Source organism: Artemia sp. Qi Xiang Cuo, chromosome 4, assembly GCF_049724085.1.
Source record: "Artemia sp. Qi Xiang Cuo chromosome 4, ASM4972408v1, whole genome shotgun sequence".
NCBI classification, from domain to species: Eukaryota; Metazoa; Arthropoda; class Branchiopoda; order Anostraca; family Artemiidae; genus Artemia; species Artemia sp. Qi Xiang Cuo.
This window is the reverse complement of record NC_142797.1, coordinates 32,680,779-32,792,240: the sequence shown is the minus strand read 5'-3', so window position 1 is coordinate 32,792,240 and position 111,462 is coordinate 32,680,779. Positions and strand designations below refer to the sequence as shown.

At 35.6% G+C, this 111,462-nt stretch overlaps 3 protein-coding genes across 3 annotated transcripts; 1 reads left to right on the top strand and 2 right to left on the bottom strand.

Annotated features, from left to right (window-relative positions):
- The first annotated feature begins 8,712 nt into the window (after nucleotides 1–8,712).
- On the top strand, nucleotides 8,713–67,799 carry LOC148953025 (NF-X1-type zinc finger protein NFXL1-like). Its single transcript, XM_089088232.1, has 13 exons — nucleotides 8,713–8,813; nucleotides 34,476–34,606; nucleotides 37,543–37,691; nucleotides 38,352–38,530; nucleotides 39,540–39,802; nucleotides 40,638–40,868; nucleotides 44,753–45,001; nucleotides 47,392–47,486; nucleotides 54,381–54,624; nucleotides 56,594–56,761; nucleotides 59,679–59,915; nucleotides 61,260–61,457; nucleotides 67,125–67,799. The coding sequence occupies exons 1-13, from the start codon at nucleotides 8,765–8,767 to the stop codon at nucleotides 67,365–67,367; spliced, it is 2,436 nt and encodes an 811-aa protein (XP_088944358.1). The 5' UTR covers nucleotides 8,713–8,764; the 3' UTR covers nucleotides 67,368–67,799.
- Nucleotides 67,800–69,540: 1,741 nt separating this feature from the next.
- On the bottom strand, nucleotides 69,541–81,018 carry LOC148953024 (uncharacterized). Its single transcript, XM_089088233.1, has 5 exons — nucleotides 80,942–81,018; nucleotides 77,554–77,702; nucleotides 75,896–76,077; nucleotides 72,893–72,989; nucleotides 69,541–69,930 (listed from the first exon to the last, which is right to left on the bottom strand). Exons 2-5 carry the CDS (start codon nucleotides 77,681–77,683, stop codon nucleotides 69,680–69,682), a joined length of 660 nt encoding a protein of 219 aa, XP_088944359.1. The 5' UTR covers nucleotides 77,684–77,702; nucleotides 80,942–81,018; the 3' UTR covers nucleotides 69,541–69,679.
- Nucleotides 81,019–92,131: 11,113 nt separating this feature from the next.
- Nucleotides 92,132–100,842, bottom strand: LOC148953023 (uncharacterized). Its single transcript, XM_089087503.1, has 3 exons — nucleotides 100,545–100,842; nucleotides 97,386–97,621; nucleotides 92,132–93,513 (listed from the first exon to the last, which is right to left on the bottom strand). The coding sequence occupies exons 1-3, from the start codon at nucleotides 100,840–100,842 to the stop codon at nucleotides 93,376–93,378; spliced, it is 672 nt and encodes a 223-aa protein (XP_088943629.1). The 3' UTR covers nucleotides 92,132–93,375.
- Nucleotides 100,843–111,462: the final 10,620 nt, after the last annotated feature.

Below are 111,462 nucleotides of genomic sequence, written 5' to 3'. Positions count from 1 at the left end.
CTACCGCTGTGACTACTATTACAACTGTACCTAAGGGTATGAAGGTGAAATTTTTAGAGAATGTTTCTGAAAATTTCTATTTTACGGATGACAACCTTCCATCCGTATGCAGGTTGTCCTAAAGGGGCATATCAGCAATATCTTAGGAACAGTTTTTTGCGTGAAATTAAAACTTACAAGGCTTGTTGTGGGGGAATTAACCAAAAGACAATATTTGTATCATAATACTACTGCTTCTACTCCTACAACTATTGCTACTGCTACTATTATTACTACTACTACTACTGCTACTATAGTTAAGACTACTACTATTAACTCTACTCCTACTGCTACTATTACAACTACTGGTGCTACAACTAATAAACCTAAGGGTATTAAGGCGAAAATTTTGGGCAATATTTTAACTGTATTGAAATAAATCAACATAGGTTGTCAAGTGGACGCATCGGCAATGCTTCTGGGATGGTGGATGGTACTAAGTTAAAAATTCCATCGTGTGTTGAAGGGGATGTTGAAAAAAAGGTCCTATGTGCATTCTGCTACTACAACTGTTGCTACTACACAAGCTAAGGGTATTAAGGTGAAGCTTTCAAGGAATAATTAGGCGGACGCTGAACTAATTGAAAACGAATTATGACCATATAGATTTTCAATAGGGTGACAAAGCAATATCACAATAACCAGCTTACATTATTAAATTAGACCTTCCAGGGTAAGTTGTGACAGGTTTTGAACTAGCCAGAAGACACTATGTGTATTTTGTTCATACTACTTCTATGGTTACTGTAACTATTGACACTAACGGCATTAAGTTGAAACGTTTAGGGGGAGTTTCAGTTAAACGAAAAAGTATACGCATGCAAGTATTAAAATTGCATATAAGCAATATCATTGGCAGCACTGCTCTATCATATCAAGTACTATCATTGATATTTTAAATGAGCTAATTTGATTGCAAATTCTAAGCTATAGTACCTATTTTAAGAGTCAAAAGTGATTGGAGGGCAATCAGCCCTCCTCTTTAGCTCATAATTTTCTAAACACTTAAAATCAAATTTAAGATAGCCATTTTGTTCAGCATAGCTGAACGGTCTTGTAACTGTATCTCTAAGGCTATTGCGTAGGTCAACCCCCCACAGCTTATGCAATTTGCCCAAGATGTTTAAAAACTCAATGTTGCCTTAAAATTAAATCAAAAAGCACTGTGTGTAAGCTGATTGCCAATAAGGCATCTCAGCAGTATCCCAAGACTGAGGGTATTATGTTCAAACTTTCGCGGCTACTTCTATTAATACTTCTGCTCTTAAAATTTAACTAAATCATAAGAGTGTAAGTGCATCCAAGCTGTCAAAGACCATAGATAAATTTGTTTGCGAATGGTATCAATTTTTTTTTTCATGTCAACTAGAGGAGGTATAACACTAAATTAAACACTACTGTTTGTGTCTTGATTTTTAAAAGGGTGTATGTTGTTAAAAAATTTTGAAAAATTTTCTCCAGCATACAAATAGCAGGGCAAACTATAAATTCTTAAAGAAAAACAGAAGATATTTAAACTATTATTTTCGTTTTCCTTGAAAAGACTATGTCAATAAAAAATGAACAGAAATTAATTAAAAGAACTTTCCACAAAATAAGTTTTTCAAAGAAAAGTAAAGAACTCCATTATACCAAAAATGAGCAAATATAAAATCAAGTAATCTACCAAGCGTAAAACTACCTCAAATCAGCATTGATAAATAAATGAAATCCATAAAGAACAGAAATTACAATAAATAACCGAGTGAAACTCAAGACGAGCATAAATTAACATGAGTAGGGCTCAAAACTCCTATGCTTTCCCAAGACCAGAACATATTTTACTCTTTACTAAAAAAAATTTTTTAATATTTCCAGTTTTATAGCTTTAATAGATCAAATATTATTAGCATTTTAAGGAATAAATATCAGCATATGTATATTAAACTGACAATGCACAATCATTTGTATTTTTTCAGTAAAGTGCAAATTATGTTCTGGCTGGGTGTTGTTGTCATAATGCTATTGTCCTGATCCGACGAAAAATTAAGGGGAAACCTCTTTTTCTCTACCAATATTATAGAGTGGAAGTTCTGCTTTAGGATTATCTTAAAAATCCTTAATTAATTTTTGAAAAAGAAAAAAAAAGTCTAAGAAAGCACTCTGTTTATCAGGCCGTTTTTCCCAGAAAATCAAAGCTTATTCTGCTGTGTAGGCCCCAGCGCCGCGCCGATTTATTGGTGGCGCGCCGGCGAGGAGAAAAACTTCAGCGGTGTGTTGGCACGACGCCGATACCATGGTTGCCATACCATTTATTTTGACGGCATCAGCTAAGATCAGTCAACATTGAGGAAAAAAAAATAAGAACGAAAAAAATTTTCTTCCTTGAGGAAGTAAATAAATAAACGTTCAAATGGGTATAAGTCCATATATTAGGTAGTGAAAACAGACACAAAAGTCTTTATATTTTTACCACATATGCAGCGATCGTCATCGGCAGATATACTAAAGCATTAAAATTAAAACTAACATTCTTATACAGAACAAATAATTACTTCCAGTTCCTTCACTAGATTTGTCTGAGAGAGTTCAATAACTGGGTTCATCCAAAGTCTTGAGTTGTAACTTTTCCTCCTTAATATTGCCTAAATGTAAGTTGAATTTCTAAAGGAGGTGGCAAAATCTGCTTTGTCTTCTAATTGTGAAAGAAATGATGTTGAATTTATAGTTATATACTCGATTAGTCACATCTCCCCATATAACTATATGCCATTTTCTGGCCAATCGGAAAAATTCGGTGTTTTTTTTTTTTGTTTTTTTTTTTTAGCTCCCTTTGTTGAAGAAAGGACTAGTTTCATTTGAACTAATCTTTTGAATGATTTTTTAGATTAATCCCCTCTGCCCACCAGGTCTTACGTTGTTATGTTTCGTATTGATCAGGAAAAGCTTTTCTAACACATTTCTGGGCCCATAACCCCTCTCCCTTCCCAGAGCAAAATGATGATGATCTTTCTGACCAAGCAAAAAAAAAACACTGAAAGTTTCACGCCATTAGCCTCCAAGATAAAACATGCCCCACCCCCTTTTCCCCTTTTAACTATATCTGTAAATAATTGCCTGTTCTTATAATTTATGGCTCATATCACAGGGGATATGTCATTCTTAGATGCAAATTTTTTGATATTTTTAACCATTCAGAAAAATGCTCAAAATGTTGACCAGATGTCCAAAGGGGCTATTAAATAACCAGATGTCAAAAAAGATTCTAGGACAGGGGCTGGTTGATCTCCAATCACCAATCTGTGAAGAAGGGGCTATCCCCTTCTACATGGAATGAATTCTGCCCGTTTCAGGGTTTAATGCTACTCTTTACTTACATAATAAAGGCGTAGACCATAAATATTCCTGGAAATCAAGAGGGATTAGACACCAGTTTCTACCACCCCCCTTCCCTCCCTATAACTAATTATATATATATCTGAAGGCTTAGTATGAATTAGGATGTGTTGGCATTAAGACGCACTCTTTGAGGCATCTGCCTTCCCCCCTTCTTACATAATGACCCGCCACCCTTCCTTCATAATATATTATGCACAATTACGTACTTTTCTTCATCTTTTTATAAACTGTCTTAATTTCTCCTTTAGCTGCTCAATTTTACCATTGGGAAGAATTTCACCGGAGGATTTTCAGTGGGGCAGAAGTTTTTTGAGGGGGTAAAGCAGAATCCCCTCTCATTTAGTCAGTTACGTTTGCTCGGACATAGATGATCGTTATACACATTAATAGGCTTCGCTCTAGCTCGGCCTAAAATTAAGAAAAGTCAATTGAAGTTGGTGGACTCGGGAGGGAAGGTATTTGTGATGAAAAACCTGTAATTGCTCATAATCGTAGATAAATCGTAGATATCTGCCTCAATAGGAGGGCTTGGATGCTCCTCTCTTTCCAATTTTTGAAGAAAAACTCAGTGGAGGGTGAGGGAGTTTCTTCTTTCTTTTTGATTAAAAATCTAGCGCCTGCTAATTTTTTTACTCACCTTTTAGGTCAGCCTGGAAAATACTTAAATTCTACATGAATTTGAAAATTAAAAGTAACATCGCAAATAAAGTCTGAGAAGAGAATTTTGGTGGAATTCTACTCTTTATTTGGAGAACTTGTGGATCTTATTGAAACAAATGCAGCTAATAGAAAACAAGTTGACTTGTACCTAACCTTAGTAAATAAAGCATAAAGAGCTAATAGGTCAAAGCCATTCTCAAACGAAAACCTATTAATTGCATTCTGGAAGGATATAAGAGAGCGCATCCAAGTGGCGACAGCCCTTACACGAATAGTTTTTGGGCGCCAGCCACGAACACAACACGGCTGTCAAAAAAAATAACCATGAATGTGACTTTTTCACTTTTCAATAACGGTTTTTAAATTTCATAAACTGAGAATCGTTCCATCTTTTTTTCTGAGTTGATTTATAAGAAAAAAAAATATACCATGAGATTGATAATCTTAAGCCTGATTTTTCTATTTATTCTTATTTTGAAAACTTACTCAGACACTGAGTTATTAAGAAAAAACAGAATCACATTCACGGTCTTGTCGAGGGATTACAGAGAAAGACGATTCAAAACCATGAATGTAGCGGAGGAAGCGCAGCATTCCTGGTTTTGCCTTGGGAAGCCATGGCCACACCGTGAATTTTTATTATTTTAGCATGGAAGTTAAGAACTAGCTGATTTGAAAAATGAATATTATAATGTAAAACTTACTTCAAGTAAAATGGTTGAAAAATTACCAACATTAAATGGGACGCCAAGCTTTCACTGGTACATCGTTGAGTCCAGTTCATCGTCATAACTTTCTTCGTCTGCCAAATCCCGGACGCCAACACTAACCGATATGGAATCCCAGAAATGTATCTTTTCAAGTGAGGCATACGGCAAAAGAATGTCCACGATTTTCTTCTTTTTCGTCTCTTTAATGCTTCTTTTCGTGCTTCTATTCAGATAAAGGCCCTTTTTTCTTCGCGCTTTCTTTTAAAAAATCACACTATGTGTAGGACTCTTCGCAGAAATCTAGTTTGTAAAAAAGGTGAAAAATGCCCCCTGACAAATTTATCTTCCACTGCTTCAGTTTTTTTAACGTGAGATCTCCAGACTTTTTTTTACTTTTCCACATTAGGAAATCTTCAACTGGTATTGGCAATACTTCTACCGGCTTGATTCGTGACTCTTTGATAACCGTTCAAGGACTTTCAAAATCATATATCTGCCTAACCGCAGAGATTTTCTTTTCAATATTGGCGTGAAGACCGTCGGCAGCCATGTGAGAATGGCTTTTGGTAAGAATCTTGAGACGAATTTCCTTCAGATCGAGGTGGCTGTGATAATTCATAAGTAAAGTAAGAGCTGTGAAAATAGTCCAGTTCTCATTCTGAGCTGTGCAGTTGTCAGCCCAGAAATCAAACAATTCAACGCCAGGCTGTTAGCGTCACGTTTCTGAACAGCTTCGTGCCAAACGATGCAAACAGAGTTTTCGTCAAGTTTTGGATTCACAGGGTAAAATGTATCGTTGAAGACAAAGAGTCGACTTGTGAAAAAGCACTCCTTTATCTGTGGCATCATGGGCAGGAGTAAAACTTTTTGTATGTCGACACAAAAAATCTTTTCCTTCTCACTTTGTTCATACATTTTCCATTCACTGTAGAGAACTTTGGCCGCTCTTGATTTTGATTTATGTCTTTCCCACATCACGGTTTCAATATCTGTAATGTCACCATTCAACGCTTTGTTGTCATGGTCCAAGCAGATGTCACACATATCAAATGTTGGCTTTTTCAAAGATATGTTCAATGACAAAAGTTCCTTACGATATACTTCAACTGAGGTTTGTACAAGTGGAAATTTCTTGTGGGTCTTTGTGCATAGTATTGACTGTAAGAAAGCGATCGAGATAAAGCGTATTCGGTGCATTGTATCTTCTGTAATGACACGGGGTTGGGTGAACACTGCTTAGATGATATTTAATTTCTTCTTTTATGTTGATGTAGCAGTCCCCACCACGTCGCTTAGTCAGAAAACTGTCTTCTTTTTCAGTTTTCTCTATAGCCTTATGCAGTTCGTGCCCCACTGAGTCATTTTTGTACCCAAGCGTACCCAGGAACATTTTTCGGCATACAATTTCTCGTGGAGAGTCAACTGTCAGAGACTTTGAAAAGTAAAACTATATTCCTTTTTCCCTTTGATCTGTTTCTTCCACGTGTATGTCGCCAGTTTTCCTTCTATTCGGTATTTTAGAGGTGAATTCCAGAAGAAGAGACAGCTCTTTTCTCCTCTGTTCGTAAGGAAAGTTCCAATAATTTGCATTAATCTGCTTCACTTCTTCCCCCGTAAACTTGTCCCTGTATTTTATGTAACAGATTTCCTTGCACAAGTCAAGTACGGGATGCTTATCTCGAACTTTCTGAATTCTTTCCTCGATGGTGCGGGCCTGCTTTACAGTTCGTAAATTAGCTGAAACTACAGCGCTAGTTTCAGCTTCTGCAATTAACATTGATTGAGTATCAACTTCAGAGGTGTGGAGTCCAACATTGACGGATTAAGATAAACTGGTTCAGCATTTGAGTCAGAGCTTCTGTCGGGAAAGTGGCCTCCAACTGAGTTGTGGTGATGGTTCTACAGTTGTTACGAAAGTACTTTGGAGTAGAGTAGATGATTCCAAGTTAAGGCTGGAACTGTTTTAATTTTATCTGAAGCGTGTGACATCTGCTCGCTGATTGAATGATCATTATCCAGCTACTTCCTAACCATCATCGGGTTAAGAATGTCGCCGTCTTCAGAACAGTTCATTTCTCTATCTCTCCTCATTCGTTCTACCTTGGATTCTCTCTCTTTCTGTAAAGAGACAATGAATTAGCAACAAAAACGGATTGAAGTAATTTACCGCTAATCTAGAGAGTGTTTTTACTTTTCTTCACAACTAAATCAGTATTACAGTGCAGAAGATCAGAAAGCACAAAATATTTTTAAAAAGAAGAATCTCTTAAGACTTTTAAAGGGGTGCCTATCGGTGCCAGGGGCTTGATTGCCTCCCTAGAATTTAAAAATGCTTTTTTAAAATTTTCCTTTGAAAAATTCAAAAATACAGAAATCCCCACCCCCCAATTGGAATTCAAAAATAATTTTCATTGTACCTTCATAAAAAAAAAAATCCTTGTCCACCCTTCAAATCCTGACTCGGCTGTGCTGTTTATAATTATTCAATGTAAGTTAAAGATTAGAATATTATCAGCTGTTGGACATAGCATGACAACAGCAGCTTTTCTCCAGTACAGTGAACAAACATAAACAAAATTGATACGTTTGATGTTTTGGTGATAAATAAACAAATCTAAACTAAACATGGGATTTTCGTAAAGTAAATTAAGGAGACAAATGTCTTCAGTTCTGTGCAAGTGTACACATAATCAAACTTGTATTATTGAAGACATAATCAACATAGAAGTTAAAAGTTTGCGATTAAAAATGTTTCACTCCTACCTTTTCACTCATTTTTTTCTTAGCTAAGTCAAACAATGCCTCTCCCTTAGACAACAGGGCTATCACTTGATAAAAGTTGCGATTATTACAAGACAAAACCGGGAATGCACAAATACCTCATTTTTAGAGGCTTTCTGATTGGTAAAGATACATTCACGGTTTTGCCATGGATTCTATGGCCACATTCAAGGATTTGTTGCAAGTCTTAGACAATATATTCATGGTTTTGCCAAGATTTACAAAACTGACTTATAGAAGGAGTCAAGATAGACTAATTTGAACTACACCTATGGGAAGAGCGTGGTCGAAATGGTATGGTGTGATATATAACTCAAAATGTCAAAAAATGATATTCACGGTTTTGTCTTTGGACAGCCGAACAGGCGAGCGGGGTTTTTAATGACTGATCTTGTTATCACTGCTAAGAGATGCATCCATATCTGTTGCAGTAAAAAAAAAAAAAACGTTTTAGTGGTGCACCAGTCGGGCAAATCTTGTCAGAAAAAAAATACGTAATAGTCGGTTTAAAAGACTCAAAAGAGCTTCCCAAAAAACAAAGCAGATGTCCTGAAGAACTTTTTTTTTATTTGTAGCAAGTCCTTTGATTTTCAAAAAGTTATAAAACTTTCAAGTTTTCCCTCAAAAGTACATTCCGAAAACAAAAGAGGCATAAAGTCCATTGCGCGTCATGTACACTATTGAAAATGGGTTTCATTGAATACAAGAAGAGGTATCATAAAAATACAGACACTGATGGAAGTAAACGGTACCTTTTATTGAAAAGCCAGAAATTATTTAAAGTTGGTTTATTGAAAACCGGAGAAAAATCGCCAGCGCACACTGGAGCGTTGCCGTTTTCCATTAAGTGCAGCTATTTGCCTCCGAAAAGGAAAGCGGCGTGGCATCTAATGCTCTGATCATTGGTCTAAGCACATTGACGAGAATGAGATCAAAGTCCTCTTTTTATTGTCCCATGAGACGTAAATTTTAAATTTGAACACCTTTGACTATGATTGACGAGGATTAAGATCTAAGCACTATGATTAACCAAAAAATAGAAATCTTGGCAGAATGATTCGATCAAAGGGAAACTATAGTTTCTCACTCTTTGGATGCGATTTTATCAAATGGACTAGCCAAAACAAAGTTGATATTAGAGCTTCTTGCCGCAACCGTGTCTATTGCAAAATTGGAAAAATTTGAAAGAATAAAAAATGGCAGACTTTGAAAATTCTACTGCCGATGATACTGACAGGGTGATTGGTGAGATTTTATTATTAGTGTCTTGATAAAGATATAGTTACCAGTTTCCTACTGAAATAGACTGTGGAATTACAAAATTGTTACTTTTTTTATAGCCTAGGCTATTCAGGATGCTTCTGTCTAGGCTGTAGGCCTACATATTAGATTTTCAGAGTTGCTTCTGCTTTAACTGAATACATAGATGTATTTCCTGGATACTACCCTGGTATGTAAGTAGGAAACCCCTCAATTTTTGGTTACAGTCTTTTCTATGACCTCCCCCAAAGGAAAACTGTACCATATCCTACTTTCAAAAGAGTAGATGGTAAATATTTACCAAATCATATTATTGAGTAACAAGTAAAGTGAATATACCATTCAATGAATGACAGCATAAGCCAATGTAACAAGCACTTAGACAAGCACAAATAAAACAAGGATAAAACTTATAGAACAAGCCCACAAGCATAATAATAAACCAAACAATCATACAGTATATATAACAAAAAAAAAACAGTAAAGGTGAAAGACCTAGCCTATTGTTTTAAAATGGGACACTATGGGTGTCCATTTATTCCCTATTGTAAGCTGCAATGCATCTGCTGATGGCGGCATTGGGGTCAAATGTTTTATTTCTGATGTGAATGGTAGGTAAGTTTAGACTTTACCCCCACCCCTTTAATGTCCAAATAGGCTATATACCCTGAATTGGTATATATAGGGGGGGGGGGGGGTAAAATTCATTTCTGACCAAAATGATTATTATATTTGTAAAGAGCATAAGGTATATATTTCTCAAAACATATTATTGACTTAAAAATAAAGTGAATATACCACTTGATGCCTTTTTTTATGTTCTTTACCAATATAATAATCACTTCTATCAGAAATTCAAATTTAAGCCATTTTTGAGCTTTTGAAAATGACAAAAAATATAAAATATATAGGGTGTAAAACCTAACCAAACTTGATAAATTCAATTCAAAATCAACTTGATGCCTTTTTTCTACACCTTCTTCCATTGGCTTATATTTTTTTGACATTTTGTTGAAAATGCATTCTTGAACATTCAGCATTAAGGAAGAAGACATAATATTGCAAAATTATTTTTTCCAACTTTGATTTATCCAAGTTGATCATGGAAAGTCAGTGCTTGTGAATTGAAAAAAGGATTTATTATGAAACAGTAAGTTCAAAACAGATGTTTTAAGCCTTTTTACACCCTATATATTTTATATTTTTTGTCATTTTCAAGAGCTCAAAAATGGCTTAAATTTGAGTTTCCAATAGAAGTGATTATAATATTTGTAAAGAGCATAAAAAAGGCATCAAGTGGTATATTCACTTTATTCATAACTCAATAATATGATTTGGTAAAGATTTACTGGTAGTTCTATTGCACTAGTTTCACCTATTTGTAAATTCAGTGATTTGAGGTGTTCATTTGGTTCCCTTTTGCTACTATAGATGCTATCTTTTACTACCTTACAGATGCCCCAGGAAATAAACAATTAGTAATGAAACATGACAGTAAGTACCCTGAAAGAATCACTCAACAAAATCTGCAATTTCTATAATGTTTCCTGGTAATGCAGCAGGGGAAGTGCTGCCTCCTTATGTGGTGTACAAAAGCAAGATATTATGGAATACTTGGGTCCAAGGAGGGCCCAAAGGTTGTAGATTCAACAGATCCAAGCCTGGCTGGTTTGAGGCTGCTTCCTTTCATGATTGGTTCTCACTCAGTCTGTTGCCCCAGTTGAAGAAGCTCCCTGGGAAAAAGGTGGTAATAGGTGACAATTTGTCCTTGCATTTTGATGTGGACATTGTCTGACAGTGTGAACAAGAAAACATTAGCTTTGTAGTATTGATCCTGAACTCCACTCATCTTACTTAGCCACTTGATGTGGCCTTCATTTGGCCTATGAAAGTGAAGTGGAGGCAAATCCTGACAAGATTCAAGACACAAGGTGAAGGTCAAAAAGAAGTTTTGTTGCCTAAAGAGCATTTTCCTAGGCCTTTAAAGGAGCCAACAGAGTCACTGATGGATGCAAATGGGGCACAAGACCTGATCTCTGGCTTTGCTAAAAGTGGAATTGTACCTTTGGACATAATGAAGGTTCTCAGTCATTTGCCTTTGGCATCATCAACAGATGTCCTTAATAAGACAGTTATTGACATGCTGACAGACATGCATGGAACCAACAAACCCAAAAGAACAGCAAAAAAGAAACAACTTGATGTTCCTGCTGACAAAAGCTACTCTGCTAAAGACTTCTGTTGCAAAGCAATGATCCTGATCTGGAAACAGAAGAAGTGGAGACAAGGATGTTTGAGGATGGAATTCACTCTGATCAAGTAAGACTGAAAAGAAAGAGAAACAGTGCATTTGTTCCTATGAGAAAGAAAGCTATTGCCCAAAAAGGAAAGAAGATTACTCCCAAAAGAAGCAAGAAACCAGAAAACTCAAATTCATCTGAAGATGAAGGAGAGTGAGAGACTCAGCTTCCATGAGAAAAGTCACTGGAATTGACATGTACAACCATCTCACACCAGGCAATTTTGTTCAATTTGAATATGAATAAGAGAGGTTCCCAAGAGAAGTTACTCAGCTTGATCCCAAGAAAAAAGACTACAGATAAAAGTGTTGGCTGTGACTGGAGTGAAGAAGTGGAAGTGGATGAGATCTGTTATGGACACCTTGATCTTCTTGAGTCACTAAACCCACCTGCCATTTCTAACACTTGTTCATCATCTAGATCACTAGTATTTGAATTCCCAGATTTCTGAGGGATTTATGTGGTTTAGTTCTTGAAGTTGAGTTCTTTTCAGTCTTGAAATTGATTTTAAAGAGTTTCTTTAATATTTAACCAATCTATGCCCAGCCTAGCACATCAGATCTGTGATTTTTTGAAAATGCCAAATCAGCAGCTTAGTTTCTATATATTTGAAGAATAAAATGTCCAATGAAGACAGTTTTTTTAAAAGACCATTTCGTGGGCCAAAGCCACCACTCAGAAATACTTACATTACCCATATAGTTGGAAAACACCTTCAAAAAGGGGTTAAAAAGGTTTGGGCTGAAGTCAGCCCAGGCCCAGGGGTGTCTTTGCCCCCCCCCCCCAAAAAAATGTTCCCTATGACTGGTATTTTTAAGCAAGGTAATCAACAGCAGGATGGGGTTATACACTAACACAATTTAAATCAAGACAAAAGCTCAGCCTGTTCAAAAGTTACAGACTAAAAACCAGGAAAAGTGTGCAAAGCCACCCCATTCTATGGTATATTTAAATATCAATCTTCTTTTTTTTTTAATTTGGTGAAAATCAAGTAGTGATTGGTAAAATATATGAATTTTGCCCCCCCCCCTCCCAAATGAAAAGAGCCTTGGGTTGCCCCTGCCCCTCCCCCCTGTATGGCATGATATAGCCTTAAATGTTAAAATTCCAAGAAAGTGTTTTTTTTTACCATGGTAAGTAGCTGAGCTAGGTGATCAGGCTTTTCTGAAATAGGTCCAGAGCATCAATGATCCCCCAGGTATGTATTTTGAAGCAGGCATAGGCTACCTACCTCCACCCCTTTCCCCATTTAAAGGGCACTGACCTATGAGGACTTTGGATAATCTTTGTCTTATAAAAGCGAAATTGCAGAATAGATCTACTGCTGAAATGACACACAAGTAAGTTGTTCTAAGCCTCATATATTTGCTCAATTCTGATTCATAAAGCTTTAAAGATTTGTAAATCTATTTCTTAAATTTGACAAAAAAAAAGTCCTGATACAGCCTAAAACTCTGCTGAAATAATAAGAATCATGTTTTCAGAACTAGTCAATGAAAAAGAGACTGAAAACATAAAATTAAGGTAAAATTTAGGTACTTATAGGCTTGTCATCAGTAGTATATTTTTTTTGGAGAGGGAGCCTGGCAATTTTTTCTAAAAGAGTGCATGTAGTTGATGAAGATGGTGCTTTGACTCCTATTTTTCCAGTTGTTGGGGCAAGGGTAGAAGGTATTTGTCTAATCTCATTACTGGCAAAACTATTCCACTGAAAGGGATTATTAGTCAATGACCTTTTTTTGCAGCTTTATTCAAAATTCTCCTTTTTTTCCTGTTTTTAAATGGTTGAGAGAGAGTGGACATTAAGAATGAAACAAACAAGTCTTATAACATCATTGCATTGGCATTAATAATTCAGATCATTTTTCTACAGGTGTAGTTCAACAATTTTCGTCAACATGTTGGCCAACATAAAAACCTCAGCAACAGTTTAAATACCTTATTTCACTTCAAATCCTAATTGAATAGTTTACTTGCAAATCCTAACCATAGTAATATGATAACTTTCTTTAATACTATAGAGAAGTTCAGAAATTCTTAAAACTCTGCAGTTATGAAGCAGCTGCTGTAAGTCCATAACTCTATTGGAGAAGCTATGCTGCAAAGCAGATGGAAAGAGATTTTTATAAATCAAATTGTCATGTTTGCTTACATTTTCATACATATTTTTGAATAATATATTAATTCAATCATTCTGATTATTTCACAATGAGATGATGCCATCATGAAGCTAAGAATACATGTTCATCAGCAAACAGAGATGTTGAAAGCAAGCAATTAAAAACAGTATCACTTTAGCAGTTGACCACTTCTAAAGAAAATATATTGAAGAAATAAAACAAGTACCATTTGTTTCCTTATTTTATTCTCTTTCCAAATATCAAGATTGCTTTTTGGACAATGCATCCTACCTTCATGACAGTCCTAGGTATAGCCCTTGAGTATTTGAAAAACTAAAAGGAAATGCTACAACAATGAAATTCTCACTTTATTATGTACAACATTTTCTATTAATCAGATTATCATGTTTCCATCCATTGGTATCCACATTTCTAAATAATTTTGAATAACAATTTTATCTAATACTAGAATATTATAGTTGGATTTCATCCATTTTAGCAATGATAATGACATATTATGAGATTCAAAACAATGGAGAAATATATTATTAGGACTATATTTGGGATCATAAGGTGGTGGGGGGTTTTGTTTGTCAGGAAAGTGATCATGATATTCAGAAACAGCATAAAATAAGGAATCTAACAGTACTATTTTTTTTATGTGTTTCTTTTAGAAGTGGGCAAATATTAAAGTTATACTTGAAAATAATGAACACATTTATTATTTAGGGCATTACAGTTCTAGCTAAATGGCTTGTTTTTGTCTTGAAAGGTAGTTGAACTAGGTGAACAATACTTTTAGGACTAAATCTAGGGCCTAAATGTACCTTGGAAATTTTTGTTGAGCTTTCACCTCTACTCTTTCCTTATTTTTAGAGATTAGAACTCCATGGAAGAAAGGCACTGGCATGCCTTTCTCTCTGAGAGAAAGGTACAAAAGGGAGATAAAACTCTCTCTTTTCAAATACTAATTCACTTATTCTCACTGATTCTGGTTAACAATTTTGGAATTGTACTATTATAAGGGGTTATTTGCAACAAACAGTTTTTAATGGCAAGAAAAGTCCTAGTTGTGTATATCCAATAAAATGCAAAGTTGACTGAGGGCTATAACACTGGCTGGTGAAAAGCATTACAAATAACAACTGAAAAAGTTAGCCCATTTAAGATTGACAATACTTCAATCAGCATTACAAATTTTTCTTAGTAAACTAGGCTGTAAAATTAGGGCTCATTTTAATTTTGCAAGGCTGTTAAAGGCAATGTTCATTTCTCGAGTTTATTGATTACAAAATAAACAAAAAATCCAAAATTAGAAGTTTTTTTTAGTTGTGAGTGTAAAGATTTAAATTTAGCTCTAATAACAACCAGACAGAAAAACGCTTTTTACTAGGCTAGTGTCCTTGATTTGGTTTCCAGCCTAACCAATTCATGTCTTCTTAGCAAAAAACAACCTGGTAACTTTTGGCTAGTTGCAAATATCAGGTGAAAAGCTAAGCCAGCTTGTGATTAATGCTCTTAAGTTGTTAGGGCCATTAATTTAATATCAGTCAAGTATAATAAAGAAAAGTAAGAAAATACATAGAAAAGAAAAAGAAGCAAGGGAAATACAACTAGAACAAAAAAAGAAGAAAAAGAAAGATGCTGTTCATTTCCAAGTTTAAGTAAGCCTAGGTTATGGTACCAAAAAAAAAAAAAAGAAAAAAAAAATCAGAAGTCCAAAGCTTAAAACAAGCACAGTTACCAAAAAAATTCCAACAAAGAATTAAGATAGCAAAAAGCCACTACACTGCAATTTCACTTAGCCTACATATTCCATACCATTGGGGCGTTTATTGAAGTAAGAGAAAATTAACTTCTCTCCTAGATTCCCCCCTTAGATTTTGTAAATATGTTGTTGTTTTTTTTTTTGGGGGGGGGGGTAGGGTGGTGGTATTTTGTTGAAAAGAAATTGCCCCTCCTAGATTTTGAAAAATACTTTTTTGTAATGGGAAAAACCTTGCACCCTCTCTACACTTTCTTGCAAATTCTGCGCCCCTGCTCTATGCCTTCTCTATTTGTAAACTTGGAATTTTATGTGAAAATGGAAACTTGCTGTTAAAAAAAAAAACAAAAAAAAAAACTATGAAATCTGCCTCTTCTCTTCAAACCTTCTTCCAAGACATAACAAAAATCCAAGAAAAGTAGATTTTAAGCCAAACTGAAAACAATCATTGTTTTTTCAAAGCTAATGAATACAATTGAAATTTATTTTAAATCATGTAAAATTATGTGCTATAACAGGTTATTTTGAATGCTGTCTGGATGCATTAAAAAAAGGTTGGGACAATTTTCTTGTATAGAAAAATTCCAAATGAAGATTTTCTCTTGTTCAAAGATTGCACTCTTTAAATTGTAAGTGTCACTTAACTTTTGGGTGTCTTGATGTGCTTGTTTAGGGCCAAAGACCTCTTAGGAAACAGTTTCAGGACTCTGTGGTTATCCAACCATTAGTAGTATCATAGTTGTAGTGGTAGCTGCAACCTAGTAAAGAGCAAACCACATCCCATAGTAAGCAAAAGTTAAAAACCGCATTTAGAAAAAACTACCTAGTGAAAAAAAATTGCCATCTGACACTGATTCAGCAATGGATAACTATTATTTCGGTTCGTCCTAAAAGTAAAAGTTTATTGCGAAATGAAATTTATGGTGATTTCGAAAAAAAGGCTAAAACCCCTCGAAAATTGCATCATATTAAAATGAAAAGTCTACCATTGGAATCAGCACAGTCAAAAACCTAGTTAAGGGAATTACAACCCCCTCCTTGAACAACAAGGAAAATGACTTTTTTGCATGGGTAGCACTGATCTGTCTCCCGTTTTTTTTTTTTTTTTTTTTTTTTTTTTTTTTTTTTTTTTTTTAGCAGGGCTAGGGGGTGACCAGAACATCATAGAGAGATGTATAATAGCTCATTTAAACGGAAATTCGTTAGTGTCCTTTTTAAGTTACGAAAAAGATTCGAGGGCAACTAGCCCCCCCCTCCCTTATTTAGACCCCTCCCCCCAAAATCATCCAATCACAATTTTGACATAGCCATTTTGTTAAACATAGTTCAAAAGTCAAATATCTTTGGTTTTGGTGATGATATGACCGTCCATAGTCCCTGGGGTAAGGGCTGCACACTGTATCAGTATTGGACATATTCATATCACCTGTATCAGTATGAGCATATTGTTTTTCCGCGTATTGGTATTGCAGGTATCTAGACAGATTTTTAATAGCTCATATAAAAGATATCTCTCATATCTACATCCAGTGGCGTAATTCCGTCAAAATCCTGGAGGGGGGGGTGGCAAAGTAGGAGTCAATTTTCCCAAATCAAGTGAAAATGATTGTGAAAACTGAAACATGAGCCATATATTACCATAGAGGCAAAGATATGCTAAAGAAAACTGACCTGTTTCTCTGGATACTTGAATCTTGCAGGCTTATCTTAGTTTTGACAAGATGTTTTGCAGAAACTAAATTTCAGCTGGAGGGGGGGGGGGGCAAACTTGGGTCTAGAGGGGGCAGTTGCTCCCCACGATATCATCATTGTAATAATTATGGTCCAAAACCCTTCGCCGGAGGTTTGCAAGAACACCCCCGTATGCAGGGGTGTCCTGAATCTCTTATCATTTGGGGGAGGGCGAACTTTTTAAATTTTACCGAATTTCTGCCGAAATTTCCGCCTTCAGCAAAAATTTTACCGAATGACAAACAGTTAGGGGGGTGGTGCGACCCCTTCCACCCCCTTCGGGACACCCCTGCCCTTATGCTCCTCCTCCAAGCCCCCTTAATAAGCTACGTAATTAAGGTACAACCACTAATATATCAAGTTACACTATTAGAGGCTTGGTTCTGTTGGTACAGCGCTCGACTTCGAAGTAGAGTGGCTTGCGTTTGACTCCTGTTTGTTTTTTTGTTTTTTCAATCATGGTTTTCTCCCTTCTATGCGATCATTTTCAGATAATTTAACTGTTTTTGTAAATGTGATGTACTCATTTTTTAATGCATGTCCCAGGAAGGTGTTTGGTCAAGCATTTTGATTCAAAAGGGAATAAAAGTCACCCAGTCCATGGTTTGCAACGACATTCTGAGTAGACCACTAAATCCCTACCCCAACGGGTGGCGTAATTTTCTCAAAATCCTGTGGGGGGGGGGATCAACGTTGGAGCCAATTTTCCCAAATCAAGTGAAAATGACAAAGAAAACTGAAAAGCGAGCCGTACAGTAATATAAAGGTAAGGATGTACTAAAGAAAACTGACCTTTTTCAGTGGATGCTTGAATTATACAAACTTATCTTAGTTTTGACAACATTTTTGGAGAAACTAAAGTTCAGTTGGGAGGGGGGGGCAAATGGGGATCTGGAGGAAAACTGAGGTCTGGGAGGGGAAGTTGCCCCCTCTGCCTCATAGCAAATTACGCACCTGACCCAACCCCCGCCACTTAATGGTTGGGGAAGTGTAGGCTTGTGGTTCTGGAACCACTCAAAGTTGTATATTAAAAGAAGGATTACTTATTGTTATACTTACTTATTCAAATTATTTACTTCACAATTCCACCGTAATATTCTTTCCATACGTAAGATTGTGCATCCAAAGAAGAAGAAAGAAATGAAAATAGTTCTCTAGGAGAATTCAGGTAATTCGTCCCAAAATTTTTGAAATGAAAACGAACTTAGTTTATAATACCATATATCGCACCTACACAAGAAATGATCTTTTTTTGAAATTTCCATTCATTTCTGAGTAATGAGTGGATTTTTATTTAGGGACAGGTCAAATAAATCCCTAAGCCTAAAGGCACATTTCTGTTGAACTAGCAAACTTTTCTGCAAGTTTGTCGATACACAAACCTGTCTGCTCAGTTAAACTTTGGTGTCGTAGCTACTCGCCTGGAGCTACTTTCTTAAGTGCTAATAAATTTAGTTTTTAAAAACAAATAATTAAAGATCTTTTTATTCATTTTTTTTTTTTTTTTAACAAAAAAACGACACTATGTATTGATTTTTTTTTCCCCACTCTAAACTTATTTTTTCCTTCAATTCTTGTACTGTTTCTTATTTCAGCTCCTTAATAAGGGTTGAGGTGTCTTATCTCCCCTAGATTGGAGGTGATCATAAATTATATAAAAGTAAGTTTTCAACTGAATCTAAGGACCAACATTAAAACTTAAAACGAACAGAAATTATTCCGTATAAATAAAAGAGGTCATTGCTATGATTTTCAAATTAATTTTTTTGTTCTAAATTAAATTTTAATCAAAAACGAGCATAGATTAATTTTAAAAAAAAGTTTTTTTTTGAGGGAAGAAAAGAGTGAAATTGAGAATTAAAATGAACAAAAATTATTACTTCACAGCCTATCTAACATATATCAATAAAACTAATGCAAATAAATCAACTGTTGATATTTCCTTGTGTTTGTAGGATTACAGAAAACTAGCATTTTACTGAAAACATAAAACAATATAGGAGTTTGGATATGGTAAAAGTAAACCTTTTAAGGACACTTTTAACAGTATATAGATAATTTTGGAGACCACACTGCCTTTCCATGACGATGAATAAAAGTTCAAATAGGGATAAAATCCTTTTCAAACAGTTCGTGGTAACGAACTGTAAGTAAGAAGCGACCCGGCTCAATGGTAACCGAAACTCTAAAAAACGGAATTTTGACACCAATAGATACATCAAAAGAATCATATTTTAATTCTGATTTCAAATATATAAGTTTCATCAAGTTTAATCTTACTTATCAAAAGTTACGCGCCTGAGAAAATTTGGCTGATTTTGGAAAAAAGGGGGAAAGACCCCCTAAAAGCTATAGAACCTTAATGAAAATCACATCATCATATTCAGCCTATCAGAGAATCCTACTGTAGAGGTTTCAAGCTCCTATCTACAAAAATGTGGAATTTTCCATTTTTGCCAGAAGAAAGATCACGGATGCCTGTTTATTTTTCATTTTTTTATTTTTTTTTTCCCAGGGGTGATCGTATCGACCCAGTGGTCCTAGAATGTCGTGGGAGGGCTCATGGGAACGGAAATTAAAAGTTCTAGTGCCCTTTTTAAGTGACAAAAAAAATGGAGGGCAACTAGGCCTCCCACGCTCATTTTTTTCCCAGAGTCACCCGATCAAAATTTTGCGATAGCCATTTTGTTCAGCATGGTCGAAATATTATAACTATGTCTTTTAGGATGACTTAATCCCTCGAAGCCCCCAGGGGGAGGGCTGAAAGTTATGAACTTTACCCAATGTTAACATACAGTACTAGTTATTGGGAAGTATACAGACGTTTTCTGGGGGAATTTTTTCTGGTCGTGGGGGTTGAGGATTGGTTGGGGGTTATATGGGAGGATCTTTTCATGAAGGAAGTTTTCATGGGGGAAGGGACATTGCTATGAAGGGGGCGCTGGGTTTCCCATCATTATTTTTAAAAAAAATCAGAAATTAAATATAAAAAAACAAGTTTTTCTACTGAAAGTAAGGGGAGGTGAAAGTAAGGGTGGTGTTGACTAAGGGGAGAACCCCCTCATATACGTAATAACATATACGTAAAAAAAAACACAAGCAATACGGCTCTATAGTAATCAAAACTTTTAAAAACGGAATTTTGATGTCAATAAATGTATCAAAAGAATGGGCTTATAATGCTGATTCTAAATATATAAATTTTATTCAGTTTAGTATTACTCATCAAAGGCTACGAGCCTGAGAAAATTTACCTTATTTTTTAAAGAGGGAAGAAACATCCCCTACAAGTGAAAGAATTTTAATGAAAATCCCACCGTCAGATTCAGCGTATCAGAAAACCCTATTACATAGGTGTCAAGCTCATATCTGCAAAAATCTGCAACGTATTTTTTGCCAGAAGAAAAATATACGAATATAGAAGTTCGATACGTAAGTTAATTTGTAAATTACGTCAGAACCAAATTTAGAGACAGCCATTTAGCAAAAGAAGAGTAAAATTTTTATGCAAATTTGTTTACTTATTCAATGACGGTGAGCCAAAATAAAAGCTGCATTAACTAAAAAACGATCCGAAATTAAATAAAAAAAACAAGTTTTTTAAACTGAAAGTAAGGAGCGACATTAAAACTTAAAACGAACAGAAATTATTCCGTATATGAAGGGGCTGTCCCCTCCTCAACGCCTCGCTCTTTACGCTAAACTTTGACTCTGTCTCACAACTTTATTTTTTAAAACAATAAAAAACTTTAGCGTAAAGAGCGAGGCGTTGAGGAGGGGATAGCCCCTTTCATATACGGAATAATTTCTGTTCGTTTTAAGTTTTAAAGTCGCTCCTTACTTTCAGTTAAAAAAAATTTTTTTTTTTATTTAATAATAGACAGTGATGATGATAACAGTGATAGAATTCACAAAAATACGAGATATTTCGGTCACATATGCAGTGACCGTCATCAGTTGTAAAACTTTTACTAAAAATTTTACAGTTTTAAAGTTTTAAAAGTTTTAAAGTTTAAAAGTTTTACTACTGATGATGGTTACTACATATGTGACCAAAATATCTAGTATTTTTGTGAATTTCTATCACTATTATCATCATCACTGTCTATCTAAAGGATTTTATCCCTATTTGAACTTTTTTTAAGAGTATAAAAGTAAAGCACTTTTTGATTGTTGCTTGATTAATTTTTTTTCGTTTCATTTGGCATCACTTCTGCACAATGAGCTCAGTTCAATGATTGACCGTCGTTTTGGATTTGAAAAGGACAATCCATGATTTATTTGTAGACAAGTTCGAAGTCACTACAGACTCGCTTTAGAATTTGTATCACACCTTAAAATTCTCCGTTTTATCAGAGGCCGCGCTGTAGCGTTGCCTATAGTAAAGGCCATACGGCTCCAATGTTTTATTATTATTATTTTTTCCAGAAGCACTTCATATGGAAGGGGTCGTCGTAGAAACTTCAAAGGGGGCTCATTCGATTGTAAATCGAGATGTTCTAGTGCCCTTTTTAATAGTCGAAAATGATTGGAGGGCAACTAGCCCCTCCCCCCCCCCCCCCGCCCATCATTTCCCCAAACACATCTAATCAAAAGTTTGAGATAGTCATTTTGTTCAGCGTAGTTGATTTCCAGATAGAAAATATATTTTTGAGGAGAACACTCCCCCACAACCCTCAGGGCAAGGGTTTTAAGTTATGCCCTGGGGGCATATAAGGTTTTTATAGAAGGCGTTGTCGTAGAAACTTCAAAACAGGCTCATTCGATTGGAAATTAAAGGGCTAGTGTCCTTTTTAATAGTCGAAAATGATTGGAGTGAAACTAGCCCTGGGGGCATATAAGGTTTTTATAGAAGGTGTTGTCGTAGAAACTTCGAAAAAGGCTCATTCGATTGGAAATTCAAAGGGCTAGTGCCCTTTTTAATAGTCGAAAGTGATTGGAGGGCAACTAGCCCCCCCCCCACGCCCATCACTCCCTTAAACACATCCAATCAAAATTTTGAGATAATCATTTTGTTCAGCGTAGTTGATTTTCACATAGAAAATATGTTTCTGAGGAGGACAATCCCCCAAAACCCTCAGGACAAGGGTTTTAAGTTATGCCCTGGGGGCATATAAGGTTTTTATAGAAGGCGTTGTCGTAGAAACTTCAAAAAAAGCTCATTCGATTAGAAATTCGATTAGAGGCTCATTCGATTGGAACTATTAAAAAGGGTACTAGCCCTTTTTAATAGTCGAAAGTGATTGGAGGGCAAATAGCCCCCCCCCCCCTACGCCCATCATTTCACAAAAAAAATCTAATCCAAATTTTGAGATACCCATTTTGTTCACCGTAGTTGATTTCCGGATAGAAAAATATTTTTGAGGCGGAAGATCCCCTACATCCCTTAGGGCAAGATTTTTAAGATATGCCCTGGGGGGGTGTAAGGTTTTTAAATAAAGAGTTGTTGTAGAAACTTCAAAAAATGCTCAATCGAGTGAAAATTAAAAGGGATAGTGTGCTTTTTAATAGTCGAAAGTAATTGGAGGGCAACTAGCCCCCCACACCCATCATTCCCCCCAAACACAGCCAATCAAAATTTTGAGATAGCCATTTTGTTCAGCGTAGCTGATTTCCGGATAGTAAATATGCTTTTGAGGACGACACTCCCCCACAATCCTCAGGGCAAGGGTTTTAAGCTATGCCCTGGGGGCTTGTAAGGTTTTTGTAGAAGGCGTTGTCCTAGAAACTTCATAAAAGGATCATTCGATTGGAAATTCAAATGGATAGTGCCCTTTTTAATATTAGAAAGTGATTAGAGGGCAACTAGCCCCCCCCCCCCCCACGCTCATCACTCTCCCAAACACATCCAATCAAAATTGTGAGATAGCCATTTTGTTCAGCGTAGTTGATTTTTACATAGAAAATATGTTTTTGAGGAGGACACTACCCCACAACCCTTAGGGCAAGGGTTTTAAGTTATGCCCTGGGGGCATATAAGGTTTTTGTAGAAGGCGTTGTCGTAGAAACTTCAAAAAAGGCTCATTCGATTTCAAGTTCAATGGGTTACTTCCCTTTTTCATAGCCGAAAGTGATTGGAGGGCAACTAGCCCCCCCCCCCACGCCCATCATTCCCCCAAACACATCCAATCAAAATTTTGAGACAGCCATTTTATTAAACGTAGTTTTAAGGTCTGGAAATTAGGTCTTTGAGGATGAGTACTCCCCCACAGCCCTCAGGGCAAGGTTGTAATTTAAGGATTCTCCGAATCCTTCGTATTATTTTTTATGGAAGGGATGCTCGTATAAACTTTAGAGATGACTCATTTGATTGTAAATTTAAAGTTATCGTTCACTGTTTAATAGTAAAAATATTTTGGAGGGCAACTAGCCCCCCCCCCTCCTCCACGCCTTAAATGCACCAGATAAAAATTTTTCTAAAAATAGTTGTAAGGTTAAGTAACAAAACTCTGGTGTCGACAAAACCCCCCAGGGCCCGGGGGCACGAATGGATTCTCGTATAAACTTCAGAGAGGGCTCATTTGATTGGAAATTGGAAGTTCTAGTCCAGCTCTTACGAGTCAAAATCGATCGAAGGGCAAATACCCCCCCCCACGCCCTTTTTCCCCACCCCTCCCTTTGAACTAATTCTGTTTATACCCAAAGGCCCAATGAGAGTTAGAATGTTTTGGTATTAACACACACCTATTAGGCATCTGCTCTCCTCCCTAACAAGGAAAGAATAATTTTAAGTAGTAGGTTAAATATGTCACTCAGTTGTATATTTCTTTCTATAACTTAGACAGTCCTAGTCAGTGAGTTGTAAATAATTATATGAATTTGGCATAATTTTTCACTCATTTATATATTTCTTCAAACAACTTGGGTGACAAGTATGTGAGTTACTCATATTTTTAGTAGTATTCTAAATATTGACCCGATTTATATATTTATGTATATAAGTTATATGCCTAGTCATTCAGTTACACATATTTGTAAGTAGTAGGCTAAATATGGCACTCATTTATATATTTCTTTAAAGAACATTGGGAAAAAGAGTCATTGATTAGCACATATCTTCCGTAGTATGTCAAATTGGTCACTGAGCGATTTATTTCTGTATATAACTTATATATGCTTAATCAGTGAGTTATGTATCTTAATAAGTAGTAAGTTAAATATGTGACTCAGTTTTTGCGTTTGCAAAACAAGTGATCTGTTTATCTGGCCTCCCCCAGGCCATTCAGCGTGTCCCCAGGTGGCGATAGGGGAACGCTGTACAGATATGTAGGGTACCTCCACAGGAGGAACGGACCAAGGCGAGCCTTGTCCCTGGGGGTCCATAATAGAAACTGAGGCACCCTCGCCCGGGGTCATAAATTCAGGCGGAGGAGGAAGAAGGCCCCTCAAATGTAAACTCAAAAGGGCCCACTGGTCTGTCCACAAGTTCCATGAGTTGCAAACCTTCTCCCAGCAATGGGTTAAATTGCATGGTGATGCAGAACACCATCGCGGGAGGATCCCCTATAGGAGGACAACTGTGGCAGGGCGTAAGATCCAGATCTAGGGACAACGGCCTCTGCAAAGGGCTGCCTCGACCCTTTCGGGGTACCTGCAAGACTGGGGACCTTGCGGTCAACTCTATTCCCACTTGAGGAGTGGCGCCCCTCGAGGAAATTATAGCCTAGTAAAAGACACAGCATTCGCACGTGATTCTGACTAATGGACAATTCTTCTGGGATTGGTATGTTTTGATGGGCGTCTTTGGGCTGAAAAACCTCTTCCTATCTAATTTATCTATTACGGGTTGCCTCCCCCTAGTAGCATAATATTTGTAGGCATGAATATATAATGAGTCAGAGGAAATAGGCTTGAGACTGTCTGTGCAGGATTTCGACTCTTGTTGATAGAAGAGCATCGCCAAGTGCTGAAAACCATGTTGTGACCAAGATGGGCCCAGGATTGCACAAAGCCTCGATTCATGGAGGTCCCAGGGACTTCTTGCTGTCCGGTCCTAAGCCGGCTTAAGCACTTCGGTGTAGACTTGAGAAGATATGTGATCCCCGTCCTGCACTGGTATCCGGGATCATTGCTTTTCCTGAGGCGAAACAAATTACAATGATTTAAAGAAAATTGGAACTTGGAATGTCACAACATTAAAAAATTAATATTATATTGAAATTTTGACTTACGAATTCAGACAATTTGAGGTGGATTTGTTAGAAGTATCAGAAACTCATATCCCTGAGGCAGGAAGTATGAAATTAGGTGATATAGAATTTGTTTACTCAGGCAGGAAGGATGGGTTACATAGACAGGGAGTAGGGCTCATGATGAATAAGGAAGCTGCTAAGTCTTGTTTAGGCTGGGAAGGTATTAATAATAGAATACTAAGTGCTCATTTTATGACTAGAAAGTTCATGGTATCAGTTATAGTAGTATACGCCCCTGTAGAACCGACTGATGGAGATACTAGTGACTCAGATGAATTTTACTTACAGTTGCAGGAGCAAATAGACAAGGTCCCAGGTAGAAATATGATGTTATTGCTGGGAGATTTTAATGCCCAGGTTGGTAGAAATAATGATAGATGGTATCCCAGCTTAGGTAAATTTGGTGTAGGAAAAGAAAACAGTAATGGATACAGACTTTTGCAATCTTGTAGGTATAACAATCTAGTTATAACCAATACGGTGTTTGGTCATAAAATGGCTCATAAGCTAACATGGTATTCACGTGATGGTAAGACAGGAAACGTTATTGATTATGTCATAGTAAACCGAAGACTCGCAGGATCAATACAAGATACTAGGTTATATAGGAATGCTGTTATTGATGTTAAAAGTAAAGATCACCGTATAGTAATGTATAGGTTTAAGTTAAAACTAAATTATTGGAAGGGTAGTTACCTCCCTGGAAGTTATTATGTTAGTAGACTCCAGGATGAGACTCTGGGAGAAAATTTCCAGGACCAGTTGAATACTAAAGTTAAGAGTTTAAAATTTTATAATGTGGAAGATGGTTGAAATAATTTTAGAAAAATAATTTCTGAAGTTGCTGAAGGTGTATTAGGGAAGAAAGCTAGAACTGCAGCTAAGAATATTAGTTAAAAAGCTTTATATTTAATAGAAAGGAGAAAGGACTTGTACAAGAATTATCTGAGTGATAGATCGCATGAAAACAAAAGAAATGTAAAGAAAGTGGAGAAAGCATTGAAATTTGAACTAAGGAGGTGTGAAGTGGAGGCCATGGATAAAATTGCGGAAGATTTAGAAGATGCAGCTAGACGGCATAATAGTAAAATATTGTACTGGCACGTTAACAAATTGAGAGGTAGTAGTCAATCCGGACTTGTCCCAGTTAAAGATAGGAAAGGGGTGGCAATTAGCGATAAGGAAAAAGCTAAAGCGAGATGGGCCGAACATTTTTAGAATTTGCTTAACCGAGATAGAGTTGCAGGAAAAAATATAGAGGAAAATGAAAAGTTTGTGATACCTTGGGTGTGAAGGAAGATTTGTTTTGTGAGGAGGAATTAGCAACAGTACTAAAAGGATTAAAGAATAATAAGGCTTCAGGTGCTGATAGGGTAGTAAATGAGTTTCTTAAATATGTTGGCTCTGAGGTTAGAAATAAGTTACTGAAGATTATGAATATGATTTTTGAAAAAGGGGAAGTACCTAACAATTTTAGGAAAACCTCAATTAAGCCACTTTATAAGAAAGGTGATAAAAGTGAGTGTGGTGATTATCGAGGCATTAGTCTGGTCTCTTTAGGCAGCAAATTACTTAGTAGTATGATACTTTTTAGACTGAGAGATGCAGTAGACAAAGTTTTAAAGGAAGAGCATTGCGGTTTTAGAAAAGGCAGAGGATGTGTTCACCAAATTTTAACTCTTAGTCTAATAATTGAGAAGTGCCTAAGTTTTCAAACATCTTTGGTCCTCAGTTGGTCCTTTTGGTCCTTTGGTCATTATGAGCAAGCGTTCGATTCTGTTGATAGAGGAGCTTTAGTAAAGGTTTTATCCTTGTATGGTATACCAGACAAATACATTAAAGTTATTAGTGCTATGTACGAGAATAACACTGCTGCGGTTAAGGTAGGAAATGCGGTTAGCAGCTGGTTTTGTATTAAATCAGGAGTTAAGCAGGGTTGTGTTTTATCCCCCTTTATATGGATTATTTTGATGGACTTTGTTTTAAGGAGCACAGGAAAGGCAATGGGAGACCACGGAGTCAAATGGGGAGGAAAAAGTCTCCTGGACTTGGATTATGCTGATGATTTAAGTATCCTAGATGAAAGTTTTAGCAAAATGAATGAAGTTTTACAGGTTTTGCGAGTTCAGTGTGCTAGTATTGGCTTGAAAATTAATGTTAGGAAGACTAAGTCACTAAGGCTAGGAATAAGTGAAGATGAAAAGGTGACGTTGGGTAATGAAAAGATTGATCAGGTGGGCAGTTTCACTTACCTTTGTAGTATTATTAGTAAAGATGGTGGGAGCAGTGAAGATGTTAAAAATAGAATAGCCAAGGCTCAGGGTGTTTTTTCACAGTTAAAAAAAGTCTGGAAGAATAGGAAGATAAGTCTGCAAACCAAAATTAGAATATTAGAAGCTGCAGTGATGAGAGTGATCAAATATGGCTCTGAAGCATGGACACTCTGAAAGGAGGATAAAGATTTGCTAGATGTTTTCCTGAGAAATTGCTTAAGGATTGTCCTTGGCACCTGGCTGACTGACCGTATTTCAAACAATAGGCTATACGAAAAATGTGGTTCAAGACCGCTTTCTAGGTCTATAATGAAAGAAAGGTTGAGGTGGTTAGGGCATGGTGTGCGGAGGAAGGATGACAGATTGCCGAAGATTGTTCTTTTTGGCAAACCGTCTAGGGCTAAACCGAAAGCAGGCCGCCCTCGTCTGGGGTGGGAGGACGTCATAAGGACAGATTTAAAGGACATGGGACCTTCGTGGGTGGGTGTAAAAAAGGGAGGCTTTGAATAGATTGGGGTGGAGGAGGAGCGTGCGTAGCTGTGTTGGCCTCAGGCGGCTTGGTGCTGCGATGAGTTGTTAGTAGTTAGTAGTAGTTATGGCTCTTTACTTAGGTAACGCTATAGCATTGCTTCTGACCTAAAAAGTTCAGTAGAAATTTCAGCTTCCATTTTTATTAATATCCGAAATTATCTGAGGGGAATATGTTTGGGGAGCATATTCCACGGCTGGGAAATTTCTGCTAGGTGGAATTTAACGCGGGGGAATTATCAGTAGGAAAAAAATGTTCTTTGAGGGGGGAGGAATTTCCCAGGGTTGGGTTTTCCAAATGTGAATTATTCAGGGAGGGGACGACTAAACCCATTCGATAATATTCTAAATTTTACATCTGAAAGTAACGGGAATAAAGAATCAACGGAAATGTCAGAGATAGCACTTCAGGTTCCTTTAGACGATTTTGTTCGTGTCTTGAAAAAAACATTTTCAAAAGACAGATTAATTTCTTTTGTTTTACTTTCTCTGTGGCTGCTCAATTATGCATGTGAGGGGGGAGACTTCGCCCCACCACTGTCTCCGCTAAGGTTTCAGTTTTTATCTCAAGCCTTAAAAATGAGCGCAATGCGATAAAAGCATAACTCAAAATAACATATATAGAATAATATATGCACATAACACGGAACAATTAATCAAAATTGCATATTATGAGTTGAGGCTCACCCAAATGATGGGCCAGGGGGCTCACCATTCCACAATCTATGAAATCAATCCTGCAATAACTGAAAATATAAAGTATTTTTGGGTATTTTAACGTCTTCCACAACTCAAACGGTCCAACATTCTACAGCCCAATGAGTCTGTCTAATCTCCTAAATCGGGAACGGAGGAGATAAGTGAAGTTCCGCCCCGTATTGGATGAGTCTCCATCCTCCCCCTCCCCCTCTCCAACTGGCTACGCGAAAGTTGTCTTCCTTCTGCCAACTACGCCCCCCCCACCCAGGTAAAGTTTTGTATGGGAAGAACACATAGTAAATATATTATAATTGTCCAATTATAAGGTTAAAATACATACTATGTGATAGATGCAAAATTGCTTTGGCATACAAAATCCTATTAAGGTCAATTCCAAACAGTCGTGATCCCTTTGTGTCAGCAAGTGAAACGGTCAAAACCAGTGCTTCTACTTTTCGATTTCAATTTTCCCTATTTTTACATCAATTTTCCCCTAAATTCCCTATGTTTAGGTCTGATTTCTCCCTATTTTTCTCCCTAGAAAGAAGGGATATTTTGCTTTACATTTCCACACAATCTACATAATTGCATGATTTGCTGCTGCACAGCGCAACATCCAATTGTTATTATTTTTTTTTTACCTCAGATAATGATATATATATAACATCTTTTTCACTACCTAGAACACATAAGAAAGTTTAATTAATCGTCATCTCCCGCACTCCATCGCACTTGGCGTTTGCCTTTTTCTTGAAGCCAGTGACAGCTTTCGGTATGCTGACAGTTGATAAAGTTTTATCTTCGTTTTCAAACAGTAATTGACTTGAACAGGTGAGACTAGTGTGACATTCTCGAGACCATTTTGGATGTCTGTTTTGATTAATTTCAGGGGACTAAACAAACGCTCAGTGGGTACATTGCTAAAGGTTAAAGAGAAGATCAGTGATATGCGCGTCCGCAATTCCGGATACTTGATTTTGCCACTGCGAGTCTCCAGACTAAATATCTTTATTCAGTACCGCTAAACTGACGAGTTTTCAACTTGGGCATCTGCCAAATGAAGCTCAGTGACATCAGTCATTGCCTGTGACCTCCATTCTATGTCCATTTTCTGGAGGCAATACTTTTAGAACAGGAAATCTCACAAACAGTGGCCTTAGAGATTTTGGTTTCCAATTTCTTGCATTCCTTGGTTCAACCATAGCGTCTTCAAAGGGTCTTGGGTGTGCTTGATTATGACTAAATAGTTGTTTCAACAAGACTGGTAAAAGAGATCAATATTATCAGTTGGCCCTTGAGCATCCAAGAGTCCTTGCATTGAAATGCTTGCAGCTATTTCCACATATGTCTGGTTTAAAGGCAGGTGCTCCCTTGAAAGGTAAGGATCCAGTATGGTAAACAAAGCAACACTGTGAATATAGTCCAGTTTCATGAATTTAGATGCAACATCATTTAGAAGTTTGCTCACACTTGCCTTTAGGGAGTGAAGAACTGGAAGCTCAGATTGAAAAATTTTGTTGAATTTGTTGGAGAGGCCAAGAGAGTAGTCCATGAATTCAAGGTATAGCTTTGTCAACTTGATTTGTAATGTTGACCAGATAAAGTCATTGGTTGCAGTTGGGCCGTCAAACGTGGTTTCTATGAAATACTAAGTAATAGCAACCTGATGCTCAATAAGCCTCTTTATGCAAGTCAATGCGGGGAACAACCAATGCGTTTATCCTGGTTCAAGAAATGAGTGATTTTGATTGAAAGAACTCCGGAAATTCAGCATACTTATCTTCTATGAAAGTGCTTCTAGAAAAGTGGGTATATATATTTCACGCCAGGTCTTTTAATGTCTTTGGAAGTGACAAGGATGCATAGGATGAACATAAGTGAATAATATGGCATGAGCATTTCACATTCAATATATGGTACACCATGGCTCTCTTTAGTGTTGAAGCAGATCTATTGGCTCCAAACCTGACCTTAGTAGTATTTAAACAAAATCCAACAATATTTTGCTAGGGAATCGAGTTTTCTTTCAATGAGTTGTTTGGTGAAGTTAGTAAGACCCTCAGCCAATCCATCCCTAAATTCATTTTAGTGATGTTAAAGTTGAGGGTGTAAAGTTCATTTCCTACGCAAATATACTTTAGACTATGATTCAGGATGCAATTCTGACTATAGAGGTTTTCTTAGCTACCTAAATAATCCGTTAATATAAATCTTGCCCACAATTGCTTCATAGCCTAACCAATACTCCCTTATGTCGGTAGTTTACACCAATCAAAGTCATTGCATAAAAAATAAAATACATGCTAGGCTGCTTAAATAATGTTCCAGGGTTCAGTTTTTTGAGATTTCGGCAGTTACAGGACCGCCAGCCAGTTTCGCTACATAAGCTTTTTTAAAAACCGAGTAAATGCAATCTTTGACAGTTTTTCAGCCTTTTGTTTGAAAAAACAAAATTTTCCCTTAAAATCCTTACTTTACCGCAAATTTCCTTAAAAATCCTTACTTTACCCCAGATTTCCCTTTGTCCCTAGATTTAAAATAAGTGTCCCTAAAAGAAGTGGTTTCTCCCTAAAATAGGGTAATCTCCCTAGAAGTGGAAGCCCTGGTCAAAACACCCTTATTGGAGCTATTTTTTCAATCTATTCATTGTTGTCAATCGCTGTCCACAAGTTATGCAAGCTGACTATTCTTCATATATAAGGTTTTTATTAAAGAAGTAATTGTATAGACTTTGATAAAAGCCTCATTCGAAATAAATTGAAAGTTCTAGATCCGTTTTTATAGTCAAGAATAATTGGACAGTAAGCAACCCCCTCCCCCATGCAATAAAAACTCGAAACTTTTTGCAATCAAAAACTAAAAAAATTCAATTAAAAAAAACTTTCCGAAACATAGTTTTTTCAAAGAAAAGTAAAGGCCATTTTAAACTTAAGCTCAGGAGATATGGATACCTGTTAAAATTCAAACTCAAAACTACCAGAAATTACTATTAAAGAATAAATGAAACCGAAAACGAGCAGAAATTAAATAAACAATCATAGCAAAAAACATACAACAAGTAATAATATAAATGAATAAATAGATTTTAAAGCGAGTAATGCTTAGATTGAATATGAAAATCAAGCTTAAAACGCAAAAAAATACTTTGCTATTAAAGTATAAATAAAACTTAAAACGAACAGAAATTAAATAAACAATCAATGCAAGCAAACATACAATGTATATTAATGTAAGTGAGTAAATAAATCTTAAAACGAGTGAAACCTAAATTGAATATGCAAATGAAGTTTGAATCGAATAAAAATAACTACAAACAAGAGTGTGGGTATCGCCTCACTGCAGAAGCCTAAAACCTACTGCGTCATTGCGCTTTACTGAAAACGAATTATATTACAAATGTTTTCTTTTGTACTTAATATTGAAAACAAATATTAGAATTACAGTAAAATTTTGAACTGATGAGCTTTCAGCAATTAATATCATTATACATCAAATGTTCAGTTTAATTTATTAGTCCTTTCCAAGATTGGTCAAGACAAATATAGTTTCACTACAAACAAAATTTGGATACTGCCCCCTTCTTTAACTGCAAAAACCTAATGCCATCTGCGTCATTGGCGCTTCACCGAAAACGAATTACTCTTATATTACAAATTTATTCCATTCCAGTTCTTACAGCTTTGAAAATGAAAATAAAAATTACAGTGAAAAAAAAATCTTGAACTGATGGATCTTTCAACAATTAATATCATTATATATCTAATATTCAGTTTGATTTTGTTTATATTTTCCAAGACTATTCAAGACTCATATAGTTTTCAGTAAGGCGCCAATGACGCAGTAGGTTTTAGGCTTCTGCAGTGAGGCGATACCCAAACTCTTGTTTGTAGTTATTTTTATTCGATTCAAACTTGATTCGCATATTCAATTTAATTTTCACTCGTTTTAAGATTTATTTATTCATTTACATTAATATATATTGTATATTTGTTCGCTTTGATTGTTTATTTAATTTCTGTTCGTTTTAAGTTTCATTTATACTTTAATAGCAAACTATTCTTTTCGTTTTAAGCTTGATTTTCATATTCAATCTAAGCATTACTCGCTTTGAATATATTTATTCATTTATATTATTACTTGTTGTATATTTTTTGCTATGATTGTTTATTTAATTTCTGTTCGTTTGGGTTTCATTTATTCTTTAGTAGTAATTTCTGGTCGTTTTGAGTTTGAATTTTAACAGGTATTTGTATCTCCTGAGCTTAAGTTTAAAATGGCCTTTACTTTTCTTTGAAAAACTTATTTTTCGGAAAGTTTTTTTAATTAACAGAGAGAAATAACTAAATAACTAATTAACAGGTGAGACCAAGATGTTACCTGATAAATCAATCCATTATTGTTTATGCTGTGTAATGACTTTAAACTAATTATTTTTATGCTTATTATTATTATTATTTTAAATTAAGTTCTTAATATAATTTTAATTGTATACTGAAAGTTACTGATATCACAGCTCCTATAGGACTATGAAAAGCGTTATAGATTAGTTTGCTGTTATGAGGCTACGTATTTACTTTTGACTCCTAAATCAGTATTCTTTTTTTTGTACTTGGCTTTTGTGTTTTCAGTAAAGCGCTTTCAGTAATGTTTGATAGACTGTGAAGCAATAATTTTTGTTCGTTTTAAGTTTCAACTTCGCTGTTTACTTCCCTCAGAAAAACTTTTTTAAATAAATTATTAGTAAAGATGAGGGATGTAGTGAAGATGTGAAAAATGGAAAATTTAATATGCAGGGTGCGTTTTAGCAGTTAAAAAATTTGAAGAATAGGAAAAGAAGTCTGGAACTCATCCTCGAATATTGCAAACCACAGTAATGATAATGGTTAAACATAAGGGATAAAAACGTAAATAATACGTTATTGGAATTTACAGTCCCTACTCGGGGTAGGCTACTGATATCCGCTTCATAGCCCTTCAGCCAGGGAGTGCAATGGGGGGCTGGGGGCCAGCCATTCTGTGCTTTCGCATACCCTTTTTGTTTACCTTACCTAGATTTCTCCAGGTACCCATTTAGAGCTGGGTCGACTCTGGCTGAGCTTGCAGAGTCACGCCACTGATCCCTGTTCTAAACCAAATAACCAGCAACACCTGGACTCGAATCCCTGTCCTCGCGGAAAAAGGTTTTCAAGAGTAGCATGCTAACCACCCGGCTAGGGTGGCTTAAATATGGGGACTGGAAAGACTTAGGAACATTTTTTAGATATTTTCTAGGGGAATGTTCTAAGAATAGGTTTAGGTACTTGTTTTACTGACCATATATCAGACAATAAGCTGTACAAAAAATTAGTTTGATCTCACTTTCTTGAGCTACAATGAAAAAAAAGAGGTTAAGATGCTGGGCCACTTTTTATGTATGAAGGATGACTGATCGGCAAATATTGTCCTTTTTGGCTATCCATCTGGGTCAAATTAAAAATTAGATCGTCCCTGAATGGGGGGGTGAGAGGTCATAAGAAAGGATTTCTAGGAAATTGGAACTTTGAAAGAGGGAGTAAAGGGTTAAGCTCTGATTAAATTGGGATGGACAAGGAGCATGCGTAGATGTTGGTCTTGGGTGGCTTGGCGCTGTAGTGTGCTATTAGTAGTAGTAGTAGTAGTATATTTTGTCCTATAACAAATATATATATTTTTTTTTAGCCAAAGTGCAAGAACTGACACTTAACCAATTTTTTAGAATGAGGTATCAAAGCATTGTTCCAGAGTAGGGGGCTAAAACTCACAAATTGCTTGTTAAGGCTCGGATTTGTTTTAAGTTTTCTTGAAAGCTTTCTTCTATCGTCTCAGAGGGGAGGGGCATCAGACCATACTCCACCCTCCTGTGTAGTGGTCTGGATTCAAAAATAGTTGTCTTCTATCAATATATTATCTTAAGTTCTAAGAATATTGTCTGTATTGACTGCAGGATTATAGGATCTAATATGCTTATTTTTTTTGCTGAATGGTTGGGCTTAGTATTTTTTAAATCCAAATTGCTTTCAGATAATATTATAAATGCGTATGGTGGAGAAGTTGCTTCTCTTTCCCGCACAAAGGAGTTTCTGGAAGCAGCTCTTAGGAGTGAAGAAATCTGCTGCTTAATTTGTCTTGAAGGGATACAGAAAACTGATGCGGTAAGTTTTCCGATTTTGAATATTATGAATTACTGAGTAATTTTTCTTCATCTGTTTGCTAGCTATGATTAGCTTAGGTGGGCAGCCCTTGCCAAAAATCTTGATGTATAGAACAAAGAAATATTAAACAAAGTACTTTTGGTTCGACTATTGGAACTATTAATAAATATTTTTAGACTATCAAAATAAAATAAATTTTGTACATTTTCGATTGTTGTTTAAAATTCAATATTCAGCCATAAAAATGTAGAAATGAAACTTAATTTTTCAAAACCTTCGAGTTAGGAAGAAGTGGGGTGATGAAATCTACTATATTCACATACAATAAAAATTGTTATATGTACTATCGTTTATACTTGCACAAAAGGGGAGACTCACCCACCCTCCACATGAAGATAGATTTTTTTTTGCGTTTTGAAGTTCAGTTGAAAACGATGAAAACCCTCTGACCTAAAAAATATGAACACATATGCCAGTAAGTAAAATCAGGTTTTGGTGACCCAGTTGTTCATTTGGTTTGACAATTGACTGTGAAGTAAAGATGCTTTAATTTTGTGCTTACTGGCGTTTTTGTTTCTGATTTATAATTTCTGTCAAATTTTCTTGTGCTTATTGCTATGAAGGTCAATTGATTGTGTAGTTGCCGCTGGAATAACAAATTGTCTTGATGTAAAATAAGTATTTAATATTTTTTTTATTTATTTTTGGCTTATAGGTGCTTTTTAAAATTTCAACCTAGCCCATATCTACTCTTGAGCTGAGAAGGCCTCGACGTTAATATTATATGGCACCCAATTCTTAGCAATAACAGTTGAAAACCAAGGTCTTTGACCATCAACACTTTACAAAAATTGGGAAGCTGGAGGAAAGGTCAAATGGTAGAATTTATTAGCTTGACAGACAGCTTAGATGTCCAGTAACATATTTGGGTGCTGCAAATACACAGAGACAAAAGTCGATTTAAATTAGCTCATCTAGAAAAAAAAGAAAAAACTGAAGCATAAGAAAAGAAAAAAATCGCTTAAAGAAGGCGAATCATTATAAATACCATTCTGTTGAAATTGCATGGGTGACTGGAAAACGGACTACCAAGTTAAACTTCGACAAGTTCTGACAATACTTGAACAAAAAGTTCTATTCAGCCTAAACTAGCTTGAACATAAACATCTTAGAATATGGGTTTAAGACGTTGGGGTGCCAGCAGTATTTTGTGGAACACACTAAGATTCGCATGATAATACCTATATAGATTTCAACCGCTTTATAGCTTAAAACTGTCTGGTGGAAACTCAACTCAGACTGGGGTCAAACCGAGTCGCTAACACCTCAACCAGGTATAGCTTAATAATTGCCTCGAGCGTCACGGTTGGAGTCGGTTTGGAGAAAGCATACACCGTGGGTATAATCAAACCGAAATTATACCGCCGGGCAAGACCACCTTAATCTACAATATCGTACTTCTGGGTACCCTCTTCGTCAAGGTGTACCCAACTGAACTTCGGAGCTTAATAGTTTTCCCATGTTTCTCTAAGAGAAATTTACCAGGCATAAATTCCATTACTTCATAACTCTAGTAGCCTGTAAATAGGGAAAAATGAAAACTCAGTTGAACAATTAAAGAACTTACTTGTTGATTTCAAGACACAAAACTACTGCTGGTACTACTAACAACACACCGCAGCACCAAGCCGACTAAAGCCAACACAGATACGCATGCTCAAGACGCAAAAGATGCTGATTAAAAATGGTAAAAATCTTCTTTTTCAAATTTTCAGTGTTAGTTGTACAGTGTTGGCGTTCTGATCAATCGGGAACGACCGTTGGACACGATGTAAACATCTCGCCAAAACGAATGTATGACTTTTCCACCCTCAACTTGTTCCTAGCTAATTCCTTCCGGACGTTGCGAAAAATCTAGTTGGGTAAAGAGGATGACTCTCAGAGTGTATCCCTGGTGTGATTTTAGGACCAAAATGAATTAGCTGACTGCTTCAAAAGACGTAAAAGAATTTCCAACAAAAAGGGAGACAGAGATTAAAGAAAAGGGGTAAATTATGAAAAAACAAAATGATATTCATATGTTAACAAATTGGGGGTCCCTCGCCCAACACTATGGAAAATTAGGAGAACGACAAGTTTTAGAGGGAAACCTGAAAATGTCATTTTTCAATGTAGCTGGCCGTGATAACGCGTATCAGGTTTTTTTTTTTTTTTAGCAGTGACCTTCTAGATCTAAAAGCGAAAAAAGTATCTTGTTATGCAACTGATCTTTGAAATGGGAATTTGTGGGATCTTCTTAATGCAAGTTCTTTGCTTCTTTATTTCTAAAATTAACTCTGGAAACAGGATTTGGAAATTTTGTTGAAGCTTGAAAAGGGAAACAACGACGAATGACGCTTTTTTAAGAGGGATGGAATATTTCTACTCGTAGAATAGCTACTTTGGGGATATCTAGAATATAATCGCAGTTTGTTTTGGACTAAAATATAGCTCTAGAAACTCAAATGCGTGTTAAAATTTCTTTCCAAGCGGGAGTGGAGGGGGTAGAACATTGTATTTTTTAAAGTAGCCTATACTGTTTTGGGTAATTTTTCGTCCAATCATCCTCCACCTTCCTCCCTCTGTGCAGAAATGTTCTCCTTTTATAAGTTATAAGATTATTATTCTGCAGCTCCATATTTGCACAGGCTGTTTAATTTGTTTTTATAGCCTGTGTCCATTCTCTGGGCTTCAAAATTACTTTGCATGAATTTTCACGTTTCTAGCTTAAATAATGTACCTTATTTGTCAATGTAAAGAAAAAACATACATACTCGCACGCAAAAACGGAAATATAAAAATACATACACTTGGTACATTATTCTCATTTATGATGGTGACAGATTTTTAGTTGGCCTTGGACCAGAGCAAACGGTTAATTATTACTTATATTGTAGATATGGTCATGTGATTGCTGCTTTGAGTCTCTTCATATGAGCTGTGTGCAGAAATGGGGAAGAGATTCAATCAATTACCAGAAAGATGCAGCCATTGATCGCTTTGGTCCAAGTGCCGATATTGATGCCAAGTCTTTTAAATGGTCTTGGTGAGTTTTTTTTTTCGTTCTAGTAGGGTTCTTTATTTTTTTTTTCTTGCTAATCCTATGAAAACTGGTCTAAGGTTCTCATCCCCCTATCCCTGTCTCTCCTTCTTTCTATCTCTCTATTGCTTTCGTTTTTCCTTTTTTTTATCTATCCTCCCCCCTCTCTCTCTCCCTCTTTCTCTGTATGTTACTACCTTCTGAAATAAGAATGAGCAAGAGAAGGAAAGGAAAGGTCTAGATAACTAGCTACATAAATCGAAACGATAATTAATGCTTGGTTTAGTTTTAGGTTTTGTTGGTGTTGAAGATTGATAATAATTAACTTTACTATATATCACAGGGAAAAAAATTTTTAATGTCCATCTGCATTCAAAGACGAAAAAAAAACACAGATAGCTCCTTTTTGATGTGGCCCTGAAATCATACAGAATGATTTTTGAACTTTTCGCATGTGAAAAATTTTTAACTAAAAAATCCTTCCCGATTTCAAGGTGCCGGAATTCCCAGCGAAGAAGAACAAAGTCGACAAGGCCCAACCCGTTAAAAAACCTGTCAAACGACTTCCAAGTTGCTATAGATTTTTTGTTTTTATTCCTCTTTTTCCGTTTTTGTCACAAATTTTAGCTACTTGAAATATTCTATTTAATTTCTATCTCTTTGCAGCCCAAAATGTCGTACTGAGTATTCCTACAGTCTAATTCCTGAACGGTACTATTGCTTCTGCAAGAAAGCTGTCAACCCTTGCTATGATCCATGGCTTGTTCCTCATTCCTGTTCTGAAATCTGCCGAAAAGAGCTTAAACCAAAGTGTGGTCATAGATGTCTGCTGCCGTGTCATCCAGGTTCTTTTTAACTCGTTTTTTCTGTTATGTTGGTGCTTCGTTTTATTTTAGTCTCATATTGTGTAATGTGAGACAGCCTGCAGTGTTCAATCTTAGAGAAGGCAGCGGTATTACTCCTGTTATTCTCATGTTTTTTCCGTTAAAACCTGTTGAATATTTACTTATACATTTGACAATAATGCACGTACTAAAATACACTTTAGGATGGAATTTGTCAAATTGGCTGTAAAAAATTATTTGGTCTTGGGTAGCCAAAACTTTTTGTTACCATTTTCGTATGTTAGTCCTGATTTTTAAGGAACTACACCTCATGAGCGCACAAATTAAAAGTTAGTCAAGAGATTTAATCTTTAAAACTCATAAAATGTAAGTAGTCGACTTCGGCAGTTTGACTTCTGAGAGACTCAAATATCAATCTACATAAAAAATGGTAGGTAATTAAAATATAAACCTTTGTTTAACCCCTCTCTTTCTCTCTCTCTCTCTTTCTCCATCCCTCCTATTTTCATAAAGAATCTTGTTCTGGAGGCATACCTAGCCGCACCGGCAACTTAAATGGACTAAATTTGGTATAAGTCTGGTACTTCTGTTTTCTCATATTTATCTCAACGAAGGAAAGTCAACTAAAAATTTGGGATTCACTATAAACTTTATGTGTAATTAGAAGAAAGAAAGCGGTTCAGTTTGATATGTACCTCTAATTTTTTTTTCATAATTGGAATGAGTCTAAAGTTGTGTCCAAAATGAAAATTTCAAGTTGTTGATTTAAAACTTTCCAATTTGAGAAATCCTTCTGTTGTATTTTGAAAAAAAAAGCGGTATAATTGATTTTTTCTTGCGCTTCTTTTACAGGTTGGTTTTCATCTAAAAAATTATTTTTCGAATACCGGCATGTTTGTTTGTTATCCCATTTTCTCACAGCTAAAATTGCTCGTTGACTAATCCTTCCCTGTATTCTTTCCTTTCTTTGTTGTATTTTTGAAAGTTCGTCGTTGACTCTTAATTTTAGGACCTTGCCCTCCTTGTCCAAAAACAGTCAATGCGAAATGTCATTGTGAAAAATCATCTCCTAAAACCCTGCGATGTAGTTCCAAAACATGGTCCTGTGGAAAACCTTGTGGAAAGACTCTTAATTGTGGACAACACCCTTGTCAACAGCCATGTCACGAAGGTCCTTGTTCTCCTTGTGACAAGAGAAGTGTTCAGCGTTGTCAGTGTAGGAAAAAAACAATGGAAAGGCCTTGCTATACCCCAAATTGGCAATGCGAAATGGTACCAATTTTGATTTAACAATTCATTTATTTAATTCAGAGTGAGAGTTAGGGAAATTTTTGGACATAGCTGAGCCTTAAATGAAAGCTCAGTGACAAACTGCTTAAATGGATAACATATTTCAGTAAAATGTATTTTAAGGTTGGCTGGGAATGGGGAGTAGCGGAATAATATTATTACTCCTAGTCATATTCTAGATTAATCTTTTCATTGCAATAGTCCTACTATTACAGTCTTGCACAGATTTTACTCTTCTAAAAAAAAAAAACACAAAAAAAAACGTAATAACGACACCATTCTTTAGCCAATATTTTTCTTCTGATTAAACTAATTTAGTACGTTGATCGGTATTCTCTTTCGATCTCTGTATTCAACTACAAATTAGAAAGTGACATATGTCAACTAGAAACCCCGTTTCCGTGTACAACTAGAAAAACAGGAACAATTAGAAGAAAATGTTTTTTTTTTTTATTTCTTCTTCGTTCTCTTACCTCTATAAAAGGTATTATTGATTGCTGCCTATTTCTTTATTCTGTCTCTCTAGCTCTGATTTCATTACAAAAAAGTTCTATAACCCTTCGAATGAACGAAATTCTGTCTCAAAAGTAGTGTTTTGTATGTTTTACTTCAAAGATCAACTTACTAATTACACTAGTGAAGTTTCCTATTTTATGAATTAACATAATTGTTTGTTTTATCTGAAATCTACGCAAATTTCCCGAGACAGTGATTCATAAAAATAAATAGGAACATAAATTTATCAGCCAAAATTTAGCCAGCAGCAATATATAGTGCTGCTTAGAAATTCTCATGAATTATCCTCTATTTCTCTTAGCCATGTGGTAAGGCGTATAGTTGTGGATCTCATGATTGTGAAATGGTTTGTCATGAAGGGCCTTGTGGACCGTGCCCTCTATCATTAACTAGAAGTTGTCCATGTGGAAAATCATCTTATTTGCTTCCTTGTACTAAGTCCATACCAACTTGCGGCAGTACCTGTGGGAAAAAACTTACTTGTGGTAGCCACTACTGTGCTGAAAGATGCCACCGTGGTCCATGTGGGACTGTGAGTATTTCTATTATTTTACAGGCTAATTATTTTTGTCATGTGAAGTGGTGAGATTTAATTTTTTGGAAGTTGGGGATGCATGAGCAATGAAACTTCATTTCCCCTAATTAGAGATTCATAGAATATATGCATAAAAGGTAAATAGCTTCAAAATATCTTCCTTTTGGCTTCTCCTTCATTTTTGGCTTCTCCAATGAGATGCTCTCGACCCCTCCCGTCTAGAAGTTTGATTTAAATCATGCCTCTGTTAATAATGCTTAGAGAAAACAAATTTCTCTTTGACTCCAAGCATGACTTGAACATCAAATTTTTTTTATCTTTATTGCATTTCTTTCATAATTCATTCAATGTTTAAAGAAATGGAATTCAATTCTAAGGAGCTTAGGAAGCTATTTTTTCTACAGAAATGTTATTAGTTCTTGTAGTTCTTACTATTATTTAAGCCGTTAATTAACTGTGCGGTCTACTTTGATTTTCGATATACTCTGAACTTTGCTCATATTCTTTCTTTTTTTTTTCCTTTTCTCGTGGTTCACAGCTTAAAGCATGGGCATAAGAAGATATGCTGTTTTGTGACAAGAAAAACTGGAACCTGTACAATAACAGTTACTCTTAAGTTTTCAACATTTTCTATAGTTTAAAAAAAACTGCTTGTGACATAGAAAATACTATAAAAGAGGAACAACCAGAAACTGTTCTAGCTCCGTAAACTTTTGAGGGGTTATATAATGTTGCATTAGATAAGAAAAGATACTTTATCTTTGACAATTGAGATTGAAATTATGTTTTTTCTTTATATTTCTAAGAAATAAACTCAGAAATCACAAATTCTTATTTGTTTATCCTTTTTTTATGGAAATTTGTGATATAGGTCGAACTTTCTGAAGTTTTGTCCGTATATAAAGCTTGGGACCGGAACTACGCTGAAACAAGTCTTTCTGCGATCCAACTCGTAGACGGAGGAGGGTGTAAATTCTCTGGAAGCTTGTCACTAACCTTTTTACTATCGCATCCTTCAGAAAGGGGTAGTTTGACTTCAACCAACCTTGATGATGCATCATAACAAGGATCCTAATTGTGTCTTATCCAATCTCTATGGAGAAGGAATGCCTTGCTCGTCTTGGTGTCCCAACCCCCCACTTATTGCGTATTTTCCTCACATTTATCAGACCACTGATAGAATATGCTACTAAAATCTTGTCTTTTGAACATATACCAGAGGACTGACTAATTTCGGCCAACTTTGGTAAGAGTTAATACTTAATGACCTAGTTGTGTATTTTCAAGGCCGAGGAACTGTGCCATCTCTCTGGGTTAAAGGGTTCGTCCATATTCTAGTCATCAAGATATCTGCCAAAATAGTTTGCAGGACTCAGCAAAAACTTAATCACAAGTTTTAAAAACTTAAACAGTTAATGACCTGGCTATGTCTTTTTGAGCCCGAGACCGATTTCACCTCTGTAGTAAAGGTGGGAAGCGTCCCTAAATGTTTTGCGTCAGGGAATCTATCAGAATTTTTTCGCATCTCAATCAAACTCGATGTCAAACTCACTTGGGGACTTCAAAGGGTTCTAGGCGTTTACCCCCCCCAGAAAATACCACCGGGAGGGGGGAGTTAACGCCGGCCACCACTTTGAAGCGATGGACACTTTTGAAAAACCATCCGCTGTGTATAATAGGTCCAAAATACTTGTGCCATGAGTTTCAAGCAGATCTGAGCACTTCTTGTCAAGATTATAGAAAGGGAACATGTCTCTGAAAATTATCATCCTTATAAAAAATACCTACCTACGTTTTTGCTGTAAAGCTGGCAGTGTCAGATGGTGTTTAAGGGATCGGAGGTGTACTTTGTGCCTCTAATCATTTAGATCGAAGATTCTTCTATTATTCCGCTTTGAACTAGGTGCAACGCAAATTGTAAACTTAAAATTGAGTGATCAAATTTTTGGGGCTGAAAAGTTGGCGAAGAGAAGGGTGAGAGTTCTGGAGGGGCTACAATTCCACTGTGTGTCTCAAACGATACGAATTAAAAAGTCACTTTTAATGAATTTAGTGGTTTACTTTAATGGGGCCATAGGTCCACTTTGGTCATCCACTTATACGAATTGAGAATAATTGCGTGATGCTGGCTGGGAAGTAGGAGGACGGGGTTTTGAAGGGATTGCTGGCCCTCTTTGATTGAAAATTGATGGGGAGAGGGATGGGTGACGAGTTTACGATATTTGGGCTACGGAACCGGAGCACATTTTAATTACTTTATGACGTTAGCCAAACTTAAAATTGAAATTGGTGTCCGTTTGCTTGCCTGCTATGATGGAGCTTTCCGCTCAAAAGCCGAGTCATGGCCGAAGAAGCAAGAGTTTGGCAGTACAACTTTAGTTAGTCCCATATGACATAGACTGTGCAACTCAAATTTAGGCCAAACACTGTTGGCTCTAGCACAAGGGCAAGTGAAAACGATCCTTTTCCCCTCCAGGCAAGCAGTATACATAGCAAATGTAAGGTCACAGAGGCTAGACCCTTAGCACTCTCATAAACTGAAAAAGGTAGTAAAAAAAAGAACAAACGACAAAACCAAAGTGTTACTGCAACACAATTAGTGAAATTCTTTCATGGTCAAGATTATCAGAATAGTACTGAAAATTGCTAAAAGTCTGCTAGTGTGCTGCTTTAACACTGGAGCCTTTTTCAGGCGAAAAAAAAAACAAGTTTTTTCGACTGAAAGTAGGGATCAAAATTAAAATTTACAACCAACAGAAATTATTCCGTTTATGAGGGGGTACGGACGCTCCTCAATCTCTTGCTTTTTACGCTGAAGTTTGACTTTTCACAATTCTTTAAGAATCGCTCCTTGAACACCTGGGTCGTTGAATTCGGTTGAGAAGTATTTTGAAAGAAATTTTTGACTTTAGCGTAAAGACCGACAGATTTAGGAGAGGGCAGCCCCCTTCATGTATAAAATAATTTCAGTTCGCTTTAAGTTTTAATTTTGCTCCTTACTTTCAGTTGAAAAAAACTTGTCTTTTTATTTAATTTTTGGCCGTTTTTCAAATACTACCGGGAAGTCCACCCCTCCCCCCGTTTAAAAATCTCTCCGGAAACTTTCCCCTCGTGGAAAGTTCTCCCCGTTTGAATCCTCCCCGTAGAAAATTTCGTATATTTCCCAGCAAAAAATACTACATCTAAACAATGGGCAAATTGCATATGTTACAGACCTTTCTCCAGGGGCTGTGTGTGTGTGTGTGGGGGGGGTCATATCATTCTCAGAGGCATAGTTATTGGACCTTTTAACTATGCCGAGCCGAATGGTCATCTCAAAATGTGATTGAATGTCTTTGGGGAAAAAAGGCGTAGGGGGGGGGGAAGGTAGTTGCCCTCCAAACCTTTTGGTCGCTTAAATAGGGAACTAGAACTTTCAATTTCCGTTCGAATGAACTCTCTACCGATCTTCAAGGACCATTGGTTCGATACGATCATCCCTGGGATGAAAAAAAAATAAGCACGCATTTGTGATCTTTCTTCTGAAATAAAATGCAAAATTCCACAGTTTTGTAGATATGATCTTTAAACCTCTACAGTAGGGTTCTCTTATATGCTAATTTAGATATGAGTTTCGTTAAGATCGCTTGACGTTTGGGGGTGTTTCCACTCTTTTTCGAAAATTACACAACTTTTCTTAGGCTCGTAGCTTTTGATAAGTAACAATAAACTTAATGAATTATATATATATTAGAAACCAACATAAAAGCCAATTCTCTTGAAGTATTAATTGTTATCAAAATTCATTTTTTTAGAGTTTCGGTTACTGTTGGGCCAAGTCGCTCCTTAATTACAGTTTGTTACCACTAACTGTTTAATAAGTTCCTTTTGTCTGTTTTCAGTGTCTTCAGATGTCGATTAAAGAATGCCGTTGTGGAAACAAGAGGAAAGAACTGCCATGTTACAAAGAATTAACGTGCGAAATAAAATGCAAACGTCTTCGGGATTGTCGTCGCCACCCTTGCAACAGGAAGTGTTGTAGTAAAGATTGTCCACCATGCGAACAAGTTTGTGGGCGTGTCCTTGGCTGTGGGAATCATAAGTGCGCTGGTAGGTGTCACGAAGGACGATGTTATCCATGCCATGAAAAAGTTAGTCAAACTCTTTTTGTTGATACTTGCCTTCTAAATAAAAATAAATACTTGCCAAAAATAAATGCATGATCAGATTCTTAAAATCTACCTTGAAGACACAGATCGAAATGAAATTTCTTAGATTTATGTTTGATAAAGCCAATATCATATTGACAAACGTACACCTGGTTATTCGAAAGGATTTATGCGACTATTTTTTGGTATTGGTTTCATTCGGTTCTCAACATGCTTATATTTTGTTTGTTAATTTTTTTAAAGGAGGTATTTCGTCTTTTTCTGCTTTCTGGAAGTATTAAAAAAGCTTTTAATGCTAATATTGTATTTGTATATCTTAAAGCCTTTAACTGAACGTTCTCTATCAAGAAAACCCTTTGTAAGCATATAGTCCCGAAATCACTATGTTATTTTTTCCTCTCCTCTGTTGAATGATCTGATAATTGTCGCCTCTAAAACGTTTGAAGGCCGGAAAGGGATTTTCTCCTCTGGTCTCCATATTTTTCGTTGAATTACTGTTAGTTTAGTTATTGGGAAAACAGCGCTAATGCTACTAGTGTTTTCAATAAAATACTATGAAGACATTCCTTGGGTAGGGTTCAGTCAAATAATTAGCAGGCTTTAAAGCGCTTCTGTGAGAGAATGAACGTTGCAAGGACAAAGCTAAGTGAAATTTAAAAATTGAACCTTGGACCTATACAAATAGTGCAGTTCATATATGCCAGTGTTTTGATTTTATCCAATCCTTTATTTTTCTTTTTTCTCCTTTTTTCAATTTTCTCCTTCCTTTCTTCTCCTTTTTTGGTGCTATCATTTACTTAATACCATACCGCTAGGTCGATAGTTAGATAGTTACTAGCTTTACTGACGTCCCTGTGAGTCTGGAGAGCTTACGGTTTAACAAATCTCCATGAAACATTTGAATTTCAGGTGCCAGGTGAATCTTAGTACGCCTGGTCCTACTGCAAGCACTAGTAAGTAGTAAGTTTACGGAACTCAAACACCAAGCAAGCCTTCTCTAGCGGTAAAATTACTTCATATGAATGAAAATAAACTTAAATATTCTCAGCAGAGGTGCTATTCATCCTAAAAGGGACCTGAAGCTCACCTTCTTTTTCCAGCTCTACAGGTAGGCTTGCTAACACTTTGGAGGGTCTAGCAATGGTTTTTAGCACAGACACCGCGCAAATAATTACATATGTTTGAGGAGGTTTAATATATACTTATATATACTTACCCACACCATCTTTCCGCTATATAGGCACAAAAAGTATTGTTATTCAAGTCAGTTGTAGATTACAAAACACCACCCTTGTTATTCATAGAGGCTTCACTAAAACTTCTATTCTAAAAGTTTTTTGGACATAATTACCTTCATGACAACGATCTTTCTTCTTTTTCATTTGTTAATTTGTCTCTGGTCCAATTACTCTGTTAAAAAGAATGGCAAGTAGCTCGAATAAATCCTTAGTTAAAATAAGAGATTAAAAAAAAGTCTATGGAATGCAAAATAACCATTTGAGCCTACCTGAACATGCGGAAGGACGGTTTAGGCCCAAAAATGCAGTTTTTGAGAAGAATGTTTCGATAATTCTGAAAATATATACCTCCCTCTCCACTCAAGTTCTAGCTCTGCGAACTCATGCATTTGACTCTTTTCAATCGCTAAGAAATAGTTACCTTAAGGATTAGTAAAATGGCTGGTGTTACATTTTAGAAGGAAATAATTCTAAAAATGGGAATGCTTTATGATCTATTTAGTGTCAGATTTGACCGCCATTCTTAAGGCAAAGATCAGAGAACCTGGTGACTCGGATCCCTGTTAGAACATAATAAAATGCAGGTGGACAGTGGAACATGACACTGGATGGGCTAACGTTCTAGCATTATGAAAGACGGAGGATCATCGTCAAATGTTTTCCAGAGGAATTGTCTATGGATTATTTTGGGTACCCGTTTGACTGTTCTGTCCCACTTTCTAGGGCTGTAATGATGAGAAAAAGTTTGAGATGGCTAGGACACGTTTTTTGGATGGAGGATGACTCATTGCCAAAGATCGTTCTTTTCGAACATTCATCTAGGACCAAACGAAAAGCTGATCGTCCTTTTTGGAATAGGAAGAGCATGTAACGAAGGACTTTAAGGAAATCGAAACTTCTTGGTAGGGGTAAAGAGGGAAGCTTGGAATATATTGGGATGGCGGAAGAGTGTGCACAGCTGTGTACGCCTCAGGTGGCTTGGTGCTGCTGCATTGAGTTGTTAATAGTTGTAGTATATATAAATAAACGTGTTTATTTTCCTGCAACTGTACTAATGTCCTTATAAATATTTTCCCATAAAATAAAAGGATGGTAGAGAATTTGTCTTTATTATTACAACAAATTTATTTTAAGGTGGTATTGACTTGTGCCTGTGGTGCTTCTAAAATAACCGTGCCTTGCGGAAGAGAGAAGAATTTAAAACCACCAAAGTGCGGAAAGCAGTGCCAGTAAGTTTTATTATAATTGCGTTCTTCTAGATACTCACCATAATTATTTTATTAATTTCACTCGAGCATTTGCTACTAACAGTTTCTGCTTAGCATTTGGAACGTAGAATAATCATTTGAGCTTATCTGAAAATATGGAAGGATAGTGGGCATTCCAAATGTGAGCATTTGCTACTAAACGAGCATTTGATCTGCTATTGAATAAAGCCGTAAGTGCCGAACTTCTAATTTTGAATTCGTTTTGAGATCGTCGATGATTCTTTGTTATGAGAGGCTCTCAGTAGAATAATAAAAACAACTGTACCCTACAGCAAAGTTGCCATTGATTGATTGATTGATTGATTGATAATGACTTTTCCCTAGCTTTTGTTTGTTTTTTCTTAGTGATAATTCATTGGGTTTTTTTTACCCTTTTTTCGCTGTCTAACTAAATGTTTTATGGTTTTTTTATTATATAGGTCGCCTTCCTAGGTTCTGCTTCCAAAAAAATTCTTTTTGAAAGCTTTCTAAGAGAAAATAAAAGGTTTTTCGGTCGAACCTTCTAGAATTTGGTTGATTATAACGAAGAAAGCAAGGTAAAAGTAGAGTTTTTCTAGTGTTTTATTTCTAAAGATTTTTCTCTAGACCATCGCTTCTGAAACACGGAGGTCGCGGATTTTGTGGAAAAGAGGTCGTAGTTGCTCAAAAAAACTAAACTTTTATGTACGAAGGGCTTTTTACCTAGTTAATACATTTTAATACATTAAGAGTTAATACATTTTAATCAAATATACATGCAAATACAAAGAAAAAAATTGGAAAAAATAAATAAGGAAGTATCAACCCGTACCTAATGAAGATACCAGGCTCTTCTGATAAACCAGATAATCAAATCAAGTTGCTATTCAATATGAGAAGGTTGTGAGGTACCTGATATTATTATTAGGGGTTTCTGAGGTATATGATATTATTTTTAAATTTTTTCTTAGGGGGAAGCGTGTGACACTAACAATGTAGAGAAATGAAGCTCTAGTGTCTAGAGACAAGTGAAAAATAAAAAATTGTATCTTAGTGGAATGCTGGTCTAAGCTAAATTTACTTACTAATAGAGCATAAAACGTCGTATTTATTCATTGGCTTCAGATGAGTTGCAGAAGAGAAAAACTCCGTATATTTATTGCAAACGATACAACTTCATCGATCTTATACGAATGACGACATCGTCTTTTCTATCCAATTAAAATCATCTCAGTGGAGAATAGTGAATAATGGATGGATTCGTCAACACTGGGCTCGACAATTCTAAATCATAATATGATAGGTAGAATTTTCACGGTTACGAATAAACAACGGTTTGTAATTGGGTAGAAATTCTAGTATTCTAATACAAATACCACAGTGCCCTTTAGTGATTGATATCCTCGATACTAAAATCAATAAGTCTAACTCACGTCTTCTCTGAGGCTTAATTGTGGGTCCTCAGACTCTGAGTGAGTCTGAGGACCCCCTCTCTACTAAATGCTTGGAATGAAAAGAAAGGATGTCCCAAAAAGTATACCTTGATAAGAGAGGAAACTTCAACGCTTTAATATGGTGTAAGAGGAATTAGAAACTAATAGCTTGTTATTTATTGGAATTGTGATTTCAGTCAAACATCAAAATTTATTTGATATACTAATCTATATTTTTACTAAAATTTGGTGATTCTTTTGTTTTAAAAATATGTTCTCTTGCTAGGTCTGTATCCCGAACATAAGCTTGTTTCAATGTTCTTTTTACTATCGCTGTTGTGTCCATTTGGCAAAATTAGTGACTTTTTCTTTAGCCCAATTTAAATCCAAGGAAAAAATAAAGTTAAAAAGTACTACTAGTCATTTTATTTTGACTTTAATAATTAACACTATGATTTCTTTGTGTTGCTAGATGGCGTTGTTTTTCTTAGAGCGGGACTTGAGCGTCTTGTCATTTTGGTTTCCCATACTCTTACGAAACCCAGCAAAAATGTTACAAAATTCCAAAATAAAAAGCCAGGAAATATAGGCAGATCTATCAGAAAAAGCCACGAAATATAGTCAGATCTATCAAAACCATGTCTAGTGACCAAATCAGACTGCAAGTTTTGCTACAATAGATATTAAGTCTCTATATTAAATTTTAACATTTTCCAAGTACTAACAAGGGTTTTGTGATGTTTTTTTATATTGTCATAATTTTTGAAAGATGTGTTAGTCGAAGCAACTTTTCTGATTATTCTGATTTAAGCAACTTTATTCTGATTTAAGCAAAATAAAAAAAACAACTTTTGAGTCAATTTTCTCATTCCTGTATTTCTTTCGTAAAAGTTTCTTCTTTTGGACATCGAAATTGCTACGTTGCTATTTTTTGTTTTAAATTATTATTTTACTCTTTTATAAGTATATGTTTTTGTTTTCGTTACCAATATTTGTTTGATTAAATTAAAAGAAACTTCTTTAAAATTGTGAATGGGCTGCCCTTATATTTGAAGGCTTAATCTTGTATGTTTTTCCGTGCAAAAAGTTACTTGATAAGGTTTAACTTGTAGAAAATTGTCTAAATAGATATTGTATGTTTTTATACTTAGATTTATCCGTTTTTGTTACCCTTCCTTAAAACAATTTTTATGTACCTAAGTGAAGCATATTCATTTGAAGCCATGCAAATTTGAGCTTTTTTTATCCGAAATCTAAAATCTTACTTCAAACGTTTATGTTCGTGCGAAAAGAACCTCAAGGATTTCTTATCAGAGGCAACGCTATAGCGTTGCCTATAGTAAAAACCATACGGCTCCAATGTTTATTTTTTTTTTTTTTCCAGAGGCACTTCATATGGAAGGGGTCGTCGTATAAACTTCAAAGGGGGTTCATTCGATTGGAAATCGAGAGTTCTAGTGCCCTTTTTAAGAGTCAAAAGTGATCGGAGGGCAACTAGCCCCCCCCCACGCCCTTTTCTCCCCAGATACATCCGATGAAAATTTTGAGATAGCCCTTTTGTTCAAAATAGTTCAAATATCATATAAAAAAACTCCGGTGTCGACACAAGCCCCCAGGGCCCGGGGGAAGGCGTTATAAGTTATGCCCTGGGGGCAAATATGGTCCTTATAGAAGGGATGCTCGTAAAAATTTCAGAGAGGGTTCATTTGATTGGAAATTGAAAATTCTAGTTCATTTTTTAAGAGTCAAACGAGATTGGAAGGCAACTAGCCCCCCCTCCAAGCCCTTATTTCCCCAAACCCATCCGCTGCAAATTTTGAGGTAGCCATTTAAAAAAAAAATAGTTCAAAAATTAGATAACAAAAACTCTGGTGTCGACACAACCCCCCAGGGTCTGGTAGCAGGCGTCTGAAGATATGGCATGGGGGCATATATGGTTTTTATGGAAAGAATGCTCTTATAAACTTCAGAGAGGGCTCATTTGATTGGAAATTGAAAGTTTCCGTTCACCTTTTAAGAGTCAGAAGATATCGGAAGGCAACTACCCCCCCCCCCCCCACGGCCTTTTTTTCCCAAATGCATCCGATAAAATTTTTGAGATTGTCATTTTGTTAAAAAATAGTCCAAAGATCATATAATAAAAAACTCCGGGGTCGACACAACCCCCAGGGCCCGGGGGCAGGCGTTTTACGTTATACCCTGGGGGTTTATATGGTTTTTATGGAAGGAATGCTCGTATAAACTTCAGAGAGGGCTCATTTGATTGGAAATTGGAAGTTCTAGTTCAGTTTTTAAGCGTCAAAAGAGATCGGAGGGTAACCAACCCCGTATAAACTTCAGAGAGGGCTCATTTGATTAAAAATTGCGAGTTCACTTTTTATGGGTCAAGAGATTGGAGGGTAACAAGCCCCCCTCCCTCCACGCCCTTATTTGCCCAAACCCATCCGCTCCAAATTTTGAGATAGCCAATTTTTAAAAAATAGTTTTAAAACTAGATAACAAAACCTTTGGTGTCGACACAACCCCCCAGGGCCTATTGGCAGGCGTTTTAAGTTATACCCTGAGGGCATATATGGCTCGTATGGAAGGAATGCTCGTATAAACTTCAGAGAGGGCTCATTTGCTTGGAAATTGAAAGTTTTAGTTCAGTTTTTAAGCGTCAAAAGAGTTCGGAGGGTAACCAACCCCCCTCCCCACGCCCTTTTTTTCCCAAATGTATCTGATTAAAGTTATGAGATAGTCGCTTTGTTAAAAATAGTTCAAAGATCATATAACAAAAAGTCCAGTGTCGACACAACCCCCAGGGCCCGGGGGCAGAAGTTGCAAGTTATGACCTGGGGCATATATGGTTCTTATGGAAGGGATGCTTGTGTAAACTTCAAAAAGGGCTCATTTGATTGTAAATTGAAAGTTCAATTCACTTTTTAAGAGTCAAAAGAGATTGGAGGGTAACTAGCCCCCCTCCACGACCTTTTTTCCTAAAAACCATCCGATACAAATTTTGAGGTAGCCATTTTTTGTAATAGTTCAAAGTTGAGATATCAAAAACTCCGGTGTCGACACAACACCTTAGGGCCCGGAGGGCAGGCGTTTTAAGTTGTGTCCTGGGACCGTATATGATTCTTATGAAAGGGATTCTCATATAAACTTCAGAGACGGCTCATTTGATCGGAAATTTAAGTTCTAGTTCGCTTTCTCAGAGTCAAAAGAGATCGGAGGGTAACAAGACCCTCCATGCCTTTTTCTTCCCAAAACTCATCCGATAAAAGTTTTGAAGGGACCATTTTGTTGAAAATAGTTCAAACATCAGATATTAAAACTCTGGGTCGACACAAGCCCCCAGGGCCCAGGGACAGGAGTTGTAAGTTATGCCCTGGAGGCATATATGGTTCTTATAAAAGGGATGCTCGTATAAACTTCAGAGAGGACTCATTTGATTGAAAATAGAAAGTTCTAAATCACTTTTAAAGAGTCAAAAGAGATCGAAGGGCAATTAGCCCACCCATGCCCTATTTTTACACAAACCCATACGATAAAAAATTTGAGATAGCCATTTTGTTAAAAACAGTTCAAACATCAGATAATACAAACTCCGAGGTTGACACAAACCCATTTTTTTTACTTTGATATGGTTACTTTGATACTAGTTTTGATACCTTGATGAACATTTGATTTCGAACAAAAAAATTGATTTTGAAATAAAGAATTTTTAAAGACTTGAAACTTTTTGCAATCAAAAACGAACAAAAATTAATTAAAAAAAGCTTTCCGTAAAAGAAGTTTTTCAAAGAAAAGTAAATTCATTTTAAACTTAAGATCAGCAGATACAAATTACCTGTTAAAATTGAAACTTAAAACGACCAGAAACTACTATTTAAAAAATAAATTTAACTGCGTAAAAAAAAAAAAAAAAATACTATTAACTGCGTCATTGGCGGTTTAGTGAAAACTATATATGTCTTGAACAGTCTTAGAAAGTATAAACAGAATTAAGTTGAAGATTTGATATATAATGATATTAATTGTTGAAAGATCCATCAGTTCAAGATTTTATTTCAGTGCAATTTTATCTGAAAAAAAAAATATTTGTAATATAATTCGTATTCAGTGAAGCGCCAATGACGCTGTAAGCTTCGGGTTTTTACAGTTAAGGAAGGGGGCAGTATCCGAACTCTTGTTTGTAGTGAAACTATATTTGTCTTGAACAATTTTAGAAAGAACTAATAAATTTACCGAATATTTTATGCATGATGATATTAATTGCTTAAAGTCATCAGTTCAAAATTTTACTGTAGTTTTAATGTTTATTTTCAATATTAAGAAAATATTTACAAAAGAAATAAAATTTGTAAATTTTATTTCCACAGATTTGATAAAATATAAATTTGTAAATTTTATTTGTAAATTTAATAAAATATATACAAAAGAAAATATTTGTAATAAATTTCGTTTTCAGTAAAGCGCCAATGACGCAGTAGGTTTTAGACTTTTACAGTGATAAAATGAGGCGATAAACAAACTCTTGTTTGTAGTGATTTTTGTTCGTTTCAAGCTTGATTTGCATATTCAATTTAAGTTTCACTCGTTTAAGATTTATTTATTCATTTAAATTAGTATCTTTTGTATGTTTGTTTGCATTGATTCTTTATTTAATTTCTGTTCGTTTTGGGTTTCATTTATACTTCAATACCAAAATATTTTTTTTCGTTTTAAGCTTGATTTGCATATTCAATTTAAGTATTACTCGCTTTAAGATTCATTTATCCATTTTTTACTTGTTTTATGTTTTTTTGCTATGATTGTTTATTTAGTTTCTGTTCGTTTTGGGTTTCATTATTCTTTAATAGTAATTTCTGGTCATTTTGAGTTTGAACTTTTACAGGTACCTGTATCTGATGATCTTAATTTTAAAATGGCCTTTACTTTTCTTTGAAAAACTTCTTGTTCGGAAAGTTTTTTTTTAATTGATTACTAGAAGTAATGAAGGCACATAGTGATGATGCTTGGGTCTTATGATCATTATAATAACAAATTAAACAAAACGATTTGATAAAATCCAAGTAATTAGAAAATTAAAGTCAAAGAAATTTCTTTCCTCGATCGTAAAGTGGTCAGAACACTCACCTATAATATGAGAGCCTGGAGCGTCATTCCCTACCGAGAAATATTTTTATACTCTTACTAAACAGCCCATAAGAGGCTAGAGAAGCAATGGACGGCCCAAATTAGGCTGAAGGGGGGGGGGGGGGTATGAAAACAAAGTAATGTCTTTAAGGATACCTCGAGAAGTGGACAAAGAAGGATTCTCGTTTGCATGTTGGCGGGTATCAAGCAACTTAGGACAGAGACGAGTTTTTAACAGTAGCAGGAAAGAGATAATTTAGAAACTAATAGCTGACTCAGATCTTTTTTTTCCAAAATCTGCTATCCGTTTTTGACGTGCTATCTGATTTTTTTATTTCAGAGTGCCCACAGACTGTCATCATCCAGAAAGAAGAAGACACCTATGTCACTTTGGCAAATGTCCACCGTGCAAACGGGAATGTGGCCTTAATTACCCTGATTGCGATCATATATGTGTGGCCCCGTGTCATGATAATGTTTTAGTAAAAGTTGATACGGATACTGGAAAAAAGAGGTCGGGTCCTTGGGAGAAACTGAAAGAACCTTCATTTGAAATTAGGAAATTACCTTGTCCACCATGTAATGTAAGCTTAACTTGTCTTTTGTTTTTAATAGTAGCGAAGCCTGGTAGATTACAAACATAAAAAAGGAAGGAAAAGCTGTAGTTTATTCTCTTCTGCGAGAATCCCCGTCCATACCAATAAATTTGGAGTCGCTTTGACCCTTTTCTCCCCACAAAGCTGTCCTTGAAAGTTTCAACCCAATCTGCAAGCCGTGAGACAAAACAGGGCAGATTTTGCAAAGCTGTAACTTAGGATTTTGTTTTCTTTTTGAAGAGGAAACATCCCCCCCCTCATCCCCCACCACCTTTAATCAAATTTTTTGTCCATATGCATCCGTATAATAGTCTAGTATTATTCTTTTTTTTTCATATTTGTGGCTTATATCCAAAAAAGGATGTATTATCAAAGCAATAATTTTTACTGATGGAAAAAAACTAGCGTCGGGCTCGAACTCGTTACCCCGAGACCGGGAGTCTCCGAGTAAGCTGGGCTAGTTTGGGTTTTTCTCTAGAGTTACAGGCAGTAATTCATAAGACATTCAAAGACTGCAGTAATTAAAAAGACACTATGTGTCATGACGAAATATTACCTCGTCCCCTTGAACTGAGTTCGCTAGATTGATCAGTTCAGTCTGTTTTTCATTTCATCATTCGGCTTTCAAGATTCTGACGAGCTTTTGAAATGGAATTGCATACAGCTGTGTAAAATGGTGATGTTTAATTTCTCGTCCCATAGAGTTTAAAAAAAAAATCATTCTATAAGCTTCAAGTTATTATTGACACCACAAATAAGGAAAGGCGTTTTAGGTCTTATTTTAGGCGTTTTAAAACAATGGTGTCTTGCTAAGCATGGCTTAAATTGCCATAGCCGATCTATTTTACAACTACAATTTTTTTTTTCTTGTTTGTGAATTGTTCAGAGATAGAAACTGGCTTTTTTGTTTGTGTATAAAGGATTTCATTTTCTCAGTTGGTACAAAGCGAGTGTATAGAGGAATCTAAAGTTAATCTGCAGCTATGCAAGTCCGAAAAATAAGTCGTACACCAGTGCTGCTTTACAACACAGCATTATGCTGGAGAGGAATAGAAATTTTCACACTGCTTAAGCTTCTGACAAAGTAAAGAAGTTGATAAAGTGAAAAATAAGTAGACGTATGGGATGCCCATAACATTGTTGCAGCAGTAGCTATAACCTAGTCAAGCCCATACTAGCCAAAACTTAAAGAATGGGTTTTTGAAGAAATTGTCTGGTGACAAATATTTCCCGTGCAATATTAGTTTGAATTTGTAATTTTCATCTAGATTCAACTGAACAGTTATTTGTAATAGCAAGAACAAATCTTGAAAATTTCCTAAAAGAGCATGAAGATACTAAAAAATGATGTGCTAATATTTACATAACTCCAGGGGAATTTGGTTATACTACTACCATGAGGGGTGTAGAAGTGATAATATACAAAAATAAACAAATAAACCTAATAAACTGTTTGAAGATAACATAACAACATTATTACCGAGGTGATAGCGGCTAGAAAGCATTGTGGAAACTTAACCAGTTGTAACTGGTGTAATGGAAGTTGCAAATCACTAACACTACTGCTTCTTGAGCCAAAGTTCTGGATTCTTAAGTTCCTCTTTTACTGCCTTGTTTATTCTCAATATTACTAACTTCAAATTGTCATTTCATACCAACTATGTCTAATCAGCAATAGCGGGAATTCTAGAAGATTTTTTGGTCTTGGATTAAGAGAATGAATGCTATTTTGGGCCTGGTTTTCAAAAAGAAAAGAGTTAAAAACTTTAGCTCTTCGTATTGAAACTAATTAAAATTTCTAACATCCAGAAGACGGGGTAATTTGATTAATTTTCATTAGTTTTGCTTTTCCACCTTATTGTTCCAAGATATTTATAAGTTCTATGTTCTGTTATATTTATTTTTCTCGTATCCTCGTTTTTTTTTCATTAAATTCATGTTAATCTGGGTTATTTAGGTACCTGTGCCGGTTACTTGTCTTGGTGGACACGAGACTAAAAACTGGCCGTGTCATAATTCAAAGCCATCTTCTTGCTATCGTCCATGTGGCCAAGTGCTTCTATGCAGCAATCACGTCTGTTCAAAACCATGTCATAAAGTGGAGGATGCCAAGAATCTTAAGGAGGTAAGTCTTGACATTTCAATATCAGAGTTGTCCTTTGAATCAAGGAGTCAAATTGTGTCGTAAGATAATGTTAGCCAACATTCGCTTCTCAAATGATGGGAGAAATTTTGGATGCCCTTACACTTAACCCATATTCTGCAAAATTTACTGTTCTTAAAAAATTATAGTTTGTAAAGACATATAATTCCAGTGGCGGATCCAGGGGGGGTCCCCCCTAATATAGTAGTGTAATTTACCTAATTAATGCAAGTTTGCGTTAATTAAACTTGCTCCTAACGCAAGTTCATTGGATCAACCTGTTTTGTGCCCCCCCCCCCCCCCCGCCCTAAAAAAAATCCTGGATCCGCCCCTGTATAAGTCTGGAGCTTAAAAATAAACGAGTAGAAAAAGAGGGGCAAGTTAGGAAATAAATTGAAATTCGAATTTAAATGCTGTTATTATTCAGAAGGCTAACTTCCATATTCATTGATGTTGAATCGTATAACCATCAGATTAAACATTATTTTAACCCAAATTTAATAAGTATTTATTTTTAAAAGGAAAGTATTTCTCAAAAATTGCGAATCAAGCTGTTGTGACCATTTGATATAATTTTTAAGCTCAGTATTGTGGATGGAGTTGAAGCGTACCTTGGTGATAAATTTGGTAACGATGTTAATATTTAATAGTAACGATGGGTAATAATTCAGCCTTGAGAACTTGTATGACATAGACTTGCATGTTTTAGACAAACAATTTTTTTTTTCTGAACTAATATTTAGTTTCTTTGTTTTGCAAGTAAAAACTTTTTTCTCAGTCATATATCTTGTTAATCTTAAAAATAATCAGTGAACTTCTTTACTTGCATGTACCATTATATATTTTATGGTTTTAAAACATATTCAGCGGAGAAAGAAATGGAGTTTAAAATGACAATAAATGAAACCATACTAGTAACTTTGGCCATGATAGAATTTCAAAAAATATTAGCTGTATTAATCAATGTAAATGATTAATAGAGTTTGCTGCATATATAAAACATATTCTAGTACCTTAATAGGGATATTTCTTTTTCCGAAATATATGACTTCAAGGAAAGGCAGAGCTCTTGTATGAGACCTTTTTTTTTATTGGTCACTGCAGACCCTCTCCAAAACTCTTTTGGTCTCAGTTTTGTAGATGTGACGCTTCTTTTAATATTGTATTGGCTGCTTCTAACCATTTTTTCTTCTCTTGGAAAATTCTGTTGTAGAATCTATATACGTCTAATTTCAACCAATGAGATATAGTTTTAAAATGTCAACTAGTGAAATAATTTCATCAACATCTAGCCTACTTTGACTAAGCCTGAAACATTTGTGTCCCCAATTTTTAGTAGTAGCGTTCCATCATTTTGTGGTTCCAAAATGAAGTAAAAACATATTTCCCTTCTGATCGTCTCTATTTACAGTGTATAGCTTAGGGGGTGAGACTCAGTAGCGATTGCAAAATAAAACAACCACACTATTTTTTTTCATTATCCGGTTCAAATGATTATTATTCTTAATGTATTCTTAATGCAAATATTTAAAAATTTTTGCTTATAAATTGCCTTAAACTAGTTTTAAACAGTAATCATAACCTGGCTGGCGTACGCACTTCTATTATGTAGATACTAAACTGGTCTTTGATCTAGTTTTTGATGCTTGACAAACATGTAAGGCTATGCTGTTATTGATAGGTATGTTGATTTTGTTAGCAATGAAGTAAGAAGTTCTTCTAATTGTTTTTTCAATTCTTATTCTAAGACAAAAATTTTGAACTTTTATTCGTTTCTAATTAAGGATATTTATTTTCTCGAAAACTCTTTTTTACAATTGCGCAATGTGAACAGATATAGGTTTGCTTAAATGTTATAAGTCCAATTGGTTTGAATTAGTTATTGGATTAATTAAGAATCATGCATAGCAGTAAAAACTTAGTTAAAATAAACGATTTTAAATTAGTTTAAAATTAGTTTAAAATTAGTTTGAAAAAATTAGTTTAAAAGCCAAGCCCTGAATCTTAAAAAATCTTATCAGAAAACTTGATGCATGTTGTACATTAAGGAGGCTAAGGAGGAGGCCATTTTTCCTTTTAGCAATATGAATGAAGGGGGGGGGGCTTTTTGAAAATCTAGATTTGTTATATAAGCATTTCGATTGTTAATGAAAATGGCAATTTCTAAATGACCGTTTACATTATAGTATTGAGCATTATATTTGCCAATAAAATTGCGAATAGGCAAAGATGATTATCTTCATATTTTTTACCAAATGTAATACAGATCTACAGACGATGCTTATTTCTAAATCATAGCTTCTGCAAAACTAGGGAATAATCTTTGTTTATTGAAAATATCTCTGTTTTTCATATCCATTGAAATTGTCAACTAGTTTGTGTTTACATTAGAACATTAGGTTGTCCCATTTTTAAAGGTTCGCATAATCTTGGGCGAAAATGTAAAATTTATTAACAACGAAATTGTTATAATGTTTTACATCCCCAGCGATTCTTTTCTACGTTCAAGAATCCGGTCGTCAATCGAATTACGGAAAAATAAGAGGAGTTTTATAATATTTCAAAATGTTAAGTTGAATTTCTTGGAAATGTTAAGAAACATTTCAGTGAAAAAGATTTTATCCATCTTGTTTAATTTTTGTATTGGGATTTCTCATTGTAATTAAATTCTTAGGATTGTTACTCATTCGAACTTTTGAAAGTTCCGATTTTATGTCCTTACACAATTTTATATTGCGTATTGTTAGTAATATCAGTTGTTCAACAGTTAGTGTTTCAATACCCATGGAATTTGAATTTTGTGCATGTTCTGACCTAAAAATTCCAAATTGTTTTCTATAAATACCTACAATATTTCCTATTTTCGTTACTTTTGCTGAAATATGGGATCTTTTCTCAGACTGGACCAAGTTGTGAAGAATGTGAAGAACCTTGTCTTAAAGCTCGTCCTGATGGATGCATTCATCCCTGCGTAAAACCTTGTCACCCGGGATCTTGCCCCCAGTGTCTTCAAACAGTGAAATGTCGTTGTCACTGTGGTCTTAACTGGGCGTACTATAAATGTGGAGAATGGATTTCAAGTAAAGGACCAGCAAGAGAGAAAATGAAATCGTGCTCAGATCAATGTCCTAAGCTGGTAAGTCTATTTTCTTTCTTCGACAGGTTTAAACTAGCCCAGACACCGACTGGACGTTTTCGTTTAACTTTTTGAGTAACTTTTGAGTGATTCTTCGCAGCTTGCATTCAATTATAAAAAAATTACTCTTCTACGTAATAACTAGAAATTTTAGATCATATTCTGGATAGCAGCGAAAGAAAAGCTTTAATGACGAAAAACAGATTTTGCTGAGCTTGGATATGCATTTCTAAGCGTTATTTTTAAATTCACATTTGAGCACGTTAATTTCTTTATTGTGTGTCCGAGTTTCTTTTGTTCCTTTAGTTCTATTATGTAGTTCCCTCGGTAAGGAGCTGCTCAAAGTTGGCTCTCATCCCTCCAAAGGTTTTGAGCTAAAGCTCTTAAGTAAATATTTGGTAACGGTGACGACCCAGAAACTGAATTTCAAATTTGGTTGCCAAAGCTAATAAAAGATAAGGGTAGGTCCAAAGGGGAAAACTTTATGCTGTTGAAGCGTTGTATTTGTATCGAAGTTTAAAATAAAAAAAAAAATATAAGAATAAAGAAGCAATAATATAGTGTAGATTCAAAGGGTTATATCTGCAAGACCCTGATCAATCTACCTTAACCCAAATTATCATTTGAGTTCAAAAACTCGATTATAATCAACGACTATTAATTATTTGTTATTGCCTTCGCCCTTAAATGGCAGATAGCAACAAGTTTCAGATCAAGCCCCTAAAGTGCTTAGTATATGTAAAAGAAACTAAATTTTTACTCTGTTCTGCATTTATGATAATACAAAATGGTTATAATTTTATGTTATCCATTTACAGGTAACGAAAAAAATAACAAATAATCATTTATCATTGATTGTAATTGAGGTCTGGAACGCACCGTAAATGAACTTGGGTCTGAGGATAGAGAAATTTTCTTCAACCTTGTTCCTTCACCCATATTCTACATCGTTAGTATGTGTTAAAATGTTATATTAGATGAACGTTTCACTTTAAAAATCCATCGCTTCATAAAATCAGAACCGATCAAAATCACAAGCAAAGATATACTACTCGCTCCTTTGTAGAAAACTGAATATTCAGGGTTCTTTTGTATTTGCTTCATGGAAAATATGTCAGCTAATGTGGCTTTCAAAATTAATCAGATTACCAATTTATTATTGATTGGGCTATTTCATTTTATTTTGGGGCGTAAATCCTTATTTTTAGTGGATTTCGTTATGTTTGTGCATCGTTGTACATTGGAGCAACAACTGAAAAAAGAAAAAAACAACATAGTAAACGTCTCATGTTGCACCTGTGTATTGCAAATGAATAGTTTGTATTAATGAATAAAATATTTCAGATGAGTTGTGGTCATCGATGCTTTAATACATGTCATTCTGGGTCATGTACAAGCTCCAAAGATTGCAAAAAGAAGAAGAAAATCACCTGTCCGTGTAAACGGATAAAAAGAGAAGTAATGTGCAGTCAAAATCAATCAGTCAACGATAAATTGAAATGTGATGAACAGTGCATAGAGAGGATGAGTGCCAAAGAGAAGGTATTATTTATTTATTTATTTTCTAACTCGTCACTACAAAAAAAAAGCAAGAAGACGGAGTGCAACATAATACACAAAAAAAGAGAACAGAAAAAAAAAACAATAGAGAACAAATACTTAAAAGCACAACATCGAAACTACTGCCACAGGAGGGACGACCACTCGTGCGACAGCCTTGCGTTAAAATTGTCAATTTGCTTTATAACGGCCTGACATGGTTTTGTAACTTTATAATGAAGGCTAATATATGAGTTACGCGTCCACAAAGGTAGTCTCATCAGATACTTTGCATAACAAAAGTGGTAGGACCGAATTCGCTTAATGTCTGATTTCTGAAGCATTCTCCAGAACGGGGCAATATACAGAATATGCGGCAGCGCAGTTCCGCTATACAACCTAGCCAAAATCATGCGATTAAAACGGAGTCTGTTTGCCACAATGTTACCATATGACGCCGAAATACGCTTTTGAAGGTGGTTAACTATGAGCGAGCGGGTAGCTCGCACAGAAGTCCCGACAGGAAGGCCCAAATAGGTTAACGAATACACTGGCTTAACGGTAATATCACCAAATCTAATAGATGCATTAGTCGAATCTTTCCAATTAAAAAGAACAATCCCAGACTTAGCTGCATCGAAACTAAGACCAATTTTCCGGTACTCATTATTTAACATTTTAAAATTCTCCTTGAGGCGCGCAATAGTCCGACAAGGCATAAACACATCATCAGCATAACAAACTAGACTTAGATTCAAACCGCGAACTATGCATTGAATTTTCTTTGAAAAATTCAATTTGCGATTGTGGCTTAATTATTGCATTATTGAACAAATCAGGTGAAACAATAGATCCCGGTCTCACTCCCTTATAAACCGGCAAGACAACATAAATATCACTCATACCCGGAATATAAATACGGATTACGAAATTATCATATAAATCCCGATACGCTCCTATAACCGAAGGGTTGACCCCCCTCTTATATGTCGAATACAAAATATATTCGTAGACGAGCGAATCAAATGTACGGTGCACATCGTAGCTACCAAGAACTAGAGATTCACCAGCTGCTTCAGCATCCAAAAGTTTAGCACATAGAGCTGACAGGACATGACCCCACCCTAGTCCCCTCTGAAAGCCAAATTGCCCCGAAGGAACGTAACATTTTGACCGAATTTCATCGCATGTTAGCAAATCAAATAACTTACAAAAAATATTCGATACAGTAATGGGTCTATACGAACTGCAAAGGTGGGAAGGTTTACCTCGCTTTGATACGGGGATCAGTTTACCTTCGCAAAAAGATTTTGGCACTATTCCAGAGGAGAATATCATTGGGTACAGTAAGCTCAGGTGGTCAATCAGAAGATCACTACTAAAATCAAGAGCAGCCCTGCAGGTATCATCAGTACCCTTGCTGAATTTCTTTTTCAACTTCATTATATCAGAGATAACCATACTTCGTATCACAACAAAATCACTATTTGTATGGCATTGTAAACTGCAGTTAAGCTTTTCAGCATGCCTCTTTTTGTTTTACAGTTGATTCCAAAAAAAATGAAAGAGCAAAACAAGGATGTATTGAGATGTTTTCAAGTATTTGTTGTATTCAGTTATTGAAATTGTGAGTGAGATGTACAAAAAGGGAAAATTTTTAGGACTGGGGCAATCCAGAACCTATATTGGATTCCCGGGAAGGTGAGCTTAACCTAGGGAAGGGGCATCCGAGGAAGCGAGACAGACGCTAGAATCCTGTAGCCGCAAGGCTAGCTTGGGTGACGAGACTGGGGAGGCTCTGGTGAGAGTGACGATGACTAATGGTGCAGGGCAACTGAGGTCCGAACGTAGCCTCTGGGGACAAGGGTCTTTAGCTGTGTAACATTTTGAGCAAAAGTCTCTCTGACTGTCATGTGAGAAGCCGTATATTTTGAATGTAAGGTAAATTAGAGAGCAGGAAGTAAGCAGTGACGAATTTATAATTTGAATAAGTTTGGGGGGGGGGGGGTAGGTTATGGAGATGATTTTTTTTTGCTCGACATATTCGGAGGGGGATCGAGGCTAGAATTCAGCTAAAGATCCGATTTGTAACTTTAAAATCTGCAATTTTTTGATTGTGAAATTAGCTTGTTTGTTTGAAAACTATACAAAAGCAAACTGCACCCACACCAGGGGATCCGTCTCTCCCTGTACCAGTCTTTGGGTTGGCCGGAGGAAGTAAGTAACTGTAGTTAGGGAGATTCTTTCTCAGTAGGAGTGTATGTTTATTTTCCTTGCCTTTTTCTTACTATTTGGTGCGATTACGTTTGTCTACTAACTTTCGCTAAATGACCTAAATACGGGATGGCTAAAAACTATGTTATTCCATTAAATCTACAGCAACCAAAACTTTTTTCGTGCATATCGATTTTGTGATCGACTTAACTTTGTGTTGCTTCGTGTGACACTTTTCAGTTGAAACGTATACATAAAAAACGGAGATAAACTCAAATAAAACAGAACTTTTTTGAAGCTTACAAATTGCACGCTGAGTTTACTTCATTGATGTAAAACAGGAATAACAACCATCAGCTATTTAAAATCATAAGAAAAATACGTAAAGTTATAGCTAGATAGTTTATTAAACTCCATAAAGCCATAAAAAAACAACAAATAAACTTAAATAGCGAAGAAGACCACACTGCCTTTTCATCATAAACAATAAGTAGAGTAATAGGGACATTTTTTATATAAGGCAGTGCAACGCAGCTTTAATTAAGTATTTCGACCCTATATCCAAGGGCCGTCCTCAGAAAAACCAATAAACAAAAAAAAAAACGAATATAAAAGAACTTACATTAAAATTCAAACTTTAAAACTAAAATATTTTCAAAAAAGCCCTAGTATCATTACTTCAAGGAAGTTCAACCAACAACAAGCGAAGTGAAGAAAGACAATTCATTCAAATAGAATAAAAAAAAATTACAAACAAGCTCTTGAAGCTAATCTTGCCCTCATGGCAGCCAGTCTAGAAGGTCTATCCGTAACAGGTTGAGTGGGAATCGTTTACTGTTTTTTTTTTTAATATAATCATTTTAATCATTTTGAATTAAATTTGTATGTAAGCCAGTAAGTAAATATTCCCCTAGATCCCTATTTAAAGAAGTATTACTATTTATTTTGATTCTAATTTCAATTGCCTCTCGAACATCCTGTTTTATGCCTAAATCACTGCTAATAAGGGAAGTTTCTTCAAAAAGTATTTTATGGCTAGGATTATCATAGATATGACTGCTTAAGGATTTAACTCTTAGAATTTAAAGCTTTAGTTATCTCATCTTTGTGCTGTTGCAGGCGTTTTTTAAATTTTGATGGGTTCTACGAACATAGTAGTTACCACAGTCACATGGTATTTATAAACTCCTCTTTGACGAGTAACTGGGGATATATCTTTGCCATAGTTTAGAAAGTTCATGATTTTGAAATTATTGGTAAATACTACATAAAAAAAATTTTTGCGTGCAAAGTTTTTTAAATTTGTAGTGACTTTTAGAATATAAGGAAGGTAAATTATATTTGAGGTCTTGGCGGGAATTTCGCATGGTAAAAGACCCTTGATTTTACGGGAGTGTCTTGCCAGCATTCGGCTAATTGCATTGTTAATAAAGACAATAAGATAACCGTTTCCAAAAAGTATGTCTCCAATAAAGTTTAGTTCATCTGTGATGTGAGATTCAGAGCAAATATTTTGGGCACGATCGACAAGAGAGGTAACAACAGCTCTCTCAAACTTGTGGGGGATGATTGGATTTAAAATGTAGGTATCTGTTGTTTTGTGTGGGTTTTCTGTAAATTGTAAAATCCAGTTTATCAATGCTACAAATAATTAATACACCCAGAAACGGTAATTTATTTGCAATTTCAATTTCTAAGGTAAACTGTAGATTTCGGTCATATGTATTAAGGTGATATAGAAAACCCCTGAGTTCATTTTCTCCATAATTCCAGAGCGATATTACATCATCCATGTAACGCTCTCAATAAAGAAATTCTAAAAATATGGATTTAAGGCCCAATTTTCAAACTGTTCTACATAGATACTCGCTAATAACCCCGATAGAGATGCCCCATGGAGAGGCCCATTATTTCTTGATAAAAAAAATTACGGAACTGAAAATACATTGAATACTTATTACAAATTTAGAATAGGGACATTATAACCTCGCAATCTATTCCTGTTGTTGAATCTTCGATTAAATGATAATTTTCTTCTTTTTAAATTTTTTGATAATTGCTCAGGTATTACTACATCACTATTAGTAAACATAGAAACTATGTCAAAACTACTTATTTTTTTATTTTCTGAAATGCTTGCATTTTTTCCACTAAATCTACCGAATTACTTATATACGATTTTTGGGAATAGAGCAAAGGTTTGAAGGCTTTACATAACCACTTTTCAATATTAGAAGCAGGGCTTTCGTATATGCTACAATAGGTCTTAAGTGATTACCTTGCTTATGTAATTTCGGTGAACCGTAAAATTTTGGACAAAAGCTACCACGGGGGAAAAATTTATTATAAAATTGTGGGGTGATTTTACCATTTTGTTTTAAATTGGTTAATTCGGTTATAATTTTATTCGCAAACTTATCAGTATGATCATGAGTCATGGTATTATATGTATTTTTGTCGTTTAAGTGTGAATACATTTTGTTGTCAAAATTTAACAATTGTACAATTGTGTGTACATTTCTATGATATATTATGCCTAAATCAGTCATATCTTCGATAATCCTAGCCATAAAATACTTTTTGAAGAAACTTCCCTTATTGGTAATGATTTAGGCATAAAATAGGTTGTTCGAGAGGCAATTAAAATTAGAATCAAAATAAATAGTAATACTTCTTTAAATAGGGATTTGGGGGCATATTCACTTAATGGCTTATATATAAATTTAATTAAAATGATTTAACTAATTATATTGAAAAACCAGTAAACGATTCCACTCAACCTGTTACGGATATACCTTCTAGACTGGCTGCCAAGAAGGCAAGATTAGCTTCAAGAGCTTGTTTGTAAATGTTTTGTATTCCATTTGAATGAATTGTCTTTCTTCACTCCGCTTGTTGTACGAGTCCTGGTTGAACTTCCTTGAAGTAATGATACTAGGGCTGTTTTGAAAGTATTTTAGTTTTAATCATTGAATTTTAATGTGAGTTCTTTTATATTTGTTTTTTTTTCTTTATTGGCTTTGCTGAGGATGGGCCTTGGATATAGGGTCGAAATATTCATTTAAAGTTGCGTTCCACTGTCTTATATATAAAAGTTCCCTATTGTTCTACTTGTTGTTTATAACAAATAAACTGCACCAAAATGCATGCCAAAAATTACAAAAAAAAGAAACTGCATAAGAACGTTTAAAATATAGACATTATTTGTATTATTACGGACTATTTAGCTATTCGCCCAAAGGAAAGAAACTTATAGTTATATAAGTAATTAAGGATACAGTCAGTTTATTTGCTTTGGGTTTTTAGTTATGTTTTGCAGGGGTTGAGCTAACAAATTTTATTTATATGTGTTGCGTAGTTTGAAAATGAATAATTTTTGTTTGTTTTTTAATTCCAGTTTTGATTTTTTCCTTTCACCAGGAAAGCTTTATTTTACTCGTTTTTTTCTTTTCATAGGAGAAGCATCATTGTGAAACCGACGAGAAGGTCAGAAGAAATCGCTTAGAGCAAGAAGAATATGAAAAGTTTCAAAATAAGTTCAACCCAAAGAAAAAATCACGCCAACGACGTTCAGATGAAACACCGGAGACTAACCATAGTAAATTGCTAAGCAAATGTTTATTTCCAATCTCTCTAGTCGGAGTCTTTGTAGGAATAACTTTTTATTTTGTTTTCAGTGAAAAGGGGCTTTGGGATTAGTTTCTTTGTTTTTTGGGATTCAGATTGCCCATTAGTCTTGGTCAGGGACGTACGCCGGGGGGGGGATCTCCGGGCCCGGCCCCCCCCCCCGAAATCTCATGATTTTTTTCATTTTCCCATAATTTTCTGATTTTTCTCGCAGAATAATGGGTTTAAAGGATTTGCCCCCCTCCCCCGAAACAAATTCCTGCGTACGTGCCTGGTCTTGGTTATAGTTAGAATATATCTTTTTTCTGTCTAAATTTTTATTTGATTAAGGAGATAATGGTAGAGTATAGCACCGTTGTATTAATAACCGTTTTTATTGTCAACCCTTGCTTTAAAAAAAACTTTACAAGACATCGTCCTTGAGTCAATGGGAACTCTTATTCTTCGGCCTACCCTCTAATCCATAAAAACTCATAACGGAGCGAGAATATGCCAGCCTAAATATCTGTTTCATGTTCCTCAATTTATATATATATATATATATATATATATATATATATATATATATATATATAATTAAATTACTTTTTTTTAATGTAAAAGGGATTTTTGGTGTCCGTTAGCTGGTTGCTTAGGTTGCTTTATGGTTTATGTTGAATTTCGAGCATAGTCCATGCTCTATGGTTTTATTCAATTTAATGAATAAACTAATAAGATTATTTTTAAATCTTTATTTTAATAAAGACGAGTAGACCGATATATTAATGGCATTCGTCTCAAGAGTATCGTATTTTTTCGAGATATGTCTGAAGCGACATATGCCAAAAAATGGAACCGCCTTGGATTAGTTCCTGTTAATTCTCTTTTTGTCCTGTTCTAAACTAAATACGTAACCTAAGTATACTAAAAAACATGTTTTCCTGGAATTTTAAAGAATAATTACTATTTACTTGTTAGAACATGTTTTTGTACGATATTTTTGAAAGTCTTATTAGAATGAATGATCAAGAAATTAAAATAAGATATTTTCTTGTAATTAGCATTGTTTATCAAAGGGGTGATGATTTGTAGGACCTATGTACGTTTTGGTGCTTTCTACCTTTCTGTCAGTTTTGAGTGCTATCAGTCTCTAATACCTTCGGAAACTACCCCATACGGTTGCAGGTCTAGCTTGAATATATGTCAAAAACGTGGTGTCTGGGCACTTGCCTTCTTCTTCCATGAGGAGAGCACTTAATTCCTTAGTGTATCTCTTTAAATAGCTCCCTGAGGTCAACACAACATATGGCCAAGGAATTTAACCAATTGTTATGCTTTAAGGAAGATTGTTCCTGCTAGCCACTGTGCATTCTGACCTCTCCATTTGACGTTTTTGAACGAAAATTATTTTGCTGAGAATGTATTAGCAACAGTGGGGTCAAATACGTTCAACAATCTGACTTTCGGCTTATAAGGATTTGTTTCACCTGCCTATAGTAGGACAGATTGAACAGCAGCTTAATACATCTTGACGTATGTCTTAATACTGACTTTGTGTTCACTTTATAGTGGTACTTTGACATCCGTAAACGCTGCCTAAGTTTTGCAAGCAGGTGCAGCTGCTTCTCTCTCCGACCCTCCATCTGGTTTTAGCTTAAATACTAAAGATCTAAAATCCTTGGCAGTTTCTAATGGCTCTCTTTAAGGGATCACCTTCTGATTATATGATTATCATTGCTTGGTATTCAAATGTCTTGAGTCTTTTTTTTGTATTTCTTTTCCTGTTGAATGCGAGTTTAAAATTTCACAACATCGCAGTCGGTATATTATGTTAAATAACCTTTGAATACCTTCCTCAACCGAAGTGACACCACTACCCCTCCCAGAAATCAATTCTCGCACGCATCTGTGCACATTTCCGATCTTGAAATATTATTTGACGACGGAAAGCATTACCGTTCCCTTTTCTCGTCGTTGAAAGCTATGGAGGAGAAGCTGCAATGAAATATATAGATACTACTACTCACAACTCACTGCAGCACCAAGCCTCCTGAGGTCAAAGCATCTGCGCACGCTCCTCCTCTATCCCAATCTATTCGATGCCCCCTCTTTACACCCTTCCAAGTAGTTCCCATTCCCTTAAACCTTTCCTTAGGACATCCTCTCACCCCATTTGGCGACAACCTTTGGCCAGAAGGCGCATATAAAAAGAAGCCCAAGAGAATATAGAACAGCTTTTAATACTAAAAAACTTTTTAATGTAAACCTACTATGCTTGATTAAAACAGCACTTAAGCCTTTTCTTCTATGTTCTAATAGGTTATTATCAAAATATAAAACCAAAGAAGGGAATTAAAAAAAATATATCTTGCTAGCTAAAAGCAATAAGGAAAGAAAGAGGAAAACTAGAAACTGAAGACATCACTGATATAAGTATTATGCTGGTCTTGCTGTTCAAATGAAAGAACCAAAAAGTTTTTGCTCTGGCTTAAGACTCGAACTTCAAAGAACTTAGCAACGTTTACTTTCATGTTTGAAAATTGTAATATCTCTCTAAGAGAATTCTCTCTTTTTCCAGTGTCGTTACTTGGCCAGCAGCTTGAACTGTTAAACGAAATCTTTGCTAATGCTCCAGGTCGCAAACCAGTAATTTCACCTATAAAAATGAAGTAAATAGTATGTAAAAAGATATTGGCATTGGGAAAACTTAAATGACATATTACCCTTTTTTTCGTATCCTCATGGACTTCTATTATAGACAACTCACTGCACCCGCAAGTTTCCTGGGTTCAACACAGCTTTACAAGCTCTTCTTCTTCCCCACTCTGTTTAATGCTATGCTTTTCCTATAAACGTCTTACTTCCTTTAAATCTTTTCTTGTCACTTCTTTCCTCCACATTTTAGAATATCCTTATTCTTTTGTCTCATTCCAGATTGCCAAAAAGCTTGGTTTTCAGAAATACGTCATCCTTGTGACCTAACCATCTTAACCCCTTAGTGTAACCCTAGATAGCCGAATTGATCTGTATTTTTTTTTTAGAACTTGTTAATGATATACGTTAATTCAAGCGGGTGCCCAAAGTTTTCCTTAGACAATTCCTTTGGAAGATATCTAGCACATCTTCCCTAACCTTTCCCCTTGTCTCCGTGTAATTGCACCTGGCAAAGGTCCAAGGTGAATCAACTTTAGTTATTCCCGACTGGCCAATGCTATTCTATCACTTTACACGCTAACTAGAGGACTTTTTAACAGACTATCCAGATTCTTGACTTGGATTGTCAAAGAAATATACAAATTCCATTGTTCAAATTGTCGTGTGTTATCCAATAATTGATAGTCTGAATGTCACGTAAAATGGCATGTTGACGAAATTGTCAAGTTAAAAGTTGGGTTTTCTTAGTGATAAAATTTGTTGTATTTGCTCGCCCAAATTAATTGCATAAATGTTTAAAATTTCGATTTTATTTTCCTGTTTCACTGTTCATGATATATTACTTGTATTGTCGTATTTGTTCTACCATTCACATGAAACTAAAGTTTTGATATGCACTCTGAAAACCCTATTTTATTATCTTGGTCTGTAGTAGGCTTGTTGATTCGAGGCCAAATTATAGTCTGATTGTAGAGTTGTCAATGAAAATTGAATTATAGTAATTAGCTCATCAATGAACGTGGAAATTGTACAAACCAATAGTCAGATGATATAATCCGATCGTTAATGAAAAAGGACTTAGGTATTAAACAAAGTTTAAAGTGATGTTGTAACGTTTGTCGTTAAACGCTGAAATATAAATTGCCGAAAATTGAAACAGTAAAGTTGAAAAAAACTGGAGGTTTCATTTATATTCCCAGAATAAGCGATTGGCAATCGAGAATCTGCAAGTAATATTGCCGAAACCCCTTAATATGGATCGTGTATATAGAAAGGTAAAATATTTAATTATTTATGCGCTGACGTAACTAAAGCATACTTGGAAAAGTGTAATGTTGTAATTGTTCTGTATTTTTGTGGAGGGGTGGACCCAACCAGATCGAGGCTAAGGCCTTAAAGATACATTGCTTCCACACCCGGGGAGCTGAGCTTGCGAAGTCATACCATTGACCTCTACCTAAGCCATGACTCGAGAGGGTTGACGCCAGGACTTGAACCCACGTCCCGAAGGACACAAGATTGCTGGTCGTGTCTGACGTCCAGTTGCTAGGGTGGCTCTTGCAAAGGCATAATTAGGTTTCCTCTGTTGACTTATTTAGTCTATATTGAAGGCTATGAGCTATATGTTGTTTTCTCGTGTTAGAACTTGATTTAATCTTTTTTAATACCAAATATTTCTGGCAGTGGATAAATGTAATGGCCATAACTGTAATTGCTATCAATCGCTGAAATCTTTTGGTATCAAAAAAGGCGAAATCAAATCTAATTAATTCTCCCGAATATGGTCATTTATATAAATTTAATATATGGGTCTATATAGGATCTTTTTCACAATTTGGGTTGATTTAAGCCTTAGTCTATTCTATTATGTTGTTCCCTTTCTCTCTGCCTCTTCAACTTTCAAATTTAGAAATAAACATGTATTGAACTTCGAACTAACCCCAGATAGCTCAGGAGTGTTTGTTAACTCTTCTTTCTTGATATTAACAAGACCCCAAAAAATATTGTTGTAGTGGCAAGTAGTATAACCAACCTAAGCCCAGATCTGGGTTGAAAATGCCTATTTGAGTGATTGTTTTATACGCCTAATTTATCTTATATTTTTCAAAATGATAATAATATACAATAATATGATGTTGCATAAAGACAATGATTGGCTTAAATGGAATAGCTTTATGGACGATGTATACTACTTCTAGTTCTGTTTTGAGCTTCAGATTTTTAACTAATATATGAAAGCTCCAAGTTTCTGAAAATGGACTGCTCGTGGCGTTCCCTCTGGTAAAGCTATGCCCAAGGGTTCGATTCACCCCCCCCCCCAATATGGAGGGAAGAAGTTTCAAAAACACGAGTTTTTGGTTCATCAAAATACCGAGAAAGGACGTCATAAACCTTCCCTGTTCTTCCGAATCCAAATACTGACAATGGGTATGTTCTCAGACGCATAAAGAAACCTTGGCATATTTTCTTCTAAAAGTGATATCTTTTATGCTAAAAAGAAAGCTTGGCAGAACTGAATTTTGAAAAAATGTGAGTACTATATTTTTCTTTCAAAATTAACCTATTGCAGATGGGTTTACCTGATCAATATTTATTGAGGGCTATGAAAAGACTGTAAGGTAGATCCAAGCTGTTTAATGTTAGATAATTTGTTATCCCCTTTTTGTAAGTTACGTTTCATTGTCTTAAGTTGGTTTATATCCTTTTTTTACATCATTAGAACCAGTTGGATTTCGAAAATTTTTCAAAAAAAAACAGCAGTTGCGATTTATCGAAACGTTAGGCTAAACTAGACACGTCAAATTAACCAGAGTTTCAAATAAAGTTTCAAATTAGTTCGTATTTTACCATGTTTTACTAATGACTGACATGCTGCACTCCAGCGGAAAGTTTGGTTTTCGAAGATATCTCGTTTCAGAATCTTGTATTGGGAATTTAAGGTTTATAAAATTTTTTTTTTTTACCTTCTCCAGAAGTAATTTCTCCTTTTATAAGCTTCAGTTCCACGGCATATCCTTGGTCGTCGTTGTATTGACAGAGATATTCAAATGCCTTTTCGACCTGAGATAAAACAAAAATGTAAAAACGAGGTGTTTTTTTTGTTTTGACAAAATAAATACTTTGAGGCAATCAACCGAATAGCTATTTGAAAGCTGCCGATTGCTATTGTCTTCAAAGTTGTATTTAATGTATTAAAAGTATCGAGGTGTGCAAATTCACAGCTTTGCGTTTTTCCCCTTTGTTTCTGGATTACTGCTGTGTATTGCATTCAGGCAGTCTCAAGTACTTAGGATCAATGTAACGGGGTGTGACTCTTTTCTTGATAGTCTCGTAAATTTTGACGTTTGGCGAAGATTGACGAAGTAAAAAGATAGGTCTGAAGGTTAATTTTAAAAAGATGCAAAACTCTTTTGGAGCAGAGAATGTTTTCCTAACATATTATGATGGTAGAAGATGGAACAGTTCACAGAATAGACAAATTTATCTGTTTGATCAATATTATTACTCATGATGCCTGTCTGCTTAAAAAGAAGTTGAGAATTAGTAAGACGTTTGTCATAGACTTTTGAGGTAATATGGGAATAATGCTTTCATTATTACAAAATAGTGTACTGTGCAGGTATATTTAGTATACATTGCTAAATAAGGATAATCTCTTCGGACTTCAGAGCAGTGTCTCTAAGGCCCTTATATTAGATGCACTCCTATTTTGTCTCAGATCAGTCTTTTAATTGTCTTTGCATATTTTCTTTTTTTTCAGATTCTTGTCACTTCATTCGTAAGCTCAGACTGTAGCCCTTTAATTGTGTTTCATATTGTCTGGAAAATTTTACTTGAGTTTGCTGGAAGGTGCCACTCTTTTGGCACCCTAAAAAAGTGAAACATTCTTTTATTTCTTCCTTAGCACTTACTTTGTATTTTTTCCTTTTGATTTTCTGCTTCTTTTTTTATTCCTCTTCGTCCCTTTAATAGCGCTGTTACAGAGTGATTAATATTTTTTTTTCTTGTCCCTTGTTGTGTTTTTCCATCAATAAAGCCGTGTTGGAGAGGTTGAGAGAGGACTTGTATTTTTTTTTAAATAACTTAAAAATGAAAAGATGCCACGTAGCTTAGATAAAAACCTATAAGATAAAACAAAAGAAAAGCAGAATGATGCTTCAGTTTGGGTTTAGATTGTAGAAACATTACTTAAATGGGATTCCATGGAAGGTGGCCAAAGTAGAGAATTTAAACAGAGGAGAGATTAATAACAAATGCTCGCGAGTACCAACCTCAAGTAGCTCAACGTTGTGGGAGTTGAGGGTATTATTTTTTTTGTGAAGTTCTTCAATTAATTCTTTTAACCCTGTAATAAGTGGCACATCTACTGCACATTTCTTTGGTGTTACTAAAAGCTGTGATTACCAGTTCATTGATCAGTATTATGGAATGTAGAATTTACGGTTAACATTTTTTTTTTCGTTATGACCTCTAGGTTTTACTGTGACTGTTCGACACTAATTCAGGAATAACTGGGCTTATCAATAGGAGTGCTACCTATAAATTTCTAAAGCTGTAATGTTTTTATGATAAAATGAAAGCAAAACTTGAAAGTGGCGTCAAGTTACAAAGCGAATAGCAACCTTTGATTCCAAAAACTAAAAAAAAAAAACTAGGTGGCTCTGCTCCAAAAATGGACAGGTCCCAAAATACTGCCGATACTGAAGAATGAATAGAGGTCTTTACCCTACAGACTTTTTATCGTAGACTAATTAATTGTAGAGCATTTGTCAAAGAAACTGGGGTTATTATTAGGAGTATTAGGAGTAATGTAGGAGTAGTAGGAGCATTAGAAGTAGAGTATATTAGGAGTAATGTATCCCTGCCTATTAAAAATTGAGTCTAACTTTATTTTTACTTCGGAAAGACAGATTTAGGTGTTTGAGAAACTTAGAAAAGATGGTTGTTTCAAGATCAGTGGAAAATTCATGGTGATGATTTAGTGGGATGTAATCTGTGAGGATCCCCACCCCCAAACCTTGGAGGAGTGTGATGCTTCAAAATGTTGTTTTACAGAGTTAATGAGTGGGTTTTTGACAGTTCTTGGGTCAAATTTGGTGATTCATATCAGTGGATAGAGGGCAGTCTCGTCGTTTGTATGACTTTAATATTTGACTTCATTTGTCACAATTGTTGGCTTCAGGACTGAGGAAACTCTTTTTCCTAAAATTCCTTCTCTTTTATTTAAAAGAAAGAGAGAGAAAAAAAATTAATTGCCAAAAAACGGCCTTTTTTTCTTTTTTTTTTATTTTTTTTTTTTATTCTCAGCTGTATTTTTACTTCGGAAAGACAGATTTAGGTGTTTGGGAAAATTAAAAAAGATGGTTGTTTCAAGATCAATGGAAAATTCATGGTGATGAGCTAGTGGGATGTAATCTGTGAGGATCCCCACCCCCACTGATATGAATCACCAAATTTGACCCAAGAACTGTCAAAAACTCACACATTAACTCTGCAAAACAACATTTTGAAGCATCAGACTTCTTTTGGCAATTAATACCATAAAAACAACAAATATATAAAATTGTCACCTTTTTCTGTCAGGCTTTTTGGTGATGGCCTCCCCCTCTTTCGCTTTCTGTCTCTCTGTTTCTTTCTCGTCTACCCTTTCTCTGCCTCCCTCGTTCTTTTCTTTCTGCTTACGAGGAGGACAAAATCATGGTCCGACTATAATCAAATACATTAGCCTACATGTGCGCAAAAAATTCCTCATTAAACATATTATAATTTTATTTTCTTGTACCCAGACAGTTATGCTATGATCTCATTTTTCCTTTGATTTTTCTCGGGTATAATCAATTCATGTCGTTTGTCATGAGTAATGTAAAGTGCGGAAGGAAATTTACTTGTCAAACAACTTGTTTTGCCAATGGGTAAATGAATTGGTTTTGAGGAAAACAAACTGCTAGACCATATTACTTTCTTACATTAACACAGCTGGGTAGTTGTTCTGTTTGCCATGAAGAATCTAAACAAGAAATGCTCCAACGGGTCGATCCATCACTGAAAACATATCCTGAGCCACAGACAATTTCAACTTCCGTGTCCCCAGATCCTTTCCAAGAACCATAGCTATTGTTTGGTAGTTTGGGGGGGAAGTCACAAGGACCTAGAAGAAAAGTTTTTGGCTATACAATACCCTTCTAACTCTGATTGATCTTTTTGCCGTGCGCTTGGTTTACACCAAGTACACCTGATGAGTGTACGTGTCATTCGTCTTAGACACGTCAAAGGTTTGGTTTCTTATCTTTTTTCATCTTTTCTTTTGCACACAAAAGCCTTGTCTGAGTTTTCTCATTCAGGTATTATCTAATGATGCTCACAAAATTGTGAGTAATATTGATTAAAATATTTTGAGCCATAAGAAGTTAAAATTATGTGAGCAATAAGGAAACAAAATGTGGTGGCTTATACGAATAAAGTTGGAAGAGGTAGATAGCGTTATTAACTGGAGCATAATGATAAGCTACTGTTTCGTAAATAAATATGGCTTTTAAGCTTAAATTGATGATTAAGTACAATCAACCCAAATCCTTGATAGAAAAGCCGTAGGGCAATTTGATATAGTCTGGGATTAATGAATAATAAGACGAAAAGTAAGGCTATTTACACATACCCTATATGGTTTAAGTGAAAGAAATGTCATCTTAAGATTCTCTTAAGATACGTCCTTTTCGCTTACGATAATTACACACTGTAGAGCATAGTGCAGCAAATCAAAAAACCATTTAACAAAAGCCTTATCCTGGCCATAGTTTGACCGTAAGCTCGAATAAGGTTCAGATTTTCTTTAAATTAGTATAAAAGCAAAATTACTAAGGTCGTTGATTTAAAATTAATATGTGTCAAAATAATTTTTGATAATGAAAGAGGTTACTAAAAATATAAAAATATGTCTAGATTGCGGCTGTTCCCTTTCTAAATACTGGATTTTTTGGCCTAATCTCTGTAAGCCTTCTTCGCTGCTCCGGCGGAGAAGAAAAGGTAATTTGAAAAAAAAATATTTTATCTCCAAATGCACTATAAGTAAAAGCTTTTTTCCTTGCTAGTCGAGGAAATTAAAATTCGTTAGGACTAAAAGCGAAAGTGTGGGATGATCATGGTATAGCCGTCCTTTGAATAGTTGTAAAATACATCATGATTACCCCACGCTTTTATTTTCAAAGTAAAAAAAATCAATTGTACTAGGTAGTAGGAATTTTTTTTCGCTTTTTAGTGCACTTGTAGGTCGAAACTTGTTTCATTTTTTTTTTTTTTTAATAAGTAATGAGCCTTTGGTATGCAATAATCTTGATAAGAAACTTCTGCAACTTTCACTAAATGTATATCTGAATTCCATATTCGATGTTATTTTATTTTAGTTTTAGACTACTGTCGACCTATTTTTGATTTATTCCCCAGTTTTTGTTGATTCATGGAGAGATAGTTTGTTCTGAAATTATTATTTTTGAATTAAAAAATTATGGATAATTTTTGGAAGTATTTCCTATATCCAAATAGGAAGTAGACCCTGTTGATTCTGAATTGTATCGGGAAGAAGTTTGCTTATCGTAAATTATGATGAACTTTTGGGAGATATACTTACCATAAATTTTTATCGACAGTAAACCAATAGCCAAACCGATAACCGCACAAACCAGTAATCCCATTAAGCCAAATATAATAAACTGTTTAGTCCGAGGACTAATCCTTTTTCCTTTTGATTCGTCTTCCATTTCAGTTAGGGTGTTTCTCCTGAAAAATATAAACTAAAAGTGAATTCATCTCTTGTTAATAAAAAAAATACCACAGCTTCTTATCGAGGAATAGACAATACCTGATAGGGAGTGCCATGTATCAGCTTCAAATAGAACCAATAGCATTATAGATTATATGTGTGAAATATCTTCAATTAATTTTTTTCGGCAGTATGCTATTGTTTTTTTGGGCTGTCATACTGCTATGGCAGATGTACTATTAAGCCTCGTTAACATATTCGAAGAGCCAACATCCATGTTATAACCTACTACTATTACTATTAATAACTCACCGCATCACCAAGGCGCCTGAGGCCAACACAGCTACGCACGCTCCTCCTCCATCCCAATCTTTTTCAAAGCCTCCCTTTTTACACCCTCCCAAGAAGTTCCTATTTGCTTTCAATCTTTCTTTATGACATCCTCCCATCCCCGATGATGACGACATGCTTTCCGTTTAGCCCTAGACGGTAGGCCAAAAAGTACAATCTTCGGCAATCTGTCATCCTTCATCCGCAGAACGTGCCTTAGCCCTCTCAACCTTTCTTTCATTATAGCCCTAGTAAGCAAGATTCAACCACATTTTTTGTACAATCTACTGTTTGAAATACGGTCAGTCAGTTGGGTACCCAGAACAATCCGTAGGCAATTTCTCTGGAAAACATCTAGCAAATCTTCATCCGCTTTTTGGAGCGCCCATACTTCAGAGCCATATTTGACCGCTGTCATCACTGTAGCTTCCAATATTCTAATCTGGTGATATATTTATGCTGAACCTTAGTTAATGATATACGGCCGCATATTATTATTTATTTTTTACAGTCTAGCTTACATCGTGTGTAAGCTAGACCATTTTTGTGGTCGATTTTTACATTTAGTTTTCTGGACCTTGCCTACCCTTGGTCGTTTTATGTGTTTTCTGTCGATTTTCGATTGTTTTCCCTTAGTTTTGACAAGTAATAAAAAATAATAAATAAAGAGCTTGTCACCATTCAAATGCATGTTTGTTGTAGTATCAACAAAAGGTATAGTTTTTTTTCAGATTCTTCTGCTACTTATGGTATTATTTGACTCTACTTTGATTCTCCAAGTCTGGTCGGTTCGTTTTATTTGCCCCGACACGTACTCGCTCAAAGCTGCATCCTTATTCACAATGGTCTCGGGGTTCTACTTGGGCGAACTACTACTTGGGCGTTTTAATTCTTTAATTTATAAATGATTTTGTTTTATTTATTAACTTAACATATTTAATATAGTAACAAATTTTATTAATTTAATATGTTTTATTTATTTATGCAATTAAAATCAGTCAATTTATAAATTAATTAGTTAAGTTTTCGAATTAATTATTTTCAATTAAAGTGTTTTAATCCTTTGATTTATAAATTATTATTTGTTTTATTTATTAAATTAACCTGTTTTTTATCACTATTCAGAAGCATTATTTCAGGGCTTTCGAAACAAGGCATTCTGTTGAATAGATCCAATGTCTAAATTCTCTTATATTTGTCCAGGTATCGACAATTGAATCGTAATAAGATAGCAAAGCACAATCATAACTGAGTTTAAAATATGAAAGAAAAAAGTCTGTCATTTAGAGTCACTCTTCAGAAATAAACTGGTATAATAGCTAACTAAGCATAATAGCAGAGACCAAATGCAATAAACAAAGTGAAAACACTAATAAATAATGAGATTTTTGTAACCTGTATTTCTTTTTGGACCAAAAATAAGCTTTTGAAAATTTCTTTAATTAGTTTTATAATTCATATACGTGTTTAATCTTGCAGTTGATAGAGGAAAGCTCTAAAACAGGGCCTCAGTTTGTGCATATTTGCCCAGGTTCTGGAAACGGCATTTTTGCAATGACTCAGGAACGCCTTGTGAATCAAGTTCAAACTTCCAGAATGTTTTGATGGGGAGATAAGGGATTTAATTTTTTTTTAACAGGAGAGAGGACTGAGGGGGGCCAAGAATTGTTTTGCATTTGATCAGCCTACACATTTTTGCAAGTGGCGACTATTCACAAAAATATAGAGCGGGCGAAATGTGTCTCAAAATCTTGTAGGTTGGGATGAAATGGACCATACGTTTTTGCCAGTCTCGTCAACTTGCAGGCAAAATGTATTTTTTTAAATCTAGTGGGGAAGGGGACAATTTTGTTTTTTTAAATTCTTTTAGAGAAAGTGCAAAAAAGAGCATTTTTGAGCGAAAATACTCCAATAAAGGTAGGCCTCCTTAATTAAAAAATATCCTCCCCCGTCGTTAATTAAGGCCCCTGCCTTTTGCCCTCTAAGCCCGTGTAGAATATAGAATCTATTCACGGTACCGGTTATTTAAGAACGGCTTCTGAAACACAAGGGCTGTTTAATTAGAATGAGAAGTTTTTTTTTTTAGTATTGAAAAAATTTGGCGTGAAGAGCGAGGAATTGGAGAGGCTTCAATCCCAGTCGTTTACGTAATAATTTCTGTTCACTCCTATGACATTCTATGTTTTAATGTTCCTCCTTACTTTCAGTTCAAAAAACTTGTTTCTTTTTTTAATTTAATGGAAATCAAAGAATGAAAGGAAATTGGTAAGAAAAATGCGGTAACTGCTAATGATTGAAACCAGATATACAAAACATCTTGTATTGCATTGCTTTGTTTTTTGTTTAGCTATATTTTTATCTATTTATCACGTCTATCAAATGTTTCATTATAATGAACGGTAAATAAAGAGTCAATAGTAGATGTAAATCTTAAAAGTATGAGTTCAAAAGCAGTAGGTGCACGTGCACTAGAAAAATCAACATACTGACTCCAAATTCCTAAAGTATAATAAGTTTAAAATTTCTATAATTTCCAAGTTCTATCAAATTTACTTACACAAAATAAATTGCACAAGAAGACAGCTTTGAATTTAGACATAGGTGAAAACATCCCCGCAAATGGATGTGGTCTTACTATAGAGAATAGATGCAAATGGTTGGAGATTTACTAAAGAATGGAGCAGAGATCCCCATCCAACATCAAGTTTTCACCTTTCATTCCTCTATCTTCAGAAACATAGAATTTTGTGTTTGAAGTAAAAATGTGTTTGAAATAGTATAAAATAAGAAATAAAGTACGGTCAAACATCATATTTCATTTTACATTAATTTTTCTTGTTTCTATTATTTACCAGATTTGAATAAACTTCGTGCAAGCCACACAACTCTTAATGGTGAACCTGACTTGTAATATCTGGGCCCTTACCTTTGATTCAAAATCCTCAAATGAGTAACTTAATTTAAAAGAGTGTAAAACTTTCAATACTATGTGTAATGAGTGCGGCTGATTCGAAAGAACAATAATCATGTTTACCAAGTGTGATAAGAAACTGTTTATTGTTTCTTATGCCTTTGGATTAGGTATTTTGAATGTTTATTGGCATCTTTTGCCATTTATGACCATTTGTGTTGTCACCAGGATAAAAAAATCATGTAAACAAGGTAAAAGCTAGCAAGAAACGAAGAAAATAATTAAGAAACAGATAAACTAAAAACAATATATGCACTGTCATACTTAAAGTCAAAGATGTATGCTATTTTTTTTTTCGTAGGTTATAAACATCATGTGGTCAATTGACCCATTTCCTGAATAGACTTTAAGATGAGGAACTACCAACTTTAAGTTTCTTAGATAGTGGCAAGTAGATTGGCTTTCTCAGGATTTGCATTCTTATGCAGTTTTATCCTATTTGTGTAAAAATTGACGCTTTACATCACAAGCTGACAGAAAACAGTACTTTTCTGTGTTGTGATGTATCTCGGTGCCTAGAATGGTATCTATGTATTTTTATTTCTGCTTAGATGAGCTCTCTTCCGATATTTTATAACCGCTGATTACGTATGATCACCCCTGGGGAAAAAAATGGAGACACATCATTGCTACCCATGGGAAAATATGCTCCTCCTTGTAGTTCAAGGTGGTGTTTGCCAACAGCCAGTATTAGGCTTTCGACACCGATTATTTCAATGATGATTTTTTTTATTTTTGAGTGGCATTTGGCTCGTTTTCAAATTATCAAATGTTTCTTCTCATGGTTACATATTTCTGTTCAGTTGAATCTGAATGAAGATTAATATTTTCTAAATACTGTTACGTAGTTCTTTACTAAGTTGCAGGTAATACACCAAGCTACAAATTTTGGCTGAGGTCAGTTAAGGAGCCAGCTGACCGATCTGGCTAAAGAAAATTTGAAAACATGAAACAGAAAGTATTTGAATTCTGTTGCTGAGCATTACTAAAGCTTCTTTTTTTCTCGTGATCAACGATATGCAGCTTTGAGTGAGAAAAGCATACCCTGATGTTTGGGTAATTTCCAATATTTTGAATTTAAGAACTGCTTTATTCCTAGTATATTAAGTAATGTAAAAAGAAACAAAAGGAAACTATCCCAGATCCAAAAGTCAGCTTCGTAGGGATCATGCAACTTTGGACTCGTGTAGATCATGAACTTCGAGAACCTAAGCTCAAGATTCTTACTCTCTTCTAGATTTCCAGTCATGAAAATTTGAAATTCCAAATTCCGGTTTGTATGCGTTTCTTATAGAACTTTAAATTTAGATTGTTTCTGTACTATTTGAATTCCCTTCAATGTTGACTGTTTTTCTGAACGTTGCATGTTTTTGAATATCGTGCTTGAACAAGCTCAGCACTAGACTGGGATATACCCACTTGCAATCTTACTCAAAGCTTGTAGGGGGGGGGGAGGGCGTCCTAAAGCTCGTTACCAGCATATCTACAAAAGGAGTGGTATAATCTAAAGCAAATTGGATAGGAAGTTCATGCTAGCGTCATAGTTGTGCCTGTTGGCCCCCTTGATGCAATTCAGCCTCTGTAGGTGCAGCGGGGCTACTAATTTATTATTCTGACAACGTGTACTAGAGATAAGTGTCGAATCTGAACTAAACCTGGTTAGAAGTAAGACTTTGTTGGAAATAAGGGCTCGTCTCATGTTTATACCGCTTGATGCTGTGGGCCCTACCTGACCTCTCTAGGGGAAAAAAAACCATAATTCTTAAATTCTTACTGTTAGGGCATAACCAGATGAGGTTGTCACATATCAATCAAACTTGAAAAGAAGTAAGAGTAAGTGTCTTAGTTATCCTTTTTAAAAGGTTCTTGTCCCACAAAGCCCTCATGAAGACACCTATCTTTAAATTTCGTTCAGACCAGCATCTACGAGAAAGCTTTATCATATCTCACCAAAATTGGGTAGGAATTTAAAAATAGTGTCCTCCTCTTGTCATTTGGATCCAGATCTGATCCTATCTCTTCGAGGAAGGCTATATCATTGTCAGTAGGACATCTACCGGAAGGTGTTTACGAACGTAAACCAAACTCAACGAGAAGTATTAGCTAGTGTCTTAGTAGCGCCTTTTTCGGTCCATGACCAATATGTCTGCAGTCAGTCAGGGGAGAGGGGTATTTAATTTTAGTCATCAGAATATCAGTCAAAAAAGGTATTGCATATCAGCCAAACTTAATCAGAAGTAACATTTAATGTCTTAGTTGTACCTTTTCGGAGTCCAGATTCAATTCCATCTCTGTTGGAGGATGAGGAAGGGAATCATTGAAATTTTGTCATTATCACTTGCAGCAGAAGGTAACGTCATAATCATAGGCAGCGCAATAGCGCTGCCTAAGTAAAGAACGATGTTGGCACAATTTATTATTTTTTTTCTTGGTTTTAGACCAGGGCACTTAGTATCGAAGGAGTTGTCGTAGAAACTTCGAAAAGGGCTCATTCAATTTGAAATTGGAGTGGCTAGTGCCCTTTTTAATAGTCGAAAGTGATTGGAGGGAAACTAGCCCCCCCCCACCCATCATTCCCCCAAACACATCCAATGGAAAATTTGAGATAGCCATTTTGTTCAGCGTAGTTGATTTCCAGATAGAAAATATGTTTTTGAGGAGGTCACTCCCCCACAATCCTCATGGCAAGGGTTTTAAATTATGCCCTGGGGGCATATAAGAACGATGTCGGCACAATGTATTATTTATTACTTTCTTCCTTTAGACCAGGGCACTTCGTATCGAAGAAGTTGTCGTAGAAACTTCGAAAAGGGCTCATTCAATTGGAAATTGGAGTGGCTTATGCCCTTTTTAATAGTCAAAAGTGATCGGAAGGCAACTAATACCCCTTCCACGCCCACCATTTCCCGAAACACATCCAATCAAAATTTTGAGACAGCCATTTTGTTTAGCGAAGTTTATTTCCAGATATAAATTATGTTTCTGAGGAGGTCACTCCCCCACAACCCTCAGGGCAAGTGTTTTAAGTTATGCCTTGGGGGCATATAAGAATGATGTTGGCACAATCTACCATTTTTTTCCCCTTTATACCAGGGCACTTCGTATCGAAGAAGTTGTCGTAGAAACTTCGAAAAGGGCTCATCCAATTGGAAATTGGAGTGGCTTGTGCCCTTTTTAATAGTCAAAAGTGAAGGGAAGGCAACTAACACCCCTTCCACGCCCACCTTTTCCCGAAACACATCCAATCAAAATTTTGAGATAGCCATTTTGTTCAGCGTAGTTGGTTTACAAATATAAATTATGTTTTTGAGGAGGATACTCCCCCACCGCCCTCAGGGCAAGGGTTATGCCCTGGGGGTATATAAGGTTTTAACAGAAAGCAGTGTCGTAGAAACTTCAGAAAAGGCTCATTCGATTGGAAATTCAAAGGGCTAGTGCCCTTTTTAATAGTCGAAAGTGATTGGAGGGCAACTAACCCCTCTCTCACGCCCACCTTTCCCCCAAACACATCCAATCAAAATTTTAAGATAGCCATTTTGTTCAACGTACTTGAAAGTTCTGGGAATTAGGTCTTTGAGGATCATAACCCCCCATAGCCCTCAGGGCAAGGGTTGTAAGTTATGCCCTGGGGGCATATAAGGTTTTCATTGAAAGCGTTGTCGTATAAACTTCAAAAGGGGTTCATTCGATTGGAAATTGAAATGGCTAGTGCCCTTTTTAATAGTCGAAAGTGATTGGAAGGTAACTAACACCCCTTCCACGCCTACTATTTCCCCAACCTCATCCAATCAAAATTTTGAGATAGACTTTTTGTTCCGCGCAGTTTAAAGTTCATGAAGTTATACCTTTGAGCAAGGTACTCCCCCCACAGTCTTCAGGGAAACGGTTATAATTTATGCCCTGGGGGCATATAAGTTTTTATTAAAATCTTTGTCGTAGAAACTTGAAAAAGGGCTCAATCGATTTGAAATTCAAAGGTCTAGTGCGCCTTTTAATAGTCGAAGGTGATTTGAGGGCAACTAACCCCCCTCTCACGCCCACCTTTTCCCAAAACACATCCAATCCAAATTTTTTAGATAACAATTTTGTTCAGCGTAGTTGATTTTCATATAGAAATTATGTTTTTCAAGAGGACACTCCCCCACAGCCCTCAGGGCAAGGGTTATAAGTTATGCCCTGGGGGCTTATAAGGTTTTTATAGAAAGCGTTGTCGTAGAAACTTAGAAAAGGCTCATTCGATGGGAAATTCAAAGGGCTAGTGCCCTTTTTAATAGTCGAAAGTGAATGGAGGGCAACTAACCCTCCTCTCACGCCCACCTTTTCCCTAAACAAATCCAATCAAAATTTGAAGATAGTCATTTTTTCAACGTATTTGAAGGTTCTGGAAATTAGGTCTTTGAGGATGACCCCCCCCCTCCCCAATGCCCTCAGGGCAAGGGTTGTAATTTATGCCCTTGGGGCATGTAAGGTTTTTATAGAGCGCGTTGTTGTAGAAACTTCAAAAATAGCTCATTCGATTGGAAATTGGAATGGCTAGTGCCCTTTTTAATAGTCGAAAGTGATTGAAAGACAACTAACACCCCTTCCACGACCACCATTTCCCCAAAACATCCAATCAAAATTTTGAGATAGCCATTTTGTTCCACGCAGTTTAAAGTTCAGGAAATTATAACTTTGATTAGAACACTCCCCTCACAGTCTTCAGGGCAAGAGTTATAAGGTATTCCCTGGAGTTTATAAGTTTTTATTGAAATCTTTGTCGTAGAAACCTGGAAAAGGGCTCATTCGACTGGAAATTCAAAGGGCTAGTGCCCTTTTTAACAGTCTCAAAAGTGATTCGAGGGCAACTAACCCCCTTCTCATGCCCACCTTTTCCCCCAACACATCCAATCAAAATTTTTAGATAGCCATTTTATTCAACGTAATTGAAAGTTTTGAAGATTAGGTCTTTAAGGATGACAACCCCCCCACAGCCCTCATGGCAAGGGTTGTAAGTTATGCCCTGGGGGCATATAAGGTTTTTATTGAAAGTATTGTCGTAGAACTTCAAAAGGGCTCATTTGATTGGAAATTGAGAGGGCTAGTGCCTTTTTTAATAGTTGAAAGTGATTGGAGAGCGGTCAACGCCCCTCTCACGCCCACCATTTTCCTGGACACATACAATCAAAATTTTGAGATAGTCATTTTGTTTAATGTAGTTGAAAGCTTTGGAAATTAGGTCTTAGAGGATGACAACCACTCTCACAGCCCTTAGGGTAAGGGTTGTAATTTATGCCCTGGTGGCATATAAGAAGGTGTTGTCGTAGAAACTCAAAAATGCTCATTCAATTGGAAATCGAAATGCCTAGTGCCCTTTTTAATAGTCGAAAGGGATTGGAAGGCTTGACATTTTTATAGTAAAGATCGATGTGGGTATAATATTTTATTTTTTTGTTGTTGTTGTTGTTTAGACCAGGACACTTTGTATCGAAGTAGTTGTTGTCGTAGGAACTTAGAAAAGGGCTTATTCCATTGAAAATAGAATGGGCTGATGCCCTTTTTAATACTCGAAAGTGATTAGAGGGAAACTAATCCTCCTCCCACGCCCACCCTCCCATTTGCCTTCATTTTTAAAAATAAATGTTGTCTTAAGATTAAATAAAAATGCACTGTGTTAATGCTAATTCCCAATAAGGCATCTCAGCAGTATCCCAAGAACGACTGAGGCTATTATGTTCAAATTTTCGGGGCTACTTCTGCTCTTAAAATTTAACCAAATCAAAATAGCGTAAGTGTATCCAAGCTATCAAAGAAAGTAAACAGATTTTTTTGTGAATGGTATCAAGCTTTCCATTTCAGGTCAACTAGAGGAGGTATTAAACTAAATTAAAGACTACTATTTGTGTCCAGATTTTTAAAAGGGTGTATGTTGTTAAAAATTGCTGAAAATTTTTCTCCGGCATTCAAATAGCAGGCCAAACTATAAATTCTTAAAAAAACGAAAATATTTAAAGGTTTGTTTTCTTTTTCCCTGAAAAGATTATGTCAATATAAAACGAACAGAAATTAATTAAAGAAACATTTTCCACAAAATTCCACAAAATAACCTTTTCAAGGAAAAGTAAAGAATTCCATTAAACAAAAAATGAGCAAAAATAAAATCAAATAATCTACCAAGCATGAAACTACCACAAATCAGCATCGATAAATAAATGAAACCCAAAACAAACAGAAATTACAATAAATAACCAAGTCAAACTCAAAACTAGCAGAAATTAACATAAGTAGGGCTCAAAACCCCTATGCCTTTCCCAGGTCAGAACAGAATTTGCACTTTACTAAAAAAAATACAAATGAATGTGCATTGCCAGTTTAATATACACATACTGATATTTAGTAATCAAAATGTTAATATTATTTCATTTATTAAAGCTATAAAAGTAAAAACATTTATACTTTTTTCAGTAAAGAGCAAGTTATGTTCTGGTCTTGGGAAGGCATAGTGGTTTTGAGCCCAAATTATGTTAATTTCTGTTCGTTTTGAGTTTGACTCGGTTATTTGTTGTAATTTCTGTTCGTTTTGGGTTTCATTTATTTATCGATGCTGATTTGTGGTAGTTTCAAGCTTGGTAGATTATTTGATTTTATTTTTGCTCATTTTTTGTTTAATGGAGTTTTTTACTTTCCTTTAAAACTTATTTTGTGGAATTTTTTTTAAACTAATCCCAAACAAAACCTATTAGGAGGTAAGAGAAAAGCTCATAATCATGGCAGGTACAGCTGGGGGGCTGCCGCCCCCCCCCCAAAAAAAAACCGCTTTTGCAGCCTCTTTTGTTAAGATTTTTCAAGTCCTGTAGCCTGCAACCAGTTGGTCGTACCAACACGAATGAAACTGTTTCAATAGCATTCTTTTTAAATCTTCAGAGAATTTGGCAATGACAACTCAGTCTGTTACAGTTATAACTACAAACTTGTCTCTGTGCCAGGTATAGTTATGTATTCAGTGTGATTATGTATGATGGAAAAATAGATGAACCTGAACCTACCTGAACCTAAATTGCTTTTTTATGCAGAGCCCTTCTTCTGTTCCCTGTGTTTTTCTGTTCAAAATTGTTAAGTTCATCACATTATAGCTTGTTATCGGTTAGGGAAAAATCTCCTGTAAAAAATCCAGCAAACAGGCTCAGTACTGTTTCTAATCAAAGAGATGCAATAGGATGTTCGTACGGTAAAAAATTCAAGCAGACTTCGTTCGTGTTGCAAAGCATTTCTTTGTAATGGAAAAAGCGGGGGTTGAGGGGGGCGGTAGACCCCCAAAATAAAAATCTTAACAAAAAAGGCTACAAAAGGGGGGGGGGGGTTGGGGGGCGGCAGCCCCCCAACTGTATCTCCTAATCCCTGTACGTTTTAAGGTTCGAACTTGTGACTCAGCTTCTTTAACTCTTTAGAAAACGTAGTTTTTTTCGAATAGTTTCTGCACGTTTTTGTACAGTTTATTATTTATTATTGCTTGACTAACTGTTAGCTAATCGTGTCAGGAGTTAAAGTTGGGAGGCTGCCACCCCCCAAACCCCCCGCTTTTAAAGATTCTTGTGTTAAGGCTTTTAATTCCTGAATACTCAAATCAAATGCACAGTAAGATTTTCCTTTTTCAACTTTTCTTCGAGCATGCGGGCATATGGCATGTTATCAAAGCAGTGGAGACTTACCTGTAAGCTGAAGGCCGACTGTGATATTCTTCTGGAGACGCCTGTTGAGCCGAAGGATTTAATAGATTGGATTTAAAAAAGAAACTGAGTTTCTTTTTTTAAATTTAAATTTAAGAGATACTACTTTAAATTCAATATATTAAAAAATTTACTCTGACGGGAAATCGAATCCGGGTCTTCCGCATGACTGACAGGAATACTGACCACTGTACTATCAGAGATTTGTTTAGTTATTTTTATTGGTTCGGCAACAGAAAAAACCCAACGTTTTTTTTTTTTTTTTGTCAAAGTCTCTGCAATCTATTTTCGACGCAAGCGAATACAAAGTAAGATTTTCGATAAAAAAAAAACTTCTGGGAAAGAGCTGGAATTTTCGGAAGCTTGCAGTCGGTCTTGTCGGGTTAAGAGGACTATTTTGATCTAATTTAATAATGAAATACTATGCTTTTAGGAATTTCAAAAATTAACATGGGCTCTTATGGGAAAACGAGGTTTTTCGTAAATGTAAATTCGGGGGATAATTTTTTCGGTCTGAAAATATCAAAAGGCCCTAACAGGTCGAATTCCGCTTCGAATGAGACCTCCCGGATCCGTTGCCAACTGTGGCCTGTAGGCGTGGCTGATAAAAAAAAACTTGATGAACATTAAAAAACATTTGGAAAACAGGAAAGGAGTGATCGGATTGAGCTGAAATTTTGAGGATAAGCTCCCAGGTCCTAGGAAAGCTTATCCTCTAAATTTCAGCCCGATCGGACAACGTTAAAGGGGAACTGTAGTGGGAGGGTCGAAACTTCCGGCCCACTTTCCTCCTTGAAAAACGAGGTTTTTCGTAAATTTAAATTCGGGGGATAATTTTTTCGGTCTGAAAATATCAAAAGGCCCTAACAGGTCAAATTCCGCTTCGAATGAGTCCTCATTAACCTGGATCCGTTGCCAACTGTGGCCTGTAGGCGTGGCTGATAAAAAAAATAACTTGATGAACATTAAGTGGCTATATTTGGTTTTTGGAAAACAGGGAAGGAGTTATTGGATTGAGCTTAAATTTTGAGGATAAGCTTCCAGGCCCTAGGAAAGCTTATCTTTTAAATTTCAGCCCGATCGGACAACGTTAAAGGGGGGCTGTGGTGGGAGGGTCGAAACTTCCGGCACACTTTCCTCCATGAAGATAAAGTCGGAGGGGGGGGGGTGAAATTTTGCATGTTTCTTAGTTTGAGCTTAGGCTACAAAATGAAATCACCGCCGTCTCTCTGCGACCGCTAGGACCGGAAATCGCTTAACATTGTGGTGGGTCGCCTCTTTAAAGAGGCACAGGTGTGCCTTCTTGATGTACAACTAGTCCGATCTTTTTTATGTGTGTTTGTGTTGGAAAAAGGAGGTTTGTGCCTCTAAATTTTTTTCTATTAGCCTAATCTATAGTTCGAAGGAGGAACTCAGCGATACTTGGCCAGCTGCTAAGCTGATGGACTTTAGCGTTCGCACTCTTTTTAATTTTTGATGGGAAGGTTTATAGTCTTCCAACAGTTTGGGGTAACGAACTGTAAGTAAAGCAACAAGTGCTAATAGTAATGAAAATTCTAAAAAGTGAATTTTGACATAGATACACCAAAGGAATTGCATTTTTATGGTAATTATAAATATGTAAAATTCGTTAAGTTCAAAGTTACTCAACAGAAGTCGAGAGCCAACGAAAATTTGATTGATTAAAAAAAAAACAGGCAAACCATAATGACGGCTAAAATTGTAAGATCAAATTCAGTATATCAGAGAACTCTATGGCAGAGGTTTCAAGTCTCTCTACAAAAATTCGATTTTTTTCATTTTTCCTGGCTCAAAGATCGCGGATGCGCGTTTGTTGGTTTGTTTTTATCCCATGGGTAATCTCATTGAACCAATGGTCCCAGAAAATTGGAAGAAGATTCATTTTTTCGTAAATTGAAAGATCTAGCGCCTTTTTAAAGCAGGCAGAAAGAATGGGCAAGAACAAAGTAGTTTTTCATGACAATTTTTCTGTCTTGGAATGTTTTTGACTAACCCTGTAATATGGGTGCTGCAGGGTGAGCTCTCCTTTTATTGGTGGGTTTTTTTTTGTGTAACGTAAGGATTACATACATATGCTTAACCGCAAAAAAGGTAGAGAAGTCTGGGGCAGCATGAGTGCCGAGGAATTGCGAGGATTAAAACCATCACTTCGCGTGAACTGAAAAATATACAACGGACAAGAAACAACTCGACCGGATTTCTGCATTTCTTTGTGTTGTCCACCCGATCCCTGGGAGTTCAAAATATAAACATTTTTCGTGGTTTTGCAACTTTGCATTTTTGACTTTTATCCAGGTCTTTGATGTAAATATCCCTATACGGGCACTCAGACCCAGTCTCACTACCCTCCATCTAAAGCCCTTGACGATTTGTCCCAGTGTTTCTTATATTTTCCTTATAGCGTGCTTTTATTTTTAGCTATTTTACCAATTTCAACCTCCCCTCCATCCACCCGAAGAAAATGATGCGTACGTTCCCCTACCCTGCTGGTCAAACTACCAAGGACAGTGAAAATAAAATATTATTGCTTGGAATGGTTAAGTAGGGGTTTATACAGTCAGGTATATATTAAGAAAAATTGGGAATGTAGTTTTTAACGAAAAACTTATTCGTATGCAATAATGCGGTTTTGGTAGTAACGGGTGCCAAGTTTCAAAAACAAGAAACGTGGATGAAAAAGCTAACAACATATGGGACCAAACACCTTGAGAATTTGTAGCTTTCCGTTGAAGGTGTAGTGGTTTTTGGGAACTAATAGGTTGCTAGTGTTAGAATTCACGGAAAGAAAGCATTGTCAAATTTAACCAATTAGTTCTAACGTGGCAACACTGACAAACATATGGTACTGTCCTTTTAAGAAGAAAGAAATATTTTTGATTTTGATGGTTCATTGAATTTCAAAGGAATAGTAAAGATACCAGGGCCGTATCCAGGATTTTATTCGGGGGGAGGGGGTACGAAAAGGCTTTAAAAAACGCATCAAAACTATGTTTGTATGCATTTTCGTTTCGTTTTTACGAGTCGGACAAATATTTTTTTGGGGAATGGGTTCAAACCCTCAACCACCACCCCCTGGATACGGTCTGGAATGTTACTAACGGTTTTAATACCAATGAATGTAATAAACACCGAAAAAAAGAAATAAAATAATAATCAAGTAAATCTCTCTAGTTTAGGGTCAATATTCCAGCAACATTAAGTTAATTTTTTCTTTCCCTAATATATTAAGTCCCATACAAAAGAAAAAGAGGAAGCTATCCGAGGAAACTTTCAATAGTTGCATATTCCGGTTTATTTTTTATTTTTATTTTCTTAATCTGCTCATCATTATTTACATAGACATACAACAAAATTACAGAAACATGTCACTGACGAAATATATTATGATGATATGACGACTAGAACGACAAGACGGTAATGTAAAATTACGGTTCATGAAACTTCTTGAACTACAGTTCATAAAACATCATGAAACTTCATGAGTTCGAGTCGATGAAACTTCTTGGAACACTATTCTTTCTAGGCTACTTTCTGGGTCACACGTGGAAGTTGCTCTTATAGTTTCTTCACTATAATAACCACACACTTGAATAAAATATGGTGAACAATCAACTCAATAAACTAAAATAAATTAGTTCACATTTGTACCAAATGTAATATCTAACTCCCAAATTTAAACATGAACCGTAATCATATGTTTAATGCTTAAAAAAGCTACGATGCAATCTATCGGATAATCAATGTTTGTTCTATGCTTGTGAGAATTTACATTTCATTAGGTGCATTAGATATGAAAGAACACTTATTTAATATTAATGAAAGCCGGAAATTTGACAATATAACCTGACAGAACATTACGCATAGGCCTATTGTAAAATTACTGTCTGGGGTTACTTTAAACACATTAACAATGACAAGAATAAATTCCAGCATATTCTTGATTGAACTGGATTTACTGCATTGGAGGTAATGTGGATTAATTCTTAATAGTCCCCAAGTTCAAAAGAGAAAAGATATGGAAGATTACAGTTCATAGATCTTTCTTTCTAAACTAGTTAAATAATTTTGTCTCTAATTAATTACTGCAAAGGAAAATTTTTTATCTTAATAATTGCGCAACTGCTGAAGGTCATGAATTAATAGGGGGACATGTCTAAACGTAGCCAGTAGTGCCACTCAACTCGTCTAGCTTCAATTGAATTTACTTAAGATCGGTGTCATCGCGGGCTATTTTGGATTAATTTCACTATAACCATATCTGCATAAAAAATCGTTTCATTTAAATTTACGTTGCGCTGTGAATACTGAAAAGAAGGTTCTTTTTTCATTTAAGCGAGATTAATTTTTAAACGTTATCTTGTTTTATTTTATATATTAATAGTGAAGGCTATGTGGTAGGTCATGACGGTGGGGAAAAGGGTCTAATAGGAATTAATCTGTATGGAGGTGCTAAACGAAAATTTACACTATCTATCAGGTATATAACTGGTGTTCAGCTTTTTCAAAGATGTCATAATTTTAGGTGTATATAATCTTCGATACACAAATTGAGTTCATTAGGTAGATTCTAGTTAAATGCCCTGAATACTGGATAAGCCATTAGTGCCGGGCATAATATGTATGATTGTTGCGACGCCAGAGGTCTGTGTTGACGCTAAAGTTTCAGTGGTTGGGTCCTTGATCGGCACTAGATTCTGTCAATGTTTCAGTCTCTCGGGCACAATTCTTGCGCAATACTTTCCGTTGCTCTAAGTGCTGCTTTCTCCATTTTATCCGCCTGTTTTGAAACCAAACTTTTACCTGTAAAAATTGGATTTTTAGCTTTAAGTGCTATCAAAGAAACAATTCAGTGGTTGTGGCGCAAGAGATCAGCTTAATAGAGGTTAGTGAATAGTCTAAGTTTTTGGCTTAGCAAATTTTGAAAGTAGTATGATAAAATTACTATGATTGAGCTAGGGTATGCCTGCAGAAATCTGTTTTGGATGGGGGGTTACATTTATCAAAAAGAGTAAAATTCAAGAAAAGACGCAAAAAACCTGACAAACATACGGAGAATACAGGGTTACACAAAGAATTTGGTAATATCCCAAGATTTGCCTTCACAAGCCCCAAGGCTTGAAAAAAAAATATATATTGAATAATAATAATGTATGTAGAAGGCCGTATCCAGGGGGTTAGGGGGTTTGAACCCCTCTCCCTCGTAATGTTTGTCCGACTCGTAAAAATGTAACACAGATGAACATAAATACATTTTTGATGCGTTTTTATAGTTATTTGGAACCCCCCCTCCTCCCAGAAAAAATATTTCATAATCCCTCCCCATCCCCCCCCCCCCGAAAAAAATCTTGAATACGGCCTTGTGTATGTACCTAATATGTTTTGCAAGGTTCATTGTTTAATTGTTGGTTTAAGAGTATCAACATTTTAAGATTGTGTTTTTTTTTAAGCGGGTTTCTAGCAATATTGAAAAAGAGCAAAAGTCGGAAATACTGGTTATTTGAATGTAACACTGAAAAAGAATTGTGGCAGACAAATAATAATGAATACATTATTTTAATTTACATATGGATGATTTATTTAGCGTTAATCCTTAAACGTTAAGTTCTAACATGTGCTGGTTTGAACGTTCCAAAGTTAGTCTAGGAGTTATCAATACTAGCAATAGGCTAATACAGAACAAATTACTGTGCTGAAAAATAGAATTAAAAATGCTAATGGTGAGGTGATAACAAAGTAACTTGACGACGGTACACTAACTAACATATTCAGTAAGTACATTGTGAACAATTTTTAAGCACAATATTCCAATAACCTGTATTTCCAATTTTGTATCCTTCATGCTTGTTAGAAGCACCTTTCTACCTTTCTCGTTTGTGGTGACACCTTTCTGCTGTCAAAAACCAAAAATTAGGGAGAGGAAGAGCAAAGTGTATTTTTTATTATCTACGGGGGAACAGATTTTTCATTTTATATTTTTTTCAAAAGAAATACTTAAAAGGATACTTTTCAATGAAAATTCCCCCTAAAAGGTATTTTCAAAATCCAAGAAGGGAACATAGCCCTCCCCTTGTCCCTCTCCCAATTGACACCACTGCTATCAACACTTCTCTGTTTCTAAAAAGTTTTCTACGATAGATTTGTCATACCCCAAAGTGTGGTTTGATTAAGCTAAAGTTCTGGAATTAACTTTCATAATTCAATATCTTTTAAACCTCTGAAACATCCAGAGTTAATAAGAGTAAAGGGTTCAGCAGACATAGAGTTTTTCAAGTTTAAAAAAAACCGGATGTATTCAATATATGTGTGTGTTTTACATCAGTTTTGATGTAAAACACCAAAACTTATTCAGAGATTATAAATCTCAAGAAGAAAAAAAGAAACAGTCAGATTTATTCGTAGTGACTTATATTAGGTCAGTCCTTTATATTCAGCGATTTTTACGTTAACCTCCCTAAGTTTGAGAGTCGGGCACAATGAAATTTTCCGTTACTCGATTTGTGAAAATACTTACTATTGAGGTTTCATTTTTTTTCGGCGTCCATTAAGTTTAGCATATTGCCAAGAAACCCTGCCCTTTATGCGAACATCAGTTTATTATTCACATGCGTATGCCTCTAAATCACTGCGTCTGACTCTAGCTCTAAAAAAGGAAAGTAACCAAAGGCTGTATTCCATTTTCGTTCGAGCAACTCCTAGGCCACTTTGCCGAACACTCTCATTGAAATATCAACAAGTAACTGTTATACCGCACGCTACTTGGAACTTTTCAGACATTTTGATAGATATTTTTAATGGATATAGGAAAAATGAACATAGTATCTTCAATATTCTTGTACTCAACTTTCTTCAAAACGTATAGATAGACCACTAAGGCATCTCATACCAACTCTTTCTCCCCTGATATAAATCGGGGAGCTAGCTCAGGCACGTAATTCATGTTTTCAGAAAGATTAGTGGGGTTGTAATCGAGCATACACAGGTGGAAGCGATCCCACAAAATACCATAGTAATTTGCGGAATTCCACAGGGATCAGAATTGTGACCGGTATGTTTTTTTCCAATTGATAACCTTCAGCATTTGCTTACTCCAGCAAGTAATAGACCCAATTACTGCACACTATTTCACTCACCAACGATGATAATGCCAATCGTAGAAGCCAAGGACGATTTAATAGCATTCGCGGATGGTTCACATATTGCCAGTTCAGGTTGGAACTTGCAATCTCCCCAAAAAAAGATAGAGGCAAAGACCCTCCAGAGCCATTGCTGGCACATGGAGCGTCAAATCGACTTGTCTGTTGCTTGAATAAAGTCGCAAAAACGAAGTTACGAGATATTCTTGAAGGACCCAATCGGGAACGGCCGCAAACCATATATTCTTTAATGAGACAAATCATGTGCATTTTTTTTCGATGGGTTTGCGGTTTCCTGAGACGATTGACATTGGAATCTGGCGTGAACTTATCAAGAGGCTAGAAAGAGGATATGTTCAATACCTAGCGCTTTTAATCGACGAATGTCTTGCGGAAGCTACGTCACTAATTCCCAGGGAAAATACTGGCCCTGATTTCCAACGTATTATTATGCCTGACCTTTAATATTTTTCTACAGTTTGGCAATCTACTTTCAGATCACATAGAAGTTCTGCATTATAATTAACTACAAGAGTTCGTGTGCCCCTGGGACCGACAGCTAGGTTCGAATTTTCCCGTGAATTACATGCACTAGGACAAGGAACGCACTTTAATAACAGCTGCGATCCTGTGGGTTTGTACATTTTAGGGAAATATTTAAAAAAGATGACAAAAAAACAAAAGATATATACAGAAAGATGGGTGCAGACCTGCCACCAACATTGTTTAAACGACGATTCCCACTAACATCAAAGCTTCACAGTGTGGCCACATGATGTTTATCAGGTATTCATATAGCCGACACTAACAGCTAGGCCGGAATTTCTCCCTAACATTATATCTGCTAAAATATGTAGCGCACTCTCGCAATGGCTACGATTGTTTAGGTCTATCAGCTTCTTAAAAAAAGAATATAAAGCAATATTATTTGTTTGTATAAGTTTGTTTTATTATGATTATCTCAGAAAAAATATTGGGTATCAGAATAATTATTTTAATTTGAATTGATATTTCAAGGGAAATAATCAGAGGTTGAAAAAGCAGAGACACATGCAATACATTTAGAGCCTGCTATTATTATAGGCCTAAACATGCACCTATCCCCACAGAATTGTGTTAAGTATTTTGCTATATATGTTTTTCTTTTTTTTGGTGCTTGAATGATAAACCCACTACCGCTCAAGTTGTTCATTCGTTGACGCATTATAGAACCGTTTTTTTTTCGTTAGTTTTTTTCTGCTTAGCTTGAGACAAGACAAAGAGAAGTGACATAATAGATGGAAAATATATAATTTGGGCTATATATTTACACGTTAGGGGATGGGGGGGGGGGTAAAGTATTTGGACAGTGTGAAGTTAGAAAGCCATCCTTACTACATAATATGCAGAATAATTGTACCTAACACATTAGGCATACAGAACCGCTATACTTTACCCCCACACCCCTAATGTGCAAATATATACCCCAAATTCGTTTCCAAAGTATTATGTCTTGTAAAATAGCACAAGATACGTCGGAAAGATAGCACAAATACTTACTTGAGACTCTGTAAGCTGCAAACTTGCAGCAAGATAAAGTCTTTCAGGTCCAACCATGTACTGTTGTCTTTCGAATTCGGCTTCTAATCTTTCTAGCTGTTCGGCGCTGAATATTGTTCTCACCCTTTTTGATCGAGATAACATGGGATTTTCATTTGGTGGAAAATTTAAGGACTGCTGCTTTCGGTTTGCCTCTCGATAGTGCGAAGGGAAGTAATTAGTTGGACTAGGAGAACCTTGAAAAAGATTAGAAATTAAAATCATAATAAAAATTCGGTATTTGGATAGCTTTCTTTTAAATTTAAGGTATTCAAAATCATATTTAAAAGATTCAGGGATTATTCCAAGTTTTCTTTTGTGCGACTTTTTTGCTTGTTTTTCAACATCATCGTCGCTGTTAAAAAAAACTCAGATATGTCCTTTTATTTTGTATGTCTTTAAAAATTGGTAGTAGGCTATTATGTGCGCAAGCACAATTCCTTACCTAATAAAAAACAGGCATACCACTTTTCCATATTTCTTAGTATTTCCCAAGATCTTGAAATGTCAGTCCTGAACTTTAGATCTTAGTCCCAAGTATGTATATATGTTAAACTTAATATATATATATATATATATATATATATATATATATATATATATATATATATATATATATATATATATATATATATATATATATATATATATATATATATATATATATATATATATATATATATATATATATATATATATATATTAAGTGCCTCGTAAATTATATTAAATGCATATAATGTTTATATCTTGGGACTTTTTTTCCAATCTTGAGATTTTTCAATAATAAATCTTTGCATATTGTTAAATTTCCAGGAACAGCCCTGCAAAAGCCATACATCACTTCTGCGAAGCCCGAACACTGAAAAAAAAATGTTTTCTATATTCACCTTCTTTCCTTTCAAGCATAGAAACAAAAATAGTCAAGCTAACCGCTTCTCAACCCATAAGAACCTTTCCGTACTTAAAAAATACAATTTGTATTACAAGACAAATTCAGAAATAAAGGGGTAGGGGTATTAGAAATCATTCTAGGGTACTAGAAATAATGATTGCAGGTTGGAATCCACCAGCATCCATCTACACCATTATAATAGTGTGAAAAACACGCCGTTTTCCTGTGACTATTTTTACTGGATTGTATACCGCTTTACTAGCATGTCTTGGCTTACCATTAGGAGTTATTTTCAAGTCAGCAATAAAATAAATTTGTCTTAACTAGCTATAGTACGCCATTTAAAGGGGTTATCCTATCGTTCGTGTAATTTCCCGTGAAATGCAAAAAAGCACATTTCACGGAAAATACAGTTTTTTATTTTGTATATGAGGGATACCACGTCCACCCCCCCCCCCCAACTAAACCCCACTCCCATCATATAATCTTGCAATTAGGATACATATATTTATATACCCCTTTGTTGCTGTTATTTCTGTACTTTTAGTACTTACCTGCCACTAGGATACACATTTTCATATCCCTTTGTTTTACAGTTCCTTTATAATTAACTATTAATATTCTAAAAACAACCGTTCTTAATAAGTTATTGCTACTGAAGCTAGAAATATATTTTCGCTTTTGTTTAAAGAATAGTCCAGAAATGGTGGCTATTTTTACAGTTACTGGCTCAGAAAAGTTTTGAAAGATTGGCAATGGCAATTAGTTGTAGAATGCCCCAAAATCAAGTCTGCTTAGTTTTAAGTGCTCAAATTTAAGGGTTAATTGATGCGGTAAAGACCTTAAATTACCTTATGTTTACATACCGGTGGTAGGTAAATATAGTTGTTATTAGTTTTGAAGTTACAGGTGTTGGTGCCAATGAGAGGTTGAGAAGGTAGGATTTTAAAAAAATCACAAGAACAAGTACTGGTAAGAATTTTTGATTTTTATGTGGAAAGAATCTAGACAGCATAAATCCTCCTCATAGACCACTGTACTTCATAATAAAGTGTATTTTTTCTTTCAGGTGCAATTTCTGGTCCCATAAATAGGCCTCGAAAAAAGGTTTCAGCAATAGTGCTAATTACTGAAGAACTTGTTCGGAATCTCATAAATTTAAGAAATTAGTTAAAGGGGTGAAACTATCCAAATTATTTTTCAGACTATACCTAATGTTTGTTGATTTGCTATTATCAGGGGCGGGTCCAGGATTTTTTTAGGGGCGCGCAAAATAGGGTGATCCGATAGACTTGTGTTATGAGCAAGTTTAATTAACGTAAATTGCGTTAATTAAGTAAATTACACTACTTTAAACTACGTTGGGGGGCGCACGCCCCCTAGCCTTCTCCCCTGGATCTGCCACTGGCTATTATTTGCTAAACTGGCATTATTTGGCAGTATGAGCCAGGTTTTGATGAGAAATAAGCACAAGAAAGTTTGTAAACAAAATCAGGAAAATTTTATTTATAACCAAGAGCAATATTCAAGCATTAGGAGGAGAGAGGGCTGAGACGCTATCGCCATAGTAGCGATTATTATAATTGGAAAGAACGTTGAGTGGCAAAATGAATGGCATTTTTTTTTTGCTGTCTCTGTATTGCTTCTGAACCATACCTTTATTTGTCACAATTTCCGAAAAATATGGGCCAAATTAAAAAAATCTGGACTTTTTTTTGGGGGGGGGGGGCGGTAGGTCTCTAGATCTAAGTTTCCAGAAAGAGTTACTGGTGTTAATTCATGAATATTTCTGGGAGAGGCAAAATGTCCTTTTTAAAATCTAGGGGGGTAAATTTGTAAAACAGGTGTGTTAACAGGTGTTTTGTAATGAAAATACGCCAGAAAAAGGTATTTTTCTAAATATAAGGGGAGAGAGGTGAAAAATCTAGGGGGCCCATGCCCCCTCCAATTGACGCCGCTAGAGAGGACAGATTTTTGGAAATATTCTCAGAAAGAGAAAAATGTAAAAAAAAAGTTCATTTTAACAGAAAAGAATCATAGTTTACTCGTATCTTGCAAACTTCTATGTATATTTATCTAAACTTCTTGCAGTTTCTATGTATTTTTGGTTTCCCCTCAGACAACAGCTTTCCCGCAGTCTTCCTTATTAGGCACCTTGGCTATGGTCCCTCTTTACTTTCCTTTTAGCTATTTAATTTTTTTCCAACAATAGCAAAAGACTGACTCACCATCACTGATACCGTCGAAATCTTTCTCTGATCTATCAATTGAATCGTCCCTTCTGCAATCATTGTTAATACCTAGAATTGACTCAATACTAAATGCGTTTCTCCTTTTTAATTTCAAAGCTTCAATTTGCTGCTGTTGAAAAATCCTATTTAAGAGCATCCTTTGAAATAAATCTGAATCTTTAGTCGTGCCCCCACTGTCACCTGGCTGCTTCATGTACGTTTGAGCCATTGCAGCCATCCATATAGGCTGGTTATAAGCCCAATTGTTGTTAGCTTGCAAAGAAGAATTGTGCATTCTGGTAAAAGTATGTATTTGAACTAATCTTTCTTCCTTGATATCAGGAAGCCAATTTATCGGCTTTCTTTTGAAGATGGTCCATTAACTTAGAAGCAGTGGGCGGGGCTAGTGAAATGTTAGCCAATAGTATTGTAAGAGAAATCACCTTATAAACTTGGGGAGTCTTTCCATATAGGATTTCCAGGGTAATTATTCCAAAATAATGTGACATGGGCAGGGAAATCAAAATTGAGAAATAATTCCTTATTGATAGCTGGCTTGAGTTTATGTATGAAACAGTTCTAAGAGGAGGATATTCAGAGCGAAGTGAAATATGCTAAAATAAGGAGTTTCAAGAAAATAGTAGACTTGATTAAAGTTTTTGGTCAACGCTTCATTTTTTTTTTTTTTTTGTCAGGGAAATAGTGCAATATATTAACCACTTAAATCTCATCATAAGAATCACTTTCAGTGTTGTAATGATCGGAAAATATGAGATTTGTCTCCCACAAATATCAAATTTCGACGGACCTCTCTAAAATCATGCACAGTGAAAACTTCCCCTCGACATTCCCCCCCCCCCTTACTTTTGAAAAATACTTTTTGGGTACTTTATTTTCATTAAAGAAATTAAACAAAATTTACCAGACGTGTAGTTTCGCTAAAATCCCGGGGGGGGAGGGCAAAGTTGGGGCCGACTTTCCGGAGTCAAGTGAAAATGACCAAGTGAAAAATGAAAAATCAGCCATATAGTACCGTAAAGGCAAAAGTATAGTAAAGAAAACGGATTTTTTTTCTATAGATGCTTGAATTATTTAGGCCTATCTTAGTTTTGACAAAATTTTTGAAAACTCTACACTTCAGCTGGGGGGAGTGGAAAGATGGGCTCTGGGGGGTAATTGCTCCCGTGCTTCTTGCAGCACTTACCGCTATGGCTGCTAATCTTTCTAAAGCTAACAAAAAAAAAAAATCTACAGAACCAGTTACAAATTCAGGTTTTATCAATTGTTTTTTTTTCTCGATAGATTTCTGGACTCATAGAATTTTGGATGCCCATTTTTTGTCATGTGAAAGATGGTTGAAAATACGAAGCAGTCTGACTGATGGGCGGTATCCGTTAAGTCTGATCAAGCACATCTCTTCCTCGTTCTTTTCTCTTTTCCAAGAAATGAGAGCTTTTCTTCAGAAGTCAACTTCGTGACAAGCAAGGATTACTAACGTGTTCTATTGGAGGTTTGACTTGACTAGCTGAGATATCCGATGTGACCAAACTGTCCAACAGCATGAAGAAGTAAAACTAATTAGTCACAGTTGCACATGGTAAATCGTAAGAGGTGTAACAAAAAATACTCTAAAAAATTGTAAGCATTTAACCTTTAAAAAATTGCACTTAAGTCGGCCGAAGGTAAATCAGGCTTTACAAGCCAGCTAAATATTTTTTTTTCGAAAGAAAGCAAAGAGTGACATGATAAATTAAAATCAAAGGAAATTATCCGATATATTTTGCCACTCTTCGGGCCCAAAATTGCTCTTTTGCCTAAAAAACAAGAAATTGACAATTTCTTGTTGTGTGATCTCTTTGTCTTGCTCTTTCCATATTCAACGACTACTGGTTTGACGCGATCACACTTTTTTAATTTTTATATTATTTTTTACACTTTTTAATTTTTTTATTATTTTTTTTTAATCCCGCATGCATGCTCATCCTTACCTGGAAAATAACAAATTTCACATTACACAAATAGTAGCTTTAGATCAATTTTCATGGAGATCACAGTATACCCCAAAAATGAAAAATTTCAAATCTACGGCCAAGGTAAAAAGAAAATCCAGTGGGGCACAGGCTTCTTTCTGCCCCCCCCCCCAACTGATGCCTCTGGTTTGACCCTTCTTTCCCCTCTTCTTACTCATATGCTAATAGTTCCTGATGAGAAAATTTACAATTAATGGATTTTTAATGCTTATAATCAGTTTAAACAATAAATTATGTTGATTCATATATTATAATAATAATGATAATAATTAACAAAAATCATGTGGGAAACAGGCAGGTATAGGCATGAGTTCTTTGGGAGAGGAATAATAAAATAACACTTTTTGTTTGGTACTTTGAATAAAAAGTTATTTGAAATCTTTGACAATTTTCGAGCTTTTTTGAGGGGGGCTAGGCTCCGAGGCCCCTACTTCTGGGTAATTCACTTTGCATGATTATTGTTCTCTGAAAAAATACAAAATTTCGCACGTTTGCAAATTGGGGCTCGACGCCTTTTTTAGGAGCTCTATGATACTCATATTTTAATGGTGTAATTTTCATTAGGATTATTCCTCATTCTGCAAATACATTCTTCCTTTTTCTAAAACAAGATAATCTTCACAGATTCATTTCTCTAGGATGGAATTTCAAGTTTAATGAATTGTAAATATTTGAAGTTAACATACAAATCTAATTCTTCGGATATAAATATGTTATTATCAAAATAATATTTTTTGAGTTTCAGTTCGTATAAGCAGGAATCGCTTTTTGCATTTACTTGGGAAAGAAACAAGTTTTATCCGTAAGAACTGCGGAGTTTTATAAGTTAATGTTTAAGAAACCAAAGGCTGAACCAGGGCGGATCCAGGATTTTTTTAGGGGGGGGGTGAAAAATAGGTTGATCCGATAAACTTTCGCTATGAGTAAGTTTAATTAACGCAAACTTGCGTTAATTAAGTAAATTACACTACTTTAGACTACGTTAGGGGGGCGTGCGCCCCCCTCACCCCCCTCTGGATCCATCCCTGGGCTGAACAAAAATAAAGGTGTTTTCCTTGCTCCTCTGCCGCAAAGGAATAGCATACATTTAAGGTAGTAATGCCCCCCTCTCAGGCTGTACTGGGGGAAGTTCCAAATTTTAAAATGGTAACACAAGGGAAATATTACATATTTAATATCTACTAAATGAAGTTTGTAAAATGAAGTTTGCTTTGACTAAACATTTTTTTTCCGCCAATCAATCATAAGAAGTCCTATGCATTCAAACATTGAAGTATTGATAAATTAATAACACATCGGGTTGCAATTACCCTCAGGGGCGGATCCTGGATTTTTATTAGGGGGGGCGCAAAATAGATTGATCCGATAAACTTGCGTTAGGAGCAACTTTAATTAACGCAAACTTGCGTTAATTAAGTAAATTACACTACTTCATACTTTGTCAGGGGGGCGCACCCCCCCCCCCCCCCTGAACCCCCCACTGATTATCCCTCCTTCTAAATATTTTGCCAGTAATAATAATTGGTGGGCCTAATGCTGGAACCGCCTCGGGATTATCCTGCTGGCGGGATTTTCAAGTGATTAAGTAAATAAAAAAAACATGTTTTTTCAAGTGAAACTAAGTAGCAATATTAAATCTTAAAACGAACGGAAATTATTCCGTATATAAGGGCGACTGCCTCCTCCTCAATACCTTGCTAAAGTCTTCCCACTAAAGTTTATTAGCACTTTTGAAAAAGATTCCGATGCTAGTTAGGCTTCAGTAGTCGTTCTGAAGAATTGGGAAGAAAGTCAAACTTTAGTGTAAAGAGCGGGGTATTGAGAAGGGGCAGCTTCCCTCATATATGGAATTATTTCTTTTCGTTTTAAGTTTTAATATTGCTCCTTACTTTCCGTTGAATGAACTGCATTTTTCTTATTTAATTTCTGGTTGTTTTTCAAATAATGCCGAAAAATCCGTCTCTGTCTCCACGGAAAATTCCCACCACGAAAGAATCCTCCGTGGAAAGTTTCCCTGCGTAAAATATTCCACCAATCCCTGGGAAATTCCTCCCGGGCAATTCTATCCTCAATGAAAATTCCCCTCGGAAAATTTCTTGTGGATGATTCCGCCTGAAAAATCCTCCTTAGCATACTTTCTTTTGAAAAAAGACTTGTCTTTTATTAATTTCTTATCGTTTTTCAAACCATGCTGAAAATCCCCTACCGTGGAAATTTCCTCTAGAAATTCTCCCTCCAATGGAAAGTTTATCCCACGGTAAATTCTCCCATGGATAATTTCTCCGCAGAAAATTCCCCCGTGGAGAATTTCTCTTGCGCTAAATTCCCCCTCCCGAAGGAAAATACCCTAGATAATTCCAGCACCGCTGAAATTTTTCATGGACAATTCCCCCGGAATATCTCCACAATTAAATTTGAGTCACCAATCAGAAAATAAGAAAAGGAATTTCTTATAAGAATTTTGGCCAATTCCCCCCGTGTAAAATTTACTCCTGGAAACTTCGCATCCCCTTTTGGGGTGTTCAACTTGTGTTTTTTGAATTATGAAAGTTCTCTTATACTAATATCTTCAAATGAGAAAACTTGAAATTAATGGATTTTGAATATATAGAATCGGCAGAAATAGTAAACTCTGCTGACAGGGCCGTATCCAGGATTTTTGTTCAGGGGGGGTTTTACTAATTTTTGACTTTTTTTTGGGGGGGGGTTACTAATTTTTGACTCAGTTTTTGACTAATTTTACTGATTTTTACCTAGGTTTTACTAATTTTCGACTTATTTTCGAGTCGGTCAAAAAATTTTTTGGGGGGGGGGGGGTTTAAACCGGGTAACCCCCCCCCCAGGATACGGCCTTGTCTGCTGAATTTAACCAAATTCTGCTGATCCAGCTTGTCCGATGATTTTCCGTTCTTAAACCAGACCTTTTTCTTGGGATTATGCTAGATCCATCGTAATTGGCTGAAATACCCCATATAACCTACCTTCTTCATGTCGACTGCCCGGATTAGCAACAGAATGATACAAACTTTAATTCTCTATCAACTTCAGTCAAATTTACAATCGTAATCACAAGAAGAGATAATATCGCCAAATTAGGTTTTAATCAAAGAGAGGCATTCATCGAGCTCATTGAGCGGAAGATCCAATAAAATTGATATAATCTCAAGTGAAGTTAGACATGTTAACATCAATAGAAGAAAATTAAAATCTGAAAGATGAAGAACTTACTATTGTAAATGTGGCAAGTTTTGTGCCATGCTCTCCAAATGACTCTCTGGGGCATTTCTATTCATTCTATTGCTGACTATCATTTGTTATAAATAATTAACTGTCATTTGAAGAGACGAATGAGTTGCAATTGTATATAAACAACCTTTTTTTTATGTTGAGCTTTAATAACGGTCTTCAAAGTACTTTTGTGTTCTGAAAATTAACAATAAGAAATTTTGAAGTTTCTTCTTATTTTATGATAAAAAGTGTAGCTTCCAAAAGCCTTCAAAATTCATTAGTAGGCCTACACGTCGTTGCACCCATGACAAAGGGTACATTGGAACTTTATATATATATATATATATATATATATATATATATATATATATATATATATATATATATATATATATATATATATATATATATATATATATATATATATATATATATATACGTCGTTGCACCCATGACAAAGGGTGGAAGATTTTATATATGTATATATAAAATTTTCAATTTTAAAAATCTATTCCTCTTCTTCATTCTTATTGTCATCACTGTAACAGATATCCGTAATTACAAAATTATTTGCATATATTTTGACAAGGAAATACACAGACACAGACGCACACAATATATATATATATATATATATATATATATATATATATATATATATATATATATATATATATATATATATATATATATATATATATATATATATATATATATAAAGGTGCAGTTCGTGCCCCTGCTCATACACATTTAAAATGTTTGTATGCTTCTGCTTTAAATAGGGTGTAACATGCTTTTTGGCGCTAAAAGCCTGGTGCTGAGAGGGAAAGGGGTGTTTGAAGGACCACAGACCCGCTTTATGCCTCAAGTCATACAGATTGAAAATCATGGCATGTCATCGATTTAAATAAGGTACAACCTGCCTAGACCCCGGCACCGCGTCGATAAGGGAAGACCGGTGGCGGCGCGCCGCCACCGAAAAAAAACCTCCGCAAGTCGTTGGCTGGACGCTGGTCTTCTTCGTTATTCATCAAGAGAAGTAGAAATCTGGTAGAAACGAAATGGCTGTAGTGTTTCAGAACCCTTGCATAATAGTTGAAATGATAGATAATAGATTCGCAGTGGCATTCAATAAGATCCAAGGAATGTAATTAAAAAGGAGTACACATAAATCGAATCGGATTTTTATGCTGATTTGAAATATATAAATTTCATCAAGTTTAGTATTACCCATCAAAAGTTACGAGCCTGAGAATGTTTGCCTTATTTTCAAAAAAGGGGGAAAACAACCCTGAAGTCATAGAATCTTAATGAAAATCACACCATCAGATGCAGCGCAGCAGATACCTCTATTGTAGAGATTTAAAGCTCATGTCTGTAAAGAATTGGAATTTTGTATTTGTTTTCTGCCAGAAGAAAGATCATGGATGCGTTTTTATTTGTTTTTTTTCTTCCTAGGGTTGATCGTATCGATCCAGTGGTCCTAAAATATCACGAGAGGGTTCATTAGAACGAAAATCAAAAGTTTGAGTGTCCTTTTTAAGTGATCAAACAATTGGAGGGCAACTAGGTCCCCTCCGACGCTCATTTTTTCCCAAAGTCACCGGATCGAAATTTTGAGATAGCCATTTTGTTCAGCATAGTCGAAAAATCTGATAACTATGTCTTTAGGTGTAAAATGACCCACCACCGTCCCTGGGGGAAGGGCTGTAAGTTGTGAACTTTGCCGATTGTTTACATGTAGTATTTGTTATTGGGAATTATACAGCCTTTTTTTCTGGGTGGGGGTGGGGGGTGTGCTTGAGGCGGATTTCTAAGGGGAGAATCTTCCTCTGGGAGGGAAATTTCTAATGAGTGAATATTCTAGAGGAAATGTTACAGGGGGGGGGGGGGTTAAAAGAATTACTATACGAAATTCTTTTTAATTGTCGTACATTCTCTTTGCCAAATTTTGTATGTGGAGATGTTCCGGGGGATAACCCGGGGGATTTTTTCCTTGCGTTTTGTTTTCTCGGCAATAATTTCCACGAAAGGGGGCATTCCTGGAGTGACCAAGAAACCAATTATGGATTAAAGTCTTATTCCCCTGGGGGGTGTGCTTGGGGTGGATTTCTAAGGGGAGAATCTTCCTTTGGGAGGGAAATTTCTGATTAGTGAATATTCTAGGGGAAATGTTAGAGGGTGGAGGGTTTTGACAGAATTACTATACGAAATTCTTTTTAATTGTCGTACATTCTCTTTGCCAAATTTAGTCTGTGGAGATGTTCCGGGGGATTATCCGGGGGCTTTTTTCCTTGCGTTTTGTTTTCTGGGAAATAATTTCCACGGAAAGGGCATTCCTGGAGTGACCGAGAAATCAATTATTAAAGTCTTATTCCACTGAAAAACTACAAAGAAGAATTCTTCGGGGTGAATCGTCCACAAGCAATTTTACAGAGAGGGGGATTTTCAGCGAGGAAGGAACTGTCTGAAGGGAATTTGACGGGGGGGTGCACTTTACGATGGATGTAATTTCCACGGATGAGTTCCGTGAGAGGGAGAGATATATTTCATAGAGGGTGAGCCAGATTTACCGGCATTATTTGAAAAACCAACAGAAATTATGCCATATGTGAAGGGTGGTCCCCTCCTCAATACCTTACTCTCTACGCTAAAGTTTGACTGTTTACTAAAATTGAAACACAGGGGCGGTTTAATGTGAATAGGAAGCTTTTTAAAAAGTGCTAACAGCTTTAGCGTAAAGAGCAAGGTATTGTGGAGGGGCGACCCTTCATATCCGGAATAAATCTGCCAAAACTAATATGTAAATTGTGTTTTAACTTTTCATGCATATATATATATATATATATATATATATATATATATATATATATATATATATATATATATATATATATATATATATATATATATATATATATATATATATATATATATATATATATATATATATATATATATATATATATATATATATATATATATATATATATATATATATATATATATATATATCATTCATTTATATATATCCTTCATTTAAATTTATGTATATATATATATATATATATATATATATATATATATATATATATATATATATATATATATATATATATATATATATATATATATATATATATATTCATTTATATATATCATTCCTCAGTCAGGAATGACTGAGTAAATTAATTTGAAACTTTCAAGAAATGATAAGGGGGATAATCAAAAATGCAGTATTTGCATGCTACCTACTACTACAATTATCACCACTGCTACTGCCGACCATTACTACCACACTACTCCATTTACAATAGAATAGAATTTATTTGCGCTAAAAGCCCATAGGACATGGCAAAAAATATAAACAAAGAACAATTACAAAGAAATTGCACAGATCCTAACCTAATCCTACAGAAATCTAATTCTATGATTCATCGCGAGACGAAGGAACCGTGACAAGCTTGTAATACTCATAAAACACTCATCCGCACCCACTCTCACCAACCACTCAAAATCATAATACCCCCTACCAAGCCCTTCAAGTCTTCAAGTTTATATTCATCTCAATATTGAGGGCATATTTCAACTAAATCAAAAGGTGCTATGTGCATCTACATTGTCAAAAGATTGTCTATCGAGAGTTGATTTGGGTATTAACTTGGAACTTTCAGATAATGGTTAAAGGGGAAGATCTTTTGACTAAAAGGGAGTATATGCACGCTACTACTAACACTACTATCATCGCTACATTTACTACTACTACTTCTAATACTATTACTTCAACTGCTACTTCTATTGCAACTGCTTGTAGGGCTAAAAGCATTGAGATGAAAATTTGAAGAAGAATATGAACATATAGGTTATCAAAAGGACATATCAGCAATTTCATAGCAATGGCTAATTGTATTAATTTGAAACTTCCGTGACTTGATGATAGGGATATTCAACTAACCAAAAGGCAATACGTTAATACTATTGCTGCTATTAGGACTAATGCTATTATTATTAATATTAATACCAGTAATACCGATACTACTACTTTGACTACTGTTAAAACTATGCCTAATGTTATGAAGGTTGAAATTTTCAAGGAATTTTGAGGAGGAAAGGTGAGCTAAATCACAAAATGCCATCTGTATGCAAGTTGTCGAAAGGGCGTAACAGAAATGTCTTAGGAACAGTTTGGTGTGTGAAATTGAAACTAACTAGGCTTGTTGTGGGTGATGTTGAACTAACCAAAAGAAAATATTTGCATCCTATGACTACTTACTCTATTCATACTTCCACTGCTAGTGCTTTTATTGCTGCTTCTACTACTGCTGTTGCCACTAAAGCTAAGTCTACTACTATTAATTCTACTACTCCTGCTACTACTGCTGCTTTTAAAACAAAGGGTATTAAGGCGAAAAATTTGGAATGTATTGAAACTGTGTGGAACTAAATGGAAACACACTATGCCCACACAGGTTGTCAAGAAGACGTATCAGAAAAGCTTCAGGAACAGTGTTGGTGGTGTTAAGTTTAAACTTTCAGTAGATGTTGAAAAACCAAAGGTGCTATGCGCATACTGCTACTACTGCTACCACAGCTATTGCTACTACGCAAGCTGAAAGTATTAAGGTGAAGCTTTTAAAAATATTTAGGCGGATGTTGAATTAAATCAAAACAAACCATGAGCCTGTGGATTTCCTAAAATGTGATAAAGCAATATCGCAAATACCCCTCATATTATTAAGTTAGACCTTTAAGGGTAAGTTGTGGCGGATTTGGAACTAGCCAGAAAGCACTATGCATATTCCATTAATACCACTAGTACAGTTACTGTAACTCATGGCGCTAAGGGTACCAAGGTGAAACGTCTAGGGAACGTTTAGGGGGAGTTCCAATTAAACGTGAAAACTATATGCATACAGGTTTTCAAAAGGGCATACAAGCAATATCAATGGCAGCGCCGCTCTATATTAGCTAGAAAAATTATTTAAACTTTTAAAGGAGCTAATTCGATTCAAAATCAAAAGTTCTATAGCCCATTGTAAGAGTAAAAGGAGTATTATAGGGCAAGCAGCCCTTCTCCCAAGCCCATTCATTTTTCAAACACACCCAGTCAAAATTTTGAGACGACTATTTTGTTCAGCATAGTAGGACGGTACAGCAACTATGTCTCTAGGGATATTGGGTATGTCAATCCCCCAAAATTATGCGATTAACCCAGTATGCATTCAAACTGAATGTTGCTTTAAAACTAAATCAAGAGGCACTGTGTATAATTGTCAATAAGGCACCTCAGCAATATCTCTAGAACGACTGGGGGTATTGAGTTGGAACTTTCGGGGCTGCTTCTGTTACTACTTCTGCTCTTACAATTTAAATAATTCGAAAGAGTGTAAGTGTATCCCAGGTTGTAAAAGAGCATAGATAGAATATTTTGTGAATTATAATAAGTTTATTTTTCAGGTCAACTTGAGGAGGTATAAAATTAACTATTGATTCTTATAGAAAAAACAAAATATATAAAATATTTTTTCTTGAAAAAGACTGTCAATATAAAATGAACAGAAATTAATTTAATTTTTTTCCCACAAAGCAAGTTTTTCAATGAAAAGTAAAGAGTTCAATTAAGGCAAAATGAGCAGAAATAAATTAAAATAATCTTC

What these genes read in the sequence shown, in the direction of transcription:
- LOC148953025 (XM_089088232.1), top strand. Translation starts at nt 8,765, where the DNA reads ATGGCAGACTTTGAAAATTCTACTGCCGATGATACTGACAGGGTGATT. An exon ending in AAGTGCGGAAAGCAGTGCCA is followed by an intron (nt 47,487 to 54,380) that starts GTAAGTTTTATT and finishes TTTTTATTTCAG; the next exon opens with AGTGCCCACAGACTGTCATC. An exon ending in GGATGAGTGCCAAAGAGAAG is followed by an intron (nt 61,458 to 67,124) that starts GTATTATTTATT and finishes TTCTTTTCATAG; the next exon opens with GAGAAGCATCATTGTGAAAC.
- LOC148953024 (XM_089088233.1), bottom strand. Translation starts at nt 77,683, where the DNA reads ATGGAAGACGAATCAAAAGGAAAAAGGATTAGTCCTCGGACTAAACAG. An exon ending in AACTACCCAGCTGTGTTAAT is followed by an intron (nt 72,990 to 75,895) that starts GTAAGAAAGTAA and finishes GTTTTATCTCAG; the next exon opens with GTCGAAAAGGCATTTGAATA. An exon ending in AGAAATTACTTCTGGAGAAG is followed by an intron (nt 69,931 to 72,892) that starts GTAAAAAAAAAA and finishes TCATTTTTATAG; the next exon opens with GTGAAATTACTGGTTTGCGA.
- LOC148953023 (XM_089087503.1), bottom strand. Translation starts at nt 100,842, where the DNA reads ATGCACAATTCTTCTTTGCAAGCTAACAACAATTGGGCTTATAACCAG. An exon ending in TTTCGACGGTATCAGTGATG is followed by an intron (nt 97,622 to 100,544) that starts GTGAGTCAGTCT and finishes ATCTTTTTCAAG; the next exon opens with GTTCTCCTAGTCCAACTAAT. An exon ending in TGCAGCTTACAGAGTCTCAA is followed by an intron (nt 93,514 to 97,385) that starts GTAAGTATTTGT and finishes CAATTTTTACAG; the next exon opens with GTAAAAGTTTGGTTTCAAAA.